Raw genomic sequence first — 144,179 nt, 5'->3', positions numbered from 1 at the left:
TTCCTGCCTGTGCTGAGTTGTAAAGTTACATTAAGTGTCTTGGCCCCAAGTGTGTTCATGTGTGCCAGGTCTTGTGAGTGGCTGAAAAATTCCAGGTGTGAATCTTGGTACTTCAATCCCCAGGTAAATTTAATCTCCTGCTTCTCATATTTTTCTTAACCAGTGTCAGTGAGACCAGGAGAGAGACATCTGAAATATCAGTGAAAGCCTGAATCTGATTTGCAGTCAGCAGTAGGATGGATTGCTAAAAGGACAGGCTCCATCTCAGGGAAAACAAGGGCAAAGCCCTTTTCTAGACAGCCATATCTATTCCATGGAAACACCAGCAGCCCCACACAGCCTGGTCTTGCTAGGGTGAAGAATTTGCAGAGGCATGGCCAAGGAGGTGATGGCATGGATTATAAAGAGAAACAGTGCCAGAGAGATTGGCCACTGCAGGAAGGGCTGCCTGGTACAGAGACGTCATCTGGAGGGGGCACCAAGCAGCTCCCTGATGGGAAGATCAGGCTAGAATGATGCCCAAGCATGGATCTGACCTTCCTTCTCACTAGAAGGAGCAATAAACCCATCCACTGCCTTTAAGTTACTGCACTGAGCCACTCCAATGTCCCTGTCAGCGATGGCATACCCCTTACCTTCAAGGTGTGCTGGGTGGGGAGGGATAGCACATGGCAGCGGCAGGCATCACCGTCCCTGAACGTATGGGGATGTGCACCCATCCTCCACCAGAAACCCAGCAGCAGGGTGTGAGAAGAAACTTTTACTTTCTTTTTTAATTAACAGATTCCGGGGCATGAGATGTCTGCTTGTTTGCCAACACAGGAGAAGGACTATTTAACACAAAAATCTTTATTCCCGAGTACTATACTACTAGTTGGAACTTCTGATTCTCTCTGTGCCTCAGCAATGCTTATAACCCCAACGCAGCACTGAAATAGCACAGCCATAGATGGGAACGAGGGTCATTGTCTAGCTGTTTCCTGAAAAAGAACAAACACCTTCCCCTCCATTCCGCAGCACAGAACAGTGACCAAAGCATTTCTACCCACCTGGATTAGCTGTCTGCTGCACCACATCCTGCACGCCCTTGGCTTTGTCACCGATGGCCCTGGCAGGGCGCAGGAGCAGCGGAGCAGCGTGGGGGCTCCAGGTGCTCGGACGAGCCCCCCACCACCACAGCCTGGGGCTGCTGCCCAAGAGCCTCCCCAGCATCCTCGGCTGCTGCCTGCAAACAGCCAGGGCACCGGCTGGAGCCCAGAAGGTTGACCCAGAAGTTATTTACATAAGACTACCGCTTCCTGTGAGTGGGGAGTAGCACCCTTTTCCACATTGGCTGCCAAAATTTTCTAATTGCGTCATGATGACTATGTAAATTTATTGCCCTTGTTTGTCAAAGTGACTAACCTTCTGCATTGCACAGGCAGGGACGGCTGCTGTGGCAGCTCACACCCAGCGTGGGCTCTCCACCAGGCTCACCATCCTAGGGAACTGCTCTGGATATCAATGGGTATTTATTTTTTTTTCCTCACTCTTTATTATGCTAGGACTAAAATAGGACAGTGTGCTATATTCTCCACAAAGATAGGCTTTGTAACTGTTAATTATCACAGTCAGTTAAGCTGTTAGAGTTCTTAATTGTTCTCAGCTAAGAAAATAATCTTGCAAATCAGTCCTGTTAAACAGCCTCTGTGAAGAGGAGAGGCTTTTCTGCTGTCTCAGAATAAAGATGGTTTAGTGAAGGGAAACTAAAGGCAACACTTGTAGCTGTAAATGCATGTGGTGACCCCATCCTGGGATCATGACAGTCCCACATCTAAACAGCAAACTTTCCTAGAAAATAAATATATATCAGACATGGTTTAAATCGATAAACTAAGAAATCATGTAAAAGACCTCAGGTGATGTAGTATTTGTCAGTGAGTACAATTGGTCATTGAAAAGTAGCACCAATCTTTGAAATATTTGTCCTCTTTCAATTCAGTCTCCACAAAGTCTGACTAGCACTGGGTGCTTTTTATAACATCAGCTGTGCTAGTCAGAGAATGAACCAAAAACAATGCCATTTTTTTCACTTTGACATTTCTCCTGTATTTTGCACAAATTCTCCCTGATGGGTCAGGAAATGAAAATGCAAAATACTTTTCTCATTTGTAGCAGTGAGGTATTTACTTTCCTTAAATGTATGAGGCTCCAAAGCTGATTTACAGGAAGAAAAAAATCCATTCAAGAGGGAAGAAGCTATTGCCAAAAGGAAAATGTTCAGAACTATTTAATAATACTATCAAGTGCAATATTGCAGATAACCAAAGTGTGTCTAACTCTGAGGGGAGGAACTGCAAGGGGATAGAGCTCAGGATGTTGGCAAGGATGTTCTTTTATGGCTGAGAGGATGAAAGATGCAAAACAGATGCATCTCCAGCTACCCAGCTCCTGGCCCCAAGGAAGAACTCCAGTGTTTATAGAGACATTTTATATTTTTGAGAACACAAAGTTACTGATATTGAGGAAAGAAGAAACGCAGCAATGACAAACGGTCCTTTTCCTCTTTCATGAAAGCTCCACAATGCATCCGGACATTACACAATGTGTTTAGCTTAATTTGCGTGTAATTCAGTAAAGCAAATTAGATCCATTTCCAGATTAGGAACCCATACAGAAAATAAATGGTGGTTTGAGCTTCCAGCTGCAAACTAGATCTGCAAACAAGCAGAAATCAGTGGCTGTGATTATGCTGGAAGAAGCAGAAGAGAAACCTAGTAAAGTCACAGTGTCCTGTTCAGGATTGCAATGGGGGGAGATGGGGTGTGCAGAAGAGAAACCTGCATTTATAGCATAAATTTTACAGGGCTCAGCATATCTAAGCATCCCCACAGACCCTGTTTTCACCTCACAGAAGAGCTGCTGAGTGGAAAATGGGCCTTGTCCACTCAGACATCCCTCACTGCCTGGGCAGGTGGGCTGGAGGTGACAGGGTGAGCTGCTGTGATTTCCACCTTAACAGATACGTTGAAAGTGTTTATTGCAAAAGTGACTGTCTTTACCTCATGTCCCAGTCTGGGTTTAAAAAGAAAATATATATATATCATTTTTATTTTCTCTCTCAGCTTCTCAAATGCAGAGAAAATCACAGGGTTTCCAGGCCTCCAGTGCTTATCCACCTAGGGGTTGCCAATTGTTTCCTTTAAAAAGCACACCAGCTAACAGCTGTATTAATCATGTCTGCTGCGAGCAAAACAGCACTTCAGGATTTATTATGCCAGAATTTAGAAGTGCAAAGACACACAGGTCCTCATGAAACCACAAGAGGCAGTTATTTGCTCCTGAATTTTACTCATTTCTCTGGCACTGGGAATGATTATCGCTGGGATGAGTTTTGCTCTGCAGTGCAAGACAGCTAATAAAAAGCTATACACACCACTGCATTAGGAAATCAAACTTTCCCTCGTGCACCATGAATCTTTCTCTGACCTAGAGTATCTTGAGTCTCTTCCAGACAAGAGATGCAGGGTGCTCTTGAACCAAGGCTCCTATATGCAGCCTGGTGTTCTTAACCTTCCTCAGAGAGGTGTTTTATGCCCAGCATGTGAATGTCCCCCCGCCCAGGTTACAAAACATCCCTATAAGGCTCTTCTTTTTTTTTTTTTTTCCACTCCCATCATCCAGACATAGCTGGATACCCATCAGTGTCTCATTATCAGAACACAACCATTATTTCATGATTGTTAAGCTCACAGACATGGAGTTTACTATATAGCAGTAACATCTTGTTCAGACATGCAAAATTAGCAAGACCAGGCTTAAGGCACCATCTTGTCCTCTGCCAACGTCCTTCTGCCAGGAGGAGACCAAGGCCCCAGCTCCTCAACAAGCCCTGTACAGTACAGATAAGACACAGCAAGTATCTGTAAAGACATCCCCCAACCTTTCTCTGACCCTCGCTGCAAGAGGAGAGCACGGGTCTTAAGGTTTTTGAGTTACAAAGGAGCAGGATAGTTCAGACAAAATAGAAGATGGTTTGCAGCTGCAGTGACAGTCATGACATTTCTCTTTTCTCTGCAAGATTGATATATAGCTATAGACTTTGCTGCACACTGGTGCTTGTGCTGAAGATGGAAAACTACACACAACTTCACAAGACTCCTTCCTGATTCTTCAACACCCTCAACATCCTTTCTGCCTTCTCAGACTCTGCTCTTGCAAGCAGGATTAGCAGTCAATCATCCTCCCCTCCCTAAATGTACACAAAAGCCTTTATAGAACCAGAATCAAAAAGCCACAATATAAAATACATTACTCTTTGATTTCTGACTGCTTTTATAGTGTCATTCCCATCACCTTAATCCTGATTATTGCCAAATTATTGCAGCAATGAATAATTTGGACCCAGGTTGTCTTCACTTAAACTTCTTTATCTGCTTTCAACAATCACAGGAATGAAAGTTTATTCCTCCAAAAAGCCCAGGCAGGACTACCTCTTTACATCTCCTGGTTAATTTTCATAAGACTGCACAACATTTTTAGTCATATTCACAAAAGAATTCACAGGAGTATTTAACTGAAAAAAATATTACTGCATTGTTTTCACATGCACTGTCCTCATAAATATATGGCTTACCATCAGGTTCTGCTTAGCATACCACACAAAGTTTTCACGTACTAGGATGGTGATGAGGAGCAGAAGATAATCTTATCATAAAATTCTTTACCTTCCCCCCATCTAATTAAATGTGCTACAGAGCTCTGCTTTTGTTCGTAGCACATATAAACAACTCTAGATGAGCTTGTGCCTTGTAAAATTATAAGTGAGACAAGACAACTCAATGTTCTCCAGGAATAAAATTTAACACAGCAAGAGCAATGAATTGCTTTGAATATCTCACTCACCTGCAGAGCCCAAGCACCCATCCCTCCTCTTCAGGGATCAGTACTCCACATGCCTCTGTTCTCTCCTCCTATCTCCTCCAAACTGAATCCTGAGAAACTTAAAGCTCCATATCTTTTTCTTACCAAGGCCAAGTCAAATTAAAGGAACAATCATGGCATCTTACAGCAAACCTTGGTTTAGAGGGTTTGTAGCACCAAAACCAATCATCAGCATGAGGCTCTAATCACTTCAGGAAGCTTGGGTTCATTTTTTATAATCTTGAGTGCTATCAATAAAACTAAACATCTAATAAAAGAGAGTAGTGATGGTGAAGGACACCCCCCCTCCCTGTTTGCTACGACAGGAGCAGTCATTTTCCTCAGGTGAAAAAGATTTGAGCTGGTCTCTATCTCTGTCATTAACACAAGACAGAGCATGATTTGGCCTCCTCCCTGAGCTGTTGTATTTAACAGTTTTATGTAATCAGCCCTGAGTGTGTCGGGTCTGAGCAGAAATGTCTGACATTACAATCTATAAATAGTTCATATCTAAGAAGATACACCTTCTCTGCTGTCAAGGATGTCTGTTCTCAGGGCTCTCAAACCACAGCTAGCAGGACTGATGTTTTGCTGGTTAAAGTGTGTTCACTTCTGGAACCATATGAGAATGCAGCTCTCCCTCTCCTGCTGGTAATGAAAGCACCTATGAACACGGATGTTGCAGAAGCCAAGAAGATCAATAAGCTACAATCTCTTTGTTCCCTTCTATCAGCTCTAGGTTTTTATCTAAGGAGTAATAGGATATATGTCAGTTGCTATGATGCAATATAATATTTATTGGTCACAGAAAAACACAGTTATGAATTGTCTTAATAGCAGTCAAATTAGGTAGAGCTCGTGGGCTGGACCTAGAGTCACTATCCTCTGCAAACAAGGATAAAAATGGGACATGGGAGGGGTCTAGAATGCACTTGGTACAAAGTGCAGGGTTTATAACAGGTGGGGTCAGAAGGACAAAGCCAGTGAAGGCAAAACAAAGCTATTACTCCGACAAAGCCCCAGTATGACCTTTTCCCAGGGTTTGGGGTGGTCATATAGAGGCAATGAAACGGCATATGGCCTCCAGCACAAAGGTGAATGGGACACTCAGCAGCCACCTACCAATGGGCTGAAATGTGTGGTGGCTGCCTACGACTGCCTTCATCATGGAGAGGCTGATGAGGAGCCATATGCAAGTAGCAAAGAGCCCAGGATTCATGGAAAATCCTGTCAGGTGTTCAAGATATTGTGATGAAATTGCAAGTTTTAAAACCAAGGAAATTAATGTACAGTGAGCTTTGCACCAGGTCACTTATTTCTGGAATACTGCACAATTGCGCTCTGTAGCATAAATGTGCAAAACCCTACAAGGAAAAAAAGAACATCAAAATACTAACAATTTACATTTTGACTCACAGTGTAGAAAACCATTTAATTTAAACCTTTTCCACACCTGTTTCCCCAGCTGAAGCTGAGAAACACACTGACACGGAGACTGGTTGCTCACTTGTCACTTAATGATTTTCTTTCCTGAGAAAAATGGCATTGTCTTCAAAAATAGATGCATTAAGAAATTTTTCAGTCCATTAGTTGATAGTTTGGGGAAAAAAGAAACCTAATTTAAACAGATTGAACAATTATGTGTGGAAATGTCTTTTCCCCACACTTGTTTTAATATACAGATGACTTTCATTTTTTCGGCTCCTGCAGAGAAGTCACGTTACTACCAATCAGGCCAATAAACCTGCCTGTCTTGTTATCAGCCCCTGCACTATTGGGTTCAAATTTCACCTTTTAGTGACTGGTTGAGTATATGTGAAATCAATACAGGAGGAAATGTGCAAATGTATCCTGGGTAACACAGGGGAGGCACTGTCCCAAGGACAGGTTTGTCCCAGCAATGCACACCATGGTAGTTCATAAAAGGGCCAGGTGCCACCTGAAATTTATGACCCATGTCTTGACAAGTCCTCTAAAGAGACCACAGAACTCTTCCAAACACTCCTAGGTGAGATGTGACCAGCCTGTAGGATGAACTTGAGGGCTTATGTTGTAGAAATGGGGCAAAGAGTACACATCTCTTTGGGGCTAAGGATGTGAATTTCTGGATGCAGTATTTTAACTTAGGATGACTCCAGGCTGCCAAGTAGATGCCTCTGAAAAAGCAGATGAAATTTCAAGATGTACAAGCAAAGTCATTCTAGAAGAGAGAAAACACACTTAGAATACTTATATGAGGTATCTTGAATAATATGCACTGCTCTGGCTACTCAGGAAAGGGGGGAAAAAGAAATTAAATAATGGAGGAGGGGGTGTAATATGTATTTGTCTTAGCTAACAAAATACAAATGGAGGGGGATCGTGGTAGATATCTCTGAGAGAAACTCAACAACAGAGAAGAGGGACAGTTAGGTAGGCTAAATCACAGCAATGGCACCTGATCAAAAAGATGGAAGCTGTTGCTGGTGGTTGCAAAAGGCTACACATTCCTTGTGCTGCTCTGTGTACCTTGCAGCAAAGAGGCAGAGGCTGTCTCCATCCCAAATGAAGCACATGTGGTAATGGGCAGCTTTATGGCTCACCAGACTCCTGCAGCGCTGTTGGGAAGTTTAACTTTGGACCATAACTGCACAGTCATTAGTGTTTACAAAACAAGTTTCCAGGGAAACAAAATTACACACTGAAGAAATAATAAGAGGCAATGTAATCAGATGTGAGAGGGAGATCATTTCATTACCTGAACCAGGCCTCATTATTCACCGTTTCCCTGGCAAAAGCTGATAAATGCAGGTTAATGAATCTTAGTGCTCTAGATGAGCAAGGGGAGCACTGGCTCAGTCCTGCCGCATGCTAAGCAGGACCAGACAATCTAACTTTCAACCAGAGGTGCAAGAGATAAAATACCAATTTATCCCCTTGCAGAACTGCAGTGAGACAGGAGAGGGGCTTTACCCACTGCTCGCTTGGTTTAACAGAGTAACCATATCTGTGGGAATGCTGCAGTTCATACCTGACCCCAACTCTAAATGTCCCAAGGTTAACGTGGGATCTGCCACATTATATGTACACCAGTGATAGATGCAAGGGCCAGAGCTGACTATTTAGGGAAAGACTTCTATGTCCAACAGTATCATCTGGAGACTTCCCAGATTGTCCCAACAGTCACTAGCCAGTTCTGTACAGGTTGGGGGTGCAGAAGGAGCACCTATTAAACCTGTGAGACAATGCCAATAGCCAGGCAGGGTCTGCAGAAATAACTCAGACTGACAAAAGCACAGATCACACTATATATCTGTTAGCATTTACAGAGCTCCAGAGGATTATGACTCTCAGAGTACATAGGGATGCTATTCTGTCTGGGGCTGTGTCAGTTTTTTTAAGGAGATTAGCCCTGTCAAATCTCTGAGAGAGGGGGTAGAAAGACCCATTTTGATGATTCACAGTTTACTAATATTTCTTTTCACCTGTGTCTTTTCCCCTAAACTCCCCTTCCTTTTTATTTTATTTTGTAAATCCTGGATTTAATCAAAGCCTGAATCTCCACAATCGAATGTGCAATTGTCCGACATCTGAATGTCTAGAGAATCACTCCAGCACAAGCAGAAAGGTCTCATTTGGCAGCACCAAGCCGACTCTCTGGAGACTTGGGACAAGGGTCTATGATCGGCCAGAGGGTTTGGATTCCTGTTGCATGATTTCAGGCCTCCCACAGCAGTGTGACTGGCTCCCACCCAGCTGCAGCGTGGAGCTGCCCAAGGGGCTTTATGCAGAACCCAGCCTCGCAGGCAGGTGCTGGGAGCAAGGATGGACTGCCTGCCCCATAAGCTCCACACTGTGACATCCAGGCTATTGTGTCCCTGCCCAAGGGGAGCAGGCTGGCCAAAGATTACCAGAAACATTTTGACATGCAGAAACACTCATGAAAACATTTTAAAGGATTTTGTTGGAGAAAACTCAAATTAATTCTGTATCTAATTACTATTGAACTCCCTAGCTGGAAAGCATCTGAACATTTCTCCCAAATTGATTTTCATGGAAACATCAATCCAAAATGATTATTTCCAAGATCTTGAAGGGAGTAGAGCACTCAGGACCACCCAGGCTCAAACCCTCCAGATGAACCCAGGATTCTTCCAGCGATCACACTCCTCCTCTCTTCTCCCAGGTCACAGGCTCCAGGGTCTAGCCAATGCCTCAGCAATCAAAGTCTCTCATTACAGCCTTTCTGCCTGGCGCATTAATTTGATCTGTCATTTCACAGCCCAGTAGCTCTATCTGAACAGGTGGAATATGGCAGATTCCTCTCATTACTTTAGTCTTTGTCAAACAACCAATATTAATTTGCAGTGTTCTACATATTTCTAGATTTTCCCCTAGGCATTCATCTTTCTCTGATCAACAGCCATATCAAATACACCACTGTATTTCTAGCTTCCACATTGCTGTCTGCCTTCCCAATCTGTCCTATAAATATGACCAGTGTTTGGCCTTTTTGGCTCCTATTTGGTGTTTGCTTATTTGTTTCCCTCTTTGCTTTCAAAATACTTGAAAATTATTCAAAGTAAAACACATATTCATGGCTGCAAGCTGCCTTGCAGGCTTTCTTTTTGTGACTGCAAGAGGGGACCTACCTTTTCAGAGCACCAAAGTGGGTAGATCTTCACTGCACACCATCATCACAATTGCACCCAGCTCCTACCACAACTGTAGCACTCTGCCAGTCACAGCAGGGCCAGCAGACCTGGCCAAGCCAGTGAAGCCAGATAACCTCTCAGCTCCCTAAGTGTGGTGCAATTGAAGAGCTGTGCTGCTCCCCCCCGGTTTGGCTTACTGTGGAACTCTCACTCATGGCTCAAGCTGGACACAGGTGGGCTGCAAAAGACCATTTCTAAACTGTCCCTAACTAAGACTCCCTAAAAAAAGCAGTCCCCTGGAATCTGACATGAGATACCCAGTCAAGTGCCCAGCTGAGCAAACCACTGCCCCTAATTTCCTGCCTGGCACAGTCTGCACCCTGCCTTGTACAATACCACTGCAATCACAAAACCATGCATCCAGGCCCTTCTGTTCAGTGCATGCAAAGCTGCACCCAGGTGAGCACACTGCCTGAGCACTCCTGCAGGTGAGGAGGCAGTCCATTCCTTCAGTCCACCCTGGGCTCCCACAAACAGAAGTGCAGTTCAGTGCTTGTGCACAAGCTTCCTATCAGTAGCACTATTTGTACCCAGCTGCTTTTTTCTGCTGTCATCTAAATTCTGGCAGCAATAAAAATGAGTGATTGGTCCCCTGCTTACTCACGCGCCTGTTCTCCATCCACCCCAGGCCATCTGGTCGCACTTGCAGATGACATCCTTGGAAGCAAAGGGAAATGGCACAAAGCAGCATTCCCGGTAAGTGAGGGAAAGGATTAGCAGCTCCCTTCTTTCCACCAGGTCTGACCACCTTCCCCACACACAGCCTTCCATGCAGGAAGTTGTTCTCACCAACTATGAAGCTGTGGCCTCACAGACACTTCTGTGAGGTACAGGCTGGATGGAAAATTTTCCCCGCTGGTTTGAAAACTCTTCTGAGCAACTCTGTAGGTAGGCAGATATCTCAAAGCTATCTTCCCATTTCATGGCTAGAAGACAGAAGCAAAATTTTAGGGTGTCCCCATTTTTGAGTGACTGCAGCCAGGTGCCTGGTTATTTCAGCTGCCAAGCCCTGCCTGTCCCACGAGACACAGATGAACTGGCAGAGAACACAACGAATAAGGAAATGCCAACTGTTATACTCACAAAAAAGCAGCAATTGCCTGTGCAGGAATAACAAGGAAAAACAGACTTAGTGGCTAGCTGGAGTGCTGTGGGAGCAGTATGGGATCACAGGTTCAGAGATGCCCCAGCTCTCCCACATCAGCTCAGTTGCAATCACTGGCTCATTTATGCAGGGATTTCTGGATAAACCATTAAAATATTGCTGACTTTCTCCTGTTTGAATGACTTGCTTTCCCTGCCTAGTGTAATTTGCATGCCATTTTTATTTCAACCCAATGCAGAGAGGTACATACAGTAACAAAACTTCTGCCATTATAATTGGCAGTAAGAGCAAGACAGCAGTGACTGCTGGGTGGACTGGGTCTTCTTTTGCTCTTGATGCTGCTCTGTGTCCTTAGGCAAGTTACTTCAGTTACTTTGGTACACTGTTGGACAATCGCCCCTCTCTGGCTGTTGTCTCCACCAGCCATTACCTTCCACTGAAACTCCTCAGTACTGGAGCAGGGGAGCTCACCACCTTCCTTTTCTGTCTTTTTTTTTTTTTTTTTTTCTGGCTCTAAAATTGTTAGAAACCATAAACTGTCATTACCTAGCCTCTTTCAATCCTTTCTTGATTTCCTTGGAAACGATTTTTCTTAGATTATTTTCTCCCATAATTTTCCTTAGATGACTCTTGTCTCTGCTCTCCAGCCCTGATTTTTGCAAAGCAAAATCTTAATTCCATCAGTTGCTTGCTGAACAGACCCTATTTCAACACTCCAGCTGTCTTCTTTCCCTTTCTCCAAACCTCTTCAATTCTGCTTTGGCTCTTGAGCTGGACTCTATTCAAGAAGCCCAGACAGACTTCACCCCACACTGACTCCATGCTTCACTGAGGTCAGTTATACTTTCATAATTGGCTGAGTTGTCACGCACTGATAAAACAGTTCAGGAAAGTTAACTTTAGCTGGTTTTATTGGGGGAGAAAATCTTCCTTTAACAGCTGTGACCATGCTATCTATTGTCCTCACTGCGATGGAGCAGGGTCAGCCCAGGTTAGGCTACCATTCCCCACAGCAATTCCTTCAGTGAGAGATCCAGTTTAACAAGCTGCTGTCTCTTGCACAATAGCCTCTCAGTTCTACATCATGTCCTGCTACCTGGCCAGAGGTTGCTGTCTTTGATTCATCTGATTATGGTAATTCTAGCCTTCAGGGGATATACTAAATCATCCCATGAGTTTAAAATAAAATAAAATAAAATAAAATAAAATAAAATAAAATAAAATAAAATAAAATAAAATAAAAATATGCCAGCACTGTTAGTGTGTGTGTGTGTTTGTTCATTTTTTAAACAAATCATTACACCAATCAACTTTAGAGTAAAGTCTTTACTCGTGGTATGGAAATAAGCTTAAAAGTATTCCCAACCATATGCCAGGACCAGAACTTGACTTTTTTTTTTTTTTTTTTTTTAACTGTAAAAGGTCCTACCAGCATATTTACATCATAGATCAAGTTGGGAAAGATTTTTGTCATCCTTCAGATAGTTTTAAAGCAATGACTATTTCCTCATTCCAAATGAAGAAAGGTCAAAACACCAACATGCCCCCTCACCTCCCTTCCAAAATATTTCAAATTGGGCAAATTATTTTAAGTTTCAAGAGTGTAAAACTTCATTATTTGTCTTTTTCAGTACTTAATAGCCTGTATTTACTAATGTTTCAAAACAAAAGGATTTGGACTAAAAGGCAAAATCACTGAAATCACTGAAACTGTGTTTTTCCAACAAGGTAAAAAGACCATTTCTCTGAGGCCAGCAGCCATTAATTTGTTTCAAGACTACTTTCAATTTAAACATTTTGGAATTTTCTGCCTGACCAGACATTGTGGAGCATTCCCAACATGCTTGAAAGGTGACTCTCAAGAACTATATGATTTTGCTGTCAGCAGATAGGCTGTGCAAGCAGTAGATTTCTCCTTGGTCCTGTGGCTACTCGGAAAGTCAGCTCTGCTCATATTGGTACCTCTCACTTCTCATTCATCCATCTCCAAACAGCTGCACTACAACTATGTGAGGGATGTACCATCCCTCAGAGCTCAGCTGCGGTACCATGGTGCCCACATCAAACACAAACATACTTATGGATATGAAGCCAAATAATGACACAAAACCCTGCCACAGTCCCACAAAATGAGGGAAAAATAGATTTAAAGCTGAAACAAGAAAAGGAAGACTTCAATTTAAAACATGTACATTGCTTTTGGGCTTTAGGACACCTCACCAAGGCCACGTCATCTACAGGTACAGAGAATGAGAACAGCGTGACTCTAGGGACTTGAAAGGGAAGAACACAAAACATCCTAAAACTGAGCTGTGCAGCCATTTCCTAGAACTACCCGTCTGCTGGGATGGCCTGCAGCCAGCTCCTTTCTGCAGAGAGGCCAGACTGGCTTTGGCAGGGCAGATGTATTGGTACCATAACAGTCGGTCAAGCAGAGGTTAGATGGAGCACTGAGTTGTCTTTTTCCACCCAACTGGAACATTTAAATTAAAAAAAGAAAAAAAAAAAAAAAACACTTTTGGTATTGCCTGACTGATTCATAGCTCAGAGGCTGCTCGAGGCTGCCCAACAGCTACCAGCAGGGCAGGACCGAGTGCCAAATGACTCAGTTTTCCGGCGGCTGCTTCGTAATGCAGGTCCCGGAGGCCTCGGGTGGAGCAAGCAGGGCCGGGGGCTGCTCTGGGTGCGGGGAGGTCCCCGCCCGCCCCCGCTGCCGCGGGTGCCGGCAGCGGAGCCGCAAGCACGAGCCCAGGCTGCTCTCTGCTGGTTACTGCAGCGCCACGCAGCCCCGGCAGGAAAGCGAGCTGGGGGGGGCAAGGGGTGATCCGGGAGAAATGCATGGATTGTTATTAAATTTGGCTTCTGACCCCCGAGCCGTCTCTGCAATGGAAATAACTGGCGTGTGTGGGTGTGTTGTATTTGCTTTCATAAGCTAGGCCCCACGCTAACTTACGTGTTTATACAAATAATACAAGTACCATTTGTAATACCTCTTTTTAAATGTTTCCACGTTATAGATGAGGCTTTTTGGGGTTTTTGGAACTGCTCGTGTCTAAGTTCTCATTCCTGCCTGAAAACATACTTCTGTTTTGAACCAATCCAAAATGAACATATTTCATTTCCAGTTCTACTTTTCTTTTTTTCAAGAGTTGTCCTCTCATTCCTGTTTAGTTTGATTCAAAACGGAACCATTTTAGCCCCTTTCCTTAAAGAACAACAACAACAAAACAAAACAAAAATGCAAAAATATATATCCCACCACACAAGAAAAAACACAGACATTTAGATCACTTGCCCAGCACAGAGCAACCTCCCTTTACCAGGAACACTACATTGGTCAGCACTGCAGATTTTTCAGCACAACACACACTAGGATGTTTGCCAGAAGACTGCATGGATGAGGAAGATGCCCAGGTGTGCTGCCTCCATGCTAAGGGACAGCAATTCTTTGCATAACCATCAGGGGCTATTGAACAACCCCAGGTGCCAGGACAGAGTTGCGATAGGTAAGGAATATGAATGCTGACACCTAAATATTCATTAACACTGCTCAGCAGTTGCCAGCTTTCAGCAACATAAGGAGTAAATCAGCTTACCTAAAGAGAACAAAATAATTGGGTGCTTTGCAAAGATGGAACTTGCTCATGCACCCATATACACATACAGAGGGATCCCCCAGCTCTGCTACAGGCGAGGAAGGCAAACCTCATATTCATAAATGTGCTGATTTTCTTACCTTCAAAGAGAGAGAAAGCACCTACCTGGGTCCCCAGCCCTTAAGAATTTGTTTTCTGTTGCTCTTCTGGGAGGCTTAGATGGTACAAGATCATGAAAATAGCTCCTAGAAGCTTGTAAGGGAAGTCTAGAGCAGAAAGCACATTAAACTAGCCCTGTTAAAGGGGCCCTGTGTGCAGCAGCAGGGTTTCTCCACAGAGCAGTTGATGGGCACCAGGTATTAGTCTTCAGCATTTCTTGCCAAAGCTCTTCTGGACTCTTTTTGGACCTTTTTCAGCCTGCCTGCTTTGCCACCGCCTTTGGAGCTCTCTCATTAGCTACTTAACTAACTTCTCTCTCCTTCCCAAAGACTGTTCCTTCCCAGGTACAAGCTGTTGCCCACCACAGCCCAGTTGTGGCTCTGATGGTTATTGGGGAACAAACACCACAACTTTGCAGCACAGCCTCCCTGCCGCTCCCAACCTCTCCATGCATCAGAGCCAACAACAGCACTGTTTTCTCCTGATTCATGGCTAGACACTGACCCCAAAGCAGTTGGAATGCGGGAATATTTCACTACCTCCTGTCACAGACTCTAATCCCATAGTCCTTTTTATAAACCCTCACACAATTACTACCTTTTCTGAGTCAGCTCCAGAACATTCCATTCTAACTTCCCTAAGAAAATGATTCTTGAGGTTGAACCTTTCAATCTGGATCTCCCAAAAGCTTAAGATCATGGAACAGTTGGTGGTACTTCCCACCCGACAAAGTGCTCTCCACAGCTCCATGTAAAAGGCTGAAATCTCATTTTCCAGGTCAAAAAAAAAAACTCCAAACAAACTAACAAAACACATTAAAAACAGAAAATTGCATTTTATTTGCAATACAGTGTTGATTTGTCACAAAAATATCAATATAAAACATACAGCAAGGTATGCAGCTTGGGCATCAAGCCATTATCCACACTCCTTCAATGTCCAGAAACAGTGACAAAGCCCTGAGAGGAAGGGACAGCTAGAAACCCTGTTGCATTGTTCCCAAGGAACATTATCACAGTGAGAGAGACATTCCTCAGCACACAAAATGTATGCATTCATTCCATAGATCTTTTCTTCCCTTTATTGGGAGTTCACTTCTATTTGGGAGTACAGACTTACACTTCTACCTAGGAACTGTGGGGTTACGTTAAGAGAACCTAACTTTTCAGTAATCTCGTGATTTCAGCAAATTTTGGACTACTGGTATTACAAGGCAATTCTAACCTTCACTTAGGGTAAAGTTCTGCTTCTCTTGGCTCTACTGGAAGACTAATAACACTGTCCGAACATTTTAAATGCTCTCTGGTCTCCTTTGCAAGGAAAAATCACAGCCTGAATGAAACATGCAGAGAACAATAAAAAAAGCCTTTATGAGTGTAGAGAGAGCAGACACAGCAGAAATCAAAAGTTACTATTTCAGTCTGCAGAGCCTAATTACGGATTATTGGAAACAAAGAATTTTTGAGTTATAGACAGATGAATGCTGGGAATGAAGCATGACAACACACAAAAAAAATGACTATTTGTAGATCCCAGGGGAAATAATGACGAAGAAGCCTGCTTTTCACCATGTCATAGCCTTACTTCCAGTGATGAAAGTTTTTTGCCACTCAGCATTAAGATGCATAGATGAAATGAACACATGCTGTAGAAAATATCAAATTCTGAGCAGCCTCACAGCATTGAGCAAGGCTTAGAGAAAAATTACTCATTTTCCCTAAGCTACAGAGCCAAGCAGCAGCACACCCCTGCAGCTCACCTCCAACTGTGGAGCACTGTGGAGGGCAAAACACAGCAGAAGGTAGCAACTACACACTGTCTGTAGCACACAGGTGCATGCAAGCACAGCACCTCATCTTAAATTTCACATGGCTGGGGAGCACCAGAATGTGTTTTTCTTCTCCTCCACACCAGTATGCACAGTCCAGCTGGATACTGGTTGGATGCAGTTAAGCATGTCCAGTCCATCAGCCTGGGGAGGCTGCAGAGCATTTTTCTGCCCTCTCAACCAAGCTGTCTGGGGAGGTGTGCTCCTCCTCAAACATACTTCTCTAAAAATAAATAGTATGGCTTGCTTTCATCTGAGGGTTGAACTTTGAAGGGCAGAGGGTTAATTTTGTTGTTGTTATTTTGCATTGTCACTTTCTAATTGTTAAAGAAAAAACACATCTATGTTAAAAATTTGTCATCCAAATGGCCATCTCATTCACGAAAGTATGTGAAAGCAGACACAGTAGGAATCTCATGTTCCTTTTCCTTTTGGGGATTTACAACATGGCTGTATCTTTCACCTCGGTGACATTCCAGATAGGGACCCCAGTTTGCAGTAGGCCTGCAGCAGCTCACAATACGCTGGAAAACAAAAACCAAGACACTTAATGTCCTACCTTAGTCTGTACTATTCTTAAAATTCAATAAAGCTGTAATTCTAAATATGCCCTGTAACTCAACAAATAGCAGACAAATTATCTTTTTTTTTTTAATAAAAAATAAAAAATTAAAAAAATAAAAATAAATAAATAAATAAATAAAATAAATATTTTTTTAATAAATAAAAAAAAGCATTCCAAATGTCTTTGTGTTCAGTGGGTTCAGCCACAGATATCATATAAGCAAGGAAAGATGCAAGGAAAGATGTGAAAATGGGACTCCCTGGAAAAGCTTGGTAAGAAGAGCATATCTCAGTTCCTACATTTGTTCATTTCAGTGAGGAATAGGAAGTAAAACTCCAGGAAAAAAAAATATATATATATATGTATGTATGTGTATATATATATATATATTTAAGGTTTAAAGGTAGATGGAATAACACCAGAAGCCATGAAAAACACTGTTGAATGCGTGGGCACACTCCCAGAGAATTAAATTTTATCTTCACATCAGATCACAGTAGCGTACATTTGCCTCCAATTAAACTACCAAAGATGAGCTTTAATCTAAAAATGCAGTTGATGACACCTTGAGGAACATGCTCCTGAAAAGAGGGCACAGACATTCCTTAAAATTCCAAGGAAAGTGAGATTTGATACTCTGACGGAGTTTTTGTGCCCTTACCTGACAAATGTTTCCTTCAGCTTTACATATTTTTACAACAGCAATGATGGGAATCCAGATGACACAGAAGATAATCATACACCAGCCAACAGCAGTTCCCCAGGCTGGATATAAAACTGAGCCATAAGTGGGAGTTGAAAACGTGACCAAAGACCAAACCAAAATTGCCTATTAAAATGAGAGAGAGAGAGAAGAAGAGTTTCACATAATTAACTTGCACTGTATTTCCAAGCTAGTTAAAAAAAGGACTATCTACAACTACTGCACAGTTCTCTTTTACTTTTTGGACATGTGATTTGTTCATGCAGCCCAACACTTCAATTACATCTACATTTAAACAGAATGAGATTTCTGAGTTCTGTTGCAATGTTATGCTGGAGAATATATGTGTCTGCAAATCTCTTGGATTTGTGATATTAATAAATTCTGTAAGACAAACATAATCCAACCATCTACAACTACAATTAGAAATGCAGGAGTAATGAAAAACTGAGATGCATGTGACAGCACAGACAAAAATCTTAGACAGGGGAACAGCTGGACGTCCAAAGAGTAAATCCATGCCAGGGATCTGTCCAGAACACGAAATTTCTCTCAAACTGGAGAGTCTAGGTTTTCAATTCATCATTGCAGACTGAGAGAATATGAAGTCAGCTGCTAGGACAGACAATCTTGTTGCTCAGTATTACTCCTTGAAATGTGGATTCATCTCACTAGCTACTGATCTAAGGTCTAGTTTCTCCTGGAAAGGACACAGAGAGGAGTGATATGTATAGGAAATCACAGGTAGCATATAGATTGGTCTACTGACTCCATCATACCTTATCTCTACATACGGTGCCCAGACATTCATCTCATATCTGCATGGAAACTCATTCTATATCAAATTAATAAATTCTGTCACACTAACGTAATTCAGTCATCTGCACTCACCACTAACAGCACAGGAGTAAGGAAAAACCAGCACATTCTCCACCACATCCAAAAGAAACAACTCTTCTTTCCAATCATCATCTCAATGTCTTCGATAAATCTGTTTCCTCCTGTTGAAAAACAATTAAACGGTGTATTGTAAAGCTGGTATGTATCTTGCAAGTGTGTTTACTTAAAAATAATAGAAGAAAGGTCTCCAGTTCTGTGATAACAAGATGAAAGACTTTAACCGTTAAGAAGTTATAAATCTTTTATTGCAGAATAAACGTTTAATATAGATTGTGCCTGTGATTGTATAATCCAATCATGTCTTTTCAATGCAAAAATATTTACCGTAAATGTAGATGATGCCTATTATCTCCAGGACAGCAGCAATAAGTATTCCCCATCCAGCACAGAAATGATCTATTAAGTTAACCCAGTAAATTCCTGCCTGTAGAACAAACAAGAAAGAGACAAAAATTTACCTGGTACCCATAATTTCTTTTTGCAAATAAAATAAGTTGTGCCATTCAAATCTTTTTAACTAGTTACCAGTCCAAGTTTTTTAAATTCCTGATTCTTTGGGTTAAGTACACATCCGTGAACATTATTTTATTTAAATTTCTCTATGTAAAATTGAAAAGCACATCTGATGAAATACCATAGATCTGCATATTAACAAGATATGCGTATGTGTAAAGAATATATAAACAGCTGATAACAAGATTCAAATTTGGAACTTGACAGTACCAAAGCATCAGCTTCACAGGAATACAAGAAAGAATATAGGATTAAATGTTAGCAAATATTGCTTCACCAGCTTGAATATTGAGCAACAGGAATAGCTATGCCAGTTAATAACTCTGATAGGTTTGTATTTTCCTACACACACAAGTGTCCCAGATTGGTTAAACACAGCTTTAAACACCTGAATACAGTAGTAGGATCACAAAGCAGGGAACAAGCTTTATAACACTTCACACTCCTTCATATTAAGTCCTTTGCAAATTTCTGTCTCATTTTATAACCTGTTTTTTGCTTGACTACACAACTGCTTATTCACCACAACCATCTTCATTACATTCTCAGACTAATTGCATGCATGAATCTGTATTTCTAATGTAAACATTGCAATGAACCTTTCCATCCTTAAGAGCAACTGCCTCAAGAAAAAGTAGAGTGTACAGAAAATTCCATATTTTTCAGAAGTAATCGTGAGCTAGTTGTTTTTTATGACTTGAGCAGGCTATTACTCAAATGCTGTCCTGTCTGTTAGTCGGTTATAAACACAAAGATCCCATCCACATCTAGCAACAGTTCCCACAGTGCTGCAGATATACTGTATATATATGCTTGAGATTACACAGATAATCTCCTAAACTGAAGAGCGAAAAGTCAGGTTGATGCCTCGCAGGCTATCTATAGGCCTTCAATTTAAAAGCATATCTCAGTTTAGTAACCACAGAAAGCCTTAGGTTCTTCAAAGGTTCCCCATGAGAATTTCCGCTTTGCATGTCCAGCACATTGTCAAAATTCATGATTCTCTCAGATCCATAAAAATAGGGGCATTCAAGGAAGCCCTTGTCACACTGTGAAGGGATGATTTGACTTATCACTTGCAGCATAACTAAAGCCATTGCCAAAGAAAGTTTAATGCCTCACCTGAGTAACACAGATAAGACCAAGAAAGAAGAGCAATATGCACACACCCAGGGTTATAGGGATTCTCAACTTTTTCATCATTTGGGGGTATATATCTTGTATGGTGGTTGTAAGTGTTTCTGCAAGGGAAGGATAAGTGTGGGTTTTGAACAGAAGCAGCACAATTACAAAATGACTTTTCATTTGAAAAGCAATGGGTTATTTAGAGCTTCACTCACCTATGGTGGCAAATTGAGAGTCAAGGCCCAAGAGCAAAAGCATGAAGAAAAATAAAAAGGACCAAAGAGGAGAAACTGGTAACTTGGAGAGAGCCTCTGGGTAGGCTACAAATGCCAGATCAAAACCTGCAAAGAAGTGGAATGAAGGATGTTATTGTTATGCCTTGGTCGAAGTAGGTCCCTGTACTGACAGTGTAATGATCAACTTACCTGAATCTACAACCTCTGAGACAGGTCTCTCCAACACAAATGCCATATGTCCCAAGACGGAGAAAATTGCAAACCCAGCAAACACACTGGTGAGGCAGTTTGTTACACAAACAAAAATAGCATCTGAGTAGCAGTTGTTGTGGAACTTATTGTACGAAGACAAAGCAACAAGCCCACCCCATGCCACAGACAGGGAGTAGAATATCTGAGTGGCTGCATCTTTCCAAACCTACCAGAAACAAGAACATGAGAGTTACTGTACTACTTATAAAACATATCACAAATATTCAAGTCTTCCCTCCATGGAAGCTCCAGCATTTTTCTACACTTAGTCAAAGTATCTAATTTTATTTCATATGAATTTCAGAGTAGGTGGGATATAACCTGCTGGTGACCCTGCAGTCTCCAGCAAAAATAATATCGTCTGTGATCTCAGGAAGGTCACATCCCAAGTATGTTGCCAAATATATAAGCCTTATTGGATTAACCGTGAAGAAGAGATTCAATTCATTCACATATGTAGGTTGTTGAGATAGGAGCCTTGTCACAGTGCCAATGAATAAGGAAAACCAGGACAGGGTATCAGAAATGAGAGTTTCCATGTTCTCACCCACTTGTGTTCCTCACACCACGACCCAGACAAACCACTTCTGTGAGAAACCAAGCCTCTGCTGCAGCCCTGCAGCTAGTGCCAAATGCTTTCAAAAAATACCACAAATTAAGTGCACTGAATATTTGTTTTTCTTCAAACAGATCTAATGCTGTCCTAAACTAGAACAGAAAAAAATCCAGTCTCCCTTTGCATGAAGTGCCTTTCCCTGTCCATCTAATTTTTTGAGCTAATTTGCTGTGCAAGGCACAGCACGAATTTCCAGCTCAGGTGGTCCTTCATTTTTCTGATAAAGGCCCTTGAAATCTTTAGCAACATGGGCTAACAAGTAAGCAGTGCTCACTCCCACGGAAAGAACTTTCTCAGCAGGCTTTGCTAGGATGAAACCCATGCCTCCAGAGAACTACTTGGAGGCAATATGGTAGAAATTGCTACTCTCTGGTGTGGTAGGGAGGGAGCAAAGAGTAGCTACTTTTTAGATCAAGTGTAGCTGGAACGGGAATTTGAACTTCTTATAGAGCTGGAAAAATCAGAACCCTGCTGTGGATAAGGAACCAGGGCAGGAAGTGAAGAATCATTTGGCTGGATTAAAAAAATAAAATAAAAAAATAAATTGCTCCATAAATGACAAGCCCATATAACCACAGAAGTTTGTCATGCCTCCAGACCTCACACTATGTCTCACCTCTGCCTCCATCAGCTTGGTGATGTTGGACTGTTTCCCAATGTAGTATTCAATGCCATCCAGAGCACCCTCCAGGGTGGCACCTCGTACCAGTAAGATGAGCAGGATGACATAGGGGAAGAGTGCAGTAAAGTAGACAACCTACAGAAAGAAGGGTGGGGAGGCACATTAGCAGTGAGGGGATACACAGCCCTCTGTGCATGAGGAATAATGACCGTTTAGGCTAAGAGCTACTGGTACAAACAAAGAACAGATCATTAGGGAAGTGAGGCCGAAGGTGAACACACATGTCAAACACTAATCATCTGGCTTAGCCAGTTCTGGAACTTCATTCCAGCAGAAAGCCCAAGCCACATATCCACTTCTCAGATACCACTTGATCAGTTTCAGAAAGGTTTTCTGACATGATTTACTGCAGTAGCAAGGCCTGAACTCAACTACCCCAGCTGCCTCTTGCTAGGCAGTGTTTCTAGCAAATGAGAGCTTGGAAACAGTCTAAATTAGGTTATCAGGATGGAATTATCTCCTGTTGAGACTGAAAAAGAAAACCATGCTGGAAGCTTTTCTTTTTACTGGAAACAAAGATTTTAAGCTCTCCCAGACACCGATCTTTTTTGTTGTTTGTCTATTCAACTTCTAGCGTGATGGGATCCAGGCCAGCAGCAGGGCCCAGCAGTGCTATTAAGATGCAGGTTATGTTCAACAATACTATTGTTTCTCTAATCTTGGTTTCAGCATTACACAGCCAGATAATTGACACAATATTTCTGATTACATAAAGCCATAGCACTACACCATCATACGATGGGTCGTCATTTTTGAAGTCCTCCTTCACATATATTTGCCCACAACGGCAAATTCTCTCCACACTTTATCTTTTCCCAATTCCTTCCCAACTAGATCGTTCTGATTCTTAACTTATTTCTCAAAGAGCCTTACCTTAATACAACAACAGAACTGACAGTTAGAAGAGCCATTTGCTGAGAACCCAAGGAATGTGAGTGTAAGAAGAGCATTGTGCCAGAAAAAAAAAAAACAAGACTGGGTAAACACAGGTATTCCAGAGGTAATCCAGTACCAAGAGCGAGGGTAGAAAGCTTGGAATAGAAAAGGAGAACAGAGGGAGATATTAGAATGAACAACAGCAAACAGGTAGTGAGGAATCACAGCAGGCAGGTAAAAAAATGAAATTCAGCCTTCCTGAAATCTGGAGAACTCACTCACCTACTCCCAGGAAAACCCAGGCAGCCAGGGGAGCTCAGCAGAACTAGAGTTTGAAAACCAACATTTGTGGGGACCCGACCCCTAAAGTCTGCTTGAAATCTTGAATATAAACAAGATTTCACAACCAAGTAGGAAACTGTACCTGCATATCTGTTTGCAGGACTTGACCTGTATTGTCCAAACATCTTAGCTAGTCTGTAGGTGCAAATTATTGGGTGTTACCAGGGCAGGCGGGTGTGTGCAGTCACATGCACATATCCATCACAACAGGCCAAGCAACTGCCAGAACTCAGCCTGGATCGTTTGCGTGACAGCACGAACTCTGAATACATGGCCCTGGTGGAGCCAGGAGAGCACTGCTTTAAGTAACTGCTGTGCAATCAGCACCTTACTCATATTTTATGTAACAGTTATGAAGCCAAGGAGCAGCAACAACTTCTAATTCAGAGACCAACAGAGGGTAGTGGGTTAGGATTGCATCCTGCCTTGTGCTAGCCTCCCTCGTGTCCAACTGACACTAGAAGTGCTGCTGGGCAGGATCAGGCAAGAAGTCTGCTGTCTGCTTTCCCTAAATTACCTTTCCAGAAGATTTTATTCCTTTAAACAATGCAGCTGCAACAATCATCCAAGACAGGAGGAGGCAGAGGGCCAGGTACCACACGATGTTACCAGTCTCGTCCAGCCCACTTGAGCGCTGAAGAGCCACTTTACTGAAAGCACAAAATACTGCAATGAGAACAGAGTGACAGCAGAACACACTCCCCTTTGGCCCCTTCCTAAAGGAAAATGTGCTGCTTTCTGCATATATTACAAGACCCTGCAGACATTTTCATGAGTGTGCAGCTGTAACTGCATGGAGTTGAAAAATAAAATATTCAACTGCATGTTTTTCACTTTTAATTTCCGCCAGCCCTCAGTTCTCCATGTGTCTTCCATCATGACTACCACAGCCTTTCAAGTTAACTGTAAAATTCTATTGGCAGAAGAAGAGCCTCTGAGAAGAATCAGTTCCCAGACAAATAAAAATCATGTGGCTAAAGAAATGGAGATTTCACATTAGGCCCAGGTTGTTCAGAAGGTGAATATATTTTACACAATAATTCCTTAAGAACGATATATATATATATATATATACACACACACACGTATAGATATATATATATATATATCAGGACTCAAGAGAAGTGGAATTCTTTAGCTGGATTATTTTTCTGTTTGCTACAGGTTGACTCTTTTGCTTCCATATATGTAATTTTAAGTGCCCAGCCTCACCAATGAAAATTTAAGTTCTGTCTGCACAGATTTACATGCCCACACTCCTTGACTAGTTTATGTCTTACTTACTTCCAGTACTGCTCACTGGGAAATTGCACTGGTTTATAGTTTATGGTGTCATTGATACACGTGAGATTGTTGCTTGTGATGAATGAGTAGTTTGCATGAATGATTTCTCCATTTAAGGTTGCATTGCAGTCACTTACTAAAAGGAAAAGTGAAAAAGGGACTATTAACAGGCAGTGATAAAAAAAAAAAAAATGCCAGCCTACTATACTAAGTATGCTTTCTCGAGTTATAGCTTCAGTTTTTCTACTAAAGTAACAACATTTAGAAATAAATTTGAACTACTACTTGCAGCTGTGACTTCATTACTCTGAATGTAAATCTAAACACCAGAAACCTGGTGTGCTCGGCTACCCCTGTCACTTTTTGTAGAGTACTTGCAAAAGGCAGAACTGAGGATAGTTAAGATCTGAGCCTTAGTTATACTACAAAAACCTTTGTCCCAAACCAAGCTTACATGCTGTTTAACCTCTAGCAGCTTGGCATTATTATAGTAGATGACTTCTAAAGAACTTTAAACATTTTCACTACTGTCATTGCTTTGTGTTATAATTATTTTTGTTTTGTTGTTTGTCAGTCTGTTTTTGGGGGGGAGGGGGTGCTAGAACATAGAACAAACATGATCTGCTCTCAGTATTGAAGAGCAGCACTGTATCAGCACTTATTGTGAAAGTCTGATTGAAGAATACTTGAGAACAACACCTTCAGTTGTGTTTTGTATTGCTCCAGCACTTTGAAATTTCAGATTAAAACATGTTTGTTCTACTCATAAGCAGGAATCTTTTTTTGTTGTTGTTGTTAAATAAAACATCTTAACTTCATTTTATGAAACCTATGAATCTTATGAGATGTTAGTAAATATGCAGTTAAGAGAGTTACAATTAGATTAGCATTTTAAACAATATAATCCATCATGATCCTGTCCTTGTTATTTTAATAATCTCAGAGGTTACATGGCAATACATTTCCAACTGGGCTAATAATTAATAATTATCTCACCAGCTTCACCTTTTGCCTTAAACTGGTCTGACACGGAAATTGGTAAGGTAAATGTTTGGCACTACATGGACTGCCAAATATCAAAAACAATAGCATGGAGATATGCTCTAAACATAGAATAAATTGCAAAACCAATGCCTTGTTAGTGCTTTGGATTACCATAGCCACAGGAGAGGCATGAAAGTACCCCCGAAAAAAGAATAAAAAAGTATAAGAAAGAGTAAGAATAAGAAAAGTAAGAATACTTTTGTTTCACATAAGGGAGGTATTTACTTTGCCATGAAGCCTAATGAAATGGGAAAGCAGTATTTCTTCTAGTATGTACAATCCCCAGAAACATTAGTGCTTAAAAGAGGAAAAAAAAAGGCAACTAGAAAGTCCACCCCAGCTCTCTGTAGATTTCCTAAGTACCCAAAGCTGGTAAAAGGGAAGCAGACAAGCTTCAGGTTTGTGTGTTTAGAGACAAAATCCAGGAACAACTGTTTCAAGCCATCTTGCTCCTGTAATTTCTCCCAGAAAACAGCATGAAGTACAATTTTGCAAAAGAGTAATATTAAGATATATTTGTTAAGTTGAGTACTTAGGCGTGTTTTGCTGCAGAACTCATCTGCCCATGAAAAGCAATCTGACCATGGTAGCACTTTTTGAAATGAGGCAAATAAGTAGTAGAGTGCATAAGCAATGATAACGTTGTAGTAGATCGCCACAAACGTTGAGATGATGACCATCGTGACGCCCACTCCTAAGAAAGAGAAAAAACATTTGTCTTAATTACTCTAAACTTGGGTTGAAAAATTGAACAGCCTTCAGCTGGATTTTAAAAAGTTACTTGGGAAAAAATTACTTTTAATAATTGCAAACCATGAAGAGGTAAAACCATAAAATGAGAGGTATGACCAACTCAGAGGTGGTTTTCAAACAGAGTTTGAATAAGACAAACAGAATAACTGGAACAGTTGTTAAGTCCAAGTCTAAAGGAGAAATTCAATATTTTTGTTCTCTCCTAGTTCAGTGGGAAGCTTTGATTGTTTAGTGCTTAGTAAAATAAACGATACAAAAACTAGGACTGATCAAGATATTTTATAGATCCTTGTGTAATTATTAATTTTGCCAGTGAATGAGAAACAACACAGCTATCTCTGCCAATAATACTGTTATCCTCCTTTGTTAAAATTAACATTGTCCTGAAAGTTTGGGAAAATCTGCTAAACAGGTCTTAATTGTTTTAGAGTGTATATTTAAATTTATATCTTCACAGATACGTAAAGCATTAGCTATGTCTATAGACTTTTTCTTTGAAGATAAGTCACTATTCTTCTCAAAAATGATTGTTTATGCTGCAGAATGGAGACTGGCAAAAGGAATAAGTATTTAGCCAACCAGCTAGATTGTAATACCTTTTGTTTCTGTAGAGAAGGTGGCAGGTAAATTTCTTATTTTATCAGAAAAAAACTTCCTTGTTCCTACATTAATTTCCCTGACAGATAAAGAGGACAAACAAGACCAATTACATAGTCCTTTACACCCATCATTTCAAGTCCAGGATGAATATAATTGAGTAAAGCATGCAGTCAGTTGCTTCCAAACGCATGCCTTCATATCAAATTCGAACTCTCACAGAGATATGCAAACTACTACAGAATATCATTTCTCTTATCACAAGAGGCACCTCACCTTATAAATCTGAGGTCTGACCTATTTTATCATAACAACAGATGAATCCCAATGCAGTGACGTGGATGAATGCACAAACAGTGGTGCATAAAACAATCAACCTTGTTTTCCTGTACCAGTTCCAGTAGCCAAACACAGAATTAGCAAATCAGCATGAAATTGCCTTGTGAGGTATTTAGGATATATACGTAAAGGAACAGCAGTAAAGTTAAGTTCCGAAAAATGATTTGCAATCTCTTACATACAGGGCTAAGTATTTTACTGGGGTTTTCCCTCACACAGCAAGCTCTGTAACTTTCCTCTCTCTGGACAGCTGCAGATAGCCTGACAGGCTGCATGACACCAAGGCAATCACAGATAAATCCTCTCATAATTAACAACTTCATGGAAAATCATTAACCCACATTTATTTATTAATTCACTAGTAAGAAAGATATATATCTGAGAATGTAACACTAACCTTGTAATGGTAGGAATATTCTCCACACACACACACACACACAAAAAAAAAAAAAAAGACTTCTTATAGTTAATAGATGTGGATTAATGATTAGTCCATGGAATTGTTTATTAATAAAATGAGAAATAACTATAAGAAATTTTAACAATACCAACCTTGAAACAATGGTAATATTCTCCAGACAGAAATTGGCCCTAGACTGGCAAACTGCCCCAGGGAACATTCCATGAAAAATAAAGGCAAGCCAGCTAATGCCAACATCAGTGTATATGGGATTAGAAAAGCACCTGAAGGAAGAACAGAAAAGACACACACACGTAAAACAATGAATATTTCAGTAGTCATCACAGTTGTAGTACATTTTATACTCCCACTTTTCCCTACTCCCTGCCTCAAATAACCCACCGATTTTGTCTGTTTTGTTTTTTGAAGAATACAGATTTATGAACTCTTCTGTAAGACTAAATAGTACCTATGATGAAGGGACACATTACCAGAAGAACAAATGATTTGCATGGTATTATTTCTCTTATAGAATTAAAAGCAGTTTACAGGAGCTATTGAAGACCCTGTTCTCATAGAAACAGGAGCACTGCTCAGCTGTAGGCTCCATTGGCTTTGTCTGCTTTCTATTTCATCTTCTGGCTTTTAACTTAAAGAGGAACAGAACCATCTCTTCATGTACTTAACTGTGAGTTACAGCTGCACTGTTAGAGTAGCTACTGGATGTCAAAGCATGAAAATTATTTTATACGGTTGGCTGACTCCTGTGTCAAACAGGATCTCAGCATGGCTTTTGTGTGAGTCCATCTTAAAGTGCACATTAACCTGATATCAATGAGAACCCTGTTCTGTGAAAGGGATTGGCACTGCTTTTGTGTATGTGCAAAAGATAGGGAAAGTGAGAGTTCAGTTTTCCTAAACATGACCTGATATCCACACATGTAAGTGAACTGAAGTTCATCCTCTTTGCTATCAAACATAAAAGCAATCAAGGGCCCAGTACTACAAGGAACTGCAAATACCTGCTGTAACTTAAGGATGTAAATGCGCCTTCTGAATTAGCTGGGGCAAAGAAGGATACAAGAAATAGCACAGATATGCTCCAAATGCTAAGCTTTCTGCTGCAGCAGATACAAAGGCACCCAGTCTATGGAATAATGTAATGGCTTGTTTTGTTTTCACAATTTTCTTCAACAACTGTAACTAACAACTGGGCCAATAACTCAAACCAACAAAGTTTCTGTACCAAGAATCCCATCTTGTGTTTCACATGCAGCTGAAAGCACTGTGCTGCATTCAGAAACTAGAATTGACTTAAAATGACTGTTAGGCAGAGTAAATAAATATATACAGGTAAGTTTTCTACAGTTACTTTTCTACACTCTCTTTAATTAAGGGCGATTGCCTGGCAGGTAGACAAAGCCCTGGGATCATAGGTGGGGAATCCAGAGCCTCCATTTGGCTTTGCCACTAGTTTATCATGTTAGCAGGTAAAGGTTCTCTCTGCCTCATATTTCTCAAGTATCTGATGGGGATAGTTATCAAGCTCAGATTAATTATTCCAGCTTAGTTTGCGTGCTGGACACAACAAAGGTTGAGAGAGAATTCAATTACTCTCCACAGACATATCAGAAGGTTAACACTGAGGAGGGAGAATGGCTATTTAGGTTAACAGAGGATATTGACACATTGACGGAAAGGCGCAAGCCTGTCACAAGTAAATCATTAGAGCTCTGGAATACTCAGATGGAAGTTTGCAGGTAAAACTAAGTATTTCCCTCCTCAGGTGGTACCCAAAGAACACGGAGATGCTTCTTCCTCCTCTTGCTTTTCCTATCAGTGGGCATTATGCCATTTCCCAAGGAGATGCTCACATCCAGCTTTGACAAAACACACCCAGCCTCAGGGCTTGCCTTCATCGCTCTCAGAGATAGCAAGGAGTGCCCACCCAAAATGGCCATTCAATACAGTTACCTCCACCATTCTGGTAGGTGAGATAGGGAAAACGCCAGACGTTGCCCAGGCCCACAGCGTAGCCCACCATGGAGAGCAGGTAGTCAGCTTTGTTTGACCAGTTGCCACGTTCCAAGTTCTCATCGCTGTCACTGGCATGGGCATCTTTTTCACTTGACAAACTGAAGTCCTTGGAAGAGAAGAAGAAGGATGACTCAGGATCACTCACCCCTCATGTGAGCAGGGCTGTCATATCCTCACTTATCTGTCTGCCACAGCATCTGGGCATCACTGAGCAGGGCAGCTACATAGGGAAGGCAGAGCCAGGCAGGTTGCCAGTCCAACTGGTCCCTGGCCAGACAGCATTAGAGAGTGTTGTCCCAGAGAGCCCAAAGAATCTTCAGGGACAGTCTCTCCCTACTCCTACCTCAGCCCCTGTGGGGGCACCACCTCCAGGGGACACCCCCCGTACTGTGCCCCAGTACATGCTGAGGTGCACCCCTACCTGTCCAGGTGTTGACCCCAGCTCATCCCCCTTTGCTTACATGTCTGAGTCCCCTTATATTCTTGTACCTGCCTGAAGATGCTTTAATGCCTGTCACGATGCAACCATACCTCACCTGTCCAGCACTTCCATAGCTGCCCAGGTACACATACCCTTCCAGCCCAAGTGCCCCACACCCACATGGGATACTTTCATACCCTGCCTGCTTAGGTTCACCCATACCCGTCCTCCCACACCTGCCCAGGCACCCTCATAACCCACCTGCCCAGGTGCCCTCATACCTGCCCAGATGTTTCTGTATCTCACCTGCCCTTCTGCTTTCATACCTGCTCGAATTCCCCCACCTGCCCTGTGCCTCCCCCATCCCCACCTTCTTCTTCTTCCCGCAAGAGAGGAAGCCCGGCAGGTTGAGCATCCCCATCGCTGCCGCTGCCGTTGACCGCTCCGCTCTGCCCGCGCCACCTGGCTCCCGGCCCTTTATCGGAGCCGCCTCCCGCCCGCCGCCCGCCCCCCTGCCGGGAACCGCGGCCTCGGGGCTGCCCCGCGGTCCGGGCGGGGCCACCGGCGAAGCGGCGCCTCCCGCTCCTGGGGCGCTGCTCAAGGCATCCCCTCGCCACCCGCCGCAGTCCGTGCCCACTTCCCCTCCGCACACCAACCGCGCGCCCACATCCTCGGGAACACCCACCTGCCTAAGCCTGCCCCAGTCTCCTGCCCACTTCCCCTCCTAACTACCCCCTGCCCTTCCCAGCCTTGCCCCAGACCCACTTCCCTCATCGCACACCTTCTTCCTTCTCTGCCCGTATCTTGCTTCCACCTACAGAGCTGCCAACTCCCCCCGACGCACACATGCCTAAGCGCTGCACACCTGCCAGAACAAGCGACCCCATGCTCATCCCCTGCCTCTCACTGCAGGGCTGCTGCCCAGCCACCTCACCTATCTATGTTCATGCCATACCAGCAGACCCCTGCTCAAGAGTTACCCCTCTTTCATATCCATTTCCCACACATCTCTGCCTCCTATTGCTTCTCTCTCTTCTCTGTCCTGGAGTCTAAGCAAAAGAAACACATGAAAGCAAAGGGCACAAGGGGGTTAAGCAAGATGGAGATTTCAGTTTCTAAACACACCTTCCATGCACAGGACAGACACAGAAAGGGCAGGTCATAAAAGCAAAGCCAGCCTCCAGAGGAGGAATTTAACAAGCATGACAACTTTAATGACAACTTTTCTGAAGACCTCCCCTGCTTCACCCACCCAACTGGCATTCACCAGGCATGCCCTAAGGATACAGAGGAATACATTGACCAAAGAATACCAGGTGTGCATGGGCGAGGGGATGCAGGTTGACTAGCTGCTTAAATGCATCTTCAGCTGCTCTTTTCTAAGACTCTCAGATCCACACTCTGAGAACCATTCACTGTTGGTCCTCAGTTAGTGAGATTTCTTGTTGAAGAAAGCACTACCAAGGCTCAGTCTAGCCATGAGGAAGAGCTGTATCAGGAGTGAGAAGTGTGGAAGAGAATTCCTTTGAATTGTAGGAAGGTCAAATCAGATTTTTACTTAAAAAAATAAAATAAAATAAAAAACACCCTGTGCAGCAGGTTCTGTAGAAGACTTCTATTTTAGCCACTAGATGGATGCTAGAATACTATATCTTTTGAACAAAAAGTAAGCACAAATCTAGTGTGCTGGCATGATAGTCTGGAAATTAAAAACAAATGAATCAACAAATGTTCTTGACAGGTTGCCCATGAATTGTGGATTCAAACAGTCAAGCCACAAAATGCCAAGCTTCAAACCAGTTCTCAACAAAACAACACAGAATTTACATACCCTGAGGACAAACCAAGAAATCAAGCAAGATCCTTCCAAAGCCAATTTGATTTAAACAAACTAAAATAACCTTTCTGGCAATCCTGATTTGAGTTCGGAGTATGGGATATATAAAATGAGATAGCATGACTTTGGTTTGGATTCTGGTATCTGTGGATCACTAACTCCCCAGGTAGAAAAGAAAATGTTCCTGTAAGCAATGCTGGGCCTGACAAAAGCATGGAGCTCTCTTCCAAACTCATGATTCAGAACTGGTTATCAGCTTGTTTAGAAACAAAATGAGATGAAAAACAACCTGTTAGCCACAGCCTCTCCCTCCTTATTAGGATTAAGTGCATGTTGTAATGTTGCAGAGTCATCATCTGTGGCATTTTCTCTGTGTAACTCAAGATGACTAAAAGTAAAACTATACTGCAGGTATCGCTCCTGGGATGCATTCAGTTTCTAACCATATGAATGTTTATTTCTAATACATTTTTATATTTAAAGGGAGAAATAAAAATCACAGAACAGTCAACATTCCAGGGGTGATCAGTGGAGAGATGAGCATAGTTAAAGGGGAGAATTGTGCCTGAAGCAGAGCTTTATTTTCCCTGTGTGTTAGATATGCAGCTGAATAGCACAGTAGTTTGATCTGCATTTACTAGAGGTTGAAACCATCAAGCTTGAGCCCTGAAGGCTGCTTCCTTACAGCTAGCATAGCCACCCCCACCCACCAAGCACCCTGTGAGCCACTTATCATTGGAATGCCTCAACTAGAAATACAGAGATAACAGCCTGGCTTTGGCAAAGATGAGATATCTCATCTCCTGCCCAGCAGCGTATCAGGTACCTAAGTCACCTTTTACCTTGGAAAATCACTCCTGAATTATTATGAAGTCAACTTATTGAGAATTCTGTTAATCTAACTTTAAATAAATATATATATATTGTTAATAACCTTGATGTGCTGACAATACAGCAAACAATCCTGGCAGTTCCTAGGGAGTAGAGAGATCCCCCATGTTTTCCATTCAATTGCACCAGTGATTGTATCACACGTTGGACATGGCCTCTAGCTAACACATCACAGCTCTGACAGTGAAGTAGATGTGTTTGGTATGCTCATTCAAGAACAAGATGATTAAACTCTGTTTCTTAATTAATATCTTCCATGATAGCAATGCTTACTAGCATTGGCTTCTGGCACACACATTCAAAACTGACTCAGTAGACAAAACCAATGCTAGGGAATTCACCATTCCTATTGCCAATGAGCAGACGCTAAAGACCAGAAAACCCACTCTGAACAGGAGCAGTGGTTTTAGAATAGCAATAATTCTTGCACTGAAGCACTAAAGGGAAGCTACTGATATGTGTACTAGACAGGCAGTCCTCTCTAGGATAAAGTGATCCAGAGAGGAACAAGAGTGAATGCTGCAAGAAAACCTGAAAATTCACCAACAAATGCAGTCCAAACATGGGACTTAGCTGTACACATCTCCTACAGTGTTAACAGTGATACCAAGGAGCACACTGTCCCAGGGGATACAGTTGCTGTTGAGAAGGAATAAATACAGTGATTGGCCATTAGGCCTTGGTCCATGCAATTACTGTATAGAGATGGCAAGACTGCAGGCATCTATAGTCCTGGAAAAATGGTCATGAATCTTGAAGTAAGTTTCCTCCTATGCAGAAAAGATCAAGCAGATGCATTTGTGTGGGAAACTTAGAAATCTCTGTAGAGTTGCTTCATATCTTTTAACATGTTTGTAGCCAGGCTGTATTACTCATCCTTTTGGTATTTGCATGTGCATTGGAGATGGTGAATTTATCGCCAACAAGCCAAAGAACCTATATATCTGTTGCTTTAATAAGCTGCACTGCTCATTAATCTAGCTGTGGAAGTTCTCACTGAATGCAACCAAACTCTTTTAAGTATGGCCATGGTAGTGTAGTTCATGGAACGCAACTAGATTGAGGGTGTATTACGTTTTTTGTGCATCCATAATCATGATAGTTCAGTACACTGAACACAACTGGACTTATAAGGATTATTTGGGTATCACTCACACTTACTTTAAGCTTTAAAGCAACGATATGAAAGTGTCCACCTGTGGGATGTGGTGGTGAGGCACTGGAATAGGTTGCCCAGAGAAGCTGTTCCCATGCCTGGGGAACATATATGTATATATTTATATTTATTTATATAAAGTGCCTATCACATATTGATAAACACTCTTTGGAACCCATGCCTGGAGGTGTTCAAGGACCTAAATGGCCTTTAAAGTCACTTTCAACCCAAGCCATTCTAAGACTCTGTGAAATGCGAATCATGTAGTTCAAAATGTCTGCCCTAGCTGAGAGTTCAAAATAAGCAAGAGACCAAATGCAGGAACAATTGCCAGTATTCTGCAAAGCTAACAGGCAAATACATCAATGGTACACAAAGGTGCTATGTGAAAAACTGGCAGTCTGGTCCAGCTGCCTACAAGCTAACACATTTTGTCTGTAGAAATTAACTTTTGGTATACCTGTAAATTCAGTTACAAGGCATTCACCCCATGGAATACAGTGTGGTGTCATGAACCTGCTTTACACCTAGGAAAAACAAGGTATGTGCCAACATGCATTAGATGGTCATGACAAGGATGCTGGTACCTTCCCACAAAGCCAAAAATTTGAGTGATGGACTGCATATCTGTATTTGCTGGCTGACAGAAACAGCTTCCTCATGCTTCTTTTATTCCAGCATCATTGCAGCAGCTTCTCCACAGCTTCAGACAAACATTAGGTAACCAGATGGCAGTAACATATGCAACGAGATTACAAATAAATAAATAAATAAAAATAAGTTGATCTTCAGGATCTGAGGAAGATGTCACATCTAAACCATATAACCATCTCTCACCAGCACATAATTACTGTAATCCAGACCTCCACAGCCACATGGTAATCTAGATGAGAAGAGAAAGAAAGACAGAAAGGACTACTATAAACTGACAGACAAGGTAAAACAGATTTAGGCAGTTGGCTCCTGCAGTAACAGGTATAATCTATTCCTACAGAGATGAACAAAATTAAACCCTACAATTCTTATTTAAACTAATACTTTTTGTTTAAGAAAGTATCACCCTTGTTAAAAGACCAAGAGATGGTGATCTTAGTGGTCAACTGGACTGCAGATGATCTGGAAGAACCTCTACCGCTAAATTAAAAAAAATCAAAAAGTCAATCAATGGTCAAGTAACCAACAAAACCAAGACAGTGTTCTCCATCAGGTGAGAAATGTATTATTTCACTGTGTGCCAGATGTAAGCAAACTGGGATTATACCTGGAAGGAATATACATCAACAATTGCACAGAAGACAAGACACAGAGATGATGTTAGTATTAATGAGGGCACAGACCTCATTCAAGAGATGAAACCCATTGTTTTTCTGAAGTACCCATCTGCAGCTGCAGAGAGGTACTTGCAGAAGCAGGCTGTCGGGGATTGTAACAGAACACAAAGAGAGTGGAAAATAATTATTTAAGAGTCCTCTGGCCAATACTTGCTTGCCTAATCCTAATGGCCTCCATCCAACATTTTGTGTGAGTCAGACAACTGAAACAGAGCAGCATATTCTGCTTCCATCCCTGTTGATCCCTTCAGGGTGAGGGGTTAGATTTTGTTCATGGGAATGGGAGATGTTCTTCTATATATCCTTCTTCCTGGATCTGTTTTGTTTGTTTGTGTGTTTGTTGTCTTTCTTTACGGCTTTGTGCCTTTTTTTTTTTTTTTTTTAAACCACAGCTGGAAGTTTTTGGTTGGTTGGTTAGTTTTTGCCTCTACTGTTCAATAGGTCATTAGTAAGCTAACTTCTACTCAGTTTGGATCTCACAGCCAAAAGCTCATTTTCATTTAAAATCTGGTATGGAAGTTCTAAGAATATTTGATTCATAAACTTTAAAAGGCGGTATTGAAAGTTTTCAATAATATCAAAATAATTGTATTCACTAATATAATATTAAATATTGATAAAGAGCCTAGACTAAGAAATTAGAGGAAATAAAATGGAGATTAGAAACAAAAAATGAAAACTGAAATTAAGTAATCTGTTTTAACGTTGAATCATTTGAGGATTTTTCCATCAAGATTTGTAGCAAAATTGACATAATTTTGTGAAATATTTTTATTTTGTGGGAGTGGCATTGTCTTAAGAGAAATTTCAACAATATTTTTAAAGAGACTTATACTCTATTCTGCATTATGTAATCATATTAAAGATCAGTATTGACCCAATTGCAAAGATTGTTCCTTGATCAGATTTTTCCTCAATCTTAACACTTCTGGATTCATCTTAGAGGTGAGAAGTACAGCAAGGTCACTTCTGCTGAACTATTTCCCTCTGTCTGCTATCATACCCCAAACAGCAGCTGAAAGTCAACTCTTCTATCTCCTTATAACAGAGAGGCTGGAAAAGTGCCATAAATGCAAAATGTATAGCCCTTCTAAGTCACACTACTAGGAGAATCTCTTTTTTTTTATTTTGAAGGTGGAGGCTTGAAACTATATGGAAAGCAAATTTGCCTTCAGGTATTTTTAGCAGGGTGCAACCTACAATTAGCAAAATATACACTAATAAAGGTAGTGATTGTGATGTTCTACACATGCATGTGGGAAAAAAAAAATATATAAGGCAGAAAAACTCTCAAATATAGCGGCAAAACTGAAAGACTGTACTAAGGATCTTTTACTAAACAGATTCAGGAAAAGGACTTCATCCTCCCAGCTACTCAAAAGGGAGTAGCAAGTCTCATCCCCTGAATTAATCAAGGTGTTTTCAAGACTATTTGAAAGACTGTCAGTTTTTTATCTACAGTAGTTAGTCTACACATTAGAAGTCACAGTACCTGACACCTTATTGATTTGGCACATATTACTAAAGTTGTCACATGTGAATATGATACTTCTGAAACATGGAACCCCAACTAGATTAAGTTACAAAACAATCAAAAAAAAAAAAAAAAAAAAAAAAGACTAGGGTGTTCAAGGTAGGATTAAATAGAGGTTATGTGTTTATATCAACTACATAAACCTCTGAAAAATGACAGCAAAAATACTGACTTGCTTTAGAGTCACTTCAGTGCAGAGATCAGCTGCATTTGCAGACCAGGACTGTTAATTTCCCCAGTTCTGCCGCTAGATATATGTCCCAGAGCATCTTATCTTTCCATAGACGAATGAGCCTGGTGCCAAACTAGCATCTAGTTCTGTCTGAGATCTACCAGGCCAGCCCCTGCCTGCCCCTTCCCTGCCCATCCTGTAGGCATGCTCCAAACACATGCAGCTTGTCTTTGATTAACTGAAACACTTTGTAATGCAAAACCTTGGGTGAGTATCATTAAAGTCATAACAACAGATATAACTAACAGAGGGAAGAAACAAAGTACAGGAGAACAAAAACCTGGGAGGGTGCCATAATCAGAACTTAATGATTAGGGAGTGCATAGGTGTCAGAATATAATGACTTACCTCTTGGGAAACATTCCAGAGGCGTGACCAGTAGAAACTAGGGAGTCATTTTTAATTGAGTAAAATAAAGCCTATGAATGAGAACAATACTAGTTTTCAAATATGCTGAACCAAATACATCACTCTCATGAACAGTTTTATTTTCAATTTTTTACTGAAATACCAGTATCAAGTGCTGATATTTCAGCAAAGCCAGATGGTTATACACAAACAGCTTTTCACAGAAGATGACATAAATCCATATTCTTGAGAAACTTCTACCTAACAGTAAGGCTTTGAGGTATAGGCTTTGACTACCATAAAGCAAAAAGAAAAGTTTTCAACTCTGTCCACCATTCATTCATGTAATTTTGCATAGTAAAATACAGTACTGTTATGTGATCTCTAAGGGAATTATCCTTGGAATTATTTTCCTTCACAATAGAAGCCAGTCTGTTAGCCATAAAAATTTCCTAAAAATTTAGGAAGGAAAATGCCTCCACCAATGCTTTCCTTTGTGTGATATCTATTTCTGCAGATTATAAATACTCTCAGAAATGGTTCATCAAATCAGTGGAACTTCTCATGTAGGCAAAAGCAACCTCACGTTAAGTAATAACACCATAAAATCACATGTTAAAACAACACAATTCTAAATATAAAAGGAAAAGAAGACAGGATTTACACATTAACATCCATTGCAATATACAATGTATGATACTTCCCCAAACAAAGTTATAGGGACACTATAACAACAATTACTTAACTAAATGCTTTTATTATTATTATTATTATGTACAGAAAGGTGAATGACAGAGTACATGACAGAGTACAGTCCCGATGTGATATCTAAGTGTGGGTGTGCATCTAAAAGGAATTTCTCAGGATACAATTTCCTATTAATCATGCAGTGTAAAATCTATCTTTCCTTGCAGTTTGACTCATTTACACCTCATTTCAGTGTCCATAACGTGTGTGGGATCAGAGCTTCAGATGGAACAAACAGAGCTTTATGTCTTCCTCTATGTAAGGGTAATTTAAAAATTGATCATTAATGTGCAGAATATAAAATTTTACGTTTAGCTGTTGTAGTTTGAGGAACTAGATTAATCCCAGGCCACTCTTGCAGTACAGATTTTTCAAGATAGTAGTTCATTTAAAGCCATTCCAGCAAAAGACATGAGCCATTCTAGTAAAAGACACCAACCAGCACTCTTTCCAGATATGTTTGTTATGCTGTCAGCAAACATCCAGTTTTGGGAAGACATGGCAGTCTTATTTATACAAGATTTTGTGTATCGGAGGCAGTCTCATAAGGTATAACTTAGTTACATGAAAATTTGCTTTCAGTTCTGGAATGAGAGCTGTTTTTTTTTGTTTGTTTGTTTTGTTTTTGCGTGTGTGTGGGGTGGGGGGGATTGTTTGATTGTTTGTTTTTTTTTGCTTGTGTGTTTGTGAAACAGGCTGCCCAGAGATGTTGTGGAGTCTCCTTCTCTGGAAACATTCAAAACCCACCTGGACACGTTCCTGTGTAACCTGATCAAGGTAAACACCTTGCTCTGGCAGGGGGATTGGACTAGATGATCTTTCAAGGTCCCTTCCAATCCCTAACATTCTGTGATTCTGTGTTTTGTTGTTCGGCTTTTTGCTGTTGCTGTTTGTTTTGTTTTGTTTTGTTTTGTTTTCCCCAGAATATGAGCTTTCATGTTGGAGTGTAATTCCAAAGAGAATGAATTGTTCAGCATGTAATTTGGTCACTTCTAGTCTGATACACATGTATGGAACTAAAGCAAGACATTACCTGAATCTTCTTAGAATGTAAGTCATGGTTTCCTTCTTTACCAAGACACTGAAGAAAGGCCCCAGGTACCTGTGCAGCATAATATGACACTAATACTAAACTAGACAATGGTATTAGAAGGGTCAACACATGAATCCTTCTAGCAAGGGACTGGTTTTCTCTTTCATATGTTTCACTGCTTCTCATTTCTTGTCTCTTTGCTCCTATATAGTGTTGCTTTACAGGCTAAATTACACAGTTTTGTGTCCAAACTTGTTTAACTAGTATCCTTCCTTGGAAGAATGGGGGCAGGAGAGAAGAGGAAACACTGTAGGTAGAGTGTGAGAGATGATGTGGGTTTCATTTACCCATTTGCTTAACTGATGGGAAGACAGTCGTGTTTTTCATTTACATTCAAATGACGTGCACTTGGGGCTTAATCTTGTGCGTCAGTAACTGGCTGAGATGCTAAACTAGATGCTTCAATTTATTAACTTCAGGAAGTTTACAAAGATGTTGATGGCATTGTGAAACATTTTCCTGTCACTGACTAAAGGACTATTGATTATATCAGTTCAAACAAAAATTCTGATAAATTTATTTTATTGTGTCCTAATAAATTAGGCTTTTCAGGTTTCATTGGCTCACTTAGCAAAGAATATGCTTCCTCTGTGGGTATGCATTGGTTGTTAAAGCAGATGTGGATGAGAGAAAACTGAATCCTAGAGTAGAGTTCAATCTGTCACATTGACATACGGATTTACCACTATGCGGGTAGGTGTTTATATAAATATTTAGAACCTGTTCTTCCTTGTGTGCCTAAATCAAGGACAGATAACATATCCGGTAGTTTGAATATTTCAAGCAATATATGCAATGACATACACATGTGCTTTAGTCCTTTCACTTAGAAAGATAAAGTTTGCAAACACAAGAATGCTATCGCCACGTGGCACTCTGAACAAGGTCAGGTGTTTCAAAGGCACACTAAGGTCACAAACAATAAAATATACTGCAAATAGATAACTTGGTATCTTTGCTCCAAGATATTATGGATATTTACCAGCTTGGCACTTGTATCTTCCTTACAAAAAGAAACTATCAAACATTGCTATTACAGACTCAGAGCAAGAAGAAGGAAAAATAAATTATAGACTTCTTAGAGGGCTTATAATGGATACTCTGAAAGGGTTTATCTGAATCATTTTATTTAATACGAAAGGTTACTGCAGTGTCTGAAGACCTAAATCAGGAGTCTTGGGAAGGATAGGTCTGGGTGCCGCTGTGTACAGTAGTGTCATCCCATTTTCTCCTTAAAATTATCAAACCTCAAAATGATCAAACCTCAGCTTAGCCCATTGTTTTCACCCTGTTATTCCAAGTAGAGCACTGTTCCAAAACATTCAAAGGTGAAGACACCTCTGAAGATCTAACATACATTTTAGCAATTGCTGTTGTGCTTAATTAGCTTTCTTTTCCTTCTTTGTTATCCCCAGCCCATGTCTTTCCTCTAGTCTTTCCTTTCACCCTGTCTGTTGAGACCTATCATACCTTCTGTCAGTCTTTGATATTCCTAAGATAAATAAACCAAATTCTTAAGAGTCACATCTCAGTTCCTCTGGTAATTCTGGCATCCCATCTCTGCACCTCCTCCAGTCTGAATTAGGCTTCTTTGAACGTGGGTAAGCACAGGCAGAGACAAAGAGGGGAGGACAACTATGCAGCCTTTGAGGACAATCTAAGCATCATGTTTACATGAGAGCCCAAACAGATGAGGCACATTCTCCAGCCATTTGAAAAGCTGTTGATCTCAGCAGGGTGATAAAGCAGAGCCAGCAAGTCTAAAGTTTTGTCACCTTAATATATTTATTTATTAAGGAGATCCTTTGGTTAATGTTTGAAGGTAGTTTCCCAGAGGAGACAAAACAAACTAAATTATATTTGCAGAAGATTAAGTCATATTAGTTAGTTTTGTAGTAAGAAGAGTCTAGGAGGAAGTCACTGGAGATGGGAAACTTTTGTGTAAAAAACAGCAAATTCATTAGAAGTACAAAAGAATTCTAAAATACAGCATAGAGCTTGAGCATTCCTCATCTCCCTTCCCCTCCCCCCCCCAAAAAAAAAGCTAAAACATATAAACCTTTTTGAAATTTTTGATATTTTTCTTTTCAAAACATTTTTAAATTGTTATCACCTGCTTTTTTTTTTTTTTTTTTTTTTTTTTTTCCTTTCAATTTATCCTGAGCATTTGTATTACTCCAGCCACAGAACTAAGAAATATATTGTTTAAGATCACAGAATTACTTGAACTGGAAGGTACCTCTAGTCCAGCCTCCTGCCTCTGAGGAGAATGGACTCTCCTCCCCAGGAAACAGAACATGATAAAATAATACTGAGATACTTTTTCATGAGATGTTATTGAAATCCTTGGCTTTCTGCATTTTTAAAATGCTGTGCTAAGGAGAAATTCAGTCAGATGACAATTTTATGAGGCACGGGACATATCTAGAGCTAGCAAGGTGGTTACAGAAAGGGACAAATTTTCTGGATTTATACAGGTCATCGCATCAACCCTTTCTCATCAAAATCAGAGTCTTATCTGGTGTAAAACTGTAAATAATGTTACGAAGATACAACTGTTAGTTCATTTTGATTCCAAGACCTAGAAGAAAGAATAGGTCTTCTTCCCAGACTACCCCACTCACCACCTGAAAAATCCCTTAGCAAGACAAGGACTCAAATATTTCTCATGCAATTTCTGTTCCTTGAAAGACAAAAGATTATTATTACTTCTTCTTCTCCTCTCCTCTCCTCTCCTCTCCTCTCCTCTCCTCTCCTCTCCTCTCCTCTCCACCGTTGTGATATCTGATTTATATGCAGTCCTCCAGGACAGTTATTGTTCTGTTGGGCACAATGTGGTTCAATTCTTCTAACCACCTCATTAGAGTCTAAACTATTGCTTAAACTCAGAGGAAGAGATGTAACTACTGAGAAAGCCTTCATGTACTATGTTAGCTTAACCTGTGCCTTTCCCACATACTGGAATGCATTTCTGAGGCACTGCTGGCTGAACCTGTACATGTATCTGTATTCAGCTTCGTTAGGTGATTCTGAAACTACTGACAGCTGGAAGTTGATATGAAATGATGTAGGAATTAAATCCATTCCTTTCTTTGCTGAGTGACTAATCAGCTACTGACTAATCCCAGAGAGGTCCTTGGCCAGATGAACCTTTATTAGAATCATAGAATAACCCAAGCTGGGAGGGACCCATGAGGATCATCAAGTCCAATTCCTGACTCCACACAGGTCTACCTAAAAATTCAGACCATGTGACGGAGAGCATAGTCCAAATGCTTCTTAAACTACAACAGGCTTGGTGCCATGACTACGTCCCTGGGGAGGCTGTTCCAGTGTACAACAACCCTCGCAGTGAAGAACCTCTTCCTGATATCCAGCCTGAACCGTCCCTGTCACAGCTTTACTCCATTCCCTCGGGCCCTGTTACACTAATTTTTGTATGAAGATCATATAAAACATTACTCTGTGTTACTGGAACACTCATTCATTTACTGCCATTTACTTACAGATGATATGACTGGACCTTTGAGAATAGAAATGCTTTTCTTCACATAGGGAAGAAATAAATCAGAAAACTGCAAATCCTTTCACAATGCACACCCTGTGTATGTTTCTTCAATGTTCCTTTTTGCCAGAATTCCTGCTGATTCAAGGTCTCTAAATGCAGGATTATGTAGTCTGATCCAAACGGAAAACAAAAGGATGCAAGTAAATGAAGTGAACATCTACAGTTGCAATACCATTATACCACTGGAGAGGATGGAGATACAGGTTGTAGTGATAACTCAGATGTTGCTTATCCCTTCTTAGGGATATGGTTTAGTGGAGGGCTGTTAGCGTTAGGTCAGAGGTTGGACTCGATGACCTTGAGGTCTCTTCCAATCTAGAAAATTCTGTGATTCTGTGATTATCTATCCCTTCTGCTGAGACTGATTTTTCCTTTGAGAACTAGCCAAGAGAAATAGGTTATTCTGGTCTCAGACTGAAACAAGCCAGTCGGATATATCCCATCTTAATATTGTTACAACAAACATTTCTACAGAAAGTCCTGAGATCAAATTTAATGAATACTAGTAGCAATACAAGTAAGATTCCTGAAAAAAGAGAGATTCAGAAAAATGCTCAGTGATTAAAAATCAATACCAAATCAAAAGCCTTTTGGAGATGAGAGAAACAAACAGTAGTGTAATAGAAAATTAAGATTCTAAAACTATAAAATCATTTAAAGTTATGGGAAAAACAAACAAAGAAACAAACAAAAAACACTACAAGGCTTTGACATCCATAGAGAAGCAATTAAATGGAAACAGGCAGATAAAAGGTACAAATTTTTCTGAAGCCTGGAGATAGAGCTTGGATATAGTATAGAACTTCACAAGCTCAGCTGGAGGAAAGCATCATACAGGTCATCTCTTCATGTCCATGAAATGCAAATTCTTGCCAGATTAATGCCAGGAAAATATAATATATTCTGGAAAAAAAATCCTCCTACTTTTTTTTTTTATTATTATTTTTTTCTACTAAGATTGCATTTTAGAGGATATTGGAAGCTGAAGACTTGACAGAGCCATGAAAATTTGAAGTCACAGCAACTATTAGCTCCAGATACACCTTTGTCTGTATCCCATGCGTAGGCAATATGGCAGGTCTTTCACATAAACAACAGTCTGGTGATGATGCTGTGACCCCACAATAATGAAACAATAAAGCTCCATGATATCATCCAAACAGTTGCAGTTGTCCCTCTGCAACTGTTTATGAGTCAATCTCCTGTATCTTCGCTGGATTTAAATATATTTCAAAAGCTCTTTTGTGAGATTGCAATATGAAATTTCTCACTTTTATTGAAATCTGCCAGCCTCTAATATTGTTGACCACACTTATTTTGTGTCATAAATGAAGGAGAATTTACAGATGCAGTAGATAAGGTGTGCTTTTGTGTGTGTGTGTTAGCTATTTCCCTTTCTTTCTTCAGTCCATTCCTTGTGCATCTATCCTGGTTTCTTCCAGTTTGGACTGATTGATATGTAACCCAGACACCATTTAACCAACATACACAATACCTGAGCCATATACAATCACAACAGAAATTCCAGTTTCACAGCAGGATGGTGAGAAAGAGACAAAGTTCATGCTTAATTGTGGAAGGAAGATAACAAGTGTAACTTGTTTGCTTGACTAACACTACCTTAATTCTCCACCCCTTTAATGAGATGCCAAGCTTAGCTTGTGTACATGCAAAGCTGAAATGAACACGAGGCTTGGAGCCTATGTCAGTCACACTGGTCACACTCAAGATGACCTCTAAGCCATTTATATAAATACCTACTTCTTCCTCTTCCAGAAGCTTTTCTTCTTGTCTTTTTTTCTTCTGGTAGCCTTGGACTTTTCCCTCTCTCCAACCTTTACAACCAAAACTCCACTTCATACAGCAGCTAAGTACAGCCATTTCTGTTTGTCACGCCTTGCACTGACAGGAGGCTTCATGCAAATTACCCATTGTCACCCACATCCACACCTCCTCGCACCAAGGCTGCAAGAGAAATCTCAAGGCTTGGCACAGCACCCTTCACCCTTGTACCTCCCTCTTACCTTTTTATCCTGACATTGTTGAATTTAATGATGGCATTTAAGAATTTGCACTTGTTTTTGTTTGTTTGTTCTCCCAGATGTTTCAGTTTTTCAGGAAGACAATACATCTCATAGCTCTTTGCTATGAAAATTCCTTCTTTTCTTTGAGGCATGGTGCAAACATGGCTGTCCAAAGATAGCAGACTCCCTCTTCAGCAATGTGTTAGGGCAGATATTCTGCCAGACTACGTCCAGGGAAATTCAGTGCTTACATAATGATAACCTCTTCTTCTAGAGCAGTGCCTCTTGGCCAGGACAGGCACAGGTGTTATGCCTGTGCCTTATACCTTGGTGGTTACCCCTGGGCAAGGAGAGTGGCTGGGTGCCCATAGCTGGGCAAGCAGAATGTCCTCAGGGTGTGACGCTGGTTGCTAGGAGCTGCAGCATGACTATTGCATCCCCTGTCACTGCCTTCCCCATTTTCTGTAGAGGGATTACTCGTGTTTACTGGTGCTAAAGAAATCAAGCTGATTTAACAGTACTGAAACACAACAGGTTGGTTTTCCTGATGATGGGACCAGTCTTTCTCCTTGACCAAGTTTTCAAAATTCAGTGATAACTTGGAGAACTCTTTCCTGGACATCTGACTCGAAGTATATTGTATTAAGTGTGGGCTAAGTGTGCCCTCTTCCAGAGAAGGGCAACTGGTCAAGTGCTGGCAATGGTGTCTCTTTGCTCTAGCAAGTGGCTTTTTCACTGGTATTTGAGAATAAGGGAGTTTATTAAATAGCAACATTTCAGTAGTAGAAATTTATTCTTTCTGTCTCTCTCCAGCTCTTTTTATGACAAAACACATGGATAAAAACAGAGGTAAAGTCTCACTCAAAAAATAAAACTTTTGTTAAAATAACTTTTTTTTCTTCTTTCTTTTAAGAGGAAAGATACAGATAGCAATTTTGGCCAAAGTTAGTAATCAAAGGACATACATAAACTTTGCAGGACAACGTGATGATTTAATTCTTGTATTCGTTCAAAATGAAAAAAAAATATAATACATTTACTTATCTTAGTATTTTATTTTCTGTCATTATAGCTGCTTTGTACATCCTTTTCCTTAGTTTCTCTTTTTAAAAAGCTCAAAAAAAAAAAAAAAAAAAAAAAAATCCGTGTCTGGTATGTTTTCTGTGGCTTAAACTAGATCAGAAAGGAAATGTCAGACTTGTTCTAATTCTTTGTTAAACTACACCATCATCTGTCAGGTGCAATGCCTAACAGATGGAGCAGCTCTTCTCTTTTTTTATTTGCAGTGACATTCACATCAAAGGATTTCTGTATGAACAAAGAGAGCAGCAGGCCAGGTGGGGAATCAGAATCCAAAAGGCTACTTAAAATTCATTTTGCCTCCCAAATGGGATGCAGTAGGTTCCTATGGTAGTTGCCAAAACAGTTAAATTATTTTATACATATGTTTAATATATGTTTATATATTTTATATATATTTTCACAGAAACTACTACATGGAACCTATGAAGCCTTGCTAATTGTTTTTAAGGTTGCATTTACTTCCTGCCATATAAGCCATACCTTTTAGGATGTAAACTGGAAGGCTAATTTTTTTTTTTTTTCCCCAAACAGTTATATTCCTGACACTGCCAGCAAGTCTTGAACACATGAAAACTTAAAGGCCTCCACCCCGTGAGTCCACTCTGAGCTAAATGATTGTATTTGTCCAAAGCTGTGGTTTTGTTTGGTAACATCAGGCCTTAACCCTGCTGAGAACTCTGTGTTCTCAGGTGGGAGGAGACGGCATCCAACATCCCAGACACACTCCTGGCCCTTGCTCCACCGTGCATATCCTCTGAAACTCATTACAGCCTCCAGCACTCCTGTCCACCCTCTATCAATGGCCATCACCCCCACAGACACCGTGGAGTTAAAATACTCAGAAATGAAGGAACCGAAGAGGGATGCTTTATTAGAAACAGCAACTTCAGTGAGCCACCCAGATCTCTTTATTCTAGCTTGCCAACCCACTGAACAAAAGATAACCCCCACAGGAAGGTATTAAATGTGTGCAGTGCATCTCCTGCTGAGTCCCTGCTTTGTTTTTTCCCACTCAGTTTCTCAGTCACACACCGTGCTGTGAGACTCTGGCAGGTGGAAATGTGGGAGGCTCTAAAACCTGACTTGGAGCTGTGTAAAGAGGCAACTCCCAGATACTATCAATTGTTTGGCTATGTTTTTGTTTTCTGGCTGATTTGTTTGAAAGGTGTGAAGGCTTTTTAAACTTTCCTTAATGTTACTTCCATTGAGGAAGGCAGTTTATTTACATACAAGTGGTTTGAGTTTAGACATAAATATAACCCAAGATAACCTTTCCTTCTTTGTTTTAGCCAAAAGGAGTTTACTTAAAGCCGTAACAAGCCCTCTCCTCCCATATACTTGAGACCAGGAAGACCACATAAAAAGGATTAGTGTGTAGTTCTACCTGTGGCAGTCACAGAGTAAAGGCCAACTGCTGAAAAGTTCAAGAAAGCAGGTAAATTATCATACCACAAAGGTCTGGGTGTCACACCAACAGAACCTTGGAAACTACACACACGCAGCATGGGAGCTTTTGAAGCAAAAACCAGGAAACAAGATTGAGTCTGACACTGTAATGAGAGGAAATCCCCAAAGTTGGTAAAGGGAAATGTTCTGTACTGTTGGCTGCAAGTTTTTGTTGTACAGTTCTGTTCCTGAAGGCCATCCTTGCACACCAGTAAAACCACAAATGGGATGCAGAAGAACTAGCTCTGTCCCAGCTTTGGGCACAAAAGGTAGCTCTGGGGCCCTCAGGGCTCTATTTAAGCCTCTGCTGTAGCTGTGGAAGACAGGGGCTGTGACAGGCTCTGCACTGTCTTGTTTGGTACTGGTGGTGATCTCAGACAGTGAGAGAGTTTCCAAACCTCTTTTTCTAAGGCATAAAGAGTCCTGGAGACACTGGTCCTAACCCTGCTGTTCATGGAGGTGCTGAGGTTTAACAAGAAAATTTCTTTTTTCACATAGGATTTTATGAAGATTCAATGTATGAAAGTACCAAACTCACTAACTTTCTCCTAGCTTTGAAAATTATGTGTGTTTATGGAAACCACACACACACAGTTGATAATCTGTTAATTTAAGTAAGGTAGGACTTCACCTATTGTTTGGGTCTTTCTTGCAACTTCCTTCTCTTCAGATAAGAGTAATCTCATGTGTTGATTAACACAAGCGATCTACCTCACAGCTGCAAATGAGTCTCTCCTTGCACTCCCTCCAGCATCTTCCTCTCCCTGCCCATCACTGCCCCTAAAACTGCAATGTTCTTTCATAAGTGCCAGCAGAGGAGTTCAACCATTTTTTGCTTTCTCTTTGGTCTCTTTCTCTTACTGCCCTTCCTAGAAAGGATGTGTATCAAAAAATAATGTGTTCAAATTCATACTGAATACAAGAGACCCTAGAAGACACTTGCATTAGAATACAGATGTTACTGAAGCTTCCATTTCTCATTTGCTGTCTGCCTGGACTTTGCTGTTTGGATGCCTTCTCAGTGGGTGAGTGGGAGCTGGACTGGACAACAGCTGGCCCCAGAGAGTAGCGAGAAGTAGACACCTAGTAGAGGAAGTTTAATAATGAAATGCTCCTTATCTTGGCCTTGGAGAAGTAATCTCCTTTCCCTGCAGATCCCTTATTTGTATCAATAGCCACTGCAGAAACATGCATGGAAAAGTACTCACAACATTGACTTAAAAAGTCCTACGATAGCATGGTGACAGCCAAAGCACATGAGCATGTAGAGATACACTGTTCACATCAGGCAGAGAACACATTTTTTGTGTTTGTGCTGCTGAAGAAATTTGGACAGCAGGAGTGGGTTCACCACAGAAACATAAGGCTTTAAAACCATCTAGTAGTGCTCGGTGTCAGCTCATGTGGGAGCAGTACCCATTCTTGTGCTATATTTAATCACCTTCACTGTGGCATCTGGGTCAGGGTTGGTATCAGTCTCAGTCTTGTTTTATTAAATGTAACAACATCAGATACACTTCATTTGTTGTTCTAGTTATGTTTCTGATGTTGATTTTTGTTTCTGCTGTAGGTATTTGTAGTGAAAACATTAAATGAACTTCAAGTGAACTCAAGTCAATGTAATATAATCAAAGAGTTTATCTGAAGTACTATAAAAATGATATGAGATCACACACTACTGAGAGCAGATTGTGTAAACAAGAAGAAATGTCTTATACAAGCTGTTACAGCATTCTTAATCAGGAAGTTTTATTGCTGTCAAGTTCAGTTGGTCATTAATCTCACTGTTAATAATAAAATTCCCAAATTTTATTCCATTGGATTCTCAAGATATAGGCTTTCTGACTGGGATGGTGTCTGACAGCAGCACTATCAGAAATAAACCTCTGAGGCAGAAGACCTTGACTGTATTGTGAGGTCAGTGTCATTTGCCAGGTACAACACAGTATGGACCTGGGATCTAAAAAGGCATTAGCTCTGCCTTCCTGGTGCATCTTGATTTCTGTACTCAGTTTCTGTACTGGCTTTCAGAACATATATCAGGACTATAACACAAGGTAAATTTTGGATTTGAAAATTGTTCTTGAGACTGTGTATAGAGGAAAGACTATAAGCTCCCTTATTGTTTGAAGGGCTGAAAAGTTATGGGAAAGCCAGTTTATCTGACCAACAACTAGGAAACAAGGTCAAATCCCAAAGTGGAGCCACTGGACAAATTCAGAATCAGGGTTATGAACCACAAACCAGAGCTTGAATTTGAGATTTAATCTGTTTTAGGCATCTGTTTTAGGCAAAATACTGTGACCTTTCATAAAATATGTTAATTAGATTAGAAATCTGGTAAAGAATCATATTTGATCAAAACTATTGCATGAAACAATGCACACAGTTATGGGCAGAAAACAGTTTAAAACAAAATAAGAGACAATCATTACGGATTGTTTAAAGTTCAGTATTGACTGAAGAAATTGTTATTGTGTGGAGATTTTTATTTGGCTTTTGGCAAGGAAATACTTCTAAAGGTCACAGAAGATTACAGAATAAAGGCCCAAAGCTGGGGAGAGAGCAAGGTGAGGGTGTCCAGGAAATAAATGAGGAAAAGACGAGAAATAATATTCAGGTTAAAGCTATTCATTCCCTTATGAACTGGAATTCCACAGTGTAGTAATAACTCAGCTTGAATCAGTGGAAATGACTTAAGAGCCAGGGAACAGCAAATAAAAGTACACACCAGGCAAACAGAACTGGCACTGCAGGATCAGGATTTCATCACTCCGGGAAAAGACAGCCCTAGTGTTCCCACAGGGAATACCGAAACAGTTGCTCTTGCCCTTGAGGCACATGACTGAGCCCAAGGCAATTGCAGAGGACAAATGCTGTAAGGAATGACCTGTGAAGAACTGATCATCTGCTCTCACTGTAAGGGGCATGGACAGCTCTCAGTAATGCCATGCCCACAGTAGTTTCAAAGGAGAATTCAGAAACTACTCTAAAAACAAGTGACAGTTGCCAAACTAAATCCTCTGAACTAGATATTTTACTCGCTTCATAACTTCATCTTTATATTTACCACATGCTTATGAAAAGCTGTGGCTCTTCTCATTAAAAAGTACAGTTTTTAATGAGAACTCCAGTTCTATGTGCCTATAAAATTATTTGCCTTACAATGTTAGAAATCTTCGAAATGATGAAACAAACAAGCAAAAACACATCTTTCTTGTTCTTGCAGTTGCTGTCACAACTGACCGGAAATCTGTTTGTTTGTTTTTTATTACATTGTAAAATCAGGTGAAATAAATGGAACTATCACACAATCACAGAATCACAGAATCATCTAGGTTGGAAGAGACCTCCAAGATCACCTAGTCCAACCTCTGACCTTACACTAACCACTGGCAGTTTATTGACAGTTTCACTTTTCTCATGGCTTATAGTGCATTCTTACATTTTTTTTTAAACTAAGACCATACGGCTTGCTAGACAGAACAGCAAATGTGAAACTAAGAACACCCATTTTGAGTCTGACACAACACACTGCTGGCCAATTTCCATCTTCTTTCTGCACCTACAGCTGTCAGTGAACCTGTAGGAGGCTGGGATATGCCTGGAATGCAGACACACAGCTTGAGAGGGCAATTTCATCTTTCTGTTTCCTCGTATATAAAATAGGGAGGACATGACCAAACTACATATCTAACCTAAGGTTATTCTTGCATAGCATTATGTAGAGCAGAGCAACTCAAAACCTTGCACCTGTTTGATTTATCAGTAGGACTCGTAGAGTATTAAAGGTTATGCGTGGTTATTCCAAAAAGCTGCATATAGAGGTATGTGTGTTCTTCAGTCCTGATGACTGATGTGCCTAAAGACAAGCAGAGCCCAGAGCCTTTGCTACATCTGTTTCAGGATATGAATTCAGTGGGGAAAGAGGCAGATGCTTCTCCATTTTACAACCAAAAGCTACAACTCCTTAACCTTCCTCTTCCCATCATCCACCAGCAAATCTGCCCTAAAATTTGGATTTTTAATCCCAGAATTCAATCCCCAGACCTGATCAGCTGTGGGATGCTGGCAATGCAGAACATTATCAGAAAGCAAAGCTTGGCTATGTGTCAGCTTGGTCTCTGATGCCTGCTCAAGGATCACACTGGGGGCAAAATGAGCAAGACCATGTACAAAGGGAATGTCCATCTCTGCAGCCCTTCAAGACAATGAAGCTGAACTTCTGGCAGCCTCTCATAAGCTGATAGCAGACCCAGACTAGAGTAGGGAAGGCTACTAGTAACAGGTGATTCTGTTTAATCTCTCACTAAATCATCATGATACTGGCAGGTAACATGCTATTAAGTCTTAGGACAGTGTAGGCTCTGAGGGTTATATTTGGGTGTGGGAGGGGGTTGTTTTTCTCTCTCCCAAAACTCATAAGCACATTCCTTAGCTACAGTGACCTCACTGAAAGGGTGGAGGAAGGAGAGGTGGATTTCACCTCAAGATAAAGGTGTTTCTGCTGAAACTGAAAGTAAAGATGAGAATGGGATTTCCTTTTTCTTTCCAGGCCCATAAGCTACCATATTCACCCCCCTCTCAGGACTTCCTGCACTTCAAGAAGTTTAAAACCCCACAACCTGCCCATATCAGTGACTGTGTTACCTTTATCACAATGTGCACTTAGACTGGCATAGCAATCTACCCATTATAATACAACAGTGAGAAGAACATGGAAAACTTTATTCCTGCAAGTTTTTCCCCTAAAGGCTTCTATACTCAGACCAAAGAACTGGAATAAAGCCATGAACCTACTGGCTGCCAGATCAAAACCAAATACTGAGCAGTCCCTCTCCCTCCCTCCATCCAAAGACAAACACAACAGCAGCCTTTCCCCCAACCCCTTCCCAGCTGCTCCCAACAACAGATTCTTTCTCACCATCTAAACAAGTGACAGTAAAATGTCCAATATGCCGCCTGGTGGGAGAAAGAATAAAGCACTGACACTGACTGTGTGGGATGGTGTCCTAAAATACATTGCTAAGAACTAAAGAAATGCTTGTTCAGAGGATTAAGCCTTGCAGCAAAAAGGTTCGAGGATTATACTAGAGCAATACTTTACCAGTTCTTCAGGAAGTACACTATAGATTTTTCATGGCATAGTTTTGGGAGTATTTTTTTCTCTGCAATCTGTACGGGGACCTAGGGGAACATTTACAGAGTTACACCTACACAAATAATTGCTTTTTATGACTCACACAAGAAGTTCAGACTGTTGTGAAAAAGGAGCATACCCATTAAAAGCTACTAGATCAAAATTCTTGGATAAACACCACTAGTTTTCCTACATTAGGCAACAATAAAAAATAACTTAGAAAGACAATTGCCAGGAGCATCCCAGCACTACCCTGGTCATTTGTATAATGGGATTTGAGGGAAGGAAGACAAGGTTAACAAATTTGGAACAAACACAAGGTAAACAACCAACACTTGGGTCCTGCCATTTGTAACTTGCTGCATTACTAGATCAAAATCAGCCAGCAAAACATGTATTCTATCAGAAGAAAAACAAAAATAAAAATAAAACTTAACCAGTTCTACTGACACCAAGGAGTATCAGGAGGAAGAATGTGGTCATGGCACAGGAGACAAATGACAAGATCAGACACAAAATCTAACCTCCGCTCTGAGGAATGCAGTGCTAAAGCTCTGTAAAAGCTGTGAGCCAGATAGGAAGATGCATGAGTAGAGACGGCCAGAGATTTGCAAAATAGAAAAGGTAAACTTTAAAAAAATAAAAAATAAAAAGAACTGATGAGATCATTGCTAACAATGATGTCTAACTCCATCCCTACTCAGGGCAAAGACAGTCAGGTTCATCTCTGAAATGCTGACTTGAGATCTTTTAAAATTGAGCTTCAATAGGCTTGTAGAAAAGCAAAGGGCAAAAAAGGAAAAGCAAAGCAAAGATTTGGGTGCTGTTGTCTTTCATCAGGAGTTATTGCAGTGAATGAGACTAATGGGTGCCGTCAGATTTCTCAATATTAACTTTTTGTTGGAAATGATAAAAAACCCACAACTGTTATGAAATGTGTAATTTGTGTGTGTGTTTGATCCTCATGCAATTTTTATTTGTATTATTTCTTCAGGTTTGGAAAGATAAGATATTAATACTATTGGAATGTTGAAGCTTACCAGAAAATCTCTGGACTATTCCTTCACTTCTTGTCTTCTAAGTGTTTAAGAACATTTCCTCAATTGCACAAGCCAGAAAATACCAGAGAACTCTGCAGGCAGAAGCTAGTACTCTGAAAGGAAAGGTTGCTGCTGATAAATCTGCCAGGTGGTATGTATTTACTCAAGGAATCATTTTCCTTTAGATAGAAGAGGGTTAAAGGTACAGCATAAAATCATAACAAATTTGTTTTTTTTGTGACTGTACATATTGAAAGGAGGACTTCACTATTTAACGCAGCCTTGCAGCCCAGAAATTCCCCAAAGTGGGTATTGCTCATTGCAACGAACACACTGTCAAACACACTGTTTTTACACTCTGATTATAGTGTACTATTCCTGGATTGTGTTCTGGAAGGGGCCATGAAGATACAGTCTGCTGCTGACTTCAAGTAAAGTTAATGAAAAAACAGTAACACTTCCTACCAGATATATCATCACCAGCAAAGAATGCATTATGGTACAGAAATTATGGTACATTATGGTACCTGAAAGAGTACATAAGGGTCTACAAAGAACAATTACAAAACACCAGTCTGCTATTTGGTCTTGCACTTTCATAGGACATTTTTTGGGATTCATATACATGTATAGAAAGAGGTAGAAAAGTGCTGATTGAATTCAACCACAGGAACTGGCTGAAGCAAACATTATTGCATGAGATTCATTTGCAGGAGACAAGGGTAGGCAAATATTAATATCCTTCCTGTATTCAGATCTTGGAATTTCAGATAGAAAAACAAAACAAAACAAACTCCTAAGCTCACATCACATTAGCATACATGAACTGTACTATTCTTAAACATAGGACATATGGAACAGAACACCTGGAATAGACTTGATATGAACCGGATACCTAGGAGGCATAACAGCCAAGCAAAAAAGTTAAATTATGACAAACTTATATTCCAGCAAATAGAAAACAAATGGCTTTGCTCTGAAATTAATTTAGTACTCACATCGGTTGCCAGACTGAATTAGAGCTTATAATGAAATATGTAAGAGGCCTGGAATTGCCACAGGAAACTGCCACAATCATTTTCAAAACATTTGAAATATTTCATTTAGGTATAAAGTAACATTCATATTTGTTGAGTTAGTCACACTGAGTCTTCTAAACGTGTTTTTCTCCAAAGTTATGCAACTTCTGTTTGTTTAAATTATTCTTTTTGATATTCCCATCTGATCTGGAAAACAACAATTTATACCTGTAACAAAATGCCTCAAACACAGGTCAAAGCTGATTTCATCAATGCATAGTCTTAGATGGAATCTTACCTTGTCTTCTGTTTTATCCTTTATTTCTATGCAGATTTTTTTAGATGACAGGTAAACCAGAATTGTACTCGCTATAGGTAGGCAAAAAATAAAATAAAATAAAATAAAATAAAATAAAATAAAATAAAATAAAATAAAATAAAATAAAATAAAATAAAATAAAATAAAATAAAATAAAATAAAATAAAATAAAATAACAAAAGACACTGACCATACTGGCACTACATGACACTGGAACTGTAATATGGGCAACATCTGATGACTTGTGTAGTCCGAGGTTAGCATTCTCTATTCTTGGAGACACTGCTAGAACAAAGCCTTGTTGTGTGTAGGGAATAGTTGTAGGGAGAAGGTATTTTCAGGATACTGCTTGAATACAATAAAATGTGATTGCAGGTATTGAAATTACACTACACATACTATACAGTAAATTCTCTTTGAAAGTAAGGGTGTCACTGGAATCCTGCCTGAACACTTAAAGCATGCAAGATCAATATTTAACAGAGACATCTGATACATGTCTTAGGGAGCTATTATCTATATTAGTCATCCAAGTGACATTAAGCATAGACAAATAGGAGCCCAATTTCCTTGTGCAGACAATGCAGGAAAGCTTAAGTATGTCCAGAGGAAAACAAAGAAATATTAATCCAAAAAACGTAAACTTAGACCATATCAGTAGCTTTAGGCTCCCTTAAAAGCTGATATAGACAGAGGGAAATTTGTCTAAGACAAACTGCTGTGGATCCTTTTTCACTGCTGAAAAAAAAAGGAAGCCAAAGATTCTGCAGTGCTGGTGGTATCTCTGCACATAGATGAGAACAATCCACAGGGATTTTCTGCAGCACCCTAGCATGTGGTCTGGCACCAGCAATTACCTTTTATGAACATTTTTGTTCAATCACATTTCACCTCTCACTCAGCTTTGATATTGTTCTGTGGGTTCATGGAGTTTTCACAAATACATCAGTAAAGTTACCAGGTAGAGTAGAAATGGTTTTATTCTGAGTGCCACAGTAAACTTTCAGTAACTTACAAACCGACAAATCTGACTATTTTTACGATGAGCACAAGATCCACACCAAAAATAGACATGTTAAAATTTTTAAAGCACAGCTGGTTGTAATCTGATTTCCAATGTCCATCTGTCTTTCTCTTTTTAAAAAATAAATAACAGTATTAGTGCACTGAAATTGTTTTCATATCTTCCAGTTTTCTAATGCAGCAGGCTGTGATTAGTCACTAGGTGGCCTCTTTCTTCTTTTGGAGAACCCTGATACATCATTATATGAACTAAGGACATAACAAGGAAAAAAAAAAAAAAAGCAAATCTACAGAACTTTGTTCAGTAAGGTTTTAAGATAATTGCTGCAACATAGTCCATTGTTTCCTAACTTGAATGTATTCACTGTAAATCAATAAGGAACTGAATATCTTGGCTAGCAGCCTGAGCCTTGAACAATGTTTCATCCACACAGCAACCTCTAAGAAGATACACATAGTATCTTATTCCCGAAAAACAGATAAAAACAATACCATTTCATCCAACTGACAGATATCAGAGCGTACAGAAAGGAAGAGTTTATGAAGATAGAATTGTTGCTCTTGTCTACCCTGCTTAGGTTTTCCCAGATAATATCCAAAACCACAATCAGAGCCTCATCTCTCCCTTTGAACCAAGCTCCTGCTTGGTGTGTCCTCTTGCTGCCAAGTGGATTGCAAAAGCAGAGAATTGTGATAAGTCATGGAGCATTTAAGAGACTTTCATGGATGGTAAAATTCTAATGCAATTGAGGTTTCTAAAATAGAGACCAGCACATAATAGTTTAATTGGAGTGTTCAGCTTTCTTGAAGACACTAATGAGGAACTAAGGCATTGCCTAAAGCAAGAGAGCAATCTGGCAAAATGGCTTCAGGACAGGGGTTCTTAATTTGCCTTTCAGTATTTCCCAACCACAGAAAGCACAATCACTTTCTTGCAAAATCACTGTGCTTTTGCAGAATGAACTTTGTGCTAAACAAATGCTTGCAAGCACGTTTAGTCTTTAGAGCAGTATGTGCTGTTATGTGAGATTACATGAGGAAATAAAGCATGTTTTGCTATGGTGTGGCAAATTCCTCCATCCACAGAAATGAGATGAATTTTTTTACAGAGGAGACAAATACTCCATGGACAGACACCCCTGTGAAGAGGAAAGCAGATAGTGACTTCTCTTAGTCACAGCATGAAGGAAAACACTCAGCTCTCTCTTTGCCCTGTTGCAGTTTCTCTGGCTTAGCTCCACTGTTTCTTCTGAGTATTTTTCTGCTTGAACCGGTGACAGGGAGGGTTGTAGACCTCAAAGAAACTGAAAACAGATTTCTTCTATGTGCTTTCTTTAAATATTTTCTCTGTAAACCACTTGAATACACAAAGGGGGCAAGGGCGAAGAAAATGGTCTGTATGACAACTGTAGATGTTAACAGCTAGCTTTACACTACTTCTTTATGATCTATTCAGATATGATGTTAAATATTACTGAGTTTACTTTACTGTTATATTTTAAGCTGGTCTAACATGCATACTTGCAGTAATATTAAGGCAAATATTATAGAACAAACACAGCTAGCAACTTGAACACAGCAAAGATTTATGATGGGATCCACAGTAGGGGGGGAGCTCCGGGAACAACCCCTCATTCTTCATGTGTCTCCAACCGCATCTAGTGTGGTTCACCAGGCCACGTGTTACCAATGCACAAGTTCTTGGTACTGTCACCTGCTCTGCGACCCATGGAAAACCTGTGAACATTCTTTAGTACTGCCTCTGAACATTCAAAGGCATTTAACAGGCCCTCATGCTGAATCTATCCTATTCATTCCACATGAATGAATCTCAGCAGAAGAGCCTCTGATAAGAAGACAGTTTTGTTGTAGTACGGATCCATGTTGGACTGTCAGCTGAAGGAATAAACATTCCTGACTTCTCTGGAATTTCTTTTTTGGGTGTTCCAGTGCATAAAAGAAAGATATCTTTGCAGTCTTTCAGGGGATAAGGATCAAAATAAAATCAGATGAAAGACTGCCAAATCCTGGGCGGACAGCCAGTGATGTCCATGGGGCTTTCTCCAGTTAATATAGTACATTTAGTATCATACTCTAAAAAATTTTTTCCAGACATGTCCTTGAAAACAACAAATGTTGTATCATTTCCTTGCTAGACAGCAGTCTATTATCTTAGATTTGAAAGACAAACAAATTTTTTTATTAGTCCATACGTAGATTTCTATACATTCTTAATCAGACTTTTGTCAAACATATTTACTTTGAATAGCATATTGAATAACACATAGAGGAATCCTCTTCCAAAGAAACAAAAACACTTTGAAGAACAAATCCTGTACAAGATATTTATCTAAAAGGGGACCATTAATACAGTAAAACAAGGACATTTAGCATTTTATGGTAAACAGGGATCCAGGACATTTTAACAGCCCTGAATTCAAAACAGTAGAGATTTGTATAGAGAACCAAATTGCAGTGAGTGACCTTACTTCAGAATGAATTTCACTGCGATCAGTGAAGGAGTTTGCAGGATAAGATGCTAGCAGCTCAGGGGTCATGAAATCTGTTTAATGATGTATTAAGTTTCTTACATCACTTAGCAGGTCAGAGTACAGATGCTTCCTTTTCAACATCTGCAAAGAATACTTATTGAGCTCCCCTGCAAGTGAAGGCCCTGAACAGTTGCATGCCATGTAATCCTTATCTCATTAAAGATTTTGGGAAGCAACATATTTTAAGCTGGTTTTGGACGAGAGATGAAATGCTTTGTTTTCTCAAGATGAAGTTGTAGCAGATACACTTTTTCTACTCCATTGTGACACAGCTGCATGCCTTGCACATTTTGTATTTGTAATTTTCACTTTCATATCATTGCGAAATAGCTGCATGTTTGGATGCTGTCCTAATACTTAATGCAGATGTTTTGCTGTCATTTTCTGAAGGAAGCTGTGTGTTGTGCATGGCACTGCATCCCAGTTAGTGGGGCACCCTGGGGCTGGGATGGTCGTGGCCAGTGGCTCCCAGCCTTAGTGCTCACATGGCAGCTGCCTGCATGCCAACTCCTGGCAAAGCACAAAGGGGCAGGTTTAGGGCATTGGCAAGTTGTTTCAGGGTTCAACCCCATTCCTCCAGCACTGGTGATAAAACTGCAAACCTATTTGCATGCATTTAGTTCCTACATGAGGAATAAACTGCCCTATGCATGGGCAGATAGCTTCAGAACAAAAACTTAAAGGAATCCTTGGGGAATGCAGAAGAAACTGTTGAACTAAAATTTTAACAGCATTAATAATGTGCTGCTTTTGCTTCTCTATGGTTTTATTATATGAATGACATGAACAATATAATTATATAAATGATATCTTTCAATTTCATTGCATTGTCTCTGCAAGCTCTCCCACACATTAGTCAACAAGTAAATTTATCTTATATCCCTAATAAATCTGTTTCTAAATGCATTTAATGACTATGCCATTCTCCTTCCTGCTAGAAAGGCTTCTTACATTTATTACAAAGTGAGACTGATTTCTAGAGGCAACCCATCACATTTCATTTTAGCTGTACGTCATGTTGACCTGGCATCTGCAATGGATATGTTGTTTTTGCTGCAGTGCATTAAATTGGGCATTGTTGATTTTCTTATCTATTTTTATTTTTTCTAATGTAAAACAAACAAACAAACAAACAACAACAACAAAAAAACAAGATATTTAAACTTATGTTTTTTTAAAAGAAAACTTACACTGGATCTTGTCTTAAAGGCATGGAGTGGAGCTTTGCAAACCAAATTTTGCTCAAACAGAAGAGCTACTGGATGCCAGTGGGTGAGGGCTTAAGTTCAGATCCCCTCACAGCAGGGAAATAGATATCATGACTCACATTCATTTCTGTATTACTGTGTTTTGTCCCTGTGAAATGTTTCTGGGATTAACCGCGTTCTGTCTGGAGTCTATAGTGTCAAATTCAGATTCTGTGTCAGCTGCAGAGGAAATGGAAAGTAAACATATGAAAGAGGCAGCAAGTGGGGCTGGTCCACTCCTCTCCCAGGGCTCTTCACTCCCAGACCAAGGCCTAAGACCATTTTTGCCAGGCCTGCAGATAGATTGTCCAGACATGTCTCCCACTGGCTTTGTACCCCAGCTGATTCCCAGCGGCAGACAGGCTGCAAAAAAAAACAAACAAACAAACTGTTTTTGGAAGCTGAGGGAGTTATACCACCATCCACAGACACAAGGGCTGACACTCAAAGCGGGCAAGATTACAGCTTGGGCACAAAGAAAGATGGGTGGATATCCTCTGGGTTATGGAGAACATGAGTGCTGTGGGGAGATGGTTCTGGACTTCCAGTGTAAAAGAGGCACAACAGCCCCGCTCCTGTCCTTGCTGTCCCCAGCCGCTGGTGTTCCTCCATCTGCACATGGGCCCAGCACCCCTTGGCCTTGCTTTCTGTGAGGGCAGCGCAACAGCGTGAGTACAGCTGTGGAAGTGCCGGTGCGGAAGAAGGTCTGGAAGTACCTCATCACTTGAGGGAAATGCACGCAGACTTGCAGCTGCTGGCTGGGTATTCCACAGGGTTAGGCATCACTTCACTTTACCCCACCCCAAAAAAACAAACAAACAAACAAAAAAAAAAACACAAAACTGCAGGATCTTTTTCAGAAGCAATTCCCTATTTTGACTCCTTTTATTTTGTGTTTATTGCTTCTTTCCTCCTGATTCTTGTGAAAATTAGCAAACTGGGGGAGCACTTGTTCTCAGACAGGTACCTCAGTAGATACTCTACCAAACCACAAGGTGATCAGCCAGCCACTGTACCTGGAAGAGAGGGAATGTGACGCTGAAGACGGCAGCCCTGGGCTCCTTCCACAGCGAGTTACCTGGTAAGACAAAGCCACAGGAGACTCACTGACCCTTCCTGGCAGAGCCAATGGGCCAGCACAACAAGCCCCTCTCTGCTGCACTCAGCCAGACCCCACAGCAGGCAGACAGGAGCTGAATGGAGCAGCCCATCCCAACAAGAGCAGTCATTTTCTTCTGAGGGATGGGAAGTTGAGATGAGAGCAGCAAGCCTGCCAGCTTCGAGGAAAGGCTGCCAGACCTCTGCATCCCCACATTTCAGCTTTTCTGTGTTCCCTCCAGGACAACTCCCAGATGGTCCTCATTTTCACAGGGAAGCACAAGCAATTTGTTTGTCCCTTGGCTGAAGGGCAAGGGGACTCACCACAGAAGGCAGCTAAGCTGCAACTGTCAGCTGCAGTGTAGCAAGATGATATTCCTGCCCATACTCTGGCCCAAGGAGTTGGACAAGTGTGCTGAGTAGGTGCCAGGGCAGGCTCAGGCTGTGTTGACTTCTCAGTGAGAACATGCTGTACCAAACATTTCTTATTGTATATCTTATATAAACAAGGCATTTAGCTTAGCACTCAGTACTAGTTCATGCTAATAAATGTCAGTGACTTGCTCTGCTTCATATATTGAAGGAGCATACTAAAGTCAGCTCAGGGACACACACAGGATGCTCAGTTTGGATCAAGATTCTCTGCAATTCATTTCAGCTGATAGTAATCAAATACAGCTAGAAAAGGAAGCTGCAAATAGGATTTGGTGTACAAATATGACAGAGACCAAATGAACTCAATGGGAAACCATCCCTTCCATGCCTCTCTCGGGAAAGACACACTGACAGGCCTAGCAATGTTCCAGAACATCCAGAACATCCCCCTTTCCAAAGAAATCATGCTGCCACTCAGCTTTAACTCCAAATCGTTAGCACTTCCATAGGGAAGAGCATCATTCACCCCTCTGCAGCAGGTTTGCCTTGGCACTGACACTGGCACAACCTCTCCAAAACCCAGCTGTTGCTCATAAATTCATCTCACCATACTTGCACAGAGAGCAAGACACTGAGAAACCACGCATGTGCTTGAGATTCTCTGAGAAAATTGCATGCATCACGGTACTAGAATGGTTTGCAAATATCAGCAAAATGTTATGTTGAAAGGAAAGAAGTAGCTTCTAAATTTGCAAGAAAAAACAAACAAACAAACAAACAAAAAAAACACTTGCATTTGTGTCTACATTCTTTTTCATAAAATCCAGAAAAAAATAAACACAACATTCTGAAAGTGTGGAAAATCACATTTTCCATGGAAAATCCCTGAAAAATCCCATGAGAAACTCTAGCATGAAAAAGTCATAGAGCACAACAGTATTCAATTTGCTCTAAAAATAAAGCAACACCAACACAGATCTTCCTGACTTCCATCTCAGGTTCCTCTCCAGACAGTCTTTTTTGGGTGTTTGTTTAACCAAGCTACTCAAATTCGTGACTTATGTATAAAATACAAAGCAGATTTGGCAAACAGAAATGTCACTGCTGAGCTAGTGAGTTCTCTTGGTTTATCACCCTTTCACCCTTGCAGAATGTGACCTTTGAAAGAAGGGATTTTCCTCCTCTCCCTGTCTTGCCTCCCATTTATTATTATTATTATTTTTTTTTTTCTGAGAAGAAAAGAGTGCAGCTCTCAGCCCCAAGAAGCAGTCATTGATTTCTGCTCTCTAGCTGCAGCCATGGGAGACCCTGCATTGCTGCTCTATCCTCTGGGAAGCTTTATCTTCATTTTCCTTGCCTCTCACAGGTGTAAATCTAACTGTAGCTAGATTTCAGATTTCTGTCTTATTTTCCTACCTGTGGAGGTTTGCACAGGCATAGGACTGGATGAAAACTGTTATTTTTGAACAGGTCCAAACTGACATGTTGAAAATATATAAGCTGTACTTATGCCCAGAACAGATACAGCTGAAGCACAGGTAGGAGTGGGGTCAGTTCATGTAGTTTGTATTTTGTTTTGAGACTACCAAGATGCCAATTAGCGGCACAGTTGTGCTCATTACTGACCCAATCTGTACTGCAGCAAAGGTAAAAAGGCTCTACAACCTCTTATTACCCCTCTGAGCCTACCACTTTGAACACCTGGTAATTTTATTAGTATAATTATTTGTTCTGCAGTAGCATGACTGTGTTGTTGTGTTCATTGCTAAGCAATTAACAGTTTGTCCTTCCAGAAATATCCAACGCCCCAGACACTATTAGCTTGTCGGAACATTTTCAACAAAAACATTCCAGGGGAAACACAGTGGCGTCTCTTCCATTTTCTGGGATAAGCATCTCTCCAGCTGCATACCCTACTACCAGAACACCAAACCATGACAGGGAGAAGTGGATATTCCTGAAGGCCCCATTTTGCTCAGTTCTGCACAAAATTTCTTCCCACATCACCCTGAAACTGCCAAATTTCTTGCAAAATCCTATTTTCAAGGGCACCAGCAAAGCAACATGCCCCTGCTCTAAGAGTGATACATGGCTCCTGCATCATGTTCCCAAGGCTCCCAGGCACTGGCCAGCACTGGGATTTTCAGGGAGGCCAGACTCCTTGTTACCCTGGCAGCATGTATAATTTCTTATTTATGGACTCAGAAGTGCTTAGACAAGTTTCAAGGGTAACTTTTTGGACACATTTCACTGAAGCTAATTATCTTTTGGTCCTTGTGTCCTCCAGCATGGGGACAGCCTGCTGGAAATTGAGCATGGTGCTAAAAAATCCCTCTTTTATACTGAGCCTAGTAAACACAATCATTTTGGAAGGATCCACATTGGTGGTTAGAATCAGTATCTCTTTAGCAAAAGCAAATTTCAAATAATCAAACATAACCTCAAAATAGAGTCATTATTTGCCACAATCTTTTTTCCCCTTTCTTTTATTTATAAATGAGAAAGCTTATGCATTGAGATGTGGGCAAGACTTAGCAATCACACCATGGTTTTGCTTCTGGGTGTCAAGACAGAGTCATTTAGGGTTTTTGTATACAGTACCCAAAAAATACAGTAGTAAGTGACATTTGAAATGCAAAAAGTCCAGACCATCAGCAAGTCCTTCCCTGAAGGCTGCTGGACAGTGTGTGGAACTTATCTCACCCGTGTAGCACCAGAACTTGGTGTACCAGGACTGTTCCTAGGGCATTACTGTCAAAAGTGACCACAGTGGACCAAAGGAAAGGACTACCCGGCTTGCAAACCTGTTACATGCTATGAGAAAGGTATAAAAACATTCATGTGGTAGGACTTTTCCCCACTAATTCTCTTTCGCCTTCAGCAATTTGCAAATCCATGTCTCCACCTGTTCTCAGGATCCTGGGCCCAAGCAAGCAGGAGGTATATCTGATGCATTTAACATATGTTATCTCTAGCAATATATTTTCAAAACTATATATATGTGTGTGTGTGTGTACATAATAAAGATCAAATATTTTCTTACAGATAGGTACAGAAGTATCTGCACTGCTTTATTTACACATTCCCTAATGAGAATCTCTTTTAGAAAATCAGCGCAGTCAGGGTGTAATACTCAGCACCTACACAGTTGTAGCTATGGTGAAATGTTCCTCTGGTGTATCTTATCTTTCTGTATTAAACACTTGCCTGATCTCAGGCACATATAAGCAGATATTTAAAATGCCATCAATACAGTTATTTGCCAGAATCTTCCCTTTAGTGCTCATTATGAAAAGGAAGGAAGAATAAATCCTCATGTATGAGAAAAAAAACACATTCTCCTTCAAACAGCTGGTGAGTGAAAGGACAAAAAATGAAAGGAACTGGAGAAAAACGTGTCTCCACTTGAGGGGCAGCCAGCTGTACTGACACAGCCCCATGTCACAACCCAGTGTCTAAAGAAAGGATTCAGGGCCCCTCTCCCTGCCCACGGGGGTCTCAGTGTCTCTGAAGCAGCTCCCTTTCCTCAAAGAAGAACTTTCTTGTTGGCTGTTGAACTGATAAACTCGTCGCTTAAACAAGCGATGGAGCTTCTCCTGAAACTGGTTCCCAATAAAACAGTACAACAAAGGGTTGATGCAGCTGTTGGCAAACGCCATGCAGATGCCAAATGGTAGTGCTTTGTCAATGATCCCTGTCACATCACAGTTGTTAATAATGTTCATATGAGCTAGGGCATCCAAAAAGGTTAAAATGTGGAATGGGAGCCAGCAAATTAAGAAGGCCACAACAACAGCAGCCACCAGCTTCAGGACTTTGTCCATCTTCTGCTTGTTTTTCCCAAACTTCTGTGCTTTTAGCAAGTGCCTCCTGATCCAGATGTAGCATGTTGTGATCACTGTCAAGGGGATGAAGAAGCCGAGTACATTTTTGAGGAAGGCTGTTCCCACAGACCATTTCGCATAATTCTCATGAGGAAATGCCATAATGCAAGCTTTCACCCCCAGGCTCTTAATGTAATGTGTGTCACGGAAATAAAAAGTTGGAAGGGAGGACAAACCGGCAAGGCCCCACACAACCGTTGCTATAAAATACGCCTGTTGTGGAGTTCTTCTTTGAGAGCGAATAGGATGGACAATAGCATGGTACCGGTCCACACTCATGCATGTAACGAAAAATGTGCTTGCAAACATGTTCAGGCACAGGACAGAACTGGAGATTTTGCACATGAGAGATCCAAAGAGCCAGTTGTACTTCTGTGAGTAATAGGTAGCCCAGAAGGGAAGCGTGGCAAGGCACAGCAAATCTGCCAAGGCCAAGTTGAAAATGTAGATATTAGCAACTGTTTTGGGGCTACTGTGACGACAGAGCACCACAACTACCATGCTGTTTCCAACCAAACCGAGAACAAAAACCACGGAGAAAAATGCTGGAATTAATGAAAACTGGTAATCTGAAGAGGCAAGTGGGCAGGGAGGCAGAGAGCGCAATGCAGCCGATGAGTTTGCCAGCATTGTATAGAGGACTTGGAGAGTTTCTCTGGTGGTGATGATCACAGAGTAGTTGCTCTGCATGTTGGTGCTGGCAGAAAGGGAGCTTCTGCAGGAAATTCATGTGCTAGTGGCACTTTTCTATCACATTGCTCACCTGCAGATCAGAAACCATGTATTAGACATACACTGTGGCCATCTTAGTTCTGGAATCACAGAATTGCAATAAAATAAAATAATTTAAAATGATGTCAGGAATCTGAGAGCTGTTATACCAGGCAACCCTGTTGGACTCCTTTCCTCTGTCCCACTAACAGGACACAATTAGCACTAGAGAGGTCACGACACTTTTTAATTAGCCTGGCAGAAAAGCGAGCAGCTGGGTTTCATCTGCTATTACAGATGGTGCTTTTTGTGGCCAGCTGAGGAGAAAGATCATTGACTCAAGAGCTGCAGATACTTCAAGAACTTCTGAGACCAAAGGCAGCACTAGAGCTCCTTGTAATCCTTTTCTTTGCTTTCTCATTCTATTTCCAGCACTCTGTACAGTTAAAATAATGTAAAAGGCAGTACTTGCCACTGGGGATTAGGTAGTTCACACCTGAGGATCTCCTGGGACTTCACAGGCATGAAAGCAGACTTTTAGTAAAGCTATTAGGAAAGCAGGCTTTGATTTTTTTTTTTAAATCACAGGGCTAGATACAAAGACACTGAAGGGTCTTTACAAAATATCACCTACAATCAGAGTCTTTCTCAATTCAAATCTGCATCTCTTGCCCCCGTGATGGCTTTTAGTCAGAAAAGAAATATTTTCCATGTAGATATAAGCAAGAGACACTTACATACACAGTTCTTACAAGCACTAGAGTTAACAGCAGTATTTACCATTCATTTAGAAAGATTAAGACTGGTTTTCAGTGTGGAAAAGTGTGGCTACAAAGCAGCTAAAATAGGAGAGTCCTTTGACAGATCTCTTTGTTCCAGTTCAACGGCTCTCAAGTCTGTACTCTAAGCAGAACATTTTTCAAGCTTCAAGATTTTATAGTCAATAAAGAAATCAGACAAAGTATTTTACTGTATATAATAAAAAGACCATTCCTTTTAATTAAGTCCTTATGGAATCACTTAGGCATTTAAGAATTCTCATGGGGCCCTTAAAACAACAGAAATTTTGACCAAGTAAAGACAACAGAGTTGAATAATGATCTCTCATTTAAAAGAGGGTAACTGATCATTTCAAAAATATTTTCTATATTAACCATTTAGTATACGATCGCTTATTGTTTCCGTAATGCAAAATATGCAATATGTTCCTCTGAACACACTGACAAAATTGAATTTTAATTTTATTTTCTCAGCATAATGAAAATTCAATAGGAAAATACTAATACTGATTTCTGCAGTGAGCTGGTATTTAAGGTACCGAATCACAAGCCCACATTTTTTAATCAAACAAGTCTTAAAACAGAGAAAGGGTTTGTTTGCGGAGAAGGAAAAATAAAGTCTCCTTTCCCCCTTAACTCTGTTCTGAACCCCTCTGTTCAACCTATGGAAGCTTAAATCTCAGAACTAGTCACAAAGCCTTCTATATCTGATTTAATACTTGATTTAGCTACATACATAACAAAAGGTTTCATTGATAAAAACGTTATCCCCTCTGCATGTGAACAACTTATATCTTATAATCTACTCCTAAAATACAGTCATTCCTACAATTACATAAGATAAAATGAGGCATCTTACCACAAAATGTATAAAATCAATGGAAATGTTCTAACAACAGACAGAAAACATACCTGTGAAACCTCTAATTTGTCTGGATGTAGCTCTAGGGTTACATGCTTCTTTCTTCTGTTTTCGCTTAACAAGTATCTCCACCAGCTCTCTGCTCTCTTATATCTTCCATTTTCCCACCGGGAGACTTTAACATACATAACTTGAGGACTGAAATATGAATGCCTGCCAGCTTCTTTTCCTTTTGGAAGTGAAACGGTTTGAGAACCCCCCTTTCCAAGGCCACGTGAGCATATGCAGTAAATCAGGAGAGAGGAACAAGACAACCAAAAAAAAAAAAAAAAAAAAAGAGCAAGAAGCAAGAAAAAAAATAATTCACACAAATATCAAAAGCTGGTTTCTCCAGCAGTTCTTGGGCCAGGAGGATACACCCACACACGGTCCCCTTCTGCGCCCCCTTCCATGTACATGCAAGATGTGAGAGCCCCAAGATTAGGATCTGTGTACCTCTATAGGCAGGGGGATTCCCACTCACTTTACAGAGTCCCAGTGCTTGCTAATAAACTTGAGAGAGGAATAGGTTGTTAGTACTGGCAAAACTGACCATAATGTGAACATAAAGAAACAGAAAGCAGGGGAACATCACAGCATTGCTTGTGTAAGGAGGATGATCCTGTATCCCAATTAGTAGCATGGAAAAGCACTGCCCAAGTCCATGAAAAGAAATGCACACTACTCAAACCAAGGAGAACAGCAGGAAAAATCCACGTGGCAGAGAGAAGGCTTGGCTCTGAGGCTGCACTGGAGTAGCACACAATCAAAGTTAGCAGATCAGCAAGGCTGTGAAATCACACTAACTTCCCATACACACAAAACTAAGTTTTTCCATCTGCTTCCTCCTCCCTCGCCTCTCATGTTCCACCTGGCCCCAGCCTCTTTCTAGAAGAAGCTCCTGCATCATCCAAGAGGGCTTCTGGAAAATGAAAACTGGGGCAAAGTAAACATCCAGAAGCCTCAGTACCCCAACTGTGATCTCCTCTGCAGCAACAGCCCATCTACTGGGGAGATGTGGGCTGTGCTCTGCAGGCAAGGCTTCACTTGTCAGATGGAAGGCAGCCACAGAAGTCCCTGTCAGCAGTGTCAGCTGCTGCCAGCCGCGGTCCCTCACCAGGATGGACCCCCACTCATCCACTTTTTTGAATGCTAATTCAAAGCGGAGGATGTCTGACCCCAGTGGCTGGGGGGAAACCCCAGTGCCTGCCCTTGCTTTGGGACTGTGCAGCACACCAGAGGCAATGGGCATCACCGGCTCCATAACCAGCAGGCTCTGCTTACACCAGTGTGACCTAGGAGAGAGATGAAACAGACAAAAAAAACCAAAACACTCCCCCCCAAATAAACAAGAAAACAAAAACAAAAACAAAAACAAAAACAAACATGGTCTGAGCAAGCTGTGGAGAACAAACTCATCTTTCTATCCATCTGTGTCTTTCACACAGCAGGAACTGCAAAGAATGCTGGAAATGCTCATCAGCAAACTCTCTTGGAAGAGAGAGATACTTGCTAAGGCAGGAAAAAGAGTTAAAGCACCCAAATTGGCAGCTTTTGTTTTTGTCTGCCTCATATTACAGTCCGGCTCTTGGTATTGTCTATGCAAAAAGAGACGGTTATTTAAAGGGGAATCCCATGCAGCATTTTATTTATCACAGTGCAGCTGATCTACAGCTTCATGGACACAACAACAAAGCAGACAGCAGTCAGGACTGTCAGGCTGCAGGAAGACATGGTGTCTGTACTTGGGGCAAAATCTGGAAGGGAAATAAAGTTCGAGAATCTCAAGGAAATGGCACACTGAGAATGAAATGGTTTAACACAGAAGCAGACCTAAGCATCACAGGTATCTTGAGGGAGGACAATACCAAATCACTGCATGGGATGGGAGATTCCCTCATCTGTCCCAAAGGCTCGAGCACTGTGTTTTACAGCCAGCTTTAACCAACTTACAAGTCAGAACATCCCTGGCATCTCAGCATACATAAGAATCTCCCCAATGCACACACTCACCAATTTCATAGATTTTTAGTTTGGATTTGTGTCATCTCTTTCTCTTCCTTTTCTCACTCATTTTCTCCATCCCTGCATGTGAGGTTGTCATGGAAAGGGCAGATGAGAAGGGGAGACACCCTGGAATGCTGAAGTTTGCATTACTCAGAAAAAAAAAAAAAAGAGAGAGAAAAAAGAGAGAAAAATGTAAAAGAAACAGTAATACCCATAAGGGCTTGGGGGTTGAAAAAGTCAAGACATAACCAAAAAGCTTTATGACAAAGATTTGTGCTCAGTTCATACATACCACAACCAGTACCAGGAGACATAGTTGTTTTGCTCAAGAGGTTTTAAACAGATGATGCATCTTCTACAGACACACTGCAAGAACTCTGTCCTTTTTACAAACTAAACATCCACAAAACAGGTCAGTAGGAGCATACAGGATGTACAAGTGCAGAAGTTACTTGTCTTACTGCAAAGCAAAAAAAATGCGCCTTTTGCCAGCCAATCGTCCATCTACAGACCCTGCCTCAGATCTGGAGGACTGCTGGCGCTCAAAGGAATTACATGAAAGGTCAGCACTCACTCTGATCCAAATTCATTCAATATTTTACTAACTGTATGTGACAGGACACCCTCAGCTAGGAATTCTTGCTACTAACTGTTTTGCATGCAAACGGCCTCTAGAAGATCTCACTCTGTTTTTTGTCCAACATCCAGTGCACTTTGTAAGCATGGAAAAAAGTCAAATGCATGAGAATGTTTATTTTGCAAAGATAACAAACTCAGACTGTTTAGATTTAAACATAATGTTTTCCCTTACAGATGCAGTTATGATCCTCACAGACACTGGCTGTGTCTATTCTGTTCTACTGCTACCTCAAAAATGGTTCAGACCTTTGTTCTGGCTCCATATCTCTTAGTAGGTCATACCTCATGCTGTCCTTTGCCAAAACCTACCCTGCTTCTCCCCCCCAGCATTGCCCAATGTATCTGATTCCTTATCTGACCCCAAGTTCTTGCTCCAAAGCTCCATTTAGTGATGTGCAAAAACTCCATTTCCAAATCTATTTCCCCTTTTCTTTTTCTTCCTTTCTTTCCTTCTTTTCTTTTCTTTTCTTTTCTTTTCTTTTCTTTTCTTTTCTTTTCTTTTCTTTTCTTTTCTTTTCTTTTCTTTTCTTTTTTCTTTTCTTTTCTTTTTCCTTCCTTCTTCCTTCCTTCCTTCCTTCCTTCCTTCCTTCCTTCCTTCCTTCTTTTCTTTCTCTCCCTCTCTCTCTCTTTCTCTCTTTCTGGCTCTACGGTTCTATGGCTCTATTTCTGAGCATTGCCAGTACAGGAGCAGCAGCAAGATATAAGGCATGCCCAATATGGATGCCCAAACTGTCTGTGCATAAATCAGCCTTGTGCCATGCAACACTGCAGCTGAGCTAATGCCTCCTGAGCTTGCAGGTCATGTTTGTTCAGCTTCCGCAGCCAGGCTCCTAAATGCACATTCTGGCCCAGCACATGGACCTGCAGCATCAGAACCCAGCACAGAGCTCAGAACAGGGGCAGAGTCTTCGAGCTTTTTACTGTTCATCTGATTGGAAAGTTTCAAGAGGTGGGAGTTTTCACCACAAGAACACCTATTTGGTTTTAAATGGTAAGGAGCTAGTACTTCCTGGGGCATGTATTTGAGGAACAATTCTGTGCATGTCTTTTATATCAAGGAGCTGAAAAAGAGCACAGGTCAAGAGAATACAGAATTTTTGCTTCATGCTTACAGTAAACTCAGGTTTTCCTTTCTGCCCTCAAGCCCATAAACCTGAAGTGCTCATTAGAAGTGTTTAAAGAAAAACAAAACAAAACAAAAATATACACAGTGTTCAAAGAGCAACTTCTGATCAGCTGTGCACATTTTTACAACATGGATTAATGCACTCCAATTCTCAGGTCTTAGTTTTCATAGGGAAGCATTTCTGTCAGGGATGGAATATTCCAAAAAGGCAGCGTATCAGACTGCTCCAGCAGACCATCAGAGCCAGCTCCTGAGGTTAAACCTTGCCGGCCTGCCAAATTCTCAAAGCAACATGGGACCTAAATACAGACCATATTCATGGGCTTTGTTTCTTTTGGAGAAAATGAGACAGAAAAATCTCTCATAAACGTGCTCCCCAGAACACATCTCCCAGTGTAGGTCAGCAAGGCTCTAACCCCTTCAGTACTGATTTACAACAGGATTCCCTAACTCTGAAAAACAACAACAACAACAAGCAGTCCCAGGGCAGCAGCAGGAGAAGGGGACTCCTTGCACGCACACAGCCTGGGAGCGACATGTTTGCATCGTGCTGGACAGTGCATTTGCATCATGATGGACAACAAGCCTTTTGCACGCACGCACCGAAACCATCCTGCCTGCAGCTGGGCTCCCCCAGCACTCTATAAACTTTTAAATGCATTCCTCCTTCCCACTTTTGTTTGTTTAAGGGTTTCTTTAGGGATTAATTGTTCAATGTTGTGAGTAAGATTAGAGAATCTACTTCGTTCCTCACCAGCCTCTGAACAGTCTTGTGGAGAACGCTGCTGTCACATCTCTTTTGGGGCTTTAGGGAGGACAGCAGCTGTGACCAGCCCCCAGTTGAAAACTGATGTTTGAGGCATTGAGTCCTGCTCACACCCAGCATCCATGGTCCTTGTCTTGGTGTGCTGGGTCTTAACACTGCCTCGGGTACTTCTGAAGCATAATCAGTTCTGGCAGAGGTTCTTTTTCTGACAACCCAGTATTTTGGCCAGGATGGAGAACTACCAACATTTTTAAAGGGAAGATGTTAGTCAGTGTTTCACTTTATTTCCTGGAGCCAAGATTTTACATGGAAGCACTGAGCAGGCCTGAGGAAATCCCTAGTTTTCCACTTTGCAGCAGCACAGCAGTGAGCACAGGGACGAGATTGCTGGGACCCATCAGAATATGTTATCAAAGAGCTTTGCTCCCATTCATCTGCTGGAAAACAATTTTTGAAGCAGTTCAGTGTCTGGTTGCACCTTATAGTGCAGTGTGGCAGAGGCAGTTCAGAGGGAAGCTCTTTCCACATTTAGCATTCAGAAAGTTTCCAAGGCATTTCTTTTATGAGCTGTTTGTGTCCAGCCAATAGCACTGCCAACACTGAGATTATCCACTATGACATTGTTTGTTCAAATAATTGGCCTTAAGCGATTTACAAGTTACTAAAAGTAGTAAGGAAAACAAGCGCATAAGTGACTTTGGAAATGTGTTGCACCCATTGAACTGCATACTTTTGGTCTCTGAAAATTTCAAATATGAAATCAATCGCAAAACAAGCAGATTTAGACAGAGAGCTGGGCTTAAACAAGGGCTACACGAATGGGATTACAACCAGAAATAAAGCCTGTGTAGAACAAAAAGGACACCAGAGGAAGTGATCTATCTTCTTCAGACTGAGTTACAAAGCTTCAGCTAGAAGTGAGACAGACCATTCCTGGCTGGGGACATGGAGCAGCTCACTCATCCTGTACAGAGACCAGCAGAAATCTGGCTCCTTTGCAGTCCCAGCTAAGCCAGGAATGCAGAGAACACGAAGATTCCATCCACTAAAGCCTTTGGCATGGCCCCAGTTGTGAGTATCCGGATAGTGTGAGCAGCACATGTTTGCATCTTCCTCCAGGACTCCCAGGACAAGCTACTTGCCAAGGCCATGACACTTCTGCTCTCAGGGTGAAAACAAGCATTTGGACCCCAGTAACACCAAGACAAAGATGTTTAACTAAGTAAATGTTGTTGTTTATAGCTGGAAGATGGTCTCCATTACACAACGCAGCAGTCCCAGCCAAGCTTCCAGGAGGAAACTGTTCTTTGGGGGGTTGTTGCTTAAAAAATGCAGAGGAAAACAGAACTAACTGAAGCCAACACAGTGATCTAACAGTATGGCAAACCTAATCTGCTTCTGCATAGAAAGCAATGGGTTTGCAAATTTGTACAGTTAACATTTACCATTGGGCATATCATACGTTTGTGGGTTTTTTAGCCACTGTTTGGACAGAGTTGTCAGAGCAGATTCTGATTACCATAAGAGGAACTGGTGAGAGAAAAGAAATCCAAAACCATGAAAGAAAAAACTAAGGCAGACCAAGAAATGATGAGCAAGAAAATGCATCTGAACGGAAGGCGCTGAGAGAAGGTGCTTCAAGCACATCAAAAACTTGAGAACTCCAATATAGAGAAGTGAGGGGGGAAACAAAAATTAAAATAGTGAGGAAAAAAAAAAAAAAAAAAAAAGCAGTAATTGTGTCACTGTTTACCTTGCTGACACATCATCCAGGCCTAGTCATGTTGGCATTGTAAGTAAAATAATGAGACAGGAGATTGCCAGTCCCTGGCTGTCAGGTGCAACAGTGATCAGCCCCCTGAGGTTCCTCATACTTCCTCCAGAGCAGAAGCAGCAAAAGATTGATGTGAGCATGGGAACCTGAGGAGAGCTCAGATATATCCCCATGTGTGTCCAGTCGCTTGCTCCTTTTCCAAATTATCTACAATGGGAAGATACAATTTTCTACATGGGGAGAATGAAAATATTTAATCTTGTAAATTAAAACAAAATCTTTTCTTCTGCACTCTGGATATAGGATGAAAACCAGGGAGAAGTCAAAGGACGTAAGTTTTATAGACCCAAGTCCACCTCTTCCTGCTCAGTGGCATTTTCAGACCCACTGGAGACAGGCAGCACCCTAAGAAGGGCAGCATGCCCCTGGGTTGCTCTGTGCTTCACCCATGGGGTTAATCTCTTGCCACCCAGAGATGACTCAGGGCTTATCCTGAGATGCTGCTCGATCAGGAAACGGCACTGCCCTGCATATTCCCGTTTGGCAGTGAGCGTGAGGTTTGCTCAGCTCGTGACAGTCTCCCACATCCCATGCCAGATGGGAGAGCCACTCTAAACTGCCTGTGTTGAAGTCCAAACCAGAGGAAAATCCCCCAAATCCCTCCCCTACTCCCAACAGTTTTTTTCGTTTGTTTGTTTTTGTTTTTTTTCTTGGTTGGTTGGTTGGTTGGTTGGTTTTTTAGCAAACTGCCACGCCAGTCCTAAGAACCATGATCAATCCAGGAGCAGGAGGGTCTCCCGGGCAGATCCCAAGTGAAGTCTATTACCTGCTGCTGTTTGCAGAGAGCAGAAGGTAGGGAAAAACCCTGCCAGAGAAATCTTCCTGCCTCTCAGTAATGCTCTTTGCAATGCTACAGCACTTAATCAGCTTTTATCTGCCTAAGACTTGATCCCCATCGGTCTGCAGCAGCCAGAACTAGCTAATTTAATTTCACTGTGAGCTAAAAGCACAGCCCCACTGTTCCTGCAATGCTTGTGGTTCACCTATCCAAAAGGTACATGCTCTTTTTCTTGTCTTCTTCTCCGCTATCTGTCAAGTATTAGATGTGGTGTCTGACTTGTGGCCAGTCATGTTCTTTCTCGTTATATTTATATTTACTTGTGCAGCAAAGACTGGACTGAGTCTGAATCTCTCTGATTCATGCCCAAGCATGTGCAAATGTGCACCTGAAGAGATCATCCACTGTAACAGAGCTGGACTGAGATCCCTCCCTGGAGAAATAGCACCATCCACAGTCTCTCTAAACCTTTCCAATAATTATTTGCGGATTCTTACCACCAACACATTCAGGAACCTGACTTTCCTCCACAGCCTCTGGCTGGATGGAAACAATCTGACTTTCCTGTCCCCGGGAACCTTCCATGCTCTCAGCAAGCTGCGAGAGCTGCACCTCAGCAGGAACTCGCGCCTCACTTACCTGCACGCAAACACCTTCAGAGGACTATTAAACCTCATCAGCCTGGACTTGTCTCATTGCAATATCTTTGAAATCCATCCACTTCTATTTTCACACCTGCCCTCTTTAGAAAGACTTGACTTAGCCTCCAACAACATGCGCTATGTCCCACAAGCCTTTAGGAATCTCTCCAGCCTTATGAGGCTGTCCCTGGAGGGCAATCACATAGAAGCCATTGGCAGAGATTCCCTGAAGGACCTGGAAGCCCTGTATGATCTGAATCTCAGGAAGAACCGGATATGGATTATTCAGAATGGTGCTTTTACAAAGCTTCCCAGATTGGGAGTATTAAATTTAGGACACAATTTCATTGGTGATTTGCCTAATCAGCTTTTCAACGGGTTGATCCAGCTCAAGACTATGCACCTTGAAGCCAACAGAATCACTGCTATCGACTGCACCTTCAGACATCTGCTTAACTTGAGAAACTTGTACCTGAACAACAACCAAATATCCTCTATTTCAGACTCTGCTTTCTCCTACTTAAACAAACTGCATTTCCTCCACCTGAGTAAGAACAACCTCAGCTCCCTTCCGATCCACTTGTTCACAGAACTGCCAAAACTGAAGTATGTGTTTTTATCTCACAACCCCTGGAAGTGCGACTGCAAGATGTTTTGGTTTCTGCAGTGGACAGCAACGTACAGGGGAGCACTCGAAGGGCTGCACTGTGCCTTCCCGGGCCACCACAACATGACGGTGCTCAGTGTCCCTCATCCAGGGGACCAGACGGACTGCATGGCACCACCCGAGCTGGTGAGCGAGGACAAGTGTGGGGCAGCTGGTACCAGCATGGCTGCTGGGCCTCCTGCTCCCCCTAACGAGGTCTTCCTGCTGGTAGTCATCTGCCACATGTGGTATTTTGCAAGGAGATAGGACACCCTGTCGGCCACGCTTTGTCAGTGTTTAAATTATAAAGTGGAGGCATATTTTCTCACAACCTGCTTATGCACAGTGGGTTTCATTACAGGAGTTTTATATATATATATATATATATATATATATATATATATATATATATATATATTAAAATAGGCTTGTTTCTTAACATAAAGGAATTAATTCTGAAATGCTAATATCAAGATTCAGTGGCACCACTGATGTGCTTGGAAAGAGTTTATGTTAGCAAGCACAGGGCTGGGACTTGTGCTGGAGATGTGGGGCTGGTGAGCGCAGCCCTGGGGCAGCCTCTGCTCCCTTGCTGATTGAACACAACCACACATGCTCTTCTGTCTTCCCGTGTCCAGTTCATGCACAGGAGATTGTGAGTACTGCTGAAATACAAATAAATTGCAAGTTTTCCAGCACATCTGGAATCCCTGTAAGAGACTCAGTCTATTGGTGTCTCTGTGAACATGTGGTAGCTTCCCACAGATGGAATATGGATGCTTGCTGTTAAGAGACAAAGACAGTCTTTAATATACTATACACAATAAAACAGTGTTGGGGTAGTGGGAACAAATGTCACAAAATAAAACTTTTTATCTCTCAGCTGCTCCTCAGAGTATCAAGCCTCAGCTAACAGAATTATGCATTAGCCCCTGCAAAGAACGTGGGTGTCTCATGGATGGTCTGTATGAATTGTCTCCTGCTTTTGTTAATGATCTCTAACATGGTATCATCACACCACTGCTGTATCCTCAAGCCACCTACCTCCAGCTGCCAGGATATGCTGCCAAGACCCTGTGATGCCTCCGCCACAGTCATTTGCTTGTCTTTCCTCTCTCGCACAGAGTAGCCTTCTCCATCCTCCCAAAGGGGATTTTCCATTTCTGCAGTAGGTATATTATAAAAAACCTGCTGTGGACTATGTGATGCTCTGCTAGAATGTCCCAATGACATCCAAGTGCTGCTTCACATGGCCAGGGATGAACTTCATTTAAGGTGTAGAGTCAAGGTTGAACAACATGTCCTCCACTCCAGTGATTAAGTATAGTCTGATCAGAGTCTCATCCCTGTCCAGACCTTCCCCCAAGCTCTTCAATTACCATCCTCTGCACAGTTGCTCCAAAATGCTACTCAGTTTTGTTAAATTGGCAAATAAATGTCCCATAGTGGCACATCAATACAGAGGAGGTTTTTTTACAAGCTTCAGCAGCACAGGTTCGAAGGCACATTCCTCCCCAAGCTGGTACAAAAACATTAAGTATTTATGGATGCTTTTTCTTTTGCAAGATTATTGACTTGCAACATACTCCTGGCCAGATAAAACACCTTGATGGGTTAAACCTTTGCCTCTGCCCCTGCCAGGTGCAGACCCCTTGCAGGAAGAATCTGGCCACTCTACAGTAAGCACATCCCCATGCTGGCTCCTAGGAGCAGCCCAACAACCTCCAGTTCCAATGTCAGTGTGCCAGCGCTTAATGGATGCGTCCCATGCTCACAACAGCAGCGAAGGCAAATCCCATCCTTTGTCAGACTGGCTCAAAGGACAATCAACATTCTCTGTTTGCACTTGGCAAATCTGGATTTCCTGCAGAGATGAAATCTCACCAAGAGTACACTGAGTTAAGTCTGCTCACAGAGACCTTTCCTGCAGAATTAACATGGTCAGTACCAATGCCAAGTTTCTGTTACATGAAGCACCCTAAGCATCGATTCGTTGCACGAAAAGCTGAGGGTGCCAGGATTTTCCAAGAAAATCTGCAGAAGCAGGGGCCTCAGTTCCTCAGTTTTCTCAGGACTGAGAAATTTCATGGAAGAGGGGGAGAATCAGTATTTGACCCTCACTTCCCTAATATTTCAGAAACAAACTTCACTCCCTGTTCTCCCATCCAAGTGCATTGTTCGTACAGCCCCCAGACCCCTGGCATTCGGCGTTCCTCCATGCCACAGCCCCCTGCTCTCAGGGCTGCTAGCACAGAGCAGCACCAAGCACTGAGCCCTAGAGCAGCACGCAGCTGGAGCTGACCGAAGGGCACTCCACCTCTCCTCGCCGGTCCCCTCCTGCACTGGGGCTGACTGCCACCCGATGGCCAAAAAACGCTCCGATATGGTGACAGCTTCTACCACGCAACCTGTACAAGGGCAGGTTTGTGTCAGAGGAAGACCTGTCTCCAAATCACATGTTCCTCACTTAGCATTGTGGCCTTGCAGGCCCCAACTTGTATGGTAGCTTTGTTTGCAAAGCTAAGGAAACAGTCAAACGTAGAATGTGCTTGGACAAAATGATTGCAATTAAATTGGATTGCAGACCAAGATCCATTCCCACTACAATTCATACTGACCACCTCAGAGCCCTCATGTGAATAGAAACAAATATGTGCATAAGAGAGAACCAGATGAAGAGAACATTGTTGCAAGGTGTTTACCCGGATGATTATAATGTCATCGTTGGCTTTCTGACCGTCACCCAGGTCCTCAAGGACGTTCAGTGTGTACCTGAGCACAGGCAGAAAGAACAAGACGAGGCTCAGAGCCTGGGCTAAGACCCAGCAAGGACACTGCCCGGATGCGATGCAAGCCCATGGCAGCATGGCAAGCATTCACACAGTATCAGCTCTGCTTTGGTTGAAACCCCTTTAGCGAGAAGGAAGAACCACCTCTTACCTGCTTTCTCCTAAAGCATTTAGCCTTTCTAGCCTTCCCAGTCCTTTAACAGCAGCTCACAAAATTGCCTGGGCTCGGGACGCTGTTTAACTCTTTGAGCACTGGCAATTTGCTTCAGAGGGGCACTGCTTTAGCTAGGAGGCGCAGATCACCTCCCAGCTTAGCATCCTTGCCTCTACCGCCCCCACAGAGCTGACACGCAGCCGACCTGCGGGCACTAACATGCTTTGCCCTGCAATTCTGCAGACCAAGGTAACCACAAGCAGCCACCTGTGCATGCCCCGTGTGCCCCTCTGAGGGGGCGGGGGGCTGCTGCTGCACGGCCCGTCACCGCTGGGGGACACGGGGGTGTAGGGGGGCTGCGCACACCCCGTGCACCGCCCGGGGACGCGGCTTCCCGCGGCTTCCCGCGCCTCGCTGCAGGGCGCTGCAGGGCTCTTCCCGCGCAGGACGGCGGCGCTGCGCCGAGCCGCGGAGCGCGGGAACGGCCAGGGGGCGGCGCTCGCGCCGCGCGCGAGCCCGTTGGCGGGCCGCTGACTGAAAGCCCCGCCCACGCGCCTGTCAGTCGCGGAGGCTGAGGAGAGCGGCCGTCGACAGGGTGCGCTTCGTAGGGTGTAGTAATAAACCTTAAAAAGTCGCTCCGTGTGAGGAGCTGGGGGCTGTTACAGAAGGCACAAGTTAATTAGGGACATTGGGCGGTTATCTTAGGGAGCCGCGTAGCGTTTCGGGGTAATTTTTTAAGAGAAAAGTGGGGATAATTGAGGCGGGGGCGGGAGGGAGAAGGATCGGGCCCGAGGAGGCTTGGGACAAAATGAACGTTTTTCAGGGTAAATCAGAGGTAATATGGGCAGCGTGAACATTTTAGAGGGAAAGCCTAAGAAAAATTAAAGTGAGCATAGGTGGCGTTTTAGGAGGGAAAAGCTGGGGTGATTTAGAGGGTACAGAATAAGCAGTTTGAGTAATTTAGTGGGCAAAAATGGGCGTTGCTTCCAAGGAAAAAGCTGAAGTAAATTAAAGGGTCAAAGATGGCACTTTTGAGGAAAAACTGAGGTAATTTGTGGGGGAGAAAAAAAAAAAAAACACAAAAAAACGAAAACAAAAACAAAAAAAATTTTTTTTTCAGGGAAAAGCTGAAGTAAGTTAGAAGGATAAAAAGTGGCTTTATTTTTTATTTTTCTTTTTTAAGGGAAATCTGAAGAAACTTGGGCAAAAATTAGCATTATTATTTACTTTTTTTTTTTTTTTTCTGAGGAAAATGTTGAGGTAATCTGTGGGCAAGAATCAGTTTTTTTTTTTTTTTCCCCAGGGAAAAGATGAAGTAAATTGAAGGGTCACAGGTAGGATGTTTTGAGGAAAACGTTGTATGCAAAAATGAGCATTTTTATCAGTGAAAACCTGAGGTAAATTGAAACAAAAATCCTCTTTTTTTTTTTTTTTTATTTCCTGGGAAAAGCTGAAGTAAGTTAGAAGGGTCAAAGGTAGATTTTTCTGAGGAAAATGTTGAGGTAATTTGTGAGCAAATATCACCTTTTCTTTTTTATTTTCTTTTTTTCTCCTCAGGAAAAAGCTGAAGCAAGTTAAAAAGGTCAAAGGAGGAATGTTTTGAGGAAAATGTTGAGGTAATTTTTGGGCAAAAATGAGAATTTTTTTTCACTGAAAAGCTGAAGTAAGTAAGTGACAGGGGTCAAAGGTGGCTTTTTCTCTTTTTTCCTCTTTTTCCTTTTCCTTTTTTCCTCGGAAATCTCAGATAGTAAGTTAGAAGGGAGAAAGCTGGATTTTTTTTTTTGAGGAAATTTTTGAGGTAATTTGTGGGCAAAAATGAGCATATTTGTAGGGAAAAGCTGAGGTAAATTAAAATTGTCAGAGGTGGAATTCTTCTGAAGGGAAATGCTGAGGTAATTTGTGGACAAAAATTGACTTTTTTGTAAGAAAAAGCTGAAGTAAATTAGAGAGTAAAATCTGGCATTTTTTTTTAGGAAAAAAGTGAGGTAACTTAGCGGGCAAAAATGAGCATTTTTTTGAGGGAAAACCTGAGGTAAATTAGAAGTGGCAAAGGTGGAATTTTTTGAAGAAAATGTTGAGGTAATTTGTGGGCAAAAATCAGTTTTTCCCTCCCCCCCGCCCCCCCGCAGCCGGCTGCTTTAGCCAGCCAACAGGAACAACCCCAGTGTCGCCCCATCGGAGGGGGCCGGAAGGCGGGCACAGTCCCATCGCCTTTGGCGTTGCTTTTGGTTGGGGTGACGTGCGCGCAGTTGGCGCGGAGTTGTCTCCCTGGGCTCCTGAAGATGTGGTGTTGTGCTGCAGCCAGGAGGGCCAGCCCGTCCGTCGGGCCTAGGCCGGAGCCTCGTGCTCCATGGGGCTTTCTTGGAAAGCGGTGAGGCGTGGGGGGACAGCCCTGTAGGCAGGGCCGTGCGTGTCCCCTGCCGTGGACAGGAGGTGCCTGTAGGGCCCCCGCTGTAATCAGGGTGCCCCAGAATCGGAGAGAAGGAGCCTCCATTTGCCTTTGGGACCAGGGCTGCCCCGTAACTCGGGGCCCAGCCAGTGCCCTGGCGTCCCGGGCACTTTGCGGTCCAAGCAGCGGCTCGAGCCCCCTGTAAGCAGGGGTGCAGCCTGTCTGGCCGCTGCTTTGCCTGCCCAGCACCGTTTGCCCAGGGTGCCCGCCTCCGAGCCCAGCTCCAGCACCGGCTGGAGCTCTGCTGCGAGTCCCTCAGGTGAGAAAAGCTCATTTCCGCTGTTTTTGTCAGGGGCTGTCTGGGTGTCTGGTGTGGAGGGTGGCAGGGCTGAGCCAGGGGCCAGGCAGTGCTGTGGGGAGCTCTCTCCGGGGACGGGGCTCCCCATATCCGCCAGGCAGAGGAGTTGGTGCTTCGGAGTTGGTCTAAGCGTCTCGTCCTTCCTTTGCAGCAGCCGCCGGTGGGGAAGAAAGAAGAGGGAGGCGTCGTGTGGACCTGCACTGCGAGGCAAGACTGACGAAGAAGAGGAGAAGAGGGAGAGGCATGATGTGGAACTATAAGGAAGAGGTGATGAAGAAGTGTTTGTCTGAAATGGAAATCATTTGTCAGTCATTTGTAATTAATGCAATATGGAAAAATAAAGCAGACTGAATAAAGCCAATATTGGAATTTTGTTGTTTAAATCTTTGTAAAATTTGAAGTACTGTTAAAACAGTTTTAAGTGTTTGATAGGGAATCTTTGACACTTAATGATCATCTTGCATCCATGCAAACATCCCTCTTTCCTTCTGCAAAAAAAAAAAAAAAGCACTCAGAACATTTTAGATAGTAATTACCAACTTTGCAGCTGTAACATCACATTGTATAGACTCATAACCATCTTCTACTGTAAAATCTGCATCGTGAAACAACACTACTGTCCTATTTTTTTCAGTGTTTCTTTCACCCACAGCTGTATTACTTAATACCCAAAATATGATTAGAAGATAGTTTGTGACATCACTGTCATGTCTTTGTCCACTTTGCTTCAGTAGTGTGGTCGTTGTGCTGTGTAAGTGAAGGCTTTACAGCTGCAGTTAGGGGGTATTGTTCCGTTGGGTATTGTTCCGTTGGCGTGAAGATGTGATGCTCAGAGGCAATGGCATTTCAGTGTGGTGTTTCCCATTGGGTAGTAGGGGAAGGTAATACTAGTGTGGCTATCACATGGTATGAATGTTGGTGTTCTCCAGAGTTCCTTTCTAATTTTGCTGCACTGTTATCATTGTGGTTTGATGGAAGTTGTCGGCTGACAGCGCAGAAGCGTAGCAGTGATGTATTTTATCTTCAGTTGGAACTGCAGGCAACTCCACACAAGTGTTAAGTGGACATAGTGAGCTTAGGTTGGTGAAGGTGGGCTAAAGCCCCACAGGGAAGTGGTGGTGGTGGTGCAAAACACTGGCGTCTTGCTGAAAATGCACAAAAATGCACTTTTTGTCAAGAGAAAGCTCTTGTGGAGTGCAGAGGAAGTCCAGCCTTTGCTGTTACATCAGCAACAGCCAATGGACACACTGGGGCTGCACAATGAAACATCTTTTATCTGCTTCTGCACCAGATTCTTGATCAACTTGTGCCAAGCATTAAATGGTCACTGTCCCTACCAAATTAATTTTTTCTTAAAAAAAAAACAAACAAACAAAAAAAAAAACACAAAAACATGTTTACTAACTGCTCATAAGAGGAGGTAATAGGAAGTGTGACAGACATACCGCATCTGTCCCTGACTTTAAAGGAATTTTATGTGTTTTCAACAATAAAAGGTTTACTTTTTCTCTTACCTCTCATTAGCTTGGTAAAAGAGGACATTTTGACAACAGCAACCTCACACGAGCATGGTAAGTCCAAATTTTGCTATTACTAGGGTACCAGTGAATGGACAAACCAGGGCTGCACAACAAAGCAACACAAAGCAACACATGCTGCATCTTCCTGCTTATCAGATTTGTGATTAGATTCATGCCAAGTATTAAACGGTCAATACATTTTTGATTTACCTTTTGTTTGCAATGTTTCCGCTTCAGTTCAGGGGTTTCAGTACAATCCTCACTTTCCTCAGCTTCAAGCACTTTGGGAAGTTGCAGGAAAACCTCCCCTTTGCTTCTTGCTGTTGCATTCCTCTCTTCAATCTCTCTGCTGTTCTGATTTGTGTCAGCTGCCACTGTCGCACCCTCCCCCCTCCACTGACCTGGGCTCTCTGGTCATGAGCCTGAATGGGTACAACCTTTTCTCCTACTTTTCCTAGGATTTGCTGTAATGGGGCTTTTCCCCTACACCTTCGGCCATTATCTTCAGCCACACAGTAAGTCACAAGTTCGAGAGTAATGTTTTAAAGAAGCTATCATAAAGGTAACACCTCACAAAAACACTGCCAATTAAAAATCACTCACAACTGAAAAAGGAAAAAACCACAAAACCACCCTCCTCCTCACCCCCTCAAGTACACCCTAATTCTAGGGATCTTACAGATCAGTGGGACCTGCTACAAAATACAGAAAGCAACCAAAGCACTGCTAAAAGTATCTGACAACAGGCTTCGATGCTGGGACAGTGTAAATAAGGAGAGAACCCAGGATTTAAATGTCTTTTTTTATTTCAACTAATGCTTTGCCACCATATTACATCATTTTGAATAGCTCAGAATAGCAATATGATCTCAAAATCTAGCAAACAGCTTGCCAAAGCAAGATAATATTAACTCCTATGGATACAGAATCTTCCTTCTTTGGCGACAACACTTCATTTTTTCTGTAAAAATAATTTTATAGTCCAGCACATTTGCTGTTCAGTTTATTGAACCCTGCTGTTCGTGACATTTGCCTCTTCCCTGCACAAAACCTCCCCACAATGTAGTATAGTTTTATATCCAACAACATTTTAAATAAAAAAAAGTTATATTTTTCATGCAGATTTCTGTAAAAATTATGTTCTAAGTACACACAACTGAACCAAGATGCATACAAAAATGCATTCACTTCCGTTCTCAGGTGCAACTGTGCCATCAGCAACATGGTATCACGTTACTGTGTGCAGTCCAAGGATGGTGGTATTCTCATATATAGTCTAACTTAAAAATACAAACAACCCCCCTTTCTTTTTTTATAAGCAGCAAGAGAAAAAACTGCTATGCTTTATTTGTAAAGTAATCAAAATAGTTAGATGTATAAAAAGAAGCACCATGTACAGAGAATACCAGAAGATCCATCTTCCAAAACACATTTCTCATTTAGCATTGCGAGCTGGTCTGTAGGTCCCAACTTGTATGGTAGCTTTGTTTGCAAAGTTAAGGAAGTGGTCAAACCCAGAATGTACTTGGACCAAATGACAGCAATTAAGCTGGATTGCAGAAAGAAATAAGATCCATTCCCATTACAACTCATACTGACCACCTCAAGAGCCCTCGGGGGTGAGGTGGGGTGGGGACAACACCAAGCATCAGAGAAATAACGTGGTGAAAACAGCTCCAGAGCAGCGTTCAAGGTGCTGGTCTGTTATGAATGCATTTCTGTGAGCTCTTGATAAATCAAACTTTCATTTGGGAAAAGAGCACATCTGTTGGTTAAAACTCCTCTCCCTGAGAATTTTGGTACGAGTTTGTCTCGCAAAGCAAAACAACGTCCTTTGAACTTCAACAGTTCCTAGGCCAACAGCATTTCAGCGTGGACACAGCTGGTCTGCTACTCATGCACCCAGGGTGGCAGGTTGGGTTTTTGTTGTGTTTTGTTGTTTAATTTTTACATGGATCAACCCTTTTATACTCGCTTCATTCCTCTGCCCATCAAGCAGGCAAACACGGTCATGACCATCTTCGGTTTCACCTCCACAAGATCTTCTGGAAGAGCATAGACTCGGGCACCAATTCTCCTTGCCATGGACACAGCATACCTATTTGCCATGGAAACAGGAGTGTGTTATTAAAAGGTATAATTAGTATTTGATAGGGCTAATAGCCAGAATTCATTATCAAGGACTCATCAGCTAACATTTACATTACCTCTTCTGCTTGCTTTTTAGGAATAATCAAGCAAGTATTACGTGCAAGAAAACTTCCTGTCATTCTGCCACTGCAGAATAGTCGCAGAACACACAGTTCAAAGCCATGATTTCACAGGCATACTTCAAATTTGATAACCTATGATGATTCAACAAGATGAGAGACAGACTAGGGTTCAGTCTCAAACCCCTGAGCCACTGGCTGTGCATTCATAAGCCTGAACAAACAGGCGAGAAACAGAGATTGCTGCTAGATCAGTGCTTGGGCTGTTCTGTGTTCCTCTCAACAGGCAAGAGTCCAACCAACTAGTACTCAGGCAGTGCTTCTTGATATCGAATTGCTGTATTTGTCAGTAATGCCAGTCTAAAAGGTTCAGTGTTTGAAAACTACAGTAAAGCAGTAAAAACTCTTGCAACTTTAAGTCACAGCATAGTAGGTGTACTCTCCCAATGCAATGTGGCTTTTCAGATAGTTAACTTACTTAGCATTATTCTGTTTGTCATCTTCTGACAGATGACCAGTCTTTACAAGGTCATAGTTGATGCAACCAGGCTGTATAGCATCAATTAAATCCACCACTGCCAAGCTTGTACTGATAGTCTTGTCCTAGAGAATACAAGCAGAGAAAAGTAAACACAAATGTCTCATCCTTAAGATTACTTCTCACCTCAATCCAGCTGCTCTGCAATGTGCAACAAAACAAACTTTAAACAAGCTATTTCCAGGCAGCACTGAGTGATTATTTCAGCTGCAGCACAAACAAAAGTGCTGCTTCTCCTTTGGTAACAGAGTAAATTGGAGTCCTAATCTTGTACTAAGTGGTGTGAAAACGCAAAGTGTTTACAGCCACCCCCACTGATTTGACCCCAGGGGACAATGCCAACCTACAACAGCAGCTCCAGCCTCAATGCTTGCTGGTATCTTGGACCCCACCACTGCCCCAGAGGCCAACCACACTCCTCCCCTCTTCTGGCACCCCATCAACTCTCTTGCTCCACACCACTGTTCTCCACTAGGGGGTTCTGAAAGTCTCCTCTCTGGTAGCTTGAAGCCACTTTGTTCCCAGCACAGGCTGCAACCTGTCTTGTGTAAAACCCCATCTTGAACATGTCCTGCTGCAGCCAAAGAAACCCTTTTGGGGCACCCTTCTCCTTTTGGATGCAAGAGGGGAACCTGCACCTTGAAGTTCTGGATGGAGGTGGACTTGCCAGCTTCTTTCAGGGTCTGGTTTACCCAGCTGACTATAATGTCATCGTTGGCTTTCTGACCATCACCCAGGTCCTCGAGGACGTTCAGCGTGTACCTGAGCACAGACAGAAAGAACAAGATGAGGCTCAGAGCCTGGGCTAAGACCCAGCAAGGACACTGCCTGGATGCGATGCAAGCCCATGGCAGCATGGCAAGCATTCACATAGTATCAGCTCTGATTTTGTAGTTTTTTAATTTTTTATTATTATTATTATTTTTTATCCCTTTAGCAAAAAAAAAAAAGGAGTCATCTATCTAAAGTGTGATTGCTGTTAAAAAGTCTAATAAGAAGTCTAATAAGGGGAAGCGCCTGAGTTTGTAATAGCAGCTCACAAAATTGCATGGGCTGAAGGTACTGTTTAATCTGCTTGAGCATTCTTGCCTCTACTGCCAAATACAAAGCTGACATGCAACTAATCTGCAGATATATCTTAGGTATTTGCATCATCTTAAAATGAGGTATTAACTTTATCATTTTGTCTAGTTCTGAAGAATTCTATTAAGTGCCGCCCCCCCCCCCCCCCTTCAGGTTCTGATTGGGATTATGAAGCAGCCCCAGAATATCGAATATCTCTTTCACAATTTCCAGCTAAACATTAGAACAGTCATGCCAGCTAAGCTTTACTTCCTATGGTTGCTACACATGGGTCAGCCTCGAGCAGGCGAGAGAGGTCATCTCTGACAACAGACTCACTGGAGGTCTCGTCTCTGCTCCAGCCTCCCATATGCAGCAGCGGGACCAGCTCTGCCACAGTTTTGTCCAGCTGAGTCTTGAAATCTCACCAAGGACAGAGGTTTTACAGCCTCTGTGGGTAAACTGTTCCACTGCTGCAGGCACAAATCTCACACACCCAGCAAAAACCTTCACAAACTGTACTGAAGTCACAAGGCTGATGTGTTTGATCAGATCAAACCTACCTTCTCATCAACTGCCAGACTAAGGCTAGTGTCAACGTTGGGTTTCCGTCATTCAGATCCTGTCCTCCAATGCCAACCAGGGAGAATTTGGCTGGATGCTTTCCCAGATCTACAGCATAGTTACAGTTTTCTAGCTACACCGGAAAAGAGTTCAAAGAAAAATCATTCACAAATACACTCTTGACTGAAAGCCTCAAATAGGAATTTCTAGATAGTGCACGTTTACTTATGATCCTAGTGTCCATGACTTCTTTCGAAGTATTTTGAAATGCTCACCTTTTTCATATTCGCTCCCAGCTTAGGGTATGGAGGCTTGTTAACCTTATTCCAGTCAACAGGAACTTTGATCTTTTCATATAATTGTAGTATTACCAGTGCATCTTGGAGATCACTAAAACAGAAAACACTGATCAAGCCTGACATTTCCCAGTTTAAGTGATTTTGTAACATCACGAATAATTACTACTCTTTACAGGTTGTTGTAATTTTAACAACCCTAAAAAGAAAAAAAATTCAAAACATTTTGTAATTTTCAGTGCAGAAGAAATGCTCCATGTTTATCACCAGCTAGTTGCTAAGCTAACACAGGTTTTAGCATGGTAATCAGCAACAGATCCCGAAAAGAATTTTGCTACATAAAAACCAGAAGTAGCCACCTTTCTCCACTGACTACAGGGGTCCAGAATATCTTGCCTCCTTAACTAGGATGCCTTAGTCAAGCCCTAAAATTAGGTGACAGGGAATCTATGTCCAGTTGCTGTAATGCAGTTTGCTCAAGCTCTAACTGGGATCTGAGTGTACCAATTTGCAAGGGGGAGGAAAAATAAACAAATCACCTTAAAACCAGAGGTGGCCCAGAAACCCTAAGCTAAGGGCTGCAGGGAGGATACAGTGAGCATCGTCCATTCCCCAACACCCTTTCTTATACTCTTTCCTCATGACTGTGGGCAACAGGACACTGGTGTGGGCACATCTCCACGTTGATCTATGTTGGTTGGGTCTCTCCCAAGAATCTAATGCTTACCCATAGAGGTGATTTACATGGGGGTTCACACCAAGGGAGTTCATCCAGTTACGGAAAGTCCGTTCCTCACGGGTCTCTCCTAAATGAAAGAAAGAGTTCAATAAGACTTTTGGCAAGCTCAGAGCTGTATGGTTTCCCACCTTGCAAGACAGTAAGTTCTGAACAGCACAGCTCAAAGTTTTTCAGTGGAAAGAGATTGTTTCTGCCAGAACTTTTTCAAAGAAAGAAGATTGCCCTGACCTCATGTTTTGGATGTCAGATTGATTTCACCAGACCTCAGAAGAACATGATTTTTGGAGGCCTTTTCCAACCTGAATGATTCTATGATTTTTACAATTTCTTGCAGAAAGTGCAGCAAGAATGTCTTTCATATGGGAGTAAGCTAACTCACTCTCTAATCCCAGTTGTGCTTTGCCAAGGTGCTCTTGCCTGTGTCAGGAAATTGCAAAGCTCAGAACAGCTGAACAGGCCCTCAGGTACCCTCTTCATCTGCCCCAAACGAGTAAACCACCATTGCAGCGCTTAAACCTCAAATCATAGGTGTTCAACAGAAATGCCTCCACTGGGCATTGTCTCTTGTGATCTAAGTGTTTACTTGAGATATTTCTCTCCTACTACTTTTGTGACTGATAAGGCCATCACCTTCTAGTAGAGTCCAGTCAATGTCCTGGTTTTCAGGCTTGGTAAGTGCTGGGTACTTGTTGAACAGGTTTGCAACAAAGGCCAGATTGAGTTTGGGATTGCCACTGACCACATCAGCCGGCGTGACAAACTGCCGGCACCCGAGCCGGTCTGCCTGCTGAAGCATGTACTCTGCTCTTCGCAAGTCGTCCTTCTCCTGCCGGAGACACAGTGGAGAAGATCTGTCAGGGAAGAGATCAAGCTACAAAGCAGATGGGAAGCTCCTGACTGCTACCTGGAGCAATGTCACAACTCCACCTGCCTTCACTGGGCATCGGTTGCTAATCAAATGAAGGGACAAAGCATTCACACTAGTCCCTGCTGCTGTTGATACACTTGTCCAGGTTTGTCTCTACTTTTCCTAGCATGATCCCTTCCAATTTTGTATGCTTTGCAAGTTTTATGCTTTTTGAACTTGATGGTTCAAAATTAGAACACAGCACGCTCCCAAATGCAGCAAAAATCCAAAATAATTCTCAATCATACATGTTAATTGGGAGGTAGTGACCAGGCCTCACTTAAAAACAACAAATTACAACATACCCAAGGTATGTACACATCCACTGACACTTTACACGGTCTTGAAATTAAGATACCAGGTTACCTAGATGTCATGGAGCAATTACGGGGTCACAAGTAGCTTGCAACTATACAGCACGAAGACACAACAGCCTGAATACTTACATTGAAACCTGACATGTTAATATCGATCTGAGGCTCTCCTTCTTTCTGCCCTTTAGGTGCAATTTGATTGAGAAGGTGGAAATAAGCTCTAGAATCCTGAAATGGATGAGAAATAGAACTCAGATCTCCTGTACAGCACCGAATACATCATAACAATTCATTTCAAGCTCATCTTTACCAAAACGCTGTGCCTAATTGGCGTATGTACCTTTACTGAATTACCAAAATCTGTAAGCTTGACAGACAATAATAAGAGCACGATGGCAGAAATCCAGGCAGCAAGAAAAAAGAGAACAAAGGGAAAATGTTAGAAGTATTTAAGGCAAATAATTATGGGTTTTAACTCTCTGCATACTGACTTTGTTGCACACTGGTGTCGGCCACTTTTCAGGGGTTGGAGGAGGCAGAAATGCCAGCACTGCTTGCTTGAACAGCCCCCAGCTGCCAGACCATGTGGACACCCCAACGCAACCCTAATCCCTGAACAAAGCAGCCACTCCTACTGCTACAGTGATGATGAAGGTGGGTCAGAAAAGACATATTTCTGGCAAAAAGCTGATTACATGGAACCTCAATGTTTTCTCCTGTGCCTACTCATTAGCTAGAATGGTAGGAAGGAGAGATACCAGGGATGGTCACAAACTAACAAGAGCAAATAGCTGCTGTAATTATTCATCATTTACAAGTCCTTTCACTGCCCAGCACTGCAAAGGAGCCTGCAATATCCTGCCAGCCTATGGGCTGCATCAGACAAGCCACAGCTGTCAGCAGTACTCTGTGTAGTTTTGAAGTTGGAAATAAAAGCATATGCACACACACATGCATACACACACACACACCTCAAATATCTTCCCCCCGCCCCCTTCCACCCTGACAGTCCTCTCCCCCAGAATCCACTTCAATCTTCTTTCTCTTCCTCCCAATTACTGGCTATGCAAATATGCTCCAGAAACCTGCTGGGGGTTAGTGTGAAAAAGCTCCAAACCGATCAGGAGTCATCACCCTCTGGTTTTCACTACTGCAAAGAGTGAGAAAAGAGCCACATTTCACACTTGAAAAAACAGCTGTTATTTCCCTTCTTCTCTTAAACCCATGACAGTTTGGATGAAATGCCACCACCTGCAAGGAGCATGTAGAAATCACACTCCACAAGGATGCGGCTAATTATTTCACCCTGTCCATGTGAGCTGCAGTACAGATTAGCTCCATCAAAAAAAGACTGACTAAGAACATTCAAAACCATACAACAAATACCAGTTTGCTACTTGATTAAAACATACAACAGTTTTGCTGCAGGATTGTGCTCACACTGGAGTAAACACTTGGACAATTCAATGCTGGGCTCATTCTAATGGCCACAGACAGTAGCAATGAGGTACCCTAAATCTACCCTTTGGAAACCCCTGTTATACCTATTCGGAGTATTAAGGTTAAGAAAGGTCCTGTTTATGGATTAAAGGTCTCATATACACACACAAACACAGCCCTGGCCTGCTCCCAGCTTTTTCCCAGGCATGCGCAGCCAGGAGAGTTCTCAATACCTTGATATCTGAGCTGAAGTTATTGATTTTGTGCCAGCCTGCATTTTCCAAGTGGAAGTTGGCCCATCTTAGGAGCAGCTCTTCCGGGGACAGTTTCATAAGGTCCTCCAGATTTTCACCATCACGAAGTAAGGCAGCCAGTGCTGGAAGAAAAATGCTCGTAAGATGAAGAATGAAGAAACGAGTTTCAAAAGAGGCAAACCTCCCTCCCAGAGTCACAACTTCAGGAACATTTCAGAGTGGGAGAGGGGACACAACCAGATACCAGTCAAGTCAATACAATTTGGGTGTTACTGGAGTTTCCTGAATGGGTTGTTCCACAGAGAATATGAACAATATAGAAAACATTATAAAAATGAGAAAAAGTATTTCCCATTTTCTTGTGCAACAAAATTCTCTGGATTTTATGTACAGTCCTTTTAAGTTGATGACAGTAAGCTAAATACAAGTATACATCTATCTCAATGATAAAAATGTTTCCAAATGATTTCATATTCACTGTTTCATTCATAAAAACAATGTCAGCTTGAAACCATGATAAGCACCTTTTCAGCTAGAGGTTTCTTCACTCACCCAGGATTTTTAAGTCTAAGGTAAATAGCTTTACCACTAGGACAGGATTAGAAAACTTAGATAAAAGACACTGAAGCCCCTCCCATCCATGTGCTCTGAACTATTTGAGAAATTTCAGTTTTGGAGGCTGTTCAAAGGACCAAGCAAGCACAGTGGGGTTACTGCAGCACGATGCTCCCATGGCTGAGAAGGATGTGAGAGCTCAGCTGTGGCATGGACGGTGGGCAAAGAGGATTTGAGGAGAATCATGTCACTGCAAACATGCTCCTGAAGAACAGAAAGCCTCCTCCTTTTTGGAGGATGATCTATCACCCTAAAACAATGTAAGCAGCTTTTGCAACCTCACCCCTAGCTTGACATTGCCAGGTAAAACGTGCCTAAGCCTCAAGGCAACAGCACAGGGACGGGACACAAAACAGCTTCATACTGAGTGGTCTGCGACACCTAAGAGATCCCTGTGCAGGGACAAGGCAAAGCACAGCCTGTGCATTATCAGGGAGCAGGAGGAGAAAAGGGCTGATGAAATCAAGCCCTGTCTAGTAAGATGTTAAACCAGGAAAGGCAATCCTATGGAAAGCAAAGTGAAAGAGCTGTAACATTGACTTTGACCACGTCTAGAAAGTGTGCACAAACCCCCCACCCAAGCCAACTTTGCAACTACAAACCAGCTGTCGGGCACTCAGCCTGGCGCATGCCCTCGATGAAGCTGATGGCCAGCTCTCCCCTTTCGGCAGAGGGGAGGGAAGATGTGGCAACGGGGCTGGAGGCAACAGCGCAAGCAACACTGGCAGGCTCAGACGCAGCATCACATGCAGCCCCTCGGCAGCTCAGGAGCAAGACGACATTCATGCTGTCCAAGTTATCGCTTACAGCATCATTTACCTTCATTTCTGCTGAGCTCAATGTCCGCAAACAAGCCAATCTTAATGATCTGCCAGAGAAGCCCAAGAACCAGGTGGGGTTTCCCTTCCCTCAAGTCCTCTGCACCAATATTGACAACATGGCAACCGATGGCAGATGCAGAATTCAGCGCCAGGTTCAGGTTCTCCTGTGGACAGCACAGTCAAGTGAGACACAGCCCAGAGAGATGTCTTTCATCCAGTGCCAGCAGAGTAGGGATTTCCCCCTCGTCCTTGCTCCAACATCAGCAGCTTGGAGGAAACTCTCCCAGCTACCTACAGTAGTAGAAGCTTTAATGGAGCTGTCACAGTAGCAGAGTGCATCAATAAGAACTGAACTAGGCACTGGGGTTTAATTTCAGCCTCTGCTATTTAGTTTCAGCCTTCAAGTCAGTCATATCTAGTGGCATCAACAAGAACATGACTTAGAGAAGCAGTAAGGTACTCAAATACATGCAAGCACCTGTGCAAAACCTGTTTTACTCACAGCTGGTCAACACCAATAATCAGATTGCTTGAGAAGATACCAATACACATAATCAGTGCAGCAATAACAGGTGTGAACTGCATTTCAGCCATTTTACCTATTTTGTCATTAAGTTATCTTATCTTAAGACTAGGCATCCTAGTCTCTTGAACTGTACCCATACCACTAAAATTGCCAATTATGCACGGTAAAAACTGCCTTTAATAATTCAATGCAACTTATAAAAATCTTTCCTTTCCAGTGTTCCATAGCAGCTCCTTGAGCCACCATGCTAAGTTTTCCTTTACTCTATTTGAATGTGAATTTCTGCAAACATATAGAACGGTACTGTACCTGAATTATGAATGGTGTGAGTTTCTTCTTGTTAATCGCTCTTTCATCAATTGTGTCCGGAACAGAAAGATTGATCATTTTGCTGGTAGGAGGAAAAAATAATATTTGAATGACATTTTGTATACCATCTCAACAAGTTGTTTCACTGTTACAATACTTAGCACAGTACATTTCCTTTTACTTGTTTACTCCTGCATTGCTTTTGTTTAAAAATCAATATTTTGTAAATCAGACGTTAATATTTATGTTATCCAGAATGTATTTGGAATGTATTTGAAACTAATAGCTAAACCTGAAACCTTACACATGTTACTGGCCACCATTGATCTCAGATGCTGGAGCAAAAAGAGCACGTGAATTATTCACAATGCAGTCACTGAACTAGCAAAGACTCATTGCTACTTTGTCATCTGCTGCAAAGACTAGTAAGGCAACAGATAAGTACTCGCAAGGTACTTATCCCCTTCAGCAAACTTAGTTTCAAGCCCAAAACAAAAGTACTAGACAAAACCACTAGCTTGTAACAAAGCAGAAGCATCATGCATTGACACCAAAAGCCTGGGTGGATAGAGCCCCTCTTTATACATGCAAAATATTGTGCACATATGCTGGCATACAAAAAAAAAACAGACTAGAAGAGGATGAAAATTCCCCATAACTATGGAGTTTTTGGGGAGTATTTTATTTGTTTTTCTTTTTTAAATTCAGGAGCAATCATGACTTACCATAGCACAATCCCATCTCCCACAGCTTTGAACAGGTCATCTGTATTTGGGTTCATTGGAATAACGTGCCTACAGTCAGGATCATTTTCCAGGGCTTTGTTTATCCAGTTTACAAAGGCATATTTTTCTTCCTCTAAGATAACCAATTATAAATTTAATACAGGTTCTTCAAAACATAGCAAAGATTTACCCAAAGCATTTTACAATAGCTCAGGGGGAAAAAAAAAAAACAAAAAACCACCACACTATCATTACCACACTATTTTATTAGACACAGTTTAAAGAAACCTGAGTTTGACTTCAAATTATCAGAATATTCCTGTCATTTACTCATTACTTTGCATCTTTACTATGTTCAAATGTGACACAAGGGCTTCATCAGCAAGCACAGCTAACAAAACAAATAAGCACACATTTTACACACAGTTTACACACTGCTAATCTTGCATTACACTATATTCTGTCCTGCTCTCACCTTGATCTGTGATCATTCAGCTACTGGAGAACAAAAGCAGAGTGTGGAGCAGGTAGTTGAAGTCTACTAGTTTTGCCTCCACTTACCAGAGAAAAAAAGAGGTGAAAGTCAGAGGAGTACCTGAGTAAGAGTGCTGCGTCCCCTCACTGGAGAGCTCCGAGGTGCCCCCAATCGCACAGATTCCCTCCTTTCTGTTAATTGCTTTTCTGAAAGTTTTAGCAATATCGCTGCTTTTCACCTCTTGGAAAATCTACAATTTAAAGTGCGCTGTTAGACAAAAAAAGATTGCCTTCATATACTGAGAGGGCTACAGAAGAAGTTATCTTCTCTTTGTCAGCTTTAAAGCAAACTTCACAGTACAACAGCAAACGTGAACAGCCTAGCAAAATTGTAGTGGTATTAAGTTTAACATGGGTAGGAGGCAGAGACTACTCCCACTCCCTTTTAACACATATTGCAAGTGGCAATTGAAACAGAAGCATTAGGCTTGAAGTAACTCTCACACATTTACCTTTTCAAGTAGATTTCAAGGGACCACAAGAAAAAAGTGAATCCTTTGCAATATGAAGGCAGGTACGCATGCAGCAGTTTCCATAGGACCGAAGTTGAGAAAGCTGTTGTGTAATTTTAACCTCTCTGTGTAAGCCAGATGCTCATGTGACTGTGACTTTAGTTCACACACAAGAGTTTGTCCACAGCCCACAGGAGACAAAAAAGCAGTTCTCTAGTAAGAGCATAACAATCTAATCTGCAATAATCCATAACAGATATTTCAGCTAAGTCTTTTTCTAACAGGTGTGGACTAATGGACAAAATGCTGTCATGTGTGAGAGCAGAAGAGATGCTTTAGCACAGGACTATGCTGTGGAGTTTGTGCAGGTTGAGTGTTACTATTAGTGGCCTTGAGTTTAGGACTATTCCAACTATTAGGAAAAATATATTCAGTGGTTTGAAAGCCTACTTAAGTAAACTAGTTTCAACCACACTGAAAATACAAATGTAAGAAAAAATAAAACCCCTTTGTTTTGTGCATGCCTTCCTTGCTCCTGCCAGGTTTCTGCAGCGCTAGGTTCCTCTGTTTGATTCCTCAAGTCTCATCCATCCCAACCCAACATTCTGCTATCTTTTTTTTTTTTTTTTTGATTGCACACAAATCTTGCAGAAAAACATAAGAAGGTTCTCCAAACACTGCCCTGGAAACGGCAATGGAATAGCACTGCAAATAGAACAAGGTGCTTCTGTTAAAACAAGACAAGGGGACTTGCCTGCCTGGCTGCAGAGGTGTCACCTGGCAGGGTCAGCATGCCTGGTTGCCATACTTTATCCTTCCCAACCCTTAAACACAGGTAACGTAGCAAGTCAGGATGATGGTGCAGCACAGAGTTAAACCATCTCCTGATGGCAGGCAGAGGTTTTGCTCACCCCAGTGATCAGGCAGAGCTGAGTGAAAACTCAACAGCACAGAGGTTTGGGATTTTCTGTTTGGTTGGTTTATCTTAAATCTATTTAAAAACAGTTATGTATTTTTAGTTTTGCCAGATTCATTACTGGTATTGCACACCCTCTCTGGAAAACATGTTTTAACACTGAGGTACCTTGACTCTAACCTCAAGGTAGTTCATGTCTTACTTTGTGTCCCAGAAACCACAGCAGAAGTGCTCATAGTTAGAAAAGATCAATGGTAAAAGTTCTATAATTAACCATTGCATCTACTGTATGGATTGGTTGCCTCTAAGACAACTAATGATGTTTACTTGACCATTGGTACCATTGACGTCTGACAGGAGACATTGATTTCTTCCTTCCTAGTGCAAAGTTAGAGTTATGGACAAGTTCAAACCAACAGCTGAAACATGCACCCAGCATGCAAGTGTTCACAAACTGCAAACAAACTCCAACTTACTAGTTGACTCCGAACTCAAAAGTTCAGAGGGTCTGAAAACAATTAAGGAACAGAAAAAGGTAAAGCTAAATTAAGCAATATCGAGAAAAGTAGCTGACATGAAAACAGCTCCCTAAATGCACTGCTCATGTTTTATACTATTCTTCTAATATTCACTCAGAATATCAAAAGGATAAGGAGAGGAAGTGTTGTGCTTTTGAAAATAATAAAAAAAGGACAAATTAATAAAAAAATATGACCTATTTCTAAGGAAAAAGGCTGAAGGAAAAATGCTGAGACCCATCCTCCAACTTTTCCCACTTCCCTACTCCTGGTTCTTCCCTTTTAAGGCAACAAATGGATCTAAATTTTCCTACTTCAGCAACTAAATTAATCTCCAAGTGTGCCTTGAAATGCCCTCACAAATCTTTAGCAAATACTTGTAAGTCCCATTAAATTGAGAAAGGAAATTATACTGCTTCACAGGGAAAACAACCATTCATCTGTATGCCTGGAAAAAGTGAGCAGATTCCACTCAATACTCTAAGTTTGGAGAACTGGAAGTCTCTTTTCCAGTTGTCATGCCACATGGAAACAGGCTTTTAGCCTCCAATAGACTTTTCATAAAGCAAAAGCATGTGGGAGAATATTGTTTTTTTTTGTTTGTTTTGTTTGAAAACCAACATGTTCCTTCTCTGTCCAAATCGAAAGGCTGGCAGCAACAGCAAAACAAATCATAGAAATCTCAGTATATGACCAAAGAGCTACTTTTTACATGGTAAGTCCTCAAAAGTCATCATTAGAAAACTAGAATTGTGTTAAAGTCAGCCCCTTTTAGCCCCCTTTTTTCAGCTTTGTCTAAAAGGAGCCCCGGCCATCTAACAGAGATTGCTGAAAATTCAGAAATATCACTTACATAGACAAATTCTTCAAAACTAATCTTCCCATCTTTATTCTTGTCGCCATCGATCATGAGCTTCTGGATGATCTCTCTCACTTTGTACCCAGGGAGAGGCAGGTTGGCTTCCTTGAAGAGCTCATGCAGCTCGTAGTCGCAGATGAACCCATTGCTGTTGAGGTCTAAGGATTAAAAGGGGCAGGAGAAAAAGGGGTGGGAGAAGGCAATTTAGAAATATGTCAGTCATCCAACAGGATGAACTCCAGACACTGGGAAAGAAAAGAAGCCCCCACCCTCAAACATGCTTTAGAGAAAGCAACCTATGTTCTGAGGACATCTGTAAGACAGAAAGTTTAAGCAGGATTTCCTAGTATGATCATCACAATCCACGTGTTTTAGGGCTACATTGCACAGACCATTCATCTTTGCTGAAAGCAAGAACCGCGCAGGATGCAGACACACAGCGGGATACCCACACCAAAAATACCAAGTCCAAGAAGTACACCATTCAATGGACACCACTCAGGAATCAAAGGTGCAAGTTAAATACATATAGCTCATCCTTGAAACAGACTGCAAGCCATGAGATCCCTCTGTCTTTGTGCAATGGCAGCTTCAAAGCAGAGCTGAGCAGGACAGCTCTTCACACACAGGACCAAGGCTGTTGTAAAAAGTTTCGCAAGAGAACATCTGTGTTTTCATAAATCATCTCCAGAGTTACTTTTTACATCTGAACTGCACTGCAGCTGGGTTCGTGCATTAAAAATAGAAGTTAATGAAACACAGCACTTTTTAACATTCTGAACTGAAAACACTAAGTCAGCTCTGCATTTCCTTTTTTTAATCATGTTGATAATGTTATTCATTTATTGCTGACAGAAAATTGAGGCCAGACATTTTCATACAGCCCAAGAAAGCTCTGCAATGACATTCACTTTGACAGTCACTGCCAAGATACAGCAGCACTTCACACTCATTGAGATGTGATCACCTACTAGATCTGGAGAGAAAGAAAAAATAAGTGCAAGCCTGGAGCTTTACACATCAACAGATCCCATCCCCTTTGCAGATGTTATCACATTTGCAGATCATGCAGTACAAATCCAGCAGCCCCAGTCTTTCCTCAGGCAAGAATGGTTTTAATGCCACCATGGAAAGGCACAGGCTAGGTGCTGCCTTCTACAAGAGGACTAAGGTGAGCAAACATGGTTCCCAGCACAGCTGGTATCCAAGTTTTAGAAAAGGCATGTCCACACGAGGCCAGAGCATTTGAAGCAGCCTGTGCACCCAGATTTATGTCCCAACACATAAGTGTGACCCTCCAGCATGGCCAGAGAAAGGGACTGCAAATATGTTGTGCTCTTACCACCAGTTCAGAAGCAACGTTAAAATCTGTTTGCTGTAGGCAAGTGGCACAGACAGCCCAGGGAACTTGATTCAGTGCCCAAACCTCCATTTCTAATACTTATTAGGAAGCAGTCTCTCCTTAAGGCCACAGAATTAAACTGCATTCAGGCAGAAGATTCTGCTCCCCAAACACCCTTGCAGACCACAGCCTGCATGATTGAAGAGCTGCACCTGCCCCAGCAAGCTTTGGTTTTGTTCACATGGGAATCTCACAGTACAGCCACTTGGGTCAGTACCTATGCTTAAAGGGAGATACTTTCTAAAATAAGAGAAAGCAATTAGGATAGCTCAGAAGTCCAGTTAGCATATTTTGAAAGTCAATTTACTTTTAATAAGTGGCAGTAGTGGTTTTTAAGCACTAAAAACCAACAAGCAGCATGTCCTCACCATTGCTCCAACTCCCCTCATTTTCCAGGTCAATATGGGATTTTAAGATTGTTTTCATAAGTTAGCCAGAAAGTGAAATTCAAACACTTACTGACAAACATACAAAGTAACAGTCCCTGGATCTCAAACTAAAGAAGAACATTGAGTCCAGACAATTAATAAATGGATTTAACTACTTTATGAAGTGCCTGTGTTTACAATAATTCTGATGAAATAAAGTGCTTGGGTCCAACAATTAATGATGGCAACAGCCTGCTGTCTGGCTTTCGATTTTTAGATTTTTATTAAAAAAAAAATATAAGCTTGCAAAGGCACGCTTTATCTCAGTCCAGGCTGAGATGTCATCAGCAAACTATTTCCCTGTAGGTAAATCACAGCTTCTTCTGTTACAGTTTTCTTACTACTAAATTTAACTACACAATATGTGTCTTTTTTCCATCTCACATCCAGGGAAAAAAATAATAATCAGACAAGGAAAAGAAGGGACTTGCTAATCTCCAGGGCCTATGAACCTGAAACAGGTCTTTCATTTCACCTTCAGCATGCCTGAAGCCAACGCCTATTGCTTCAGCCTGTGCTTGGCTGAACTATCCACAGTCCTTTACCATGCTGCCAAATAAAGCAGGTAAATCCAGAAATACCCCTCCATCACTTCTTCTGATCAGTCCACCTCCTAAAAATGAAGTTTTACATCTATCCAAGTGTTAAAGAAGCAAACCACAGAGAAAAATAAGGTAAGATTTCAAAATACATATTGCATCCTTGATGGAATCATTAAAGTGATCTTGATTGGATTTGTTAACAGTTTTTGTCTTGAAGTGACTACCTTAAGCATTCAGAAGAGTTTCCGAACTAGGCTTGCCTATGCCTTGTCTGAGGCTATTGAGAAGTGAAAGAAAAAACATACGGGATTTCACAAGGCAAAAAGCCACTTGGGTGACAGCAAGGAACTGAGCTCCAGTCCTCATCTCTAACACACTGTGTAGAGATGTGCCTTGTAAAAGAATACCTAAATCTGTTTAGAGCACAGTTTTGTGTATGAAGCCCTGCAAGTCTTTTAAGGGTACAATCCAGTTCAACAAATTAATCCCTAACCTTGCATTTATATTGGTTTTCTTGCAAAACAGGAACTGTAACATAAAAACACTCTGGAATGCAACTGAGGAATTAGCCCAGCCCCTTGTCTGGCCCATCCACACAACTTGCTTTGCTGAGCTCAGCCTCTGCCTGAAAGCATTACCTCTGGCTGCAGGTCAGATATCAGAATTTTCCTGCAGTTTGGTCAGTATTTGCCCACGATGCTGTTGAGGTACATCAGCTCACCCCCACAAAGCAGCATCTTCCCATTCTTCAGGGTTTGCCAGGCTCAGAGTTTTCCCTCTGCTCACTGGGGAAAAACATTAGAAGCTCTGCAGCACAAAGCATCATTCAAAATGCATGTTTGCATGCAAGTGCATACAACACGGGACTACAGCACCAGGAAAGATGCTGCCCATTATGAGGGACTGTGCACTGGCTGCTCCCAGCACTTGCTTCAGGCTCGGACAGTCAGCACATGACACAAGTTTGAAGGACTCCTGGTGAGAAACACACTTGAACTCACTCAAAACCCTCAGGATCTCAGGATCTACATCCTTCCAACTGTTAACGACATCCCAAACACCCACCTAGAATAGCTACTCTTCTACAGTATCCTGAAAAAAAAAAAGTCACTGATTTATTTCATAGATTGAAAGGGCATCTATGCCCCAGACGTTTTGGAAGTGGGAATTAACGGTAAAACAGGTCTGTTGGCTCAATCGCAAGACCCCACACCGAGTTAGAGGTTTTTTCAGTAAAGATGCTCTCATTTCAAGTTTTAGCTCTTTGGCCACAGAAATGCAGATTTAAGCATTGAAGCCTGGCGGATATGCTAGCCCATGGTTTTGGCTTGGCAGCAAAGCCTAGTAACTAGTTATTCGCTGCGTGGTGGAACATCTGACACAGCAGTCAAATATACAAAGTAACACCATTAAAAAAAACAATGTCCTCTTCGCAACACCAGCAAGATCTGTAATTGTTTCCAGCATTGCTACAGGTCCACCATATGGTGCCTTGCTGGATGTCCTGCAACAGGGCCAGATTTCAGACAGGAGGTGGTCTAAAATCCTTCTCTAACAAAATCTAAAATGGTATTCAACAGCTGAAGAGGCTGTCAAAATAGAAGCTATCCCAAACAAAATCCCTTAGCATATGACCCAGAATTACTAATGGAAGAAAGTAAAATTGTTTTACCAGACAAGCTACAGCCTGGATTCATTATAATCTGCCTGATGGAAAGGAAACTACAGCACATCTGAAGTTTCCTATTTCCACTGAAAGATGCATGCATGCCAGCATACTAAACCTGCAAAAGGTCACTGCCGTGATATATGGCACCACCTTCTGCCCATATGCAGGTGGCGCAGCAAAGCCGCAATAAACAAAACCCCAAAGCTGCTCCAAGCTCTGGCTCAGCTTCCTCCAGACAAGTCCTTAAAATAGCTTAAATAACAGGATGCAAGAGGGGAAAGTAACCCACACATTTCCTTTTAAGGACATATGCTCTCAGCAGGACCACAGATCCCTATTTGCCTTAAGCTACCATTTCAGAGCATTGTTTTACTACCTTGCAGCATCGAACAAAGTGTTCAACTGGGCTGTGTTTTTAAGTACTTAGTGTTTCCAGAAAAAGATGCTTATCACTGCTATTAGGATCAAGGAGGAGGAAGACAAATAAACAGAGCAAGTTTTCAGATTTTTTTCTGCCACACCTCTTCTGTGAAGTGCCACTGTTTGGCCAAGTGCAGCGACCAGTTCTGTGGAATGAATTCAGAGGTTAGCTGAGATTGGGAGCAAACAGCTAACCCCACTAACACAGGTTGTTTAAAGCACAGATAGTTATTATGTCCCCTCTAATAATTACTTTTGTCAGATGTTAAAATGTTTCTTCCACCCCTGCTGTTTATCACTTGTCTCACTTTCAGCAGCAATACCTGGTTATTGGATGCTGGGTGTTGCTTGCACAAGCTGCAGCTGACTTTACTGCTAGCCTTAAACCGCAGTTTCTCATCTGTGGACTGGACTGCTTCTAGCAAGCAGCAGGTAGCCTACGGACTTGCCTTTTGCTGCCAGAACAGCATACCAGATGCATGAGAGAGAGGGGATACCTGCAAGAGGCACAGAGAGCAAGAGGTGACAGAGTACACATTAGCAGACCTTAGGGACACCCTCTGACACTAGAAAGCTGACTATCTACCCAGTCGAGCTGCACACAGAGCAACTGATCAGACGCACATCCTCAAAGCCCTGTGAATCTACACTAGCAACAGCTGTTGTGGTAGGAGCGTTCCTGGCCAGAGCCGCAACTTGCCCCATATGAGAATTAAAGCAGGTCTCCAGGAAGCCAGCGCAGCCATGTACTGGAGCTTGCACATCACCTGGTGAGCAGAAATCACTCCATTAAGTGTTTCTTCCTCCCTCCCCACATCTCTCTTAAGATATCAAAGAAACCAGCTAGCTGAGTTTTACTATAACCATGCCTCATTGCATTCAAAGTTTTCCAGGTAGCTGGATTCTGAAGTGGAAGAAAAATCTCACTTTAAACGGCAGCCTCAGTCCACTGTTTTTTCACATTCACTGGAGACACCATTAGAAGTTCCCAGAGGAAGCCAGTCATATCGTTAGCAGGCAATTATATAGCCCAGGGCAAAGATGGCTCCTTTAGGCAAGAATTAAAGGACCAAGAGCATTAAAAATGCTCTTGACAGGCACAGGCCCTCCCACAGCAGTGTCTGTGAACTGTGCCATGCCTAAAGCACACAAAACAGAAGGCAGATAAAAAAACTAGTAGATCTCATCACACTTGTGGGTACATACTAATGGCTAATTATCACATTTTTTAATACGTAAGTTTTGACATTTCTTTTATATTGGTAAACTGAACAGGGACAGCAGAACAAGCTGGTTTCTTGAAACAAATTACTATCTGACTTGAGTTTCCCACTGTTTTCAGTGCAACGGCAGACAGCCAACCTAACCTCAATAATTTCCCTACACACTAGTGACAAAAAGCCACTCCATCCAGCCAAATGAATCATTTAAAATTTATCCAAGGACAGAGCAGGCTGCCCACACCCATGTCTCAAAGTCTGCAATTAGAGGTTCATTACACAGCTAGAAGCAGGATGGTTACTCACCTGCCTCTGTGCCAGCTGACTTCCACCTGCTGGAAAAGTCTGGGACAAGAGCAAGATAGGAGAGGGAACTGCCTAAAACGCAACTTGTTTCATATCCTGACAGCAAATACTATTCTGTGAGAATTGATTACCTTTGAAAGCTACTTTTTCCCCTACACGTTGTTAATTTAGAGCAAGAGAAACTTCTGTTCAGATGCGAGGCAGCTACTGATTCAGAGCAATAACCAGTGCTCAAGCAGCATGGATGTGCAGCCAGGGAGATGAGCAGGGGCGGATCTGACCACTTGTGCAATGTGTTCTCATCCAGTGCCAGCCCCAGGCATGGTTCCCCAGCTGCAGGCACTGACCTCAGCCCACTGTCACCATCCTGCTGCCTCCCACCCCTCCCTGGCCTTTTTCTGATCCTCCTATAAGCCCTATCAGGAAACTAAACCAGCAGAAAAGTTTTCTCCATGATGTCACCTCTCTGCTCATTTAAGCTTCCTGAAGCAGCCTGCCAGGGGCTTGTGCAATGCCAATATAGGGGAGCAGGGAGGCAGGCGGAGGCAGCAGGTTGCAGCTTGGGCAACCGAGCATCACCAGCTGTGAGAGATGGGAGACCCAGGGAGAAACAGAGCCACCAGAGGGCACTGCACATGCACAGTGGCCACAAAGCATTTTATTATCACCACAAGTTGCTCCGTAATGCCCAGGTATGCAGCCACTAATTAGGCTTCACCTATAAGGTCGCCAACCGTGGTGCCTCAAATGCACCTGCACAAACCAGAAATCTTGAGCCTACATTTGCCCTCTGCACAGCTAAGCCCCAACTGCCAAAGCCAACACCCTCAGGACCAAGCATTGTGCAAGCCCTGAAGTGCTGCCTGGGCCAAAGGAACACAATGTCTCTTGAGATATTTCTTCCACCATCAGCAGCCAGAGAAGCCCACCTGGAGCACCAAGGCAATGCTATCCACCAGTGCTCACTGGCAGCCACACTGCCCACATCCTTTCCTACGTGCTCCTTGGCTAGAAGTGACATACCAGAAGTAACAAGACTGCTAAGGGACTCCTGGGCACGAAGACAACCATGAGACAAGGCGACTGCCTGTGTCCTGCTGGCACCGTTTTTCATGGGGCTCGGATAAGTCCTCTTCAAACATACAGCAGACAGGGACAAAGTGACCTTCTCACTGCGACTTACCAACTTTGGCAAAGGCCTCCTTGAGTTCTTCCAGCTCATCTTTGGAGATTTGCGTGGTGATGGCCATCTCATGAATTTAGTGAGCACCTGAAGAGAGAAAAAGGACGCTATGTGAAACCAAGCTGCATTCAAACACGCACAGTTTTGAACAGCAGTACAGTAACAATCGGTAACAAGGTCACCGTACCTCTCAAAGTCACATTTATCTTTCCACCGAGAAAAACAGATGTGAAACTTGGAAGATCGGAAATGTGCTCCTTACCAAGTCAGAAATCCCATTAGCTTTGTTAATATTTAGCTCTCTATATTTATTTTACAGGCTGTGTTATTCTGCACACATTAAGGTACCCACTACAGGTACATGCTGTAGTTTGGAAAAAGTTCGTATCTCCAGGGATTTTCCACAGCTTTGACAGAACAGGTATCTACAATTAAAATATTAATACAATAGATACTGAATGCTCTGCCTGCCCATCTGCCCACTGACAGCGTGCAACTACCTAAACCAAATAAAGATTCTGAACCGTAGCTGAAAAAGGTCTTTTTCCACAAAATAGTATACCTGATATTGTTTGCCAAGAGGAAATCTGCTTTTCTACAACAAAACTCTTTGAATAAACACCGATTTCCCAGAGTCAGTCTCCCAATGGTATGCAAGGAATGGGGGCTGTTTGCACAGCCACTGACCCCATGCACACTCCTCAGCCAGGCATGCCAGGAACACTGCGAGCAAGTGCCCTACAGCCAACAACAGCCCCACACCAGCCATAAGCATGCCGAAACGCTGCGTTGATCAGACCAGCACAGCTTCAAGGGTGTTTAAAGAAGCAAAGGATGAGGCATGTATTTCCTGCCCCCATGTATCCTAACCTTCCTTTCCAAGCTCTGATTAGGTGGCAGCCTGCTAGCCTAGAGAAGACGCATCACCAGAAAAATAGCGAAACACCAGGGACCTGCCCATGCCCCCTTCCTATGACTTTTGTGACAGCAGAGTCAGATGATGTTGGCACTTTGACTGATACAAACAGGAGAGAGCAGTGATTCATTGGACATGCAAACAGGACAAACCCTGTGCAGTGGTCTCCTACAAAACCATGGGCATTGCTAACAGTGACCACATTCCAGTACACCCATTAGCTACACACTAGCTAAGGGTCTTTAAAAATGAGGATCTGGGCAGGCTCATTGCAACCTCCAGTGAGATTTGCAACCCAAGATTTTTCAACTTTTTGTTAGCTACAAAGTGGGAAAATAAAAGGCTTCCTCCTCTGCCTATGGGAACAGAAGCAGCCTACACCTCTGTGAGCAAAGGATGAAGGCTGATTTCAGGTTTACAGACCTTCAGAAGACAGGATCCTGAACGGGCTGGCTCACTGCTTACACGACAACCCAGGCTTGGATTCATGAATACCTCTGCTCTGACTAGCAAGCCTCTTGTCTGAAGCTCACAGCTGCTCTACAGCACATGCTGGGTTAAATACACAAGTTTGCCTAGCTGTAAATATTCATTTTCTGTAATACTTCATTCAGTCTGGAAGGAGGGAAGTCATTAGAGATGAGAGCGATGGGCAGGCGTGGCACCCTGGGAAAACAGCACTGACAGGTGGCAGCAGAGAAAGGCAACAAGAAGTTGCATCACTGCAGAGCCATGTAGGAGAGCACATCAGACCCCAGCTCCGAGCATCTGCAGAGTTGCCAGCAGGTAGGACAAGATATTTAACAGTCAGCAAGAGCCACTGACAGCCAGACAACTGACTTCAGCCTTGGGTTCATACTACAAGAACAGGACAGAAGGAGGAATTGCTGCAAAGCTTGTTCAGGTTCACAGAGTAAAACAACACCATGGTAAATTTTTACAGCTGCTCCTCTTACTGCATGCCCAATCCACCCGATCGGGACCTTATCTGTTACCGAGCCAGTTCCTCTGTAGCACCCAACCAGCCTGGTCCTTGGGGCCTCCAAAACCAAAACCTGTTTTTTTTTTTTTTTTTTTCCAGGGGATAAAGCAGTTGCTTGGCAACAAAGTCAGCTCTGAGCAAGTTCAGTGCACGGTACCAAAGGTGGATTTCACAACTGGCAGAAACACTCTGGTATCGAGATTGAAAGCAGTTTCGGCTACACATGGCATCACCTGACAGGCAGGAGAGGCTGAACTATAATACTAAAGATTCAGCCAAGCCACCCTCACTCATTCTTTTTTCCTAATCCTCGTTTGCTCCAATTCATTTTCAAACCATTAGGGTTTGAAAAATGAATTTCCAAAAACATCACTACCTATCCATTTCATTGGAATTTAACTTGCTGCTGTCTATCTCTACCATCCTTAACAACCAAAACCACTGTAAGCTGAGAGTTTTTTATTAAAGCTGCATTGTCTGACTATCAGAGAATTATCACACTCAGGATACGCCCTACTGTTGTTTGTGTGGGTTTTCACTGGAAAAAAAAAATCCAGTCTCTATGTTTTTCATCTTAGCAAGTCTATGAAAGATTTACCTCTGTTTTTATATCACTTTCTTCTTTCTGTTTCTCAAGTTGAGAGGAGAAAGAGAGAACTTGAACCAAGAGAGAAAAAAAGCAGACACCTGACCTCATTATAGCTGTCTGAGAAGGGGAAAGTGTTATGATACAACAAAACAGTATTTGAAAAGGTTAGTGAGATGGAGACAGTTATAAGTAGACAGGGACAGTTAAGCTCCTAGAAGGATTTTATGGAGGTTTGTGGGTTTTCCATTTTGGTTGGTCCCCCCCTGCTTTCTCCCAGTGAAGAGGATTACACCTACATTTGGCACACTGGGTTGGAGAGCTCTTCAGATTTATTTTATTTTATTTTTTGTGTGTGTTGCTTAGTTGGTTTTTTGTTTGATTTTTTTTTTTTTTTAGTAGCTGAGTCAAGGGCATTCAGAATTGTGTTTTTCATTCAGACACATTTTTAAACAATTGGCTTTGTCTTCACGGACATAAAAGCCCTTTTATAACACTACACTAGTGATCACACATCAGCTGTCTCTCTCAAAGTCCTGGTGGAGACCCAGTACCGCGTCCCTCATGCCTCACCACGTCCCATCGACTTCTGCTGGGAGAAGAGCCTCTGTAGGGCACGCAATGATGGCCAGAGACAAACTCTGCTTAAAGACCCATTTTAGAGGAAGGAAGAGAGAAAGAGCAACAAGAGATGACAGAACCTAGTGATCCCACGCTCATTACACACCCTGGTGACAGAAGGCCCATTCAATGTGCAATTGACCCATTCAGGTCAATGTGCACGGAAACAGAGCGTATAAGGAAGTAATTCCTGTTCAACATCCCTTCACTCCTGCCTGCATCCCTCCATCAGGAAAGAAGAGCAAGGGGGGCTCCCTGCTGCTGGGATGCATTAAAGCAGCTTCACAGAAGCACACGGCCAGCAGGCATGCAGCCCATTTATGCGCTTTGAAGACCTCACTTTTTGCTGGAGATGAGAGCTGCTTTAAGTACATCTCAGGTTTTCTAATATCAACTCCCTTCCCAGATAGGAGCCGTATCAAGTTTCTGTGTAAACAAGCTTTGTAGCTTCTAAACACACCACAGTCAGGGTCAGTTTATTTGCTCTCCAGACAGAACTGCAATACTGGCAGGTCAAATAAAGTTGCCCCAGCCCCTGTGTTTTCACAGCTGTAAGCCACCTGGAGATGAGCTGTGAGGATGCTCCATCAGAGGCATGCCTCTACTCTGGCACTCTACACTTGCAGTGCAGACGTCAGACACAAGTTCCAGGAGCTCACCAGTACTTCTGGGTGGATTAACAGCTCAGACAGCAACTTAAGACACCCTGTCCACGCAAAAGGTCCCCAGACAGTCCCAGGAGGGAAGCACTGGAAACTACAGCCTGTGCAGAGGATTGGTGGGAAGGAAAATAATTATAAAAAAAAAAAAAAAAACACACAACACAAAACAGTAGTTTGCACATCCTAAAATGTGAAGGATTAATTCAATTTTAAAAAGAGACAGCAACCAAATATTTCCCGACAGCAAGTCAAACACTTCCAACAGAAACAGAGCTGGAATTTGCTTCTGATCCAAATGAAAGAATTTGCTTTTTTAGCAGCTCTGCACTAGTTTGAAAACTGAGCCACTCTGTCTTTCCCTGCCCCACCCCATTCTAATATCTTTACAACTGACTGATTATCAGTTTATTTACTCAAACAGGCAAACGCAGAGACACATTAAAGTGTCAACAAAAAGATATTAATATGTCCTTTTTCCATCCAATTTCAGGAAAAAAAGGAAGAAAGGAGATAGGACTTGTCTTGGAACAGTGACTCATCCAATGTATATTCCTCTTTTCAGAGGAACCTGTGGTTTTGCTGTCACTTCGTGACAAAGGCTCCAGACATGAGAAGGCAAGTCAGTCAGCATTAGCAAATTAAAAATACTTCAAAACTTGCATGCCTTTGACCACTAATCCAACAAATATCAGGATTGCTTTAGGAATAACGTACCAGACAGCCAGGCAGGCACTGGGTACACCCTGCAGCCCTCTGCAAGTGCCAGACCCTCTGGGCTTGCAGCACATGCAGCAGCCTCACTAGTTTGGAAGGAATCCTGGTGATTCAGCTGATATAGGATCTGGCCCCCAGGCTTCCTGTTGCTCACCATCGTCTTCCTCCCTGCTCTGCAGGCAGGGCTGCAGCAGCAGAGGATGGTGTGGCCATCCATATTCCTATGCTTCCCAGTTCCCCCGGCTCATTTTGCAAGAAGTTTCAGCCAAAATACCCATCCTCAGCTTTATTTTATTGTGAACACAGCTCTCTTCATTCATGCATAGCACCAAGCAACTTACCTTAACAGACCGAGAAGCAACCCCATGGAGATTCAATTTTATAACTTAATTTATCTAAGCTCATCCAGTTGTTCTAATTGATTACCTCCCACCCCTCAGTTCTGCACCTTGCTCAGGACACTGCCTTCACATGCAGCACACCAAGTCCTTTCGATTTGTCTGTCCTGGTTCTGTGCCCCACCAGCTGTCGTGCAGACACTCCCTGCATTGCAGAAGTACAAGAGACCACAGGCAGCAATTGCCACTGCATGGGACACCCTAAGGCTCTCTTCTTCCCTCCTCTGCACAAAGCTTACCTCCAGGTGCTGTTTAGTACATCTCAACAGCAGCAAGTGTCCCTTTAGCAGGTCTGCTTTTATTCTTTCAAATTCCCCTAACAGGCATGCTGGGAGAGACATGCTTCCCACTAAGTTTATTTTCATCTGGGAGCGGATGAAGAGACTTTGCTCCCATTGTTACACAACTCCCTGCCACTGTAGGGAAAAATCTGTCAAATCCATCAGGAGCAGAGATGCACTCTGGAGTTCAGCACCACCCTTGGCTTAACAGCAGCTCTCTCTGGATTTGGAGACATGTTTATGGGGCACCCACCTCCAGATACACACTTTCCTCCAACAGGTCCAGGTTAAAAAACAAACTTCTCCAAGCTAGATCTAGCAAGAATAATGCCAGAGAATTTTCTGCACAGTGCCTGGGCAGATGCCCAGTGCGGACCCATGTTGCACAGAAGCCAGGTCACTCCAGCTGTAAGGGAACAACTGGAGCAAGCTGGTTTTCCTGAACCTGGACAGCCTGATCCTTCAGTTTTTGCAAACTGGTCCAAGTCTTTTCTCTCCCTGCCGGATAGAACAAGATTCACTAGTTTCGATTCCCTTAAATCCTTTTAAAAATGACTGTTGAGCCCACCAGCCAATTCACATGTCTCAGAGTCTCCAGCACTACAAAGCAGACTTTCTAGAGTGCAGCCAAGCCCAGACAGGGTCGGCACCATTCGCACCCTGATCCAGAACAAGCTGCAGCTGGTACCCACAGGTAACCCAGATTCAGCATGATAAATTTCTACTTACAGCATCAAAATAGGAATTAGCCCCTCGCTAAAAGCCCAGGGAGCAGGAAAGCCACATCTTTCAGGACAGCATCTGAAATACTGAAAGCTGGGGAAACAACACAGAAATTTGCATGGATTTGAGTACACAAATTTCTGTGTATCAGACACAGACCAGCAGAAAGACAGCAAGAACCTGGTGATGCTCAACCACACGGCACCCAGACCTACACTCCTCCCTATAGGCTCCTGACATGAAAGACCAAGTGGGTCAGAAGGATGGTCAATGCAGGGGTCGTGCTCATTTTCAAGGAGGACAGCAGCTGCCTCCCAGACCTCACCAACTTGCCTTTGCTCACCCCCACCACACCACAGGCTCCCAGCTACAGCACGCCAGCTGCCTCGCTGCCTCAAGTCCATTACAGTTATCTACAGAGCATTTGGAATCTGCAGGGCACAGTAGAAACCAGATAAAGAACTGCCTGAGGCACCAGTGAATCAGTCCTTCAAAGCCTGTTTGCCAAATGCTCCCCCAAAACGTTGCACTTATGTACACCTCTGTTTTTAGTAGGGCAGCTGCTCCAGAATTAGTGTACTTTCAAGACTGTAGCCCACTAGATCAGTTTAACTTGCTTTTGAATTTCAGTGATATGTTCGCATCAGAGGAAGTGGAATGATGTTCCCCAATAACTAGCTATTACAGCACAAAACAGGTAATCCTTTCAAGGCCTCTCAGGAAAGGTAAAGAAAACTCATTCTGCCTGGAACTTGCAAAAGCAAGAACAATTCATCAGAGTGAATTCAAACCTAAATGCAAAGGGGATGGCAGGGGTCATATGTCTGCTAATGGACTGAGACTCAGAAGGCTTTATTTTAAATTCCTGGCTCTGGCACAGAATAGTCATGCTAGCCTCTCAGGAAATTCTTATGCTCATAGTAATCCTTATTCTTGTGCAGTTCACCAAATAAAGCAGAGCATTAAACACTTCCTTCTGCCTATTCTGTTTCTTAGCCATAAAAGACTTTGAGGACCCACCTCTGAGCACCCATGCACAACTAAAAAAAAAGGCAGCCCTCATTTTATGATGGGACCCCCGGAGCAACAGTGGAAAAGCTAGCAGATTCCCCACCTGTATGAGCAAGGAGGTATAAGAATCACAAGGATGAATCAGTGCAAACTTCCTTTCAGAAAAGAATGGGATCTGCTTGCTGAGACCTGCAGTTTACCCCTGACATGCTTTAGGCATGTATCCTTCCATTTCCCAATATTCAGCCCTAACACAGCCCAGTTCCTTACAAAGGTGGCCTCAGACCTCAGGCTGTGCCCTGGCCCACAGCAGCTGTATAATGCTCTTCACAAATACAAGGGAGTCATAGTCACACAGCCCAGACCTTCCTCCATTCCCCCAGCACCTCCAGCCCCACTGTGCATGAGGGATGTGCCCACTGAGCACCGTGCTGGACATTGCTCCCTGGTCCAAAGACTTTCCTCCTCTAGAAAAGTCACGGCAGATGCTTGGGCCATCATATGATTTCTGTACCAGGTCCCTGCTTTTACCAAGGGCCATTGCAGCATCACAGACACCCAAACTGGGGTCCTCAGCCCCCAAAAGCTAAATGACACAGGAGCTTCTCCCACGTTTGGTAGGTAACAGCCACTACAGCTTCCATTCCCAGGCAGCACCTTTGCTTGGCAGGTGAAGTTGCTGATAAAAAAATATTCCATGATTAAAAGAAGTGTTACTCAGTCTGCCTGTTAGGCTTGCTGCCTGTCCAGGCAAAGAAATCAACCCAATCCCTAAATTAAATCACAGCACAGTCACTGCTTATTCCATGCCAGCAAACAAGCTTCCGCAAGCCAAACACCCAGTGTGACGTTGCTGATCCCCGGTGAACTGGACAATAGGGAGTTTCAGCAATTAATTTTGAGAGGGTGGGTTTTGTGCAGTCTTTCAAAAGGTACAGCCATGGTCAAGCGATTTTGCAGACTGTTTTATCAGCTTTGAAGTAAACAGCTGTCCTGAGACTGCACAGCCAGGACTGAAATCCCAGCAGCCCAGAGACCGCTGCCCACTGGGCAGATAATGAACATTCAGAGAAACATGACAGCGAATGCTGAAACTACAAACCATAGCTTGAACATGGGGCTACGTTTGTTTCAAAAGTCTCAAAAAAAAATCAAAACAAAAAAAACACACCAGGAATTTCGCCTAAGTGATCTCTTACTAGAAAGAGCTGCTGATAAAATGAGAAAAATCTTCTTCCATCATTCCCCTGCTACTCATAATCTTGTTTTAAAAGTACTTGGGAGAAAGGGAAACAAGTCAAAGTAATTTGATTCATAGCAAGAAACAATGCTAGACTGTAATAAATCAGCTTTGCTGTATAGCTGTTCTAGTGGCTTTTGGAAGTAGAAAAAACTGTAAATTCAATGCTTATTTTCTCTAGAGTAGATGCTGAAGATCCTATCTACCCTTAACAAAAGCAGAAACATTAATCTCAAAGATTAATGTGAAAAGCCTGGAAGAGCAGAAGAGAACTGTTCTCTTTGCCTCCCAGGAGGTTGCCATGATAGTGAAATTCAGTTTACTCTGACAGCAGGGTGTTCCCTACACTTCTCCTCTAAAATGTAAATTACTACAGGGAGGAGAGAGAGGGAGCAAAGGTACCAAACTCACCAGTCACACACCTGTACTCAGATCAGGCTAGCTCTGTTCTTGGATTTTGGACAAGCACTCATCTCTGTAAAACGCACCCAGATTAGCAGATCTCACAGCCAGGCAGGCTCTCCAAGATGTACCCAACACTGATTTCTCTCTGGGTCCCCATACATGGTTCTGCCACCTCCCTCCCTGGCAGCACCCAGCACATGCAGGACAGAGGTGGAAGGGAATCAGCTCTGTGCTCTACACAGCATCTGGCCTTACCCCACCTTCAGGAGGATGGGACAGTCCTCCAGCAGACAAAGTCACTCCTCACAGCCAAATGTTTTATAGAAGAAATGCCAGGTAAGAGTAAAATCAAGCTTAATTATACCTCAGAGCAACACATTCATTATAAACAAAACCAGGTAATGAAGAAGCAACTCTAGATGTGTTTTACAGGTAAAGATTTTCCAATATGTGAAGTCCACATTTTCCCACCACAAAGAATTCAGCTTTCCAAAAGGTACTTAGTATGCTCATGTGCTTGGGGTACAGAAGTATTTTAGTCAGAATTTGGAGACGGTCAGTCCCAGCATCAAGCACAGACCGTCTGCCAGAAAACATAGCAGGCGAGATAAACTCGTCAGTTTGGAAACAAACTGCTGCCAACCTGCAATGCCACATGCCACTTCCCGTCTGAGCTCAGCAGCCCAGAGCCCAGCCTCTCCTGGAAGTTAAGTAGCCACCAAAGCCAGCAGCCAACAGCAATTTCCCCAAAGTATTCAAAGCTCCTCACTTTCTGCAAGACAAACGTTTAAATATTTAAGGCTAACATGCAAGTTTAAGCAGTTCTGTTGTTTCAAAGTCTGGTGCAGACTACGGCTGGGAAAGACGTGCCCCAGACAGAGATTTCTGGGAAGACACACCCTCAGCACTCGCTCAGAAACAAAATACTCCTCGATGCAAAGTCTGTCACAGCACCTCTGCTCTGTTCGCACGTGCAGTTCAGCCAGGTACACAGATAAACAATGATTTTAGATCAGATTAAAACTCACAATTCATCTTCTTGATTCCGACTAGAACTATTTTATCCGCTACAGCGCTAGCAGTCGCTATACATTTTGCAGAGGATAAACCACTAAAGAAAAGCAACACAAGCAGTCGCAGGACAGCAAGCTCCCGGCGTGTGCTGGCGGCTCGGCAGCCAGGTGCCCAAGCAGCAGTGCAGCCCTGGAGCCAGCCCGCAGCGAGCCTCCCTTACCTCGCCTCCTCTCCCGGCAGCAGCAACTCATGTGAGCGTGGCAGCGTCTCCCACGCCCACAGCACGGAGCTGGAAGCCCAGCACTGCTGCCGCCCGCCCACCCACCACCCAATGGGCGCTTGCCCTGCGCTGTGGGCAGGCGCTGCCCGAGATCCACAGGGTGGCACAGAGCATCCCATAAACAGGCAAGGAGGAAGGGGGCACCCCCTGCCCCTAACTGGCTTTTGTTCCTTTAGTGCCCGGCACCTGGGAGCAGAAGGCACTAAGACATGAAGCTTTTAGGTAAGCAAAATATCGTATTTTATACATACATATGCATATACGTATGTATATACATACATACATATACGTACCTCTTATATACATATGTGTACATATTAAATGTATGCATATAATTTATACAAAGGTATAAAGCTTTTTATAAAGCTTTTAGGTAAGCAAATAATTTTCTTTATATATTTTTCTTATATATTTGTATATGAAGAAAATATAAAATTGTGTGCATTTATGTGTATGTTCTTATTCTTATATTTTATATAAAAATCTTTATAGCTTAGTATAAATTATATACATGCATTACATATATATGCACAAATACACACATACATATATTAATATATACTCATCACTAAAAAATTTATCGTTATTTTTACAGATTAGTCTCAGCTTGTCCAGTCAAATAGCAACACAGAGCTTGTATTTTGCTCGAAGCACTTATTTTGTGGAAAGCTTTAAGACCACCAGAAGTTTACAGAGCGATGAGAAGCCAGATCTGTTTGGTCTCAGCCCATATTCAGTAGGATGGTGCCTATTTCACCCCACTGTTTCTCCAAACAAAACCAAAACAACAAAAAACCCACAACCAAATAAAATACCCAACAATAAAGACAAAACCAAAACAAACAACAAAACAAACAGATGTGGTCTAAATGGGTGGTAAATACCAAGTTGAGAGCTGGTACACATAGCAATATATTGCATTACCTCAACAATAAATCCCAGTCTGCTCCAGAGGAAAATACAGACATCTGCTACCAACCAAAAAGACAAGCAACAGAAATGTGCACTTCTTTTTTTTAGCTGATCCAACATACAGGAACAGAATAAATCACCAAAAAAGGTTAAGTGAGATTTTCCAACTACGTATTTCAGAATTTTCCTTCCCTGATAAATCCACAATGCCTGAGCCCTCCTATAGTGAAAAGGAGAGAACATCACTTACCAATAAGCAGAATACTTGAATTAGTAAAGAATTTGAAGAACTCGTGACCATTAGAAAAATTAAAAATACTTGACCAATAGGCTCATTGTTTTTCTTTCCTTTTTTTTTTTTTTTTTTTTTTTTAAATTACATCAGCCAGGGAAGTGAGTCACTGCCTGGTCCCATTTCTTGGGCATCACCTTAAAATTTAGCTTCCAGCTGTAAAGTTTCAAAAGAGGTTTTAAAAAAAAAAAAAAAAACAAAACAAAAACCCAACCCCAAACCCACAACCTGCCAGCTTCCTCAGGATGGTAAATATAATGAAAACCAAAATAGTTTTTTAAGCCGAGAACTGCAGCTGCAACTTAGAAAGAAAGAAGTTGGCTTGAAAAGCACTTTTGCACTCCACTGGGATCAGGTTGCCTGTACATCAGATGGGATTTGGGAAGAGCAGCTTCAACGCTGCTCTGACTTGCATCAGCAGCTGGGCTCAGCTTCGAGTCGGTCCCTGGGTGTAGGGAGTTTGTCTGACCCACAACAGCAAAAAAAAAAACCTGAAGTCCTGGGGCAACCACGCAACATAAAGTGAATATATTAATTTCAGGAAGTTTAGTCCCTCTCCGTTTTTGTTTTATGTGCAAACATACCACAGAATAAAAACTCACACTGAGTTTTAGGAAGTTTTAGGCTTTGGGGCTTTACTGGTCTTAGAGACAACATGCAAAAACTCAGTTCCCAAACTAGACTGTGATTTCTTCCGTGACAGCTCTGTCCTTGCTCCTTCAGGGCTGGATAGGAGCAACGCCTGATATGGGGAGGGGAAAGAAAAATCTCCTCCCCTTGCCTCTGGCAAGAGCGTTGCTGGGAGAGAAAAGCAGCACCTGCAAGTTTGTAGGTGTCAGACCCACGCTACAGAGGCAGATAACTAAAAGCCACCAGCAGCCCATGGAGCTTTAAACCTCTACTTATCCGCTTTTCTTTTCCAGGTGGGAGTAATGCACCCTATGGGGCTGCTAGCTGCCACTGTTCCCTTTGCCGAGGAGGGAAAGGGCACCGCCACCCACTGTCCTCAGCCAACACAGATGTTCAGTGGCTCCACGGTGAGAAGTCGAGGTTGCGCTCACAGGGTGTGCGTGAAACACACCCATCCTCCACATTTGTAGAGGATCGGCAGCAGCCAGTTGTTCTGCAGCTTTAAAAGCACTCAGCTCTCTAAATATCTCCAAACCCAGCCTTGTTGGTGCAACCTGCAATTACACGCAAACCCAAAATAGTGCCTTGGCAGCGCCAGCACCACTCCTCACCGTGGCACGCCCCAGCACAGCTCCCCGCCACTCCCAGCCCGCTTCCTCCAGTGTGGCTGGGCAAACACGGCTCCCCATGTGCTTCCAAAATAGGAGTTTTACAATCAGCCCACTGCACCAGCGTATTTTCCTCTTCCTCCCTAAGAAAGCCTTTTAGGGAAGCACAGGATATGCCTGAGGTGCTCTGATCAGGTGACAAAGCATCCGCTCTCCTGCGCAAAGTGGAAAGCACCCGTGCAGCAAGGGGCGCACACGGGATGAGGAGCCCTTCCTTCATCACTGTCAGCAACCCAGGAGCACACATCTCATTGCAGAGGAACCTGACCACAACACACCAAAAGAAAAATCAACCATCCTCTCATTAAAATATGTGGCTGGAGCAAGAGGATTCATTAAGTTGAAGACCTTCCTCCCCTCCTCCCCCGGTTGGTTTGCCGACAGTACTTGTGTCCAGAAGGGATGCAGAGAGGCACGAATTGTACCAGGACCACAGACCGAAACCCACACACAGGAAGGAGGACAGTGGTGCCGTCAGGGTCAACAGCAAAAGACGTCACCAGCAGCAAAAACGCCCTTGAATTGCAGGGAGGTGCTGACACACCGGGGACAGGATCCCTCCAGCGCATCGTTGCGCAAGGACGCATCTCCTCCCCGGCTCCCGCTGCCAAGTTTCACTGGGAGGCCACTAACAGGTATTTGCCCTCCAGAAGTTACTCAGAGAGAGCTGCAGGAGCAGCCACCGCCTGCCAGGTGATGAGGCAACAGAGAGAGTAGCCCCAGAGTCACCTCTCCCCTCTCTTCTCCTCTTCCCTCACCCCCTGCCCTAGTAATACTCTGGGGAAGCAAGGAATGGTACCACGTGGTGGCCTTCAGCTACAGCGGACTGGGTGACCCCACAGCTCTCCCCAGCAAACACCACCACCTGCTCCTGGACACCAGGCTCTCCAGCCCCCTCCAGAAGAACCCTTTTCTAGCCCTAGCTAGCAATGTCAAGAGATGCTATGGTAATACAGGAAGCTATACAAGAACCACCAACCACTTCTAGGGAAGTATTTTGAATGAGGGCACCTCCACCTCCTGCTTCAAAAAGCAGTTTGCTGGGCTCCTCTCTGCCATCCAGGTGATGTAGGACATGGTGCACCCCCCTTCCCAGCACCTCTATGTTACACCAGTCCAGCAGAGCATTGACACCCACTGATGGCCCCTTCTGCACTGCCATGATCCTCACACACACCCACCCAGTGATGTTGCACCTGCTGCCCCTGCTCTCGCCACCCTGCAGGCTGCCAGGGGCAGCAAACGCAGCTCAGCCTCCTGCCCCAGCCTGGCCCTTGCCTGCTCTGGTGCTGTAGGGGTGTGGTGCGAGCTGGGGAAACAGGAGGACAAGTAACAAGTGACAGGGAAGACCAGGATTATTCAAGAAAAACTTTTCAGCCTCAGTTACATGCCCTGCAGCAGTACACTCACACATCTTGCATTCTTTGTCTTGTTACCACTGAACAACTGCTCAGCGAACCAAGCATTTTCAAGAGCATCCCCTTCCTTCAAAAGAGAGGGAGGAGAAAGGGCAAAAAGAGTAGCCAGTTGGAAGAGTAGCCACGTAACCTATATAGTTTATTCTACCAAACAGAAAACACTACAATTTGCAAGTCAGGGGGCTCTGGAGAGCAAAGTTGATGGTCAACCACCTTCTCATTTGGACTGGGATCAGCGACCATTTACTAAGCACCATACTCTCCCCTTCCCCAGTTCTGTCCATTCTCTTTCAAAGACAAAGATTTTAATGAAGTTATGCAGAGATGGACAGAAGCACTCTCTCTTGTGCTTTTCAAACACAAACAGGTTTTATACACTTCTTGCATTCACCTTCAGATGCTGACCAACTGCGAAGTACATTTCACCAAGTAAACATCTGTAGAAGGACTTGACAAGGTCAAATACTTGCTCCTTGGTTATCTCTTCGATTTATTAGTCTCTTTAAAGAAGAAAAAAAATCTGTCTTTGAGAGATTTCCCCCTTAATAGCTTTTTGAGCTACTCCTTCAACAAGTCTGTCACCAGGAAGAAAGCAAGACATTAGTCAGGCTCATGCTTATTTAATAAAAACCTGCATATGCAGTAGGGTCTGAAAGTTTGTCTTTATTTTTAAAATGCTTGCAAACTAGAGTGTGATTTTGCAGCGTAAAATCCATCTGAGGACTTGCCCAATCTACCCTGTGCTCCAGCAGAGCTCAGCACACTAATTAACTAACTAGCTCTTCACAGCTTAGAGCAGGGGGTCATGCAATCACCAGAGAAGTCAGCAAGTATGCCCAGACCACTGTGGAAAGGATATCTCATGTCTTACTATTTCATAAGGAAATCAGAGGCTCCACTGATGTCAGCTTCAGGAAATGAGCCACAAGCAGATGATGCCGGAAGAAGGCTTTATTTAGTACTGACTCACCCACTTTATTAAATTCTAAAGACAGAGGTGGGTGTGGAGAGGGGATACATGGAGGGAGGAGGAAAAAAAAAACAACAAAAAAAAACAAGTTATTCCCTTGAGATCATGGGCAACAGGGACTACAGGGTTTTGTTTTGTTTGTGAAACGAGACTACAGATGAGCTGTGAAAACTTTCTGCACTGTCACTGTAAAAAGCTTCTCGTATCTGCTGTGTTTCACAGGCAGCAGCCAACACCCACGAAGTTTCAGGGGTGGGTGATACCATGGGTCCCACAGGCCTGAGCAGGGGCACCTTCCCATCCTTTCTGCAACATCTTTGAGCCAGAGCAGAGGCAAGAGAAAGGAATCTGGACCAGAGAGTCTTTTTAAGCCAGTTTTGCATCTCCACCTGACCCACCACAAAGTGCACCTTGCGCCTGTCATGGGTTGTAATAAATTGGCTCCAATGAAAAGCTTTTTCTTTGGGTGATTACAATGGCATGAGACGAAGGCTGATAAGGACTGAAGCATGTAGAGAGGAGACCTTGGCACAGCAGAACTACAGCCAAGCAGGGCAGGCATCAGTGCGTACTGCCATCCACAGGCCACCACGTTCACCCCCTCCTCAGTCCCAGCTCGCTGTGGGGTCAGCACATTGAGGGATGGGCAGAGCAGAAAGAGACCAGCCCTGCACCGCGCCCCAGCTGCACCAGCTCAGCCACAACATGGACCAAGCTGCTGCAGAAAGGAAAAGGACAGGGAGGCGAGCGGTCTGCCAGGAGGGTCTTGAAGGCACAGACATCTCTCAGATGAAATGCCAGGGCTGCCCATCCTCTGTGTGGCTCAGGCATTCCTCTGCTCACCTAAGGAGTGTCCAGAAGAATACCCACATTAAGTCACCATTCAAGAAGACGATGTTTTACACTGGAATCACACTGTTACAGAACACACAACTGCCCAAACAGAAGGTTTCTAAACAGAAGAGCTGTTCTGATCCCTTTTCTGGCAATGCCCAATTTAGTCACATTTACAATTGAGACATATCAAGTGTCCACGTGAAGTTTATTCCATGAGGATACAGTCCAAGTCACTTCGCAAAACCTGCAGTGCAATAGAAGTGTCTCTCTTTATAGTGGGGTCTTGACATGCAGGAAAGAAAAAGGAACTTTTAAAAAATACAAAGGAAAAGGTTTTTTTTCTGCAGATGGAGCAACAATACAAACTGCAAATTTGTTCACAAGAAGTTAATTCAAGTCTGACATAAGCCTTGTTACCTCCCATCAGTAATGAACATTGCACAGTCTGAGTGGCGGCAGTGTCTCTGTAAACTTTCCAGCTACTCAGACCAGACTTTTCCAAGGAAAGGACCCACTTATCTAACACTAAAATATAGGCACTATTACAAAGCCAAGCACTCTGCCTCATTTTGATTTGAGAAGCCTACAGCAAATGAGCCATCTCTAATACCAAGCAGAACCAGTGACTTGTCTACAGAAGCAGCTCATTAGGCTACTAAGCAGAAGGCAAATTGGTATAATCTTCAAAATAAGATTACAACAGCAAAAAGGATGTGGCTCTCAAAATAAATCTGTGGACTGTAGCAAGCCTGGCAATTATGCAGAACCAGAGGTCAGGAACTGCGTAACATCTTCCACCTATACGTGAGATGAGGTTACACCACTTTGGTCACAGCCTGCTCAGACCAGTAAGCAGAATTTTGGTCAGCTGTTGACCACTGTCCAGACCAGTCTGCTGCAGAATGATCCTGGCTAGCAGTGGGGCTGTGGGATACAGCCACTGGGTGGCTCTTCAGTCCCACACAACTCATCTGTGGGTCACCTACCACCATTAAAAAGGTTTCACCACTGAGGAGTCAGGGCAATGGTGGTGCAATCACAGATCAATCTGGGAAGCAGTCACACACCCAGCCCAGCCCACCAGGACCTTTAGGGAGACACTGGTATCTCACCCAGGCATCCTGTCAGATGCTGGAGGTAGCTAAGAGCCATGAGACTTGAAGATTTTGGCACATGGCTCATTCAGTTGTGCAAGTGGGCCTATAAATTCAGCTGCATTGGACAAGTCCAGAATCTCATCTCAAGGGACCTCAAAGCTTTTCCTGGTATTTAGCTTGAGGCTAGATTTGTTGGCTTCCCCTAGAACTGTTCCTTTTACCTGAGACACCGCAGGAAGTTTTCTGTAGGATGGATTTGCTGGAGATGCCAACTCCAGCAGTTCCTACAGCCTTTGCACTCTATTCAGATGTGTAGAAAAATGAGTGTACTAGATTGCCACTCACACATACAGTGCAAGTTGTCACTCATAGCCTTCAGGTCCCTAGACTGCTATCTTCACCGTACAGCTCATTATGCTGTTAATTAGCAAGCTGCCTTGTGTTTTCCAGCCCACAAAAAAAAAAAAAAAAAGCTCCTGGTAGCAGACTGACCTCTGTCCTGTGAAGCCATTCTTTGCCTTGACTGCAGGTTTCTTATACTCTGAAGTCTACTACTACTGCTGCTGCTGAGTTTAATATTTTATGAATTACAGTGGAAAAAACCCTCATCTTCCCAAGTTAAAAAAAAAAAAAATCTACAGATTCTCCACAAAGCCAAGTCTAAGCAAGGCATGCTATTTGACAGAAGGCACGAAGTAACTGTGCAGCTCAGGCAGGACTTGTGAGCCACGTCCTGCCTGAGCAGGTACAGCACACATTAGACCAAAGAGATCCAAATGCTAATCCAGAATGTTATCTGTGAATGCAACCAACACGTGAAACAGCAACGCACAGCTCAGTGCCAAGTTGTTTTCAACCCAACGCACAAAGCCTTAATCGCTAACATGAATTATTGACCAGTGCCAGTCATAAAGACTCTTGCATAACAGGGGGTTTCAAGGCCATTAGTACAGGGTTGAATCTCACTCCATTTCATGGTTTTTTTTTTTTTTTTTTTTTTTTTTTTCCATAGACCTTCAGAAGGCAGAGAGCAAAGAGACTAAAACTATCCTATATAACCCATAAGGTTATATATCCCTTGGGGGGAGGCAGGCAAAAAAGGCTGTGCCATTAGCAATGGCTCTAAATAGGGGCAAAGTAGGATGGGTGCTGCTGTAACCACCCGCCCCAAAAAGCTGCATAACTCCCAAGAGTTCTTAGCCGGGCACAGGCAATGTAAGTTTTTCAGTTTTTCAACAAGTAGTCTGACTACGCTGCCTTTGCTAAAGCATTTGGTTTATATTAAACAGTGGCAAGAGACCAGCTGGAAATTAGATCAACGAGAATGTTACAAAGGGGTAGGCAGCAGCAGGGCAGAGGCAGGATTGCACTGGAACCTCCCATCCATGTCCCCAAAGAAAGCTTAGTCCCAGTCTTGGCCAAACAGAGCAGAAAGGAACAGGCTAAAGTTTAGGTCAGACAGACATTTGGGACACTTACACAAAATACTTGCAGTTTTCAGAAGGCCCAGTTTCCCCTTTCTCCTCTGTGGAAAGGTGAGTTTTACCTAAACAAAGACTCAAGATTGGTCATTACTTGTAGGAGCACACGAAGACTGGAATACATTTCTAGCTGTATTTTCATTTGTTCTCTGTTGACCTCCTTCAAAGCATTGCTATCACAGAAAAAAAAAAATCTTAAAGGCAGGGCAAACCTCCTCCCCTTGCCTGTCTGCACAATACCAATTGTAACTGCATAACTTTACTTTAGGAAACGGGTAATGTGTGTGTAAAGTCCTCAATCTGTTTTTGGAGGCACAACGTTTTATGCAGAATTCAAGAAGAAAGAGCTTAATTGCAATATGGCTTTTGAACTCACTTCCCTCATTCCTGTGACCAGCTGGAGACAAGCACCTTGTTCTATGTTGGGTCAAGGAAATGTTTGACTGCAGGATTTATAGTGGAATATATGTTATGTATATTCCACCGCAGACATCCAGCAGTTACAGCAAAAAGCAAACACTGTTTTAGCTCAACGAAAACAGCAACAGACTTGAGTATCAGCCTGCTCATTAGGGTCCTACTACAGAAGCTCTGAGGCAGGACAGCATCCAAGCCTGTCCCTGGGATGAGACTCAGCATCCTGGAATCTCAAAACCACAGCCCTGCTCCAAACCCAAACAACGCTCCACAGACCCTTCCCGGCTGATTATCAGGAAGGAAAATAAGATTGCGATGGCAGCATAAACAAGGACCCAGGATTTATGATCTTTCAAATGTTGTTTAGCCAGTGACCCAGCTGAAACACTGCTTCATGAAGTATGAATGCCAATTTCAGGGATGGGTAGCTGGAATTCGAGTTTCCACTTGGTTAGTGCTGTTTCGGAAACGCTGAAAGCCTCGGTGCTCAGCCAGCAGTTTCGCCTGCTGGGAGGGGCTGCCCTGAGCTCTCCCAGCAAAAGCAGGGCAGCAACCAGGACTCATTTCACCACTCTATCAACACTTATAGCCCATATTCCTGCCACTAACGTACCAGTGTTACATGGGACTTCCAGCATGCAGAAGCAGGATCACACCTCATCTTATCAACTCCTGCAACAACAAGCTACAAAGGTGCTTTAAAAGCATACAGAAAAGCAGGATTGTAGCTGCAATTTTCAGATTCAATCACAACAGATACAGAAGAACATGCAACTGACACACAGGTGACAGTGCAACCTTGTTCCACAAACACTACACATCACCTTTCATCTAATCCAGACGGGGTGCAAGTTTAAGCATCTTGGGCATTCAACACTGGAGAGCCCTATATTAATCCCTAACATACTGGCAAAAATCTGTCCCACATATATTAATTTGAGGGCAGAATCACGTGTCTTCCTATTCTCCTTCTACCATCAAAATACTTTTCATATGTTGATCTTAAAAAAGGGAGAACAAAGGACATTTTCCTTAAGCTTTGTTTCCTGCTGCTTCAATAAGATGCTGTAATTCCAGTAGGAATCCAGAGGACTTCCCTAGCTAGAGCTCTGCAATTAATTACCTTCTTCTAGCAGGACAGCCTCCCCATCATCTGGAGCCAAGGCAACAGAAGCAGTTCTGTCAAATAAAACGGGCAGGAGCCCCACAAACAGGCCCCAGGGCAAGCAGAGGATTACCTACTGCATGCCAGAGCCAAGCATACCCCAGCTGCTGCACTGGTGTCTGCTGACGTCTCCTGCAAAAGTACAGCATCTCCCCAAACTGCAGCCTCATCCAGCACCTGGTGTTGGAAAAACTGGTACAGAGCAGCAGCACATCTGGCGTCACTCTGCCTGTCTCGGAGACATCACAGATCAGACTTCCTTCTTTATGCTTTTTCTCCTGGTATTTTGCAGGTTTTCCTTGTCTTGACCTGCCTCTGCAGTGGGCAGCAGTTCATGTTGCCTCATTTAAGTTCCTGTACTTATATAATTTTAAAAGCAGCTTAGCTAACATTCTTTTCAAGGAAAAAAAAAAATCTCAGTTCCCTTCAGCACAAAAATGTCTAGTAAAGAAATAACTGCAGGAGTCAGTTTTTCCACTTTAAGTATTTGAGATGTGAACTAATAGCCCCTTGACTCTCAGCTAAAGTAAAAACATGCAACTAAGTTAGACAAAGGATGAAGGCTCTGTCCCTAGACTCTGGGAGGAAAAAATAAATAAATTCCTCCTACCACCCTTCTTCAGTCAGTTTCATGACTGCTTACAAAGGTTTTTATAAACGAGACAATGTTTCCCATCTTGAAGGTTGTTGTTTTTTTTTTTAAACTACAGTCTAGCCTAGATTAGAAGAACCAGAAACAGAACAGGCCAAGGCGGAGTCCACAGCAAACTGAAGAGAAAAAGGCGTTTCAGAGATCATCAAGGTCACGTAAACCATTCCAGGCCCATGAAGCATGCTAGTCAGAAATAGCCATGAAACAGGCACCACACGGGCTCCTTGCATCTCTGTTATTCTCTCATGCTCCCTGCTCATGTATTTATCCAAAGCACCTGTCAGGGCTCAGGACTGAACTGGAGGATTTCGTGGACAGGGGCTTCCAGCCCCACGTCCCACAGGGACTGCATGCCACTGTCTCCAGCAGGGGACAGTGAGTGGCTGGCACTATTACCGCTCTGTGAAACAACTTGCTGCCTCCTAAGCCTGGACAACAACACGAAACAAGGTAAGAAGTCAATGGTTGAGATTTACTAGGCAGAGAACTGATGCCCAAAACAAGGAGACACTCAGCCCTTCCCTCTGCTGTCCCAAGGCCAACCATTCCCACTTGCCCAAGAAGCCTCGGCTTTTGGGGCTTGACTTTTTTAATAGGTGGCAGAGGGCATGAGATGGGCACCACATCAGGCACTAGTCAACCTCCTGCTCTTAATGGTTGTTTCCCCCCCTTTTTTTCCTCCTTTTCTAAGAGGAGGGAAGAGGGAGTGGACAGTCAGGACAGCATGAGAGGCTACAGGGCAGAAGCAGTCTGCAAGCCCTTGTAATTCTCTTGAGCTGGGGCACACCTAAACTGGCAGCCTAACGCCAGAGAAGCCCCAAAACACTGCTGCTGTTCTTGCTGGGCATCATAATGCTGGTCAACATGAACAAGGGAAGGTAAGAGACTGTGCTTTGGGACCAGGATTGCTATCTCCCACTGAATGCACAGCCCCCAGCCAAGTAAGCAGCATAAATGCCCTTTCTCACCTAACTCCCTGCCAAGTTCATGCGACCTGGTAGCACTGCACTTTGATCTGTGAAAGCACCTCCCCATCCAGGATGCTCTTCCAGCTCCACTCTCTTTCCAGAGAGGAGAGCCTCAGGGTCCTCCTGCCACCCATGAAACACCTTGCTACCACACTAAGATGTTTCCATCTCAGGTAATGAAGCACCATAACTTCTGCCAGAGTTTTTTCTCACAACTAACTAAGCTGAGGTAGGCATTTAAGGAAGAAAAAGAGCTTTTGACTTCTTCCTGCATCCGTGGCTCAGCAGCGCAGCATCTATTCCACCCAGCAACCAACCATCTTCACTAACAAGAGCGGACCAGGAGCTCTTTCCAGGCCACTGGACTGCCGAGTCCGTGGTCACCAGCCTACAGTTTTCAACTCTATCAGTTTTTGCAAGAAGCGTGGCTAGAACTTTTCTGCAATAACCACATGAGCAGAAGACACCTGGCTGTGCACCTTCCTGACACAGGTCACCATAACGCTTTCTGGTGTGCTAGCAGCAGATTTTGAGCCATTTTGCAGCTGAAGGGCTCACCATGTCAGTGCCCCAGAAGCCAAGACATGAACGTGTTGTACACAGCTTTCAGCCTACTGAAAAGAAAGGCTATTTTTAATCCAAGCTCATGTCGGGTGGGGCTCAGTCTCCAACCAGGCCAAAAAGCCACTATAACCCACAAGACCAACCTCTGGCAGCCTTTGGTTGCAGGCTGATGCCTGTTCTATTTTGGGGATGGGAGGAATTTAGAATAAAAAGATATATAAATTAAAAAACAAAGGTGGCTATGAAAAGTGAATAGAGGGAAGGGCCAGACTTATCCTGTGTATTTTAAGTCCAAAGAACAAGGCTGTAAAAGAACATAAATCAGAATTACTTTATTTTCTACTTCTGAGAGCAGTTTACAAATTCCCATTTAAAACATGGGCAGGGAACAGAAGAGTGCAGCCCCACATTATTTTCTACAGGAGGAAGAGTCAGCCTGTGGCTCCTTGCACGGCAGTGCAATTCTTAGGAGAATAAGACAGGGAAGCGGTCACCAGCCACCTACATACAACCAGGATCTCACACAAGGCTTTCTATTTCTGACAACAGTGCAACAGCTGCTTGGACACCAACATTTTTTCTGACATTAGGATTGCAAAAACAACAAAACAAAGCAAAGTCAAAGGTTTGGAAAATGATAGAAGTTTTGCTTACTTAGAGTTTATGGCCAACAGGCAACCAACCCATCAAAAGCAATGATGTTTCATATGCTCTCAGTACCTAAATGAGAGTGAGATCACATAAACAGACCACTAGGTTTTACTTGTTACAGGCACCATCCCAACAACTCCTTTAGGTAAAGGCATTCAACCCAGTTTGACACAGACAAATATTTTACCATGTCATTCCCACCTTCCTTGCAGTACGACAAATGACAGCACCTACTGCCTGGTCTCCCACTTCCCATCACAAAGTGTCCTATGCAATCAGGGAAACAGTGAATGACACAAACTGTTTTCAGCTTTAAAAGAAACAAATAAAATAAAGCTTACTTCAAAACATCAGAAATTAGGCCTCCTGCAGAGAGACTACAACTTATCTTCTCCTGAAGATCACTGTAATATCCTCTCTTCACAGCTATGCAGGGACTCCCAGGAGCATCTGTGAGCTGTCAGTCTTTTTACAGGAACAAAAACCTACTGAAGAGGCAGGAAAAACAGCTGTAAGCATTTCAAAGGAGGAAATGAGACAAGGAGATTGGTTAGAGGCATATGGCCCATATGGATTGACACGAGCAACCGGCCACAGTCCTAACCAGAGCTTCACATCTCAGAGAGTCATCCTGCTTCCCACATCCTCAGCTGTATGTCAAACCAATAATTATTTTATTTCTTCCATACCATTTCCCCAATATTAGTAATGCACATGCCCTGTGGCGACAGTCATGGTGATGCAGGAGCACATTCCACCTGGACACGACAAACCAGAGGGCAGGGCTGCTGAAATTTAGAGATAAACTAACAGGAGGCAACAAGCAAAAGGGAAAGAAAGGCTTTACATAGCTCCATCTCTGCCAATAGCAACTCCTCTTAGGACAAGGGCCACCTCTCCATCTTTACACCACTTGCAAACCCAGTGACAAAACCAGCTCTGAGCAGGCCAAGTGTTAACCCACAGAATACAGACCTGAACCACTAGCTGTTAGAGGAACACACATGATATAATTCTTGCAAGCGGGCCAGACAGGACTTGCTTGTCATTCTTAGCATTTTTAATCTATTGCTAAAAAAGCCAACAGATTACAGGCTCCCAGGAGACCAGTGGATGCCCCAGCACCATGTCCCCGGTGGTGCACACCTCTCCTGTTGGAAGCACTGCTGTCAATTGTGTCCTCCATGTGAAAATCTTAAATACCTCCACCAGCAGTAATTCTTTGGGACCAAAGTCCATGGTATCGGCCATGCACAGATCACCACATCCTCTCTGCCAGCCCCACATCCCCTGCCTTTGAAGAGGGGACTTCTGTTTTCCTGCTCCATTACTTCAGCTGGAAACTATACTAAATGCTGGCATGCATAAGCACAACCCACTCCCAAAGCATCCCACACATACCAGCACACCAAGAGCAGACCACAATAGGGATACCTTCATTAAACTCCTTGCCATCCAATAAGCTCAAAAGAAACAGCACATCCAGATGAACACAAACCCAAATGTGTGGAGCAGAAGACACAACAGTAGCACATTCATGGGCAGCAGTCACACAGCTAACAGTGATTACAGCCACTCACTGTCAGCTGAGCCCGCCTCTGCTCAGAGCTCCTCCAGGATGGTCGGTAAGCATTGCTTCTCCCAGCCACACCACCCAGAGCCCAGGTGTCTGTTACAACATCACGCAGCTGCCTTCAGTCCTGAGATCACAACTCTCACCCTCCCCACCTACTCACATACCAGCAACAAGGACAGAGGCACCTCTGGGCTGAAAAGCTTGGAGCTGGAAAAGGCTTTAATGGTGCAAGCAGGGAGAGCTGATGGTATGTTAGAGGCTGAGCAATCTCTGGGACTGGCAGAGATTGGGCAGAGGGGAGGGACATAGGGGACAGTCTGTCCACATACATACCCCCCAGCCAGCAGTGCTGCACGCTAGACTCAGCTGTGAGCTGGTCACAGCAAACACAGCCACGGCTGCTTACGCAATGCTCCAATTCTCGAAGTGTCAACAGGAACATATGTGAAAAGATGTCAGCAACAGATGCCTATCTAAGGGTTTGAGGAGCCATAGATAGGAGAGAGAACAAGGTGATATTGTGTCATTCATTAGAGCAACCCAACAAAAAAAAATTAATACATCCTTGCATCACCCTCATTGCAAAACTAAGACCAACTCTTTTTAATCTACTTGAAATGAAGAGAATGTTTTGCTCTGCATACACGTTAAGGTTATTTGATGAACTTCTTTCAAATTCCACATTTAACTATCACTCACGCAGACCTAGTGGTAGACATTTCTGTCTTCATGTTTGGCTTTTTGACGTAATTAGCAACTTTCTTTAACTGCTTGATGAGCTCAATGTCCATATTCAATTGTATCTAGTACACAAAGTTTAGTAATTGGTTCATAAACATTAACCTATCATATTGCAGCTGTTCCCAGTTCTCAGTTGTAACCAGTAAGTTAAAAATTAAACTGTTATTGCAGGCTGATAGATTGTCAGTCACATGTTTAAACAGCTGGCACTGAGCAGAAAGATGAGAATCTGCCTTCCCATGCTGAATTACTGCTCTAATACACATAGAGGTAAAGGTAACACACAAAGCCCAAACATAAGTTTCTTCTGCTGTTTATTGCTATTATGTGGCACACAGTTAAACCAAGTTGCAGCCAAATAAAATAAATTTCACCAGTCCACCCTGTAAAGCAACAACGTAGCATGTGAAACCATACTGTTTTTCGTTTTCCATATGAGCTTTCTAACTCTTTTCTCAATCCAAACCACTCCCATGCCCATGCATCAGCTCAACCAACCTGCCTTGCTGCACTGCAAGTCATTAAACACAGCACCATAAATTGCCTCTGCTCTGAGGTACTGCCTGAGCTGGGACTGTGCTTTATGGGGCACTACTAGAGCTACATGAAACCCAGCCTGTGATGGAATAACACAAATAGGTGAAATGCTGCCTGTCACTTTCTTTGCCACAGGCAAAGCCAACAGGCCTGTATCCGAAGAGGGACAAACCTCCCTACAGGATTCTGGTTTACAGTACTCAGCATTTCAAAAAGGAAAGGAGAGATGCAAGACATTATAAATAAAAAAAATCTGAAAAGATTGCTGTGAAACAGAAATACCTAGGATGGTGTTCCCCATTCCCCTCCCCCCCCCCCAAAAAAAAAAAAAAACAAAAAAAACTCTTCATGTTTCTCCATCTATCATTCAATGTCATACAAAACAGGTTACCAAGAACGCAGATAGGGTGTACTTGGGCAACTGTGCCAAGTGAACTACTACCATCCAACCACCAACTCAGAGGCTAAACAAGGCTGTCTTTGGTGATCAAGGTTACTTATTGCTTATCACTAGCATCAATTTAATAAGGAATTGGATTAAGAGACTATATAGATACAGAAATATCACAGGCACTCCCTCCCCAATATCACCATCAACCATGTAAAAAAGAAAGCATTTCTCTTCTCTCAATGTAGTAAGCTACCCACATTAGCAAAAAATGCACCCAAATGCACTGATGCTCCACATGGAGAACTTGCAGTTTTACTAAACAAGTTTAACTACAGAAGCGCATACTTAGATCACTTGCAGCTAAGCACATTACTGTCCCTAAGATTCTTTTTTGACCAATGATTAAAAGATGCAATTCTCATTCACTTCTTGAAGTCATAACAGTTGTATTTCCATTTCTCTGAAGCAAGTTAAGTTGCTGCACAGGAGCCAAGTAAACACAGGAAAGAGCTACTAGATCTCACATGAGTGGATGTGGCATTAAACCCATTTAACAAGGCTGCAATTCCTTCACTCACCATCTTAATCTCACAACAATTGAAACCCAGAGCAGAGAATTCAGTAAAGGAGCCCCAGGGGAAGGAGTTTCTCTGCATTTATCCCAAATCCAAGCATCTATCAGACAAATACCTAATGAAGTCTTCAGTCCCCAGAGCCCTCCCCACTGTGAAGCTAATCTAGACAAAACTAGTAAATAGGTTTCTAGAGTTCTGGGCATTCTTTAATCTGGGGAGGTATTTGCATTCTTTATAGGAGGGAAAACTTTTGTCAGATGAGCTTTGATAAGAGAACAAAGACACTGGTTAAGCACAGTTCTTTATATCTAGCACTGAATAACTCAATTTAATAATCACATTATGATCTCTTAACACAGACAAAGAATGAGTAATTCATCTTTCACAGAGAATTCTTTCAAAGGACCTCAGTTACAACTAAGCAACATCCTCAAATTGTTAAACTTTTGGCAAGATTAACGGGCAGCGATAAGCGCAGTTCCAAAAAGATGTCTCTTAGCAAGTTATTTTCAAGTATATTTTTCTGAAAAGTATTCAAATGCAAACCAGCAGATCTGAAATTTAAGTTCTCTGTGGGCACACCCCACACTGAAATCCATCAAACTCCCCTGGGGCTGAAATCAGCTACAGAAGACTGCACCCAGGGGATTCGCCTTGTGTCAGCTAATCCCCCAGAAACACTGCTCACCACTGACAAACTACCAGCAGCTCCTCTTTGAACAAGGTTTCTTTTCAAAACAGATTGAATTTCTATACATTATTATGAACAGCACTAACATATGTTGATCTCTGTAACTATTCCCTCTTTATATCCAGGTTCCATCTGTTGTCTTTAAAGTTACTCTGAGTAAGTCTCCCAGCATTAAGGAGGTTTTCTTCTCAGGTTACCAGGCTTACTTGAGGCGTCACAAGTGTTACTAGTTGAACAATGGCTCCAAGTTCTCATGCAAAAGCGATTTATCTGAGATATCTATTATCTTTTATAGTCTCTTCTACAGACTGACCAAAAACAGGAAGCCCAGCTCTAGCTTGCACACAGGCATTCCACTGGGATTGTGTAACAGCAATAACAACCTCCAGGCTAATTCAATGGCATTTGCTCAAAGCTATACTAACAGCTCTCCTGAAAAGGCAAAAAAAAAAAAAAAAAAAGAAATAAAGAAGAAAAACGGAGTCCAAGTGATGCCCCGCTTGAAGGTATGGATGTTACTACAGAGTGCAAACACACATGCAGCCTCTCCCAGGGAAGCATTACTATTAACTGGAGGTTGGATTCCCTTCCACGTGTCTCACCACTATTTTCACTTAGATAAACATTTAAAACTTGCTCTGGGGCACAGTCATGCCTGTGGAGCCTGTTACCTCTGCTAGCATCAGAATTTGATGCTATTACAGCCGGTGCCAGGCTGCTCCAGCCTCCCCTATGCAGAGGAGAGCCTCCAGCTTCGCCTCCTGAGGATTTCCCCGCTGCTCCCCTTCCCTTCCCAGCCTCCCAACAAGAAGCCATTGTCCGGGGGAGCACGGGGACGCTTCCTCTCCCAGTCCCAATTAGAGATGTATAAAAATAAACCCACACGCTTGCCCCACTGCTTCACTTTATTTCAAGCCCCCCCTTCGCTCAGACGGGAAGCCGGCTCCAGTTTCCTCGCCATTTCTGCCGCCGGCCGCGCTATCCTGCGCAAGAGATCAGAGTTAAACGCCAGCTGAATCCCCCCTTTTTGCGTCCTGCTCTGCGGGAACCCGCAGCGGCTCACCCCAAAACCTCAAGTTTCGCAGGGGCCGGGCCCCGGCGGCTCCCCCCGCTCCAGCCCGGAGCCTCTGCACGGCCCGGGCCCGGCCACGCCGCGGCCGGGAAACCGCTACGGGAGGCTGGGGGCAGCGCATCCCGGCTCGGCCCCGGGGGCGAAGTTTGCTGTGGGGCCAAACGGGACGAGCTGCCCCTCGCCGCCGCCGCCTCGGGGCTGGAAGGGGCGGCGGACACGCACCGCGCTCGGGGCTCCGGCAGGGGCCGCCCCCATTGTCCCGGGAGCGCAGCGGGAGGGGAAGGGAATGGAAGGGAAGGAAAGGGAAAAGAAGGGACGAGAAGGGCCGGGGGGAGCCTCCCGCCCCGCCGCTGCTGGCAGGATGCTCCGCCCGGGCTGGCGCTCCTCCGGGGCGGTGGGGGGGCGAGCGCCAGCAACTTTCCGCAAGTTGGAGCCGCGCTGGGAGAGCTGCCGAGAGCACTCACCGCCGCCGTGCCGAGCCGAGCCGTGCTGCTCCGCGCCGTGCTGCCCCGTGCCGAGCCAAGCCGAGCCGTGCTGTGCCGAGCCTCAACCCCGCTGCCCGCGCTCGACGCGCCCCAGCCCCGCCGCCCCGGCCGGATTGGGCCGTGCTGCTGCACATCACGTTGGCCCAGCGCGGCGATTAGGCGTCGGGAGAGTCACTCAGGGCGGGGAGGAGTTGCCTTGCCTTGCCCTGCCCTGCCCTGCCCTAACCCGCACTGCATGCATCCCTCGTGTCCTGCGTGCCTGCCTGCTCCTGCCCTGTAAGCCTCCCCACTCCGTGCAGCCACGCGTCCCGCACCCACGCACGCGTTGCCCCGCTCCTGGAAGCTTTCCTCGTTCTTCCCCTGTGTGCATCTCTGCAAGCTGGCTTCCCTTCTGCCTACAAGCATCCCTGCCTCTTCCAGGGCATGCACCCCTCCTCCCATGCAATCTCATTTTCTCTGTCCAGAGCGAGCACCCGGCTGGTGCTGAGGATGCTGGTGCTAAGGATGCAGGTGGGCACACCGGGGGCCAACCCAGACAAAAAGTCTCCCGCAAAAAGTGTGAGGGTGCAGGGGTGCCTCAATCCTTTCACCCTGCACTCTGCGCTGTGGGGCACGGGGCATTGCCGCAGCCTTTCCCCGAGAAGAAAAGCCTTGAACTAAGAAAGGAAAAACAAATACCATCTCTGTGAGGAAAGGAGTGAACAGAGAGAATGAACCAGGGGTCCAGAGGTTTATCACAGAGCTGGGCCAGAAAGCTGCATCTCAGATGAAGGACCTCATGCTTCCCAGCATGGTGTGCCACCAGCCCAACACTGCCACCTCCACTGGGCTCAGCAGAAAATGTGGGTTGAGGTTTGAATGCTTCTTCTGGTTTTAGGAGAAAAGCAGATATGCTTTCAGGCACACAAGACCCTTTTCAGTTCAGAAAGGCAAATCATGTCTGTGCCCAGAGGTGAGAAAGTAAAAAAAATCAGACATAAAACAGGAACATTAATGCAAAGGTGTTAAGTCTTTTATAAAGCAATAGCACATCTAATTTTTTGTGTGTGTTTAACTATTTTCCACCACTGTGAGAAAATTAAACTTGCCGAAAGGTGACAGCTACCTAACAAACTATAATTAGGTATGTTGCATTATGTTGCATACCAAAACAAGATCAGTCTCTCTCTTCTATTCAAAAATTAAATATATGTAGGACATACTTAGCTAGAACTGTCCAATAAAAACCATAGTAATGAATATTTATGTATGTTACCAATGTTACAGGTGCACATTTCCATATCTGAAATGCATAGTCACACATTATGAATTATTTACAGAAAGACTGTCAGTCTAATCATTACAGAATAAAGAAAAACACATTTCATTGTCAAAACCATCAGAAAAAGCTGTTTTCTAGTTAATTTTCCAAAGCTACAAAATGTAAAGACCTCACAGAGTGGTTCCACATGATGGAAGCGACATGGTTCACAGTGGCAGTTTCCACTCCACATTAGCAGGAACAGCTTCCTGAGAAGAATCAGACCCTCTTCCCCTTGTCCTTTTATTTTCCTTGTACATCTGAATTTCTCATTGGATGTCAGAAGCTTGTACATATTCATCAGTTTATTAGACTAGCTCTCAGGAGATGAGTAGTAATTTTATACTGGTTTAAAGGATTAGTTCTATTTTACGCTCTGTGGTGGGAGTCCTGTGTTCATATTAGGCAAATGATTCACATTGCACTACCAACATGACAGAACTGTGTATATTTTTGATTCTGGTTATGAATTTTGGCAAAAAATACATTTCAGATTTTTGGTCAGATTTTGCTAGCATGCCAGCATAAACGAGCTAGAGACATTAAATCATCTTTGTACATCTTGACTATTCAGAAAATGCAGATTACACGTTTCTGTGCCCTGCTTTTGTCCAATCCAGTAGTATGAAACAGGCAACTCTTTGTTCTCCAAATGAGGGAGTAAAGTATTAAATATATTGAACATTTACCAGTTGCCTCTTTTTCAGGATTTTCTCATGGCTTCATTAAACTATTAAAGTTTAGCTATAGCAGACAAATCTATTAATTCACCTACAACTCTGCTTTGTATCCTGATACAGTCATCATGGTCAATTTATGATTTTTATTGTATACTCAATGTACTTACTATATTTTGAGATGCCAAAATGTGTCCAGTGAAGATTCATTTATACATAACTAGTGAATACCTTCTTTCCAAAAACAAACAAAAAATGCACAATCTTAGGTGATTATTTATGGTTAAAAGCACTCATTAACACAGATACTAGCTTCCCTTCCTTGCAAAAAATAAACACAAGGCTCAGCAATTACTGCTTTGTGGAACTATGAACAAACTTTCTCAAAACACCTGAGAACATGCGTTTGAATTCTTATTTCATTACGTCCAGAGGTGAAGTAGCTGGGTGAGGAAAGGTGAAATTTTGGCAAAGGTCACAGGGGAAAACCAGTGCCCTTAAGAAAAGTCCCATGGAGGTTTTAAGTGGAGACTGAAGCATGGGCTGGATCTGAAATATCAGTGTTGGCTACTGTCTGAAATAATGCTTGGGACATTTTGAAATGCCCTTTCAAAAAGGTTGCTATTTAGACAACGACAGGGAACACTCTTGACCCAGTGGGACTTTCTGCACAATGGCATGCATTAATAGAGAGGTTAGGCCCAAACAGAAAACAGGTATTTCAAACCTGATCTACACCACAGGGTGGTTTTATTTGATATGACTCATAAATAAAGTTTCAGTGAAAAAATTTTGAAGAAAATATGTGCTTTCAGAATACTGACTTTTCAAACTAATAGAGTACAGGAACTTAAAAGGAAGGCAATAGGCCTTGTTTTTTTTTTTTTTTGAAAATGCAGTACTTCAGTAAATTATTGTGAATTTAACAGGTATCAGAAAATGCCCTGGCTATAATGCCACAGTAGAAGGATTGCCTACTGGATTTTTGTATTGAATATTTTTAACTGTAGGGACATGATTTTTCATAAATACTATTTATTTTAATAATCATCCCCAGACAAGTGAAGAGCTGACCCTGCCTCCAGTACTCCTTTGTCACTGACTCCTGAGGAAGCTGTACCAGTCCTTAACAATCTTTGCCACTGTCAGACTGAGATCAGTGTAACTGTGCCCACAGAAGTAAGTTAAATGAATTTTAATTATGTCTGTTTAAATGTAAGCTTCTTATCTGGCAGCTTAGTACTAAATCTCCTGTACTGCTTTTCTGATGTATAAAAGTTACATCCTTGTTCTTGGCTGAGTTATTGAATAATATGTACCCTTAGCATATAATTATGTTCACTTACATGTGACTCTCTTAGTGAGGCAACACTCAAATAAAGTTAGAGAGGGACTATGAGGATAAACAATGCTTGTCTTTTCAGTGGCACATCTAATTCCTTTCAGACTGACAGCTCCTACCAATGTCACTAACACCACCACCACCATCAAAAAAACATATTCGGTTTGTTATACAGGAGATGGTGCTTTTTGGAAATGCTATGGAAGAAACAATACAGTCCTAAGAGGTGGTGTCAAACATAGAATGGTGTGCATCTTTGCAAGTTATTCCTGATATCCCATGCATAACCTAGCTCCTTTAAGATGAAAATCATCATAGACCATAACTGGGGGGGTGGCAACAGTCAGGAAGAAGGGAAGAAAGCCTGACGGGGTAATTAAAAACTTGTGTCTCTGTTGCGGGGTATGCCGAAGACACAGAAAAACTGCAAAACATACGGGGGGAGAGGCGAGCCCACATCAGAAGTGGGCTTTAAAGAAACAGGCTTTAAAGGAGCTGGTGTTAAGTTCTTCCATTAGAATTAGGGCATCTGTTCTCAACTAGATCTTTGTTTTGTTTTCTGCAAATGCTTATCCAAAACATTAACATAATCTAAGAACCAGGATATTAATGTCAAAAACACTTGTCATCAATCCTGGAGAACAACTGAGTGGCACTATGAATAGATTAATTAGCTAGAACTATTTTTTTGTCTATTGCAGCAAAACAGATTGAATTCTGTGTAATATTTTGGAGCTACAGCAAACTGAATTTGCCCCCTGCTAGAAACATTTACTCAAATAATTCTAGGTTTTCGTTACTTAAGAACAACTTTGGGGAAATAAATATCACTAAGTCTATCCAGCAAGCCTGGCCTGTGCAAAGAATCTGTATCCAAAGTCTAACGAAGTTTATGAGACTCTCACAAGAAGGCAGATCAGCCACTGAAATTATCAGTGTGCCAGGCTGCAGGCATGCTGCTGCCAGCTGCCTTCCCTCTCACCATCCCAGCTGCCAGGTAACTGATCACATCTTGGGACTCTGAACCATGTTGTGAAACTAACAGTGCCTCCTGTTTATTTTGTTGTGAGGCAAGCTCGTGCTTTGGAAAAGGGGTTGCCCAGGGGTTTCATGCTCTCTCTATTCTGAAATGTAGGTTTTGTTTGTTTGAATTTGTGCTTTTCCTGTCAAGGAGAGTATCTAATAATTACCTATCCAGCATGAGGAGAGCTCTGCAGCTGCAGCATAGCAGTGGCAAGCCAGATTTATTCATGTTAAATCTTTGTACAACCCCTAAATACTGTTTTATCATGGACTGAGCTTCCAGGGGATTCATTGATTTATTTGCCATTCCTAACAACAGGGTGAACTTTCCTCCTTCATTGTTATGTACCAAAAAATAATAAATAAAATAAAATAAAATAAAATAAAATAAAACAAAACAAAACAAAATACAATATGAAGCATGGCAATGATAAGTAGTTTTTGTCTCTTCTTTTCACTTAATTTATCAACCCAACAAGACCAGACTTTGAGAAGATACTGAATCCACACTTCCCTTCTCCGAGGTAAGGTACAAGTAACTCCAAAGCTAATCACACTTCTGGACAGCACCAGCCACAGAAGGTCAGATATATGTAATTTTGTACAGAAGAACCAAGCAGAGTTAGCTGCAAACTGTGGAAAACACAGTCACAGTCACTGTCCATGCAGCCGACATTCAGTCATTTTGGTTGTTTATCTAGGTTGACGATTTTGCAGGCACTAATCTGGTTATTACTGTAGCTTGATATTCCATGTGCAGCTTCTTATTAAATCCTGGCAACAGGCTTGGAGCTGGACAACATCACCCTGGAATGAATTTTTAGGAAGGGGTTGATCAGGGAGAAGCCTGGTAGTTTGGCATGCTGGGACCAATACTACATCAGTATTTCAGGACATTGTTTCTACACTGCAACAAGGCTGGAGACGGGAAGTAAAAACTTGTTGATGCAGACAATTCTGCACAGTGTAATGAGGCTTGAGATGGGATGAGCTGGAAGGTGGACAGGGCCTCCAAGGAGAACTCCCGTGTGCACAGGACTGGCCTCTGTGCCAGCAAGGCCTGCCAGCAATGTCCTTGCTTTCTTCTCTCTCACCACTCTGTCTTCCTTTGGCTGAAGTTAAAATGAGGCACAAAAGAACTGTGTGGCAGCTAATGAATACTATTAATCTATTGTGGATAAGAAAAGGAGGCTGTGCTCAACAACCAAGGAAGTGTTCTTGCCTCTCAAGGACTCTGACCATTTCTGGTGTTCCTAATATTTCCCCATTTGCTAGAAGCCAATTGGATTTCTTTTCCTTTCTAGTCCACAACATATTTGTGAATATTGTATTCTCCTTTTCTTTGAACTTTCTTCTCACTTTGTTGATTTTATTTGCCCCTCTACATCTTGCTTCCTCCTCCACGTTACTTATGCTGACACAAAGTTCCCCTGTACTCTGTAAAACTCAACAATCCCACAGCCTCTGAAATCCAGGGGGAGCGGAAGCAGAGCAGGGCTGTCTACATTCCTGCAAGCCCAGGCTTGGGAGACAGTGTGGATATGTGCCAGTGCTAATAAATAGGGAATTATTAGTGACTGTGTAAAGCAGAAAAATTGCAGAACAAGATAAGACTCACAGAATTCCCACTAGCTGATTTTGGATAAGGCTATTTACCTAAGGGGAGAAAAAAAAAAAACCCTTATCCTTCTATGTATACCTCTCTATCCAGCCATACGTGTGTTTGCGCAGGCGCAGCATATAAAACACAGCAGTGTGACTGCTGAAGTCTATCTGTGACACACACTCTGCTCCTTTTCACTGCCTGGTGCAGAAATGCTTTGCAGTTTTGCAGCCCTCCAGCTGGGCTGCAGGAGCTGCCTCAGGTGCACCAGAGAAGCCGGGGGTGCAGGGCATGTTCTGCCTGGGCCATGCATCTGTGCCCTAAAACTAGTAGGGGGCTGTGGCTCTGCCGTGGACCCCTACCATGTGCCATGCTTTGGCTGGAGGTGGCTGTCCCCAGCCCAAAGGCCAGGCTGCACCACACCTGCCAAACCAAACACCTGTGTTGCTCCAGCTGGGTTCAGCATGCAGGAAACCCAAGGCAGTGACCAGGACTGACTGAGTGGAGCAGATTACCTTGCAGATCTAGCAATTGCAAGGCTTTGTTGCCTCTTCCTGTGTCCCACAGAGTAGTGACTGGGCCAAGCACCCTGATGTTGCAGGCTTGCATTGCTGCAAAACAGTGCTAAATACTCCAATGAACTGCACTGCACAGGTGGGTCTGCAGAGCTGAGCCTGCTGCATCCTGGCACGGCAGGAAAGCAGGGATGCTGTCATGGGCATACAGGTGGGGTGGGTGCTACAGCACTGGCCAACATTTACATATCAGTGCTTTGCATTCTCTAAGCTCTATTGCTATGGTCACAGTAGGTAAAGAGAGAGATGGCTAAGAATAATGTGAATTTTGTCATAATTGATGTGCAGGAGGAACTGTCTGGGATGGACAGGGAGAGGAACTGCAGGGACAGGGCAAACAAAAACCAGTCTGGGGTGGTTGAGGTTGAGGTGTTTTTGCTGCGAGCCATGGGACAGAGTAGCTGTCTTCTCCAAGACCCTTCCAGACCTATTTCCTAGGACTGCAGTTCCTGTTTGTGGCAGGAAAGTACCTCTTAATACTACTCGGGCTGGGATTCCTCCCCTTTCTCTCCTGCACAGGATGCCAAGCAGCACACAGTGTGTAGCAGCAGTGCACGGAGAAGCTGCAGGATGTGGGTGCCACGGGTTTAGCCTCCACCCTGGCCCCACAAGTGGTGCTCAGCTCTGCCCTCACTGCACAGCAGCGTGGATCTGTCCTCAGAGCAGCAGCATGCAGAGTGCTGGATCCAGCTGGCAGCAAACCTTTCTCCTTTCTGACCCCAGCACAGTACTACTCCCTGTGCTTAGCCCTTGCTGTTCTATTTTTTGCTGATTTAGACGTGTTAAAAAGAAATTTCTCTTGGTGCCTGACTCTAGGCGAGGTTATTAGGTAGCTGGGTCATTGCAGCATGTGGCTCTCACTTGCTGAAATCATTTGCATTGTGCTGCAGGTTGGTAACACTCTAAAAACCTAGTTTGGAATGGTGACTAATCAGCACCAAAACTCCTGCAAGCTTCATTTTAAAAACAAGACATATTTTCTTCAAAAGAGAACAAGAAAACTGCATTTCCGTGTTGTAAAATGATTGGCTTTCACATGGCAAGAACCCAGCTCATTTTCCCTCTGGTCTGCATTCTGCAGTCATTACCACACTTATTTCCAATAGTGCAGAAAGTCTTTTCCATATGCCTCCTCCTCAGCCAGTAGTCTGTAGCTAATGTTTAATGTTTCCTGGGCAGGAGGAGATGAGGACAAACCAACAGCTCTACTGTGATGACAACCACCTTAGGAAACATAAAACCTTTCTATAAAAGCAGTCGCCAGGTCTGAGAGCAAGCCCAGTCCTTCAGACAGTATTTCAACGCGTCCTCTAAGGAGCGTGCAGCCTTGGGACAGTCTGTGCAAGGAGTTCATGAAAGAACAAGACTGTGCCTTGTCCTACGTGAGGGGAGAGTACTCAACAATGAAGAAGCTGCTTAAGGCTAAAAATTCCTATGGACAGACAAATCTTTATGAATTCATACCAAATGTGTTTTGCATGGGCATTTGATCCCACTGGTGCTGAAGAACATTTCTGCCAATTAAGATGGGTGAGCAGAAACCTCATCTTCTGCACTCCTGTAACTTCCATCACAGTAGTTTTTAACTGGACGCTGTCCTGCTATTTCACATTCCAGCCTGACAATAGTCTGCAGGTTTTGACCAACATGCTCTATAAAAAAGAGTCATTTACTGGAAAAGGACAGTAAACAGCTCATAAAAAGTGTTTCTCAGCAGCAGTTCCAGAAAGGAATTCCTCCCAGAAGCCCATCTCTCTCTCTTTGTTAGAGCTGATAGGGATGGAGGGGGATTCATAGCTGCAACGTGGCTTTAAAAAAAGAAAAGCAATAATACTCTGTGAAAAAAAAAAAAAAAAAAGAAAAAAAAGAAAAATAATAATAATAAAAAAGTACTCTAGTGGACTAGTTACAGGCATAATTAGAAAACAGGCTGTGTTGTCCTCAAGGAAAGGCACTCCTCGTCCTCTTGCTTCTGCAAGCAGGCTTTAAAGATTTTTAAGCATGGGAGATCAAATCAGTTAGAGGTCCTCAGCTTCTGCATGTGCAGTAGACCTGAGACTAACCAGACTCTGGCTGCACTGTCCCATACAGAAAGGTACAGAAACTGGTCCTCAGAAGACATTGGGAGCCTCTGCTGCCAGTCTTGCCAAGCCAAGGCTATTCCCCAAAGCATTGGTCCCAGGAGCTTCATTGCTGGCATTTAAGGGCTAGGTCTATCCGCATCTCTTCTGTGTCCCCGCCCCAGCAGCAACTCCAGTGGAAGAGCCCAAAGCTGAAATTCTCCAGAGATCCATCTTTTTTTTTGACAAGGGGCAGCTGGTCCCAGGAATTTCTGAGGGCCACACTTGCAGGAGAGGTGGCCGTATGCTCACCATCTGCGTCCATGCACTGCAGCTGGTTCAGGTGGGTAGTGCTGGTGGGGGCATCCCTCCTGACTCTAGCATCTCCTGCGCTCCAGACGGAGACAAAACACAGTGTTAAGAGCTCCCAGCATCCAATGCCCCAGATGGAGGAAGAAGCTCATACAGAGTAACACATATCTGCCCCACTGAGATCTCATCTCATATTTAAACATGGCAGTGTGGGAGTTATTTTTTTTTTTTTGCCATTTGTATCCAAGCCCACTTCAACTAGTGTGAAAGCCATGAAAAAAAAGTGCTTCTTCTAGAAGGAGGGCAAGCGACTTTTGGCCTTAGGTTTGATTTTGCCCTAAATATTTTTATGATTGATTTAGTTTTGTGTTCACACATGTATCTCACAAGAAATTTGAGAATGAAACACTGCCAAAGGCATTAACACAAAAAAATATTTTTCATCCACTAATTATCCCCTCTTGATCTGCAAAGAAAGAGGTTTTGTATTCCCCAATCTTTTTATGCCCATGATCCATCAAACTGGTACTGGGAGAAAATCTGAGGAAGCTTTCTTTCTCATGAAGCTGCTAAGCAGCTAATACAAGCTTTATCTTTTGAAACACACTTTTTGCAGTGGTGGTGACTATAATATTGTCTGATGGATTTATCAGTCCAGTTAGCCACAAGGTGAGTTTGGGAAATCTGGCCTTATTTACAGATGATTTTAAAGACTTGTGTTCACTGTGGGTATCATTTATTTATTAATGCAATTATTTAAACACTATACTGAAAGACCTCTTTTACAAAGAGTTGGAAATCGCACAGATGTTTTATTTTTTCACCACTGAGGCCCTACTTTGAGGGTGGCTGCTGGCAGATAGACCCAGAGATCTCGCTCACACTCATTTTTGAAAAAAAAAAAAAAAAAAAAAAAAAGGATTCTGACTCCTCTGAGCTGAGGAATAGAGCTGTTTTACACTGCAGTGAGTCCTGGTTCACCCTCCTGCTGCTCTGCCCTGTTATTGCACTCAACCACAAGCAATGCCAGACCAGCCCTCCTCATAAAATCTGGGCGTAATCTGTACAGAACATAGTCAAATTCTCCTAAAATATCAGCATCGGTGAGTGACAGAATGTGTGTGGAGTCAGGTCAAACTCAGTAAATCACCCTCAAATGCTGGGGACACAGGTTCTAACAGCACATTCAGGTCTAACATTTTTTAAGCAACATCACTTGATACTTCATTTCAAATATGAAGTAAAACATTAAAAGGAGGTTGAAAGTGTTGCAAGTGTTCACATCAAGTCAACCCAATAATAAAACTTTTGACTCCAGCTCTACTGATCTTTTCCGTGTTTGGTTTTCCCAGCCAAACTGGATAACCATTATTTTCCCACTCTCTAACTGGGGAAAAGATTTTTACTTCCCCACTGGATACCAGTCCCACAGACCTAGGAGATGGAAGACACCCTCTGTGTAACACATACCAAATAAACCCTTTGCGCTGTGATGCAAATAAGCCTGTAATGGTTTTACATCTCCAGCTGGGAGGAAGATTTTTTCCACATGCATCTATCTTTCTGGCACATACGCAGGTTTAAACCTCAGCTTGAGACCCTGGCATCTTCTCACCATGATAATAATCTCCAAATGAACAAGACAGGATTCTGAAAGCTTCCCCTACCGAGTCCCACCCTAGCTAATGCTGGCTAGCTGCTGAATCTACCAGTCCTGTGAGTTGGATATTCCCCTTCACACAGCCTTTTATCTAGATCTTCACTGCCCACCATTTCTTACTGAGGCATGCAGGGTTTTCGCACAATTCTTAAAACTTTCAGCCCTCCTCCACAGTGCCACCTCCTTGATCACACCTCTCTGTGTGCCTGTCTGCTGCCTCTCACTCTATTTTCAGAGTGTT

The 144,179-nt window shown here is 42.8% G+C and overlaps 5 protein-coding genes and 1 long non-coding RNA gene across 10 annotated transcripts in view; 2 read left to right on the top strand and 4 right to left on the bottom strand.

The window, feature by feature from the left end:
- Positions 1–1,091, bottom strand: part of LOC116494560 (protein FAM162B-like) — a 4,652-nt gene extending 3,561 nt beyond the window's left edge. The window contains exon 1 of the mRNA XM_032196488.1: positions 1,050–1,091. The gene's annotated coding sequence lies outside the window, so the exon portion shown is untranslated. The remainder of the gene's footprint in view (positions 1–1,049) is intronic.
- A 15,567-nt stretch (positions 1,092–16,658) lies between these two features.
- On the bottom strand, positions 16,659–30,390 carry SLC6A14 (solute carrier family 6 member 14). Its single transcript, XM_032196320.1, has 14 exons — positions 30,340–30,390; positions 29,486–29,654; positions 27,664–27,795; positions 25,955–26,116; positions 24,379–24,514; positions 23,612–23,744; positions 21,811–21,951; positions 20,516–20,744; positions 20,306–20,431; positions 20,088–20,206; positions 18,777–18,876; positions 18,444–18,553; positions 17,511–17,678; positions 16,659–16,808 (listed from the first exon to the last, which is right to left on the bottom strand). Exons 1-14 carry the CDS (start codon positions 30,388–30,390, stop codon positions 16,659–16,661), a joined length of 1,926 nt encoding a protein of 641 aa, XP_032052211.1.
- A 33,716-nt stretch (positions 30,391–64,106) lies between these two features.
- On the bottom strand, positions 64,107–69,478 carry AGTR2 (angiotensin II receptor type 2). The gene is made up of 3 exons (XM_032195990.1): positions 69,361–69,478; positions 67,359–67,568; positions 64,107–65,719 (listed from the first exon to the last, which is right to left on the bottom strand). The coding sequence occupies exon 3, from the start codon at positions 65,644–65,646 to the stop codon at positions 64,528–64,530; it is 1,119 nt and encodes a 372-aa protein (XP_032051881.1). The 5' UTR covers positions 65,647–65,719; positions 67,359–67,568; positions 69,361–69,478; the 3' UTR covers positions 64,107–64,527.
- A 5,391-nt stretch (positions 69,479–74,869) lies between these two features.
- On the top strand, positions 74,870–76,051 carry LOC116494520 (nyctalopin-like). The gene has a single exon (XM_032196437.1). The coding sequence runs from the start codon at positions 74,870–74,872 to the stop codon at positions 76,049–76,051; it is 1,182 nt and encodes a 393-aa protein (XP_032052328.1).
- A 3,239-nt stretch (positions 76,052–79,290) lies between these two features.
- LOC116494571 lies at positions 79,291–81,801 on the top strand. The gene is made up of 3 exons (XR_004253883.1): positions 79,291–79,322; positions 80,285–80,343; positions 81,626–81,801. It is a non-coding gene; the product is annotated as an uncharacterized LOC116494571 (long non-coding RNA).
- Positions 81,802–83,779: 1,978 nt separating this feature from the next.
- Positions 83,780–133,395, bottom strand: PLS3 (plastin 3). 5 transcript variants are annotated; one of them, XM_032196088.1, is made up of 18 exons: positions 133,366–133,394; positions 127,660–127,806; positions 104,764–104,850; positions 97,588–97,751; positions 94,910–95,039; positions 94,315–94,447; positions 93,590–93,671; positions 92,753–92,918; positions 91,298–91,440; positions 89,965–89,991; positions 89,757–89,852; positions 89,034–89,229; positions 88,392–88,470; positions 87,644–87,758; positions 87,368–87,501; positions 86,381–86,504; positions 85,683–85,807; positions 83,780–85,092 (listed from the first exon to the last, which is right to left on the bottom strand). In XM_032196088.1, the coding sequence occupies exons 3-18, from the start codon at positions 104,828–104,830 to the stop codon at positions 84,960–84,962; spliced, it is 1,914 nt and encodes a 637-aa protein (XP_032051979.1). In that variant the 5' UTR covers positions 104,831–104,850; positions 127,660–127,806; positions 133,366–133,394; the 3' UTR covers positions 83,780–84,959. The 5 variants fall into 5 exon arrangements, with proteins under 5 accessions (XP_032051979.1, XP_032051984.1, XP_032051983.1 ...); XM_032196093.1 differs by lacking the exon at positions 89,965–89,991 and having other exon boundaries at positions 133,366–133,395; XM_032196092.1 differs by lacking the exons at positions 127,660–127,806; positions 133,366–133,394 and adding an exon at positions 122,900–122,922.
- Positions 133,396–144,179: the final 10,784 nt, after the last annotated feature.

Source organism: Aythya fuligula, chromosome 13, assembly GCF_009819795.1.
Source record: "Aythya fuligula isolate bAytFul2 chromosome 13, bAytFul2.pri, whole genome shotgun sequence".
Lineage (NCBI taxonomy): Eukaryota > Metazoa > Chordata > Aves > Anseriformes > Anatidae > Aythya > Aythya fuligula.
The sequence above is the reverse complement of the archived record's forward strand: the minus strand, read 5'-3'. Positions and strand labels throughout refer to the sequence as shown.

Coding starts and splice junctions, on each gene's coding strand:
- SLC6A14 (XM_032196320.1), bottom strand. CDS start 30,390: ATGGGGATGCTCAACCTGCCGGGCTTCCTCTCTTGCGGGAAGAAGAAG. Junction 29,655..30,339: donor CTTGCGGGAAGAAGAAGAAG/GTGGGGATGGGG, acceptor TTCTCTTCCAAG/GACTTCAGTTTGTCAAGTGA. Junction 20,745..21,810: donor CCAAGCTGATGGAGGCAGAG/GTGAGACATAGT, acceptor TGTTTCTGGTAG/GTTTGGAAAGATGCAGCCAC.
- AGTR2 (XM_032195990.1), bottom strand. CDS start 65,646: ATGCAGAGCAACTACTCTGTGATCATCACCACCAGAGAAACTCTCCAA.
- LOC116494520 (XM_032196437.1), top strand. CDS start 74,870: ATGTGCAAATGTGCACCTGAAGAGATCATCCACTGTAACAGAGCTGGA.
- PLS3 (XM_032196088.1), bottom strand. CDS start 104,830: ATGGCCATCACCACGCAAATCTCCAAAGATGAGCTGGAAGAACTCAAG. Junction 92,919..93,589: donor TCACACCATTCATAATTCAG/GTACAGTACCGT, acceptor TGCTGTCCACAG/GAGAACCTGAACCTGGCGCT. Junction 87,759..88,391: donor CATGTAAATCACCTCTATGG/GTAAGCATTAGA, acceptor TTTCTGTTTTAG/TGATCTCCAAGATGCACTGG.